The 121,975-nt window shown below is 28.9% G+C and overlaps 3 protein-coding genes across 5 annotated transcripts; 1 reads left to right on the forward strand and 2 right to left on the reverse strand.

Annotated features, from left to right (window-relative positions):
- The first annotated feature begins 16,941 nt into the window (after window positions 1-16,941).
- On the forward strand, window positions 16,942-49,875 carry LOC142326683 (kelch-like protein 24). 3 transcript variants are annotated; one of them, XM_075369301.1, is made up of 15 exons: window positions 16,942-17,184; window positions 19,895-20,149; window positions 21,882-22,075; window positions 23,704-23,826; window positions 28,196-28,330; window positions 29,616-29,782; window positions 29,881-30,052; window positions 31,219-31,416; window positions 31,572-31,684; window positions 32,992-33,146; window positions 38,508-38,693; window positions 41,244-41,390; window positions 43,574-43,681; window positions 45,861-46,021; window positions 49,574-49,875. In XM_075369301.1, the coding sequence occupies exons 3-15, from the start codon at window positions 21,884-21,886 to the stop codon at window positions 49,604-49,606; spliced, it is 1,890 nt and encodes a 629-aa protein (XP_075225416.1). In that variant the 5' UTR covers window positions 16,942-17,184; window positions 19,895-20,149; window positions 21,882-21,883; the 3' UTR covers window positions 49,607-49,875. The 3 variants fall into 3 exon arrangements, with proteins under 3 accessions (XP_075225416.1, XP_075225414.1, XP_075225417.1); XM_075369299.1 differs by lacking the exon at window positions 19,895-20,149 and having other exon boundaries at window positions 16,943-17,184; XM_075369302.1 differs by lacking the exon at window positions 19,895-20,149 and having other exon boundaries at window positions 16,945-17,184; window positions 38,508-38,684.
- Window positions 49,876-60,372: 10,497 nt separating this feature from the next.
- Tcs5 (TP53 regulating kinase) lies at window positions 60,373-75,750 on the reverse strand. The gene is made up of 3 exons (XM_075369303.1): window positions 75,441-75,750; window positions 68,166-68,725; window positions 60,373-64,246 (listed from the first exon to the last, which is right to left on the reverse strand). The coding sequence occupies exons 1-2, from the start codon at window positions 75,634-75,636 to the stop codon at window positions 68,250-68,252; spliced, it is 672 nt and encodes a 223-aa protein (XP_075225418.1). The 5' UTR covers window positions 75,637-75,750; the 3' UTR covers window positions 60,373-64,246; window positions 68,166-68,249.
- An 11,689-nt stretch (window positions 75,751-87,439) lies between these two features.
- Window positions 87,440-105,823, reverse strand: Rh3 (Rhodopsin 3). The gene is made up of 8 exons (XM_075369304.1): window positions 105,701-105,823; window positions 102,810-102,989; window positions 100,256-100,471; window positions 96,766-96,896; window positions 94,880-95,052; window positions 91,870-92,030; window positions 88,408-88,509; window positions 87,440-87,857 (listed from the first exon to the last, which is right to left on the reverse strand). Exons 1-8 carry the CDS (start codon window positions 105,775-105,777, stop codon window positions 87,740-87,742), a joined length of 1,158 nt encoding a protein of 385 aa, XP_075225419.1. The 5' UTR covers window positions 105,778-105,823; the 3' UTR covers window positions 87,440-87,739.
- Window positions 105,824-121,975: the final 16,152 nt, after the last annotated feature.

The raw sequence follows: 121,975 nt of genomic DNA on the forward strand, positions 1-121,975 counted from the left end.
CCCACCTCTTAAAATTGAAATGTATTTTTTTGTTCTTTTGCTCTACCTCCCTTTGGTTAAAATATTTTTCAAAAATTTTTTGAAAGTTCCAATTTTTACTTCCTTGTACTCGTAAAAGGAAGTACTGTAATCGCGAAAATTTTCTGTATTTCAGATTTCAACGGAAATATCCATTTTGACCATACCTGAATCCATTTTAACTAGTTTTGGAATGACGTCTGTCGCATAACTCAAAAAGTCGTAGTCGTAGAATGTTGAAATTTTGGATTTAGGACTGTTGTAACATCTAATTCTGCTCCTTTTGATTGCAATCGACTGAATCAAAGGTGTCCAAAAAAATCTGGATTTTGGACTATTTCTTAATTGCAGTAATAAGACCTCATTGAGAGCTTCTCATCGATATATAAGTGATACTTATTTTCATTGATTCCAGAGTTATAGCTAAATAAAATTTTAATTAATGAAATATTTGGATCTTAGGGGAAGGAAAATCGGTTCGAATCAGGCTTCATCTCCTTTTCTTTTTTAACTTTTTTTTAATATTATTATATATATCGATTTATTAATAATTATTAACGTCTCATTGTAAAAAGATTTTTACGATGAATAATAATTCAATAACAAAAAAAAATTAAAAGTATCAGAAGTTATTAATGAAACAAACTTTTATGTACTTTTCATTTTAAGAAAATGCGTATATGTAATTTAATAGGCGTACAAGGAAATCATGTAGAGTCCAGATTTTTTTTAAATTGTAGATCGGAACCTAAAATGCAGAAAAGATTTTTAAAAATGTTCTTTTTCTTATTTGAGCTTGTTTGAAGGGGTGTTAGGTTTAGAGTAAACTTTATTTTAAAAAATCTGTTAAGCTTAACTGATATAAGAATATTTCTAAAAAAGTTCTCTTAAAATTTATTCTCCATCTCTAAAAAATGTATGTATTCTGTTGTTTGGTTTTTTGCTCTTAACTCTTTTAATTTTTATTAAAAAGCATTTGTTATTTTTTTATTCGTCACTTAAAGGGCTATTAAGATTAAAATAACTTTGGTACCTGTATTATATTCCAGACCCAAAACGAGAAGCTATCTTTTTCATTACTTTCAAAAACGTCATACCTTATTTTCTCAATATTTTTAAACAATTCTCTTAAGTTAATTTTATTGTTAAGGATCACTTCTTTATAAATTATTTTCTCGTAAATTTTCCCCACAGAATAAGGAAGCACCCTAAAATCAAAAATTGTTTATTCGAAATTTGGAAATTTTAATGCTGAAGTCTTATTTTAGTAATGCATAAAACATCATATGCATAAAAAAATCCCCATTTATACTTGAGCTTCCGAATTAAATTTTTTTTTTTTCTATCTCGACATAAATAAAACTAATTTTTATTATATAATAACTTTTCAAGACTAAAAAAATATTGTATGACTTGACCGGCGAAGCTAAGAAAATTATGCAAAAATTTGCGGACTTTTTTCCTTATATAAAAATTGCTCAAAAGTTATTATTTTTTTTATACAAAACAATTAAACAGAACAATATATATATATATATATATATATATATATATATATATATTATATGCATATTATATGCATATATATTATATATTATATGCATATATATATATATATATATTACATGCGTGTGTGTAATACTGTAAATTTATACTATTAAGAAACCGTAGTTCTAAAAATTTATACCTGCCTCAAAAAAAAAAAAAAAATTAAAATGAAAGAATATTCATATTAAACAATCTTTAAGCTTTATTGAAACTAGATATTATTAAAAACACAGAAAATTACTTTTGGGAGAAGACGGTTATAATCAATTCTAAAAATTATTTGCATAAATTTATTAAATTATTATGAATTTCTTCCATTCCTTTACAGTAACATAAATTTCAGCTGTAAAAAAAAAAAAAAAAATAAGTATACGTCGATTACTATAGTTTACGCTCTGTGCATTTTTAAAATTAAGTATTTGTACCTGTAAGCATCATCTTTTAAATTATCGTAAATATTACATTTTTTTTATGCTTCTAAAGGAGAAAGGAACTGGTCAATTCTCCACAAGTCTTGACCAGAAAATTTATCTAATGCTGCTTGTTCTTTATATAACAAACATTGGTAATAATAGGTACAGGTGGAGGAATTTATATTATTTGGACACAGTACTTGTAGATGGAATTTAAAAAAAGAAAAGGTGAAACAAATTAAGAATTCTAATTTTTACCAAAATGTCAGAAGGCTATTATGGATCAAGAAAGTACTAACAAAGCGCAAAGAAGTGCTTTTAAAATTTATTTGGATTTGTTTGGAAATAATGTATGAAATTTTTTCAAGGGTACTGTTATTCATATAGCATTATAGACATTAACAGTGAAGACTTGCTGCATTATTGTTGCCAGCTAATCGAATTTATTTGATACCGACACAATACTGATAATTGTATCCTACGATCTGTTTAACCGAATGTAGATAATGAATTGTTAATTTCTAGCAAGTCTTGATTAATTTGCTCACTGTCCACAGAATATCTTCATTGCCATCAACATTTATTAAGTATTATCAATAAAACTATCTTCACTTCTTATCTTTGTTAGTGATAAATATTCTCCCACCATTTTAACTAGTTCACGTATCAATTTCTAATTTTAAGGTTGTCATGCTTTTAAACTTCTCTCCATCATGACATTTCATTAGTGACCAGATCTTCAGTTAGATTCAGTTCGGGATGCAGGTGACAGTCTTAAATCTGAATGACTCTTTTAAGTGCGTGAGTCGTTAAAAAATTAGAGACAAGTGATTAGAAAAAATATTATTTATCGGTAACGTAACTAACTAACCCTACTCTTCAACCAGGCTTTATTTAGGTACTTGTCCAGTTTTTCTGTAAGCGTTCTTATTCCAGTAATAAAGGATTGTTCACCTTTGTCACGCTCATTGATGTCACGTAAAACAAAAAAAAAATATTGAGAGATCGGACTGTAAAGTGGATAGGACAACATATTCAGACCAGAATTTTGATTAGCTTTCCTTGTCTTTTGAATGGAAGTTTTGATTGGGGGTGGCCATTATCATACAAAAGAATAGAATCAGGATATTTCCTCCTTACTGCAGGTTTCAACTTTATTTTCTAGCAATACTCATAATAGTATTCACTGCTGATCGTGTTATTCTTCTAAATAGCAATAAATTGGGCCTTTATAGTTCTAAAACACCGTTAGCATCACTTTACAAATAAGTTGACAAATAGGTTTTGAATTCTTTCTAGCAAGCAAAATGAATGTTTCCATTTCATATTCTGACGTTTGGATTCTGGCTCAAAATGATTACTAGCTATGCAAACTAAAAAAGTATTACCTTCTGCTAAATACCGTTCCGTGTAAGTTCCGTACAAATGTAAATTCGGATTTCTGTGATTTTGAATCGACTGTCTCGGAACCCCCTTGAACATGATTTGCAATAATTCAGCTTATCATGGATAATTAACTGGTCAGTTCCGATACACTAAAAATTTCACTAATCTGCAGAGCATCAGTCAAGACTTAGAATTTTGGTAATATACTTTTTACCATACTACTTTAACATATGCGAGTGAATTTTGGCCGGTTTTACACCTTCATAAAATAGAAATATTATCACAGCATGCTATTCTCCCGCGGTAGATGCCTCAAGCGAAGCTGGCATTTTGAAAAAAAAGGTTAAAATGAAAATTCTTTTGAAGCTGAAACTTTCAGGGGTACCAGATTGACCATCAGTCGGTACAATTTATTATTAAATAGTTTTTTCACTATAGTCATTTGTCTCTTTAATTATAGAAACCCTGCTTGTTACTAATTGACCTTCATGTTACTAACTGTTTCGCTATGACTAACAGCAGTGCATCCTATAATAGCTAAAATCAACTCCTCTAAAACCATCCTCTAGATGGAATTAAATGCTGTCATTTTCATGAAAAATATTTACCTGTATTGTTTATACAGATACATTTTTTAGTTAAATTGTGACGGAATCTGTGAATGTTAAAAATACTGAATTTAATGAAACGAAATCGAATGAAGGTGACATGGTAAAGTTAATAGAATTGTTTGAGAAAATCTGTGGGTTTGGAATATTAAGTTAGGAATAAAAACAAAACGCATGAAGCGAAATTGGTAGAGAAATGAGAATAAATAATGCTAAAGCTGAAAAGAAAATGCAATGTCTGACAGGCAAATTTCAAAGAGAAGCTAAGAAATTTAGAAACGGACCTGCTGCAAAAAATTTTAAAATAAAAGTGGTTTGGATATAATATATTATTCATCAAAGAGAGAAATATTCAATGACATTCTCTGTAAACTAGTGTAAACAGAAGGAAATTAGCAAGAAATTAATCAGATGAGAAATAAGAAAATAAACACCCACTGCACTAATTACTTATAGTTCTTTTTTTAATGTTATTTCATTATTTTCGGTCAATTCATTTTCATTAACAATTCATGATCAGAACTTATGATTCTTAAAAAGTTTTTAAAACTACCGACACAGTGAATTTTCATTGTTAAAGAGTCAATATCATATTTTTCAGGTCAACCATTAGATCAAGGTAACCTTTATGGTCTTATAGTGAAGGCCACGCTCAATATTTTCAGTGTGTCTCCTTGTATCCAGAATATTACATACACTTAAGAAGTAATTACACTTAAGAATACATTTACTACATACACTTAGGAAAGAAAAAATTTAATTTAATTTGTCACTTTTTTCAGCTTGCTGAATTTAGTTATTTCATATAGCTATGATTTCAATGCAGATTTAGTGAATAATTACTGTTTCGATAACTGTGTGTTTAAACTTACATTGAACTGGAATTTCGAACTGAGATATGAAATGAATTAATAACCAAATGGAGTGTTTTAAGGATCTCAGCAGTAAAACAATGTGAAAAAAATGGTAATTAGTAATAAAGACACAAAGAACATTTTGCTTATAATGAAGAAACAAAGATACAAAAAACATAGCCTATTTTTAACTATAAATACAAAAAGATAATTACAAAGAAATACGATAAATAAAAATAGTTCTTGAGCAAGATTATTTATTAAATATTATTCAAATAAAACTGCAGTCGAGCAAATTAGCTGATCAGATTGTTTATATTATGTAAGTAACATGAATTCAGAGAATAACTTTCATTATAATTATAAATACTGTAGATAAAACTTAACAAAATATCAAAATAAAAAGAGCTGGATTAACCAAAGAACGTAACTTATTGAATACAAATTTAATTTTTCGATTTTCTGCCGCCTTTAAAAAATTACTTACAAATTAAAACCATTATATGCCATGTATATCTGAAAAAATCTTTTTAATAAAATTTTGTTGATTATATTCGAAATTGAAAATAAGTATAATTAATAAAATTAACAATACCCCTGACGCATTTTTTATCCAATTTGTTGTTAAGATATTCCATTAAAGAAAAAAGAATTAGTAATTTTACTTAATTAATTTCTGTTACATTGGTGACAGAAATAATACAAATATCTTTATTTCACAATTTCACCTCCAATGGGGGCTACGGTCACAATCTATGGCTCTTAAAACCTTCCCTGGAATAATACAAATCTATCCTGAAAACTTGAAAGTGATCGGTCAGTTGGTTCTCACGTGATGCTGTCACAAACAGATAAATCCACAAATTTTCACATTTATACATGCCAGTAACAAATACGTAAGAAAATAAATTCTTTTTATAAGTCAGCTCTAAATTAAAAACAAATTACTTCTAACCTTAAATTGATGTCAACTGTAAAAAGTTGAAACTCAGACAAATTGTAAACATACTATATTAGGCAACGTTTTTAAAATTGGTTTTATTTTTTAAATTATTGATTTTTGCTACCAATTTACTTGAAATTTTCTAATGAGAATATCCTGACCATAAAAAAATACTTGCAAAAAATGTAAAACAAAGAAAACTGTAAATTTATAGAAATGTGAAAATGAATAAAAGAAAATAAAAATACACTTAAAAATAGGTTTTTGCTGCTAATTTACTTGAAATTTTCTAATGAGAATATTTTAAAGACATGGGACTATATATCATTAAATTATATTATTGTATTTGGTATAATAATCCAATACTCAACTGCTGTAACAATGATAAGAGAAAAATAAAACAATCTGCAAATAATTGATGTACATTATTTTTTTATCTAAAAAGTTTCTCCTTAACTTATCTGAAAAAAATTACAATGAGATCATCAGAAAGAATTTTCTCTAGAAAACAAAAAATAATAAGTAAGTAGGTCCATTTTGATGAAAAGAAAAGAATTTACATAAAACAATTTAATGAACATACATAAAAAAAATTATGGGTCAAACTGAGAATTTTCTTGTATAAAGCTGGTTATAAAGAGCATAGACAAGGCTAATCAAGTATCATTGCATTATAATAAAAATTTACTTAAAAATAGAAAAAAATTAAATGTCAAAATATTCACATTTTTTAATTGTTTTTTTTCTCTGTTTTACCTCTGGGCTCACCATTAGGTATTGCTTCAGAGGAATGATCTGTAGGGTGTGTAAAAATGCCATTATACTATAGACAATTAGTGAAAGGAGTAAAGTATTAAATCATTCATAAACTACAGGTTGGTTTTATTTGTTAAAAAGGAGAGGTATTTGGAGTAAAAGAACTTCAGACTAATGTTATCTTTGTAGTAATACAATGCCAGTTGTTACAGATGTAAATATTAGCAGTCATGATGATGTCTTTTGATTCTGGTTTTTAATATTAACAACCTTTAAATAAATCCTGACCTTACTTTAAATTCTATTTTATATGTAAACTAATTTATTATTATTGTTGTAGTTGTGATTACTATTGTCATTTATTTATTCATTATTGTCTATTATTAATACTACTGTTGTCATCATTATTATTATGATTGATTTGTCTTATTTTATTTTTAATTTTTATTTTAAAACTGTTCTGAAAAAGTAAAAACTTTTGCTAAAGCACTCAAAGAAGAAAATTCAATAGGCTAAAATAATTTTTAGTAACAAAATTTACATTCATTTAGCTTATTTTTTAAATGGATTCAACAAAGGAGTTAATTAAACCCGTATGTAACATATTCTTTTATTTGGTTGAAGACTTACTCTTCTTAAACAAACTCATTTCAATAAGCCTTTTCTTTTAGAAGTTCTTCTGAAAAATTCCTTGGTAACTTACCACCATATAAAATAATTGGAACATTTTTTTGGAATGAAAAATATTTTATTTTCAGAGGATTTGAAAATTTTTTCATAATCATTTTATAAATTGGAATTTTGCAGCATAAACTTATATAATTTTGATATTCAAAGTATCTTCCCACAATAATACAAGAAAATTAGAGAGAAAAATTAATGATAAAGATAATACAAACTTGAGTATTCAGAGATCCTTGGTAATGCTCGGCAGAGATCCCTTTATGTTGTTTCTCAGCAATTATTTTATAACCCTTGTGAAGATGCAGGTTTCCCATCTTTGCATTTCTCATAAAAAGCATTTTTCATACAGATGCATTTGTAAGCCTTCGCACAACTTAAATAATTTGAAAAAAGAATTTCCACTATAACAAAGGAAAAAATAATAATTGAAAGTTAACTATTTTTAGGTAGACTTTCATAAACTTATCTCTCTAAAAGTACTAGAATCTAGGACATGATTTTAAGATCTGAGATTCAGTGAAGGGAAAATCCTGATATTCACCTCACCTTGGTAGAAGAAAGGGGGACAATGACTGTAACAGCTGCTAGTATATAAAAAAGGTTAATGAATAAAGGGACTGAGTTACTCGCAGTATAAGGAGTTCCTCATTATAAATGCCAATAACCTCCTCAGAGGGTGGATAAGCAGGGTACAGGGCTCTATTACCCTAGGGGTGAGAAACTGTCCCCAAAAGCAGAGAAACTTCTTAAGGAAAGCAATGATGTTAGAATACAGAAGTCAACCGAAAACCGCTGTTTTAAAGATCCTAAAAATAATTCCTTATACATTACAATTTGATTCTGGCTTCTGTGAAATATTCTGGAGTTAAAACACCTTCTCATTTGTAACCTCAGGAGAAGCAACAAAAGAAGTTAAAAGACTGATACATATAAGAACTTGGAATGGCAATACTTTGTTACTGAGTGGAATGGAGAATTTCAAGAGGAAAAATGAAGATAAATAAAATGGATATATTAGGAATAAAGGAAGTAAGGTGGGAAGAGTGAATTGGTTACCATATTCTATTCTGGAAGAAAGAAAGAAAAAAATGGATTGGCAATAATTATAAGGAATGAAGGCAATAATTATAAGGAATGGGTTAGATTTTATGTTATATAAATAATAGATTAATATCAATAAGACTGGGATGTTGGCAAAAGATTTAGTTATGGTAGAATTATATATGCCAGTATTGAATTATGAAGAAGATATTGAAGAGATGTATGAGAGTATTGAAGATGTAATAAAATCAGAAAAGAACTGTAAGTACAAACAAAAGATTGAAATATTGTGGTTGGTAAAAGTGAAGAAGGAAGTGGGGGTAGAAAAATTTGACTTAGGGATAAGGAATGGAAAGAGAAAGAGAAAATTACATTAATTTTACCAAGAAATTTTGTAATTTTGTGAAGAGAAAAAAATATTTATAACTAACACTTAGTTCAAAAACCATGAAAGGATATATACTTGGGTATCCCCTGGGGACAAAGCAGGCTATCAAATAGTTATTTCAGTAAATGAAAGGTACAGAAATGCTGCTAAGAAAGCCAATGGATTACCAGGTGCAGATAGTAGTGATATGTCTTTGATAGAATTAAGGATAGCTTTAAGAAAGTAGAGAAAGGGAAGGTAGTTAAGAAATGGAACTTAGAAAAGTTGAAGAAACTGGATGAGGAAACAATGAGAGAAAAACTAGCTAAAGCAATTAAAGAAAGCAAAAGCAAATAAGAACAGTGAGGAGATCTGAATGAGAATAATAACTGCATAGTAAAAACAGCAGAGGAAGAAATAGTCTATTATGAGGAAAATAGAGTCAAGAAACAATGAGTAACAACAGAAATGCTAAAGAAGACTGAAGAAAGAAGGTGGTATAAGAAGGAGAAAATGAAAGAGCAATGTATCGCAAATTAAATATTGAGTTAAGGAGGGAAAGCTAAAAAGCTAGGGAAAAGAAACTAAAGGAGAATGCAGTGATTTTGAGGATTAGAAAAGAAAGGGTAGTATGATATGTGTAATGCTCTTCAGCATTACACGGAATAAGTGGAAAGGGAATAGTAATATGTGAAAAATTGTGGATAAGGATGGTAAACTGATACACAAGAAGAAAGAAGTAAGAGAAAGATGGAAAGAATACATGGAGGGCCTATGCCAAGACAGTACTGAACTTTAAAAGGAATAACTTGATAGCTGAAAATAAAGGAACATTGATATTAAAATGTAAAGCACAGAAAGCAATTAAGGAATAAAAAATAAAAAAATTGACTGGAATAAATGAACTTCATTAAAATTTTATAAATGCTTAAAGGAGGAAGAAGTAGTTGAACTGTGTAATAGAATATACAGTACAGGATAATGGCCTCAAGACTTAACAAAAACAGAAAAGTGATAAAGAAAAGTGATACCAAAAAATGTACATAACAGAACCATAAGTTTAATAGCCCATGCTGCTAAAATATTTTTGAGTCCTAAACCAGTTTAACCTCCACCTTAAGAGTCCTAAGTCTCTGGATATTGGTAAAAATAATAGAAGAGAATGCAGGAGAGGAACAGTTTGGCTTCAGGAAAGGAAAAGAAATCAGAGATGTCATTGGGCTACTAAGAATGGTTGCAGAGAGATGATTAGAAAGAGGAAGAGGAATTTATCTATGTTTCATCGATTTAGAGAAGGCATTTGATAAAGTCAGATGGAAAAAAAGATGATGGGTTTCTTAAAGAGAAAAGAGTAGAATGGAAAGAGAAGGTTAATTAAAGAATTACACATGAGACAAACAGCAGAAATATAAGAGTAAGTAAATAAAAATATGACTGACTGGATAGGTCTAGGTTGAGGTGTTAGACAAGGATAAATGTCTCTCTCACCGACATTGTTCAATATTTACGTTGAAGATATGACAAGGAATGCATTACACAAAAGAGAAGAAGGAATAACTATAGGAGGACGAAAAATAAGATACACAAGGTTTGCTGGGGTAATTTTAGCTGGTGGCACAAATGCGCTTCAAAAATGCAGCTTACAAATCAGCTCTGGAGGAAGGAATGAAAATAAATACAGGAAAACCAAAAGTAAATTGCAAAAAGCAGGTAAGGACAAGTGAAGTAGTAATATAAAAAGTAAAATTGCAGATATTTGGATACTATGGTGACAGAGGACTGGAGTAATTATAATAAAAGGATAGCGATGGCAAAGAAAGCCTTCAGTAAGAAGAGAGAATTACTATGAAATAAAAGTCTGGACTTAGGGTTAGGAAAAGGCTAGCCAAATATAAAGTGTCTTATTGTATTGAAGTGAAACATGGATGAAGAAGAGGGAGAGAGAGGGTCTAGATCGATGCTTTTGAAATGTGAATATGGAGAAGGATGGAGAAATTAAGCTCGACAGTCATTAAGGAATAAGCAAGTAATGAACAGGATTACAGAAGAAAGACCATTAATATGGGAAGTACACATAAAAAAAGGAAACTGGTTGAGATATGTGGTTAGAGAAACTGGAATCTTGACAACTGCAATGAGTCAAGATGAAGGGAAAAGGAAGTAAGGAAAAATAAGGATGGTATTAATAGATAAGATGAAGATAGGAAACTACAAGAGGAAGAAGGAGAAGGCTTTGGGCAGCAATAAAATATGGAAGTGGCATAAGAGACCTGCCTCCAGGCATAACATCACATGATGATACAATCTAAATCAAAATATTAAGTTTACAGCTGTTAAAATATAGTTATTTTAGAAAAAAATGAAAATAATCTCTGTATTATGAATGTATGTATGAATTAACTTAACCATTGGGACCTCTCTCTTTTTCTGTTCAGCCTCTAGAACCACCATAAGGTATTACTTCAGAACTAATTTTACTGTTTCAAGAATGGTGAGGCTGAGAAAAACTACAAAACCATAGCAAGGCTTAAAGCCTGTTTTGAAGTAATATAATTTCAAAACAAAAAAAATTGTTAGTTTTCAAAGTAAATATTTATTTCTTTGAACAGGTGTTCATCTTGAATATTATAATTTTTTATGATTTGAGTTGCAATTCCGTAAGTCTTTCATGTTTATAAATAATTCTATTTTAGAATAGCATTTAAACTGTATCTAAAAATACATTGACCTTTCCTTGCAAGTAAGTTTTCACAATCCAAAATCTTTAGATAAATTTTTGAAGTGTATAAGATGTAGATTATTTAGAAAGCTGCAAGAACAGCTGAAAAATATCTTTTGTAAACATTTTTTTTTAATACTTTAAATAATTTATATGCAAAGTTTTCCATGCGGAAAGCCAGAGGAACAGGCCTCCACATGATCCATGATTAACTAGAAGAGTTGTACGTTTTAGACAACATATAATTTAAACAAGAAAAAATTTTCAAATTTTAATTAACATCATCTAATAATCTTTAAAATTCGAAATGTTTTTATTTCTATCACAAGAAAAATCAATGTTAATTACAAAATTTTTTTAATTTTTAACTTTAATGTTTCTTTTTGTTTTTGTTTTTTTACTCTAATAAAAGTCATAGATTCTAAACAGAGAGGCTACATTATTGTATTCAAATTGCCTAACTCTATTTAGAAGAAACAACCTAGGATGAATGCAAAACCTACAATAACATGAATACCACTTGGGAAATTTAACAGATGAATTTCTCAAAAAAAGTTAATATGATATTCATGAAATTTAATTTTTTTATATTACACAAAATACAATATTCCTAGACATATTTTTAGTATCTACAGAAAATAATTTCCTTAAATTACTAAAAAATAATTACTGTATTTATATATAATCAAAAATATTAAATTCAAACTTAAATTTTAATTATTAATTAATTAATAAAATTAATAATTAATTAATAAAATTAATAATAAATTTATTAATAAATAAATTAATTAATTATTAATTTTAATTATTGGAACTACGAGTAATTTTCAGAATTACTGGAAAAAAAAAAACTTTTTTTGTTGAAAGCATTTCATGTATCAGCAGCATATCAGAAATATTGGTTGAAAGGAACACTTATTTTGTTTTTGACGTAAAAATCTTTTTAAAAATAAAACCAGCCTGAAAGAGTTATTATAAAAATGGTTATATTTCACGCTCATATGAATACACAACTTATGAAAATTCTCTGTAGAGTGCTGAAGGGAAACTACATACTTACAATAATTTTCAAAAAATTTCCAATTCTCATAATTCCAATGTTCTGCCTACAAGGTATACCTGCAGATAACACTGCTAAACATAATTTTTGTTTCCTAACATGCGATATATGATTTTAATCTGTTTTTTATGCTGAAAATGAATATGAACTCAGAATATTTCTATCACTCACCATTTGTTAAAAATTTTTAAATTTAAATTAAAGGATTTTTTCATTTTTAAACATATAGTTAGGATTTTAAGCTCCTATATTGTATTTTGTTAGCTCATTTTTTATTGCTTAACTTTGCTAACATAATTTGTAAGCTATAAATAAACAATACCAGATAAAGAATTAAATCATATCATAGTCACATATTATGACATCATATCTAATACTGAAGGGTGAGCCTTCATGGACAAGATTAATCATGTCTGTACAGGTTAAAACACATAGCTGAAAACACAGCTGTGTTGTTTGTATTAAGCACTGGATTTATGAATGAATAATTTTGCTCAGTCTTTTTACTGTCTTAAGTTCGTTAACAGCGCAGTTTTATAATGCCTCAAAATTGTGTAAATAATGTGAATGCCTTTTGTTATATATGTGGTGAGTTTACTGTAAAATCAAATACAAAAAACATTACACCTTTAATTAAAAAAGCATACCATTTGTACTTTCAGTGTAAAATTGGTGATCAGTATAAGACGTGGACTCCTCATATTGTATGCACTAATTGTTTGATATTTTTAAGAGGATGGCTGAAAGGTACACGGAAGGGTTTGCCATTTGGTGTACCTATGGTTTGGCGTGAACCAAAGGATCATGTAACTGATTGTTACATTTGTTTAACAAGTGTGTCAGGAATTTCCTAAAAATGTAAACATACTGTAAAATAACCTTCATTGCAATCTGCAATCAGGCCTGTACCTCACAGTGAAATTATTCCAGTTCCTGAGCCACCTGTAAATGTATGTTCCGAAAGCAGCAATGAAGAATCAGGCAGTACTGAAGAAGACAACAATGATTTTGATAATGAATTATCTTCCAATACCACATCTTATATCACTAGGTGAATTAAATGACTTGGTTAGTGATTTAAATTTATCAAAAATCAAGCTGAACTGTAGAATCAAGACTGCAAGGTTGGAATTTACTTAAAAAAATACAAAAATGTCAGGCTTTCAAAGCTGACAAAAAGAACTCTCTTAGTACTTTATTGATAATTTGGTTTATTGCATAAATATTGATGAGCTTATGTTGCACTGGACAAGTTCATAAACCTGAGGACTGGTACCTTTTCGTAGATTCGTCCAAGTATAGTTTAAAAGTGGTTCTACTACACAACAGTAACAAATATCCTTCAATACCAATTGCTTATGGTATTAATTTGAAAGAGACATACGAAGTGATGAAAGATGTTCTTGAAAAAATAAATTATAAAAAACATAGCTGGAACATATGTGGTGATTTGAAAGTTATAGCTATTTTGTTAAGCATGCAGTTAGGCTATAATAAGTACATGTGTTTTCTTTATGAATGGGACAGCCGAGCTAGGGATAAACATTAAATTGCCAAAGAAAGGAAGAAACGAGATAACTTTAACTCCAAATAGGAAAAATATAATTCATGAACCCTTAGTTGAACCCAAAAAAAATATTTTTACCCCCTCTCCATATCAAGCTAAAACTAATGAAAAATTTTGTAAAAGCAATGAAGAAGGGTAGTCCCAGATTTTTTTACATCAGGCAGAAATTTCTGAATGTAAGTGAAGGAAAACTTTTTTTTTTCTTTTTTCCTGATTAGCCTCTGGTAACTACCGTTTAGATAATTCTTCAGAGGATGAATGAGGATGATATGTATGCGTGCAAATGAAGTGTAGTCTTGTACAATCTCAGTTCGACCATTCCTGAGATGTGTGGTTAATTGAAACCCAACCACCAAAGAATTCTGGTATCCACGATCTAGTATTCAAATCCATGTAAAAATCACTGGCTTTACTAGGACTTGAACGCGAAGGAAAACTTAAAGAAGGAATATTTGTTGGTCCTCAAATAAGAGAGTTGGTCAAAGATGATGTATTTAACCCAATGTTACACAATGTAGAAAGTGTAGCTTGAGCTTCATTTAAAGACGTTTAACAAAAATCCGATAATTACCACGATATTGTTAATCAACTTCTTACTTTATACAGATCTATGGGATGTAATATGTCTTTGAAAGTACATTTCCTCCACTCACATATGGATTTTTTCCATATGACAACCTGAGAACCTCGGAGAAATAAGTGACGAACACAGTGAACGTTTCCACCAAGACATTTCGGTGATGGAAAACCGCTGTAAAGGAAAATGGAATACTAACATGCTAGCCGATTACTGTTGGACATTAATTCAGAATGTGCCCGAGGCTATTTATAAAAGAAAAGCATCAGCGAAATCATTTTAACACAGGTATGGCCATGGTAAACTATAAATTTTTCAAATTTTAACTATATTTTCCCTTAATTTTTTTTTTTTTGGAGCATAATTTATTTAAAACTAAATTCGAATGTTGCCAACAGCTTTTAAAATACAAAAAACGGATCTTGAAATACACACTGCACATTTTAGAAACCATGCCATAAGTTGGTAATGTTAAAACTCCATTGCAACTTATGGCATGGTTTCTTCAGAGCTTGTTGCGATGAGAGTACTGTAATATTTATTATGTTAATCCATTTTTACGATATAAGGGAAATCATTTTTTAAATAAAAAATACTAATTACAAGTTTCAATCAATTATTTTGCACAAACTTTACCTACTATTTTCGTAAAGTTGGTAATGTCAGCTTCAATTTCTTGTTTACAGTGTGTATGGCAATGTTTGTGATTTTCTAAGAAATATTTTATAATAAGGTTTTGTTATTCATATTGTTTCACTTTATTCATAATAGTTCTTTCACTTTATATTATTAGTAACTTTTTATTTGTTTCTTTGGGTTCAGTAAGTGAACTGTCAATGGAAATTGAAATTTTTGGAAAATTCTGTTATTCTTGATTTGAGATTTCTTCAGTACTTCCTACTATTCTTCTTTATTAAAAAATGTTAAAATAATTCTGTTTATTTTTTTTTAGAATATATAACAATTCTACACTAAATTCAGAAAATTTTAATATAATATTCTCACGGAAACATTTTTTCCTTCCTAAGCTATTGCTTCTCAAAAACTTTGAATGCATTTTCCTGAAAATCAACATTTCACAAAAATGGATTTTAAAAATCAATTAAAAACTATATTTATGATAGAAGGTTGATTTTAGTGTCAAAATTTTAAGAAATTTGTGTTCCATTAGAAACAGTGAAAACCAGAAAAATTATTTTTCCTAATTATGGCATGGTTTTCATAGACCGTATCACATATGGTGAAAAAAAAATAAAGTAAACTAATTTTAGAGAAAATTAATATTCTGATTATTGATTGTGTACTGAAAACATTTTATTGATATTGTATAATTCCGAATCATTTTCCAAAAATTAACAAAACCAAAGCTATTATAAAATCCCATTTACCCATTAATCAGTCAAATGCATAACCTCTTGTCCACAATTGGATGAAAATTATTTTATAAAAAATACCAACCTTGAATAATTAAACAGGAACTAATCATCTGCTCTGATATAACCGCATTTAATAGTTATCACTGGTAAATATATAGAAATACCAATAGATTACAATTAGTTACAATTTTAGATGCTAAACCCACAATTTTCCCTCCACTTGAACGTTCATAAAGAGTGCTACTTGTAGATTAGGTGATGGTAAATGACTCAATCTAATTGAAAGTAACTACATGACAGCTCTAATAGGTCGACCTTTGGTGTTTTTGGTTTTAATTAACCACACTTCTCAGGAAAGGTCGACCTGACACTGTACAACACTACACTTCACTCACATTCATATCATCCTCATTCGTCGTCTTTAGTAATACCTTAAGGTGGTTCCAGAGGCTAAAGAGAAAAAGAAAGGTCGAACATATTGATAGTAGTAAGATTTACCATTCTTGGATGTTAGTAACTTAATCATATAAATGTTTAAGCTGAAAATCACTATTTTTTAATAGAAATGTGAAAGAAAAATTATATTTATATATTAATTTAAATTATAAAATAGGTCACAGATGCCTGTTCCGTACAACATTGTGTTCAACACCTTTTTCGAATTGATTATTTGTAAGAACCAAACTTTTACAATGATCTAGGCAATTTTTTTTATCTAAACAGTATTTCAAAGTAAACATTTAAAAAAAAACGAAAAAGGAAAAAGTTTCCTCTAAAATAAGAGAAAGTTTTTGTTGATTTCCTGACTATGAATACCTAACATAGGTAGCGCTGAAAATATCATATGATTGCTATTACAAGTAAATAAAGTTTTTATTCGCACGATGTATTTTGCGCTATAAAACATAAAATTTGAATATGCTATTTCAAATCTACGTTTTCTGTCTTTTTTCATATTTATACAACTATTTCTGAAGTTATTATTTTAGTGGTTAAACAGTTGGCAAATATCCAGATTAAAGAAACATGCGCGGACTGGCTGTAAATTGAAATTAACAGTGATCTTTTGCCTTATGTTGTTAAATTGAGAGGTTATGGCTCCTCTAAACAGTTAGTGAAAATTTAAAAGGAACTTTAAATAAATATTGGTTCTAATGATAGAAAATTATTACTTGTGACATCTTTTGATTAAAACTTTGAATGACAAGCTATCTATTATTAAATTTGTGTAGGTGACTGTTAGCGATTAATGTTCGTGTTGGTTCAGGTATAAAAATATTTGTTCTAATAGTTTTAAATTGTCATTACTATGCATGTTCATTTTTGCTTATTTAAAAAAATATACTTTTAAATGCGTCTGAAAAGATACATAAAACTTTCTAAAAAGAATACATAATTAACCTATAAATACACCACCTATTGGTTGCTGGGTTTGGCATTTTAAGTAGAAACTAAATTGTATATTTATATATTTGTCCAAATTCGGAGAATATTATTCATTGATTATATTTTTAAGTTATTTTCTGATATATTTTTATGTTACTGATAATGTATTTGGTGTTATTTTGTAAGGTTGTGTGCTTTAAAATATGAATTACCATAAGAGAATGACAAATATACATATTGTAAACATACAAAACATTAACGCTCTTAGAATACATGTAATATAATTATTATATTCTTAGATAAAATTGAAATTATTATATGCTTTTAAAACTGCTCATAATTATGTTTATTCAGTGAATTAAAAAATTAGATACTAGAATAAAATCCAAAAGGTACTTATACCATGTTTCATTAACTTAATGAATATGTTATTGTAGCATTAACAATTTATTTTCACTGTAACCTCCAGCAATATGTTGTAGTTCATAGTAAGACTGAGCACCCTGCTCACTGTGATGGAAAAATAACTATAGAAAAATCTGATTTGAACATCACATAACTTCCTTGTATCCATATTAAATTACATATACACATTTCTGCTGCACTTCATTTAAACTTATTTCATTTGAAAATGAGATACAATCCTCCAATTCTTTGATAAAGTGGACAGTTATCCAGTTGCTGAAATATTAGTTTTTATTAACATCAAATATTTATACAATTATTAACAACAATCATACATGAAATATTAGTATAGAGTAAAAGTACCTTTATTACTCTTTAAATATGTAACCCCTTATATCTATCTAATACTATAATAATTTTTGAAATTATTATAATGTCATCAACAAAATGAAAACAAGAGAAGATTATCAAATTTTATAGCGATATTTACTATCAAGTAGACTGAAACAAATGCATCACATTATATATATATATATATATATATATATATATTTGTTAAGTTTCAAACTCAACGAGTCCTGCTTTTAAAAAAACATGAACTTTATTTATACAATTAGCATTATTACAATTAATATACATTAACTGTAAATAATTAATTGTTAACATCAGTTTGCATATGGGCTAATGTTGAATTAAGTAGGACGATGAAGTGCATTGAACAAGTATTGCAATAGAACTTTAGTGGATGAGAATCTATTCAGAACTGAATAATTATTCTATACACTTGGTACAGGATGCAGCTGCATTGTATTCCTAACAACAGTTGTAAGAAGCATATTATGAACAAGTGAAAAAAATTTTCAACAATCATTTTAAATTGAATAAAATTCAAAAATGTATTTTATTTTTCTGTCAAATAATTAAATAAAATGATTTTGTTTTAATATAAATATACAATTTCTAGAAAATTTTGCAAAGAAAATCCAAAAATAATAAGATTCTAAATTATAATTTTCAATCAGATGTTTCACCAAATCTGATTTGGACACCACATGACTTCCTTGTATACCTATTAAATTACATATACACATTTTTAAAAGTACTTAAAATTTTATTTCACTAATAACCTTGGATTTTTTTTTATTAGTAATTTATTTATTGTAATTTTTTTACAATCAGAGGTTAATAATTATTAATAAATCAATATATTTAAATTAAAAAAAAAGAAAAAGGAAATGAAGTTGCATTTCAACCAATGTGCCTTCCCCTTGTAAGATCCAAATATTTCATTAATTAAAATTCTATTTGGCTTTAACTCTGGAATCAATGAAAATAAGTACCATTTATGATATATTGTTGAAAAGATCTCATTGAGGGCTTATTACTGCAGTTAAGAAAAAGTCCAAACTCCTTTTGGTCACGTCAATTGTAATCAAAACAGGAGGTGCACTACCAGATGTTACAACAGTAAATCCAAAATTTCAACATTCTATTGAGTTGTGCAAGTTATGTACATACAGACGTCATGTCGAAACTAGTCAAAATGGATTCAGGGATGGCCAAAATGGATATTAATGTTGAACTCTGAAAACCAAAATTTTTCGCAATTACAATACTTCCCTTACTTCATACAAGGAAGTAAAAATGTTTAAAATGATTGTAAATCAGAATGTAAAAATCTTTGGATTGGAAAGTTTGTTTAGCAACAAATCTTAAACTTATAGGAAGTATACTTAATGAATTTGTTGCAATCAACATTGTATTTCCTTGTATTATGCTCAAAATATTATCCAACCTTTTGTCTAAGAAGAAGAGATTATATTAAAAAATGCAGTTATTTCTAAGCTTTCATAGACAAATCAAATTAATACTCACATAAAGGTAATATTTATTAAGATTAAATTTTTTTAATTTACTGCCTTTCTTTTTTATCTGTGTTTAGTACTTTCACTGGAATTTTTGTAGAATAAATCTTTATAGTTTTAATATTTTAAATTAAATTTATAAAACAATGTTCTAATGAAGCAGAGATCCTGCAAATAAAAAATAAGTGTAGTAAGTGCGAAAAATTTATTTTATTAAATGATTAAATTCTGCTGATAAGATGCATTTACTAAATTAAAAATAGAAGTAATTCTCTTAGATTATCAATGTTTAGCTATAATTTATTTTATTTGTCTGTTTAGACTTGTTCCATCAAAAATATAAAATAATTGAGGATGGAGTAAGTATTGAGCAGAAAAAAATTGTGTTAAAATTCACTGATGACATTATTCTTTTGGCAAAAATTAAAAAGTGAATTAGAAGGAATTCTGAGCGGTGTGTAGAGTTATTGGAAGAAGAGTAATTCAATTTGAAAACATATTTGATTAAAACAAATGTTATGAACTGTAACAAAAAGGAAGAAATTGCCTCTTATTTTTTTATTAAAGGATAAACAAGTAAGCTAGGGATAAAAATCAGACTTGTTTAAGCAAGTCGAACTTTCATGCAGAAAAGAAATTTACTTTTATTAGATGTAGATATAAAAATTAGAAGAATATTTTTTTAAATATTTATATGGAATGTAGCTGTATGGTGGCAAAATGTGGAGATTTTCTACCGTTAACATGAATCTTTAAAACGTGGTTTTACTGGATGATGTTAAAAGTAGGTAGATTTATGAAAAATTAAATGAAGTGATCTTAATTATAAATAGGGGAGAATAGAAATTTTTGTGATAGATTCTAATAAAAGTATGAAAGAAGTATGATTGATCATATTTTTAAAACATCCAGGGTTAGTTAGTTTGGTGATGGAGGGATGTGTAGAGAATAGAAATGTGAAAAGAAAGACAAAGATTGTAATTCTTAAAACCAATAATTGGGAAGTTAGGATATATTGCAGTTGTGTTGAGATAAAAAAATTACAATAGAACAGGAAGAAATACGTTAAACTGACTGGAGAATGTTTAAAATGTCATTAGGTGATTTTCTTGTATATGATATATTGAAATTATAGATTTAAAAATGTTCAGGAGTGAATTCTTAAAAGGCTCTTTAACTCGTATTTTAAGTAATCATTATTGCGCTAAGTGATCATTTTTGTTTGCAAATGGCTTTAAGTGTTAATTCAGTTAACTGCATTTTTCACACAAATTCTATTATATTATAAACTATTTTGAATTAAATGCATATTTGTTAATGATTTAAAACATATATTTTCTAATTTGTAAGCATTTGATATTCATTACCTATTTGTATCCTTTTTCTGTAAATCTTCATTATTCTCCATGTTAAGCTTACTATGCTACTCTGATTTACAAAAATTGGTGGATATTTGTGTACTTATATTTTTAAATATAGTTAATGAGTGTGGATTTTAAGTCCTAGTTGAATTTCACATTTAAATGTTTAAACTAATTATTAATATATCATTGCTTGTACTTTTGGTTTGTCAATCTTTTATTGATTGTGTGAAGAATAATTCAGAGAGCTTAATTAATTGTAAAAACCTTCTGAAAATATAAGATGTTTAATGAAATAAAATTTTTTTTAATTTATTTGAAACCATAAGCCACTAAAAACATGAGTTAATTTTAAAATTGTCAGTCTTCAGGGTTATTGTTTTTTACCCAAATTTTCAGGGTTTTTTTGACACTTCAAAAAATAAATTATGAAGTTATCTGTTACTGTATTATAGATTGACTATTTCAAATTTCATTATTTATAAGAAAACATTTTTAAAAATCAATCTGTTAAAAATCTGTTAACCTAGTGTCCAAATCTGTTAACCATAGTTATCAGAAGATTGGGGAAATTTTATAAAAACAAAATTATAGGGTTATGTTGTAGCAGAATACATGCTGACCAGTAAACTTAAATTATAAATTAAATTAAAAACTATTATTAAAATTTATTGATTAAGAACGAAATGAACAAGATAACAATAATTTATAATGATAAATTATTGTTTAATTATGTGTACATGAATTGATTTAATTGTAAACAAAGATATCATTAGTTGGACTAATTTGTAGAATGATCTTTATCATTGTACAATTCTTGGTTGATTTTGTTTGCCCTGACAAGGTAAACAAAATGCAACTACTCATTCAGATGTAATGTCACTCTAAAAAAAACAAATGCTTAAGTGTAGCAGTAGGTAATGTCACTCATTTTTTTTTTATTCTAGTCATGCTTGGTTTGGGCCATGTTGCTATGAATGCTGCAGAAAAGAATGTACCAAGTAACAGATTACCATATAACAGCAGACAAAGGCAACCAAGTACCGATAGTGATTCAAGCACAACATCAGATAACAATAGATCTATGGATGGCCCTGGTGCTAATGAGTATAAATTTACTGAAAATACTCATTCGAATGAGGTAATATTTTTCTTTAAAACTTATTTATAATATATTTTTCTACAGAGTTGAAGTAGTTTGTTTATATGGCAAATTATTAAAATTTTACATCAGAAAGTTTACATTAATTTTTTGTTTTACAATATCTGTATCAGTCTCTTTTGACTATATATGAAACACCTGAAGAAGCACCAATTAGAGTTAATTACTCTCAAAAGTAATGATATCTACTATACTGCCAGCCTTTTTGTGAAACCTTTAGCCTTATGGTTAATTATTGGTTAATATGGTTATATGGTTAATTATCAAGCTAATTATTGCCTGATTTATTTTTTTTTTTACTTAATAATGTGCTACAGTGTATTGAGCTGAATGAAGAAAAAGCAGTGGGAAACCATTTCATTCATCCTTGCTCTTTCCAATAATCGTAACATGAGATGTTTGTTGTTCTTGTTAATGGCCATGCCAGTTTTCAAGAGTGACTAGTGACTCATTTTAAGTCACCTGTTACTATTTAGTTCATTCATTCTCAGAGTGGGCAATAACGCTCCCTTGTGGATGCTGAAGGCCTTCAGGAAGGGACCGTAGAAGGCTCACAGAAAATTGGGGTGCATTCAGGCGGTCTAGGAAGGTAATTAAAAAAAGTCAAAAATTATGTTTTCGATATTTCAAACTAAAATGTAAGTTTCAACTCAGGAAAAGGATATGACACGTTTAAAAGCAATATTTACAATTGCTGTTTTTAAGAGCGCATCGTAAAAACAGCAATTGCAATTATTATTTTAAACAGATGGTAAGTTTAAAAATTTTGGGGGCACTAGAAAATCTTTGATTCTCAATGCGGGCGGTGGGTGAAAAAGTTTGAGACTCAATGATTTAGTTGTACTATATGACAGATTTATAATTAATTTAATTTTTGTATTTATTATAAATCTATTATTCATTTGTATTTTATTATTTGTAATAAAATGTGCATAAGTATGTTAACCATGAAGGTTGTAGATTATCTCATTTGATTTTAAACTATGTCAAATACATTATATTTTTATTAAAAAATTATAAAATCTTTAGGTTACAAATGTTGCATACTGAAAAATATAACGAGTTACACACTTAAGTATTAACCTAGCTCATATATATATATATGACATTCCAGATTTCTCCAGGTGTTTAGCTTTGTTGATTTGGCCTGTAGGCAGCTGCATAGCTATGGGTGCCATAGGTACAGGTATGGCTGTGCATAGGTACAGTACCTACAGTTTGGATCATTTCCAGGATTATCAGATAAGGATAGGTTAATCAGAACCCAATAACAAAGTGGCAGCCAGGAAACAATATCAAAGAGCGTGTAAGACCAATTTAGACCTTTGCACAAGATATAACATAATTTATGCAATCATCATTCTCCTTTTTAATAATTTGGATTACACTGTTAGAACTTTCACACACATTATCATAGTTTTAAAAAACACTGCCGTCCAATTTAGATTTGAAATGAAACATAATCTAATCTTCAAAAACCACATAATTTAAAAAAAAATAAAAGATGAAATTAAGGAGTAAATGGATCTTACTAATTTGTTGTGTAAATAATTTAATAATATGTACTCCTGCTATTTAATCATTGTGTTTATTATTGTCTTTTTTAGATACTGCAGGGACTAAATGATTTAAGAAAAAATGGTCAATTCTGTGATGTAACACTTTCGGTCGACGGTGTAAAATTTCTAGCGCATCGAAATGTATTATCGTCATTTAGTCCATATTTTAAGGTATTTTCTAAATATATCATTAGAGTAGTTCACTATTGTCATTAATTAAAAAATAAATTTCACATTTATGTTTTATATTTTATTTATTTTTTTAAGGAATTAAATGTTTTATTTCTGTCTAGTGATGGAACAGTAGTAATCCAATTTAATTAATTTGAAAAAAGTTACTGATTACAAGCAATAAGAATAGATTTCAAACTTGCCCATGGTTCAGGCAATGTAAAGTCCACCAAATGTAATAATAATTTTATCAAATAATGCTTCTTTAGTTGTCATTATATGGCATAATGCAAAAAGTTTACAATGAAAAAATGGCATGTGTTACTATATCAAAAGCTGTACTTTCTGTATGATATCATTAACTGCAAGTTGCCTACTCACATATCTTCTTATCATTAGTATACTTAATTATTTTGATGTAATTTGTTTAATTTACTAACCTAATTTTTCCTCTGAGCATTTATATTATTTTTAAATTAGATTCATTGATAAACTGACTTTCCTTGGGGATTCCCAAAGAGATTTGATACCACTAAAAAGAAAAGAATCATCTGATTTTATATTACATTAAATGTCCATTAAAAGTATTTATACTTTTCTCAGGTTATCCTGTTTTTTTTCTTGTATTTCAAAAAGGATTAAGTCATCTGGAGTTATGTTATAAGAGTTTCATTCATTTGAGTTATTTATGCAGCTATCATACAGAAAACAAGAAAAGTAGGGTTGATTCATAGGCAACCTCATCTGATTATTTAAAAAAAAACACTGGTTTAATAGTTTTGATATCCAGCATGGACCTAGCACATTTCTACCTGTGTAAAACCCAGCATGGAGAAGAAAAGATCAAGCATTAGGAAAAGGAATTTCTTTACCTAGATCATACTTTCTCACCATTCCTTTAGTATATCTGCTTTTCCATTTATCTATTATTGCTTGGTAGAATGGGACATTTTTTCCCAGGGTAAATATCTTACTTCAACACATTAATTAATAACATTGAATTAATTAACTAGGATCAATGAAAAAAACTGGTTACTACAGTTGAAAATGATTTCCCTTAATTTTTTCAAAATAATTTTTAAAAATATGACTAATACAGAAAATTTTTCTGGTTCAATGTTCACAAGTTTATGTCAGAAATTTAATTCAGGATGATTTGAAATACAGTTGTTGAAATTATAGTACTCATAATTGTAAGATGAAAAAGTAGGTTACAAATTAATTTAAGAAACTTGAATCTTAACCTAAAAATGAATATATTAATACTGTTAATGTAAGTTACTTCCTAAAAATTTTTCTTTTTTATTAAATTAATTTATCTTTAATATAGCGACATTCTGATTTGAATAATTATGACAGAGGAAAAGCTGTTAGTGCAAACTACTACTGTAGTAAGCATATTTTATTTATAATTCGATAAGTTATTGAATTTTTCCTTGATTATGAATAATAATTAATTCTTCAGAGATTACTTAAAAATTTGTAGATATATACTGGAACTTTTTTGTTCAGGACCTATAAATAGTTGTTTCCCTTGTTTGTGTGATTGATTGCCTGGGCAGTCTATGGATTACCAGGCCAGGATGTCTTGTTAATTAAATGTCCAACAAATTAATGGTGGTGCAGTATCAAGGAGCTACTAACATTATAATATAATTGGTTCAGCCAGGCTTCAAACAAATAGTAACCAATTAAAATGGCTCTGTTATAAAGAAGCACGATAGTGTTATAATAATGTTGCATGATAGTTTTGTAGCATGTATATCAGTTTAATTAATTCACAGAAAGTCTACTTTATACCTTAAAACCTGCAAATTGTTTCATAATAACTTATTTTTTACTATTTTAAATATCAAATAACAGTAATATAGTTTGGAGATTGAGTTCATTAATATTTTATTATAAAAGGAAGTAAACATAATATTGTAATAAATATAAATAAACTTGAAATTCTTGACATTGAGATTATCATATTTATTTAACACTGAACATTTTTAAGCGTTTTATTATTACCTCCAAATACTTCTAAATTTATTTAAAGGTTGCATGAGAAATATTTGTTAATGTAATTGTTATGTAAATGAATGTTTTATGCATAATTATATTGATTTTGTATTTTATATGTCCTTAGAAGTCAATCAGCAATATTGTGCTCTATGTTGATATAATGCTGTGCTATTTTTAATGCATAATTTAATACTCTATAATATTTCAATATTAGGATGCATTGAATTATACACTGAATTGTAAGTACAAAAAAATTCAGTAGACAACATATCACTGAAAGTCTTTAAAAATTCATGATATTTCCGGTAATTTTAATGCAGAGTATGTAATTCTTTATTTTAATCTTGTCAAAAGTTTAAGCTCTTTTGTATGATTTTTTTGTAGATATCAAGATTTTGGGTTTATTAAAATTGCTAGTTCTATTCTTGTTAATGCATAAATACATTTTATATGCAGGAAACTTAGTATATAGCATGTGGTAGGTAACACATAGTTTTTAAATTACTCACTTTCAGATTTATGGAACTTATCTTTCAAAGGTCTTTTGGGGTTAATTATTAGCATCCTTTTAGTACTACTGTTGTTAACATGCAAGATACTCTAGTCAACTTTAACAAATTACTTATTTGAAACAAGTTACAATCACAAAGATATTAGTCATAACATGAAAAGTTTAGACATTGAACAGTTTCAACACATTTGAACAGTAAGAAATTTTCAAACTTAATTTGATAAGAACAGTATATTAAAAAAGCAAATATTACATAGACTTAATGTATTTACATACTTAAAGAATTTCATAAACTTTGTTAAGACAGACTCCATTAACAACACTGCTACAAAAAAACCTCAGAGAAATGTGCTAAGATTTAGTCCTTAAGGCATTTATAAGAACCAAGTTCATTAATTTGTGCCATTATAAGTTTTAATAATTTAAAATAGAATAACTCATTAAAAATTTTCACTCAAGGTGCTTTTTCTTCTGATTAATAATAATGTAAGATGTAGCCCATTATTTAATCCTAAGATTAAAAGATTTTATAGGGTTTTTTTACAATTGTATTTCAAGTGTCTTAAAAAAGATTGAATATTTTAAAGGTGATTCCAATGTGTTTTCTTTGTGGGCAATGAAATGAATTGTAAATAATATATTATGAAAATTATATATTTATTTAATCTAGGACATTATAATATTTTTTTTATACACTTCAGGTCTGAGTGGAACATCCATGCATCATAAATAATGGTTGCAAAACAAAGGTTTAGAAAATAATTCTAGTTTGCCATTACAGAATGCATTTTTATTGTATTACTATGAATATTATGGGTCTATTCTCAATCACTGGATTAGAAGAAGGACATACAGGAAATTGCACTTGAACTTCCTTACTCCAGATAAATTTCAGAAATTTTCTTTTTAATGAAAGTTGTGTCTTTAATCTCTGTTTCTTTTGCTCTGTTGTGTACGGCACAATCTTCTTCAAAGTCTTCTTAGCTATGTATTTATGACAGTATACTAATTAGGTCTCCACTATTAGATAGTTTGACCTCTTATTGTTAAAAAATGCCAGCCACATTCAATTTATGATGGTACAAAGATTTTGGTTCAAGCCATTTTAATGACAGATGTGATTACTTTCAAAAGAAATCATAGTAAAGGGAAGAAGATATTATCTTATTTTGTTTGTTTTCTACTACTGAGCAATTCAGATTATCATTTTTTAGCATGTGTAAAACAAACATGTCAGATGAAAATATAGTATAATAAACATCTGCGAAATAAGTTCATTTTCAAATTTTCAGATATATTTTTACTCTCATTTAGAGTGTTTTACTTATTCAGTTTAATCAATTTTTTTTTGTTTTTATTAAATAAAATATGCTTTAGTCAATCTACATTTTAAGGATGTATATATCTTAAATGAAATATTATGCCTACTGTATATTGTAATCAGTAAGTAAATTATTATATAATTATTTACTGGTATGTTTTTCAACTTATAAGCATTTGAATTTAAAAACATTTTACTGGAATGTATTTTTTAAATAGAAGATTTTTTTAAGTGGATGATTTTGTATATTTATTTTCTGAAGCAAAGATAATATCTGACAGCCACACTGTGAAAATATTTACGCACGCATTCATTGCGTGTTTTTTCCAGTCAGTAACAATGAATACTCTTACAGTAATAACTGCCCTTGCCTCTGTGTGCTAATGATAGAGCTTTGTATATTTAAATGAACATTTATAAATTTGGAGGACTGCATTGTATAGAAAAAATGTTTCTGGTACCCATGTCTTGACGTGTAATTATATTTGATTTTAATTTCCCTTCAGTTAATAATTTCTTCCAATTTACAGGCAATGTTTCTAAGCAAACTCGCCGAATCAAAGCAGAATGTTGTACAGTTGAAAGGTGTTGAAGTCGATATGATGAGTTTATTGCTAGATTATGCATATACCAGTTCCATTGTTATTACTAGATCAAATGTTCAGGTAAGTTAAATCAAATAAGAGTCAGTTCATAAATATTCGTCCATTCTTTTATATTTGGTGTTTCTTAAGGAGTTTTGAATGAGATTATATTGCTTGTTTATGTGGTAATTTTAGGATATCAATGTTTCATTGAATTTCTGAATCCAGTTTTAATCCTAGAAGTTGTAATGAATTTCTGTTTTTGTAGTTCTATTTATTGAGTTTTAAAGAGCCTTTATTTAAATGTGCTTGATTATTTTAGATGTAAACATAAGTACTAATGTTTAGTACTACTCAGTATCACATAACACTTTATAAATTTAACGATAATTTTTTGAATTATTGTTTAATATGTGTAAGCGTAATATTAAAAACATGTTAGAATTGAAAAAGTTAAAAAATAAAATTATGAAAACAAAGATTTGTTTTTAGTTCTAAATTTAAGAGCTAAGAGTGAAATGTTAAAAAGAAGTGATTTTTTTTATCTTTATAAAATTGTAAAATTTCAAAATATTTGAGAAATTTTACTGTAGTAAAATTAACGGGTAACTGCAAATTAGTAACAAAATTTGTAGAGAATTTAATTTGCAAAAATTGTATACAATTAAAGTGAAAACAAATTTTTAAGAAATCTGACTATATGGTAAATTTTAAAAATAAAAACTTTGAAATAATTAAATTTTCAATAATTTTTTTTTTATGCAACTTAACACATTTTAAAGATTAAACGTATTGTATTTATAAATAAAAATAAAAATTCATGAAACATTCAATACAATATGAAAGGATATTTTATTATACATATAATTTTAATAATTAATTAGGGTAAGGCTGTAATAAGAGTAAATTTTATAAAAAATTATGTTTAATGAACAATACATTTAAAAAGTTATATTATTAAATTCACATATAATCAAGTATTACCAATTTTTTTTTTAAGGCAAGTTCTTTTCATTTGCTGATTTGATGATATAAATTAAAATGACTATTTTAATAACTATATACATGATTAGTATGTACATGTACTTGTAAGTCCTAGTTTAAGAAATCTTTTCATTTTTCAGTTTAAAAAAAGTTTCATATTTTACTTTCTACCACTTTAGCGTATAAAATCATCATGTATCCAGTATTAACTCGTACAATTAAAACAGACTGTTATAACTGAAAAGGTTTTGAAAAAATTTGTGATTATTTTTTCTTGCATGTCATTTAAATTAAACGATTCTATGTGTTAAACGATTTCATTTAATATTTAAACTTTACCTTTTTTGTCACTGCAAATAATTTATCTTTTTTTACATTTCAGGCACTGTTATCAGCAGCTAACCTATTACAAGTTTTACCAGTCAGAGATGCAGCTTGTTTATTTTTAGAAAGGCATATGGATGCATCCAACTGTCTTGGTATTCATTGCTTTGCTGAACAGCATGCTTGTACTGATCTACAGAATAAAGCAAAAGATTATGCTCTTCAGTAAGTTAAGTGATTTATTAAGAACAAAAATAATTTCAATCTGTAAAATTTTGTCTTTATAAAATTGAACCGTTTATTCTAATTTTATTTTAATGCAGGAATTTCCTAGAAGTGTGCCATCATGAAGAGTTCCTTGGTTTATTACCAGCTAAACTAGTTGAATTAACTTCTAGTGATAATCTTCAAGTTGATAAAGAAGAGTCTGTTTTTCAAGCGGTAGCACGTTGGTATAACGATAAACCAGAAATTAGAAGACCTGATTTTTATAAGGTATTTTTATTACTTTTTGGGATAAATTTTATAAAATAGACTTAAATATAAATATTTAAAAATATACTAGTTGTATCACTGTCTTATTTTCTTTCCTGTTGTGTCTTATTAGTCTGTTACTACATGATTTGATAGCAGTTAGATTTGTAATTGATTAAAAATATATGAACTAAAAGTTTACATTAAAATGTCAGTGAGAACACGCATATCTGCTAATAATGATTGATTAAAAATTGACTGCTTACTACAAAAAGTAAGAACTGTATCATACAGTTATTGAAAGAAATTGAAAAACAAGAGAACACTCAAAAATCATTTTAAAAAAGTTTCCTTTAAATGTAAAACTAGATAATAAATATTATGATTTTATAATAATTATTGCATTTATGTTTTAAAATTAAAAAAATGTAAAAATTGCTCATCATTTTTCAATCACAGTTAAGATTGAGTGAAACCTCTAACTTGGATTACACCTTCAAAATAAAAAGGTGGACTGGGTTGAAGTTTTCAGTGTTTTAGATGTTTGTAAGCTGAATTTGTCATGGGGTTATTTAAAACAACAATCTAGTTGATTTTTTTTTTATTTTTCTTCTATAAACACTGTTAGAAATACTTGTTTACATTGTTTCATAAATATTGTTAATTTGTTAAACATTTATTATTTCTTTATTATATTTTTCTCATTTACTTATATTTTCTTTTTAATTACATTTCATTTCCTCAGTAGCTACTGATTTTTATTTATTAAATAGAATCGAATTTTTTGACTAAGCAAAATAGTAACATATGTTACTTATTTTACAATTCATTATTTATATAAAATTAGTTTTGGTTTAAAATGATTGTAAAATTTTTCTATGCCACATATTTTTCTTCTAAACTTTTAAAGTTTTTTATAAATAAATATTGAGCTGTTGCCTATGAGATAATACTCTATGAAAGCACCGATAACAAGAAACAAAATCTTAGTGAACATTTAAAAATATTCATAAACTTATTCTGGTGATAAGATGTGAACAAATAAGTGTGAATTTTTCATTAATTAACTAATGGTGTTTTAATGTTTAATTAACTATACTTAGTAATAATTAATTAACTGTACTTGGAATGATTTTTTTGAATTCTGTATATTCTATCTTGTTTTTTTTTTTTTTTTTTTTTTACAGGTATTAGAAACTGTTCGATTACCACTTCTTAGTCCATATTTCTTGCATGATTGTGTTGAAAATATGCCTGTTGTGAAACAGAACCCAGACTGTTGTCAATTAGTAGAGGAGGCTAAATTATATCATTTGTTACCTGATCGTAGAGCTGAATTGTCTACATCGAGAACAAAACAACGGAATAGTGCCGATACAATTGAGGTGTGTCCGCTACTGTTTATTATTATATATTATCAACATTTCTTAATTATATACCATAACCTTTTTAACCAAAGTGTTTATTAACTTCAAATTTTATAATTTAAAAGATTTATTGGACAGATTTTATACCTATGATTCTATTATTTTGTTTTTAGGTGATAGTTGCAGTTGGTGGAGAAGATGACAAAGTAGTTTTACGTTCTGTTGAGTATTATTGTACTAAAACAAATACTTGGAGAACTCTTGCATGTTTACCATTTGCTGTTAGGTAATTGTTTCAGTTTTGTCTAAATATGTAACAATTAGTATTTAATGGAATTTTGTAATAGTAATAATATTATATATGAGTATGTTTCTTAAAGTCATCAAATTCAGATAATTTATTTGTCTTATCTTTTCTTTTGTTAATGCAGTTTATTGTTTAAAAATTACATTTTAAACTTCTGAATAACTCACAGAATACACTATTATTAGAAAAATGTGAATACTTAATAGTGTATTAAAATGTCAAAAACATATCTGGAGTAAAAAATATTTTTTATTGTTGGAACATCTTTTGTCCAGTTTGGTTCTAACGTAATTGATACCATTTGTATGACCAACAAGAACCAACTGGACTAATAACTACAATGAAAAACATGTTTTGTTTTCTAAAAATTATCTTGAAAAGCTTTAAGGGAAGTTAGATAGTCAGGTCATCTGCCATTATGAAAATGAGCACTAATAAAGCAGAAACTTAATAAACTAATAAAACTCACACAACACAAATAAAAGTATTAATACCTTGCTGATATCAAATTATCCCTTTGCGGCACTGATTTTTGAAGTTTAATTTTGCCAAGGTAACTAACTGCTTTCCGTTGACAAACCAACACTCTCTGGCATGTAACACTGTATAGACTAATTTAAATTGGGAATAGTTCCATAAAAATGCATACATATTCGTATCATATGATGTGCTTACTCTTTTGGACCGCTTTCCACATCACCTCTTGTAGGTACATTCCACAATTTCACATATTCCTATAAAAGTTAAGCAAAAATTATCTACAAAGTAATTATATTATTTATGATTAATTATAATACAGTGCTGCGTAATGAGATTATATAAATTGTTTATGAATATTTATTAAAAGTTTGATTGAAGTTAAGCTAGTTACATGAAATTCATTATACGTATCAGTCATCTGATTGGCGTAGTCACTGTTTATAAGTAAACATATATTAAGCAGTAGTTGATATTAAGTTTTGATATGTAATACTATCAAATGTATGTAATGTATCAGAAGATATATAATTTTACCCTTCATAATGTTTACCATTAAAAATATAAAAAACATCTTTTAGTGCTGTTGAATTTTAAGTATGTGTTCATATAGTATATGAACATATACTAATATGTATATAATATATGAACACGTACACAAATTTCATCTGTAATAATTATTAGAGCTCACTTTTATTTTTTTTTTATTTTACCGTTTGAAAAATTTTTCATATGATTAGATTTGATCATATACTATTTGCCTTTTATTTGAGTCTTCATATTTGGTAATTACTATTAATTGATTTTAGCAAGCACGGATTGGTTGCATCAGGTAAAAATACTCTTTATCTGGCTGGTGGAGAATTTCCTGATGGTAGTGCTTCTAGGACTGTATGGAGATATGATCCAGTTCTTGATTTTTGGCAAGAAATGGCATCAATGATTGTACCACGATCTGAACTGGGTAATTTAATTAATTTTGTTCAAATTATAGAAAAAAAAATTAACTAAAATAAAATAAATTTTCTTTTGTTTACTACTTAAGAGTAAATTTTGAGGATTCATAGTGGGAGGTCATACTCTTTTGTGCTATGATCTATGTATTAATTAATTATAAACCAAATAGTTAGGTTAAAAATAGTAATAATAACTAGATTAAAAATTATAATTTATAATTAGGTCTAATGCTACATTATTAATGTTAATATAAAATATTAATAACTAAGTACAGTTTTTATCCCCTGTCAATTTGAAGTTCAGTAATTTTATGTTTAAACGTTAATTAAGAACCACTGCAGTAGAGATCATCATATTAAGTAAGGAAGCTTTAATGTGGAATGGACAAGTCAAAATTATATGAAAATAATACTTTTCAATCTTTTATATTCCAATTCAGTCACAGATTATTTATTTAAAACCTGGGTACCTAGTTACATTAGAACTTTACTGTGAGACACAAGAAGCTTTGAAGTTTTGTCAAAAAAAATAGCAAGAAATGCTCTTTAAGGGTGTTGTTCTTTTTTATAATACACAGCCTCACTCAACAGGTTATACTTGAGTATTTTAATGGCAAGTTTTTGAACATTTCACTATAGCCTGGACTTTTTGTCAAGTGATTACCATCTCTTCACCAAAATGAAAATCTGGCTGAGTACTATCATAACAGAGTTATTTGATAAATGAGTACAAAAGATGATGTTAAGTTCGAGCTCCTGAATTTGAATGCGAATTGCTTGGAAAAGTAATCTACATATACAAGTAACTTTCGTAAAATAAATTTCTCAAACATGGTTACCACTGATATATTAATAAATTATGAAATATTATTACCTCCTCTATGAATCATGAGACCTTGTCGTTGGTGAGAGGGCTTGAGTGCTCAGTGATACAGAGTAGCTGTATCGAAGGTGTAACCATATCGGAGAGGTTTTTGAGAGCCAGACTAAGGAATGATTCCTGAAAGAGGGCAGCAGCTCTTTCAGTAGTTGTTAGGGGCGTGAGTCACAATGACTTAAACGGCCATATCAACATCACTCAGTCCTCTGAGTACTGCGCAGCTGAAAGCAATGGAAAACTACAGCTGCTTTTTTCCAAGAAAATGTGGCTCTCTGCATTTTCATATAGCAATGATCAGCTTTCATATAGCGCCTTCCTGGGTAAAATATTCCGGAGGTAAACTAGTCCCCCGTTCGGATCTCCGGGTGGGGACTACTAAGGAAGGGGTCTCACCAGAAAATTAAAAAATAACATTCTACAAGTCGGAGCGTGGAATGTTAAAAGTTTAAAAAAAGGTGGTAGGCTAGAAAATTTTAAAAGGAAAATGGATAGGATAAATGTGGATGTAGTAGGAATTAGTGAGGTTCAGTGGGAAGAGGAAGGAGACTTTTGGTCAGGTGATTTTAGAATAATTAACTCAGCTTCAAATAATGGGCAGGCAATTAAACACGTAAAAGGAGATGAGAATTTAATAATAGTTGGAGATAGGAATGCAAGCATTGGAAAAGGCAAGGAAAGAAATATAATGGGTGAATACGGGCTGGGCAAAAGGAATGAAAGAGGGGACCGACTTATAGTGAACATACTGAACATTGGTAAAATAGACGGAGCATCCAGGAAAGTTAAGGAAAATATTGGGGTACATAAATTAAAATCTAATAATGTGTTAAACAAAGATGGTACACCAATATATAACACGAAAGGTAAAGTCAATAGATGGGTGGAATATATTGAAATACAGAGGAAATGAATTAGAAAATAGTGTTATAGAGGAAGTTGAGGAGGATGAAATGGAAGAAACAATACTGAGATCTGAATTTAAGAGAGCATTAAAAGATTTAAATGGCAGAAAGGCTCCTGGAATAGACGGAATACCTGTAGAATTACTGTGCAGTGCAGGTGAGGAAGCGATTGATAGATTATACAAACTGGTGTGTAATATTTATGAAAAAGGGGAATTTCCGTCAGACTTCAAAAAAAGTGTTATAGTCATGATACCAAAGAAAGCAGGGGCAAATAAATGTGAAGAATACAGAACAATTAGTTTAACTAGTCGTGCATCAAAAATCTTAACTGGAATTCTATACAGAAGAATTGAGAGGAGAGTGGAAGAAGTGTTAGGAGAAGACCAATTTGGTTTCAGGAAAAGTATAGGGACAAGGGAAGCAATTTTAGGCCTCATATTAATAGTAGAAGGAAGATTAAAGAAAAACAAACCGACATACTTGGCGTTTATAGACCTAGAAAAGGCATTCGATAACGTAGACTGGAATAAAATGTTCAGCATTTTAAAAAAATTAGGGTTCAAATACAGAGATAGAAGAACAATTGCTAACATCTACAGGAACCAAACAGCAACAGTAACAATTGAAGAACATAAGAAAGGGAGTCCAACAAGGATGTTCCCTATCTCCGTTACTTTTTAATCTTTACATGGAACTAGCAGTTAAAGATGTTAAAGAACAATTTAGATTCGGAGTAACAGTACAAGGTGAAAAGATAAAGATGCTACGATTTGCTGATGATATAGTAATTCTAGCCGAAAGTAAAAAGAATTTAGAAGAAACAATGAAAGGCATAGATGAAGAGTCCTACGCAAGAACTATCGCATGAAAATAAACAAGAACAAAACAAAAGTAATGAAATGTAGTAGAAATAACAAAGATGGACCACTGAATGTGAAAATAGGAGGAGAAAAGATTATGGAGGTAGAAGAAGTTTGTTATTTGGGAGGTAGAATTACTAAAGATGGACGAAGCAGGAGCGATATAAAATGCCGAATAGCACAAGCGAAACGAGCCTTCAGTCAGAAATATAATTTGTTTACATTAAAAATTAATTTAAATGTCAGGAAAAAATTTTTGAAAGTATATGTTTGGAGTGTCGCTTTATATGGAAGTGAAGCTTGGACAATCGGAGTATCTGAGAAGAAATGATTAGAAGCTTTTGAAATGCGGTGCTATAGGAGAATGTTAAAAATCAGACGGGTGGATAAAGTGACAAATGAAGAGGTATTGCGGCAAATAGATGAAGAAAGAAGCATTTGGAAAAATGTAGTTAAAAGAAGAAACAGACTTATAGGCCACATACTAAGGCATCCTGGAATAGTTGCTTTAATATTGGAAGGACAGGTAGAAGGGAAAAATTGTGTAGGCAGGCCACGTTTGGAATATGTAAAACAAATTGTTAGGGATGTAGGATGTAGAGGGTATAATGAAATGAAACGACTAGCACTAGATAGGGAATCTTGGAGAGCTGCATCAAACCAGTCAAATGACTGAAGACAAAAAAAAAATATTATTAAAAAGTACAAATCCATCTTACTCGCAAATTAATTTTGAACTTCTCAAGATCTTTCAGTCCTTAGACCATCGTCAGGAGATTAAAATATTATTAACTAAAGTTAAAATATTAAAATATTTAGCAGTCATGACTGATTGCTAGTTATCAGTACACTGATTGAAATTTACAGAGTAATCTGCTGGAATAAAATAAAATCAACAGAACCATGTTGTACGAATGATATTTTATTTAAATTATTATCTCTTTATATCTATATTTAGTGCATATTTAAACAATTTATCATCTTTAAATATTTTTTGCTCATTAATTAGATTTTTTGTTTACAGTAAATGTGATATTTTTTAAATTAGATGTATTATAATAATTATAAGATATGTCTAAAATTTTCATAAAAGTATTTCGGTTGTATGTTTTACCTTTATCTAATATATGTTTAGTGAAGTTAGAATTTTGTGGTTTATTGTTTTTTTGTACTATCCATGTGTTCTTTTGCATGTATAGAGAATTTATGATTGGTCATACCTATATATATCATAAAAAATATAGAACACAAGGATAGTATAAAAAACAATAAACCAGAAAATTCTAAATTCGCTAAACATATATTAGATAAAGGTTATACATACAACCGAAATACTTTTATGAAAATTTTAGACGTATCTTACAATTATTTTACATCTAATTTAGAAAAATGTCACATTTACTATAAACAAAAAATCTAATTCATGAAAAAAAAAATTATAAAGATGATGAATTGTTTAAACATGACCTAAATATAAATATAAAGAGATAATAATTCAAATAAAATATCATTTGTACAGCATGGTTCCCGTTGATTTTATTTTATTCCACCACCTGTAAATTTCAATTTTATTTCAATTTTATTTTATTCCACCTGTAAATTTCAATCAGTATACTGATAACTAGCAATTAGTCATGATTGCTTAATATTTTAATTTTTTAACTTTATTTTATAATAATATTTTGATCTCCTGATGATGGTCTAGAGACTGAAAGATCTTGAGAAGTTCAAAATTAATTGCTAGTAAGGTGGATTTGTACTTTTAATATTTAATAATTTTGTAAAATCTTTTTCACTGATTATTTTTTTATTAGCTAATTGGAAGTCAGTTAATTTTGATAGCCCTCATTTTTTTTTTTTTTTTGAAAAGAGATTATTAGGTGCAAATGATTTTCAACCTTTATTACAGAGGAATGTCTAAAATATTAAAATTTTGTGTTTGGTTTTAAAGATTAATTCATTTTTTCAAATATTAGAAATACTAATATAACATAATATTAGTAATACAAGTATGAAATATTTCATACTTGTATATAATGAAATAAGTAAATAAATATAAAAAATTACTAAGTAAATTTTCAACATTATTCTGCAAAAGTTTAAAAAACATTTCTACATATAAATTACTGAAAAGTTCAGCAGTATGCTGTAAGCTTCTTTTTTAATTTAATTATAACTGACATTTTTTATTTATGTATGCTTTATTTTTTATTTTTTGAGTCTAAATTGTTTTTATATTTATTACTACTAGTGTGTAAAGTTTTTATATTTGCATATTTATTAAATTATGTATAAGGGCCTTAAAAATTTTATTCTATTTCAAAATAATGTATAAAATGTATAATATTTGCACAACCTTGAATTATTACACTTGAATTGTAGAGAAATTTTTTAGATTTATTTTTTGGAGTGACCAAATGCTTATGTGAAATAGATCTAACTTATAGAATGTATCAGATTTTTTATATCTAGGCCCAGATAATTTACTATGAAATTTATTTAATTAGTTGATTTTAGGTAATAGTTGAGTTATTGTATAATTTGTAAGCTCAGATGGATTGATTTATGCTCAATCAATCATCAATCATTGTGTTTATTGTTGTTGTTATTATTATTATTATTGCTGATTTATTGTAAATAATCAGCATATGAAGTACCTGTTGACGTTTTCTCTCATTTTTGTCAGTACATTACAAGTTCATATATTTTCTTTTATCGATATAGGTCTGGCAATGTTGGATGGCTGTGTTTATGCAGTTGGTGGATGGGATGGTGCGTATAGATTAGAAAGCGTGGAGCGATATGATCCAAGCACTAATAGTTGGTCCATGATTGAACCGATGAAGATGGCCATCACTAGTCCAGCTGTAATTGCACATGATGGAATGTTATACGTAACTGGTTGGTACAGTATGTAAACTAATCTATTTTCTAAAAAAAATTTTAATTAAGATTTAGTATTGAATTGATTCTTTCTAGTTAATGTGGTTTATAATAAATTGTTAATCTTTCAGGCTATATATATTTTATGTAATTTGTGTTTCTACTTTTGATTAAAAAATTACAATCATTCTCGAAGCCAGTGACAGAGCTTCTTTGTCTGTGTTACATTCTTTTTCCCAGGTTGCAGGCAAATCTGTCATAAAGGATTTTGTTGTAACATTTCTGTTGTTATTTTTCATCTTGCTGTTTAACACAGAAGGTATTTTTCTACACTGTAAAAAAAAGCTCTTTCCGTATATCTAATAATTAATATGGAAACAAAATTCTTGATCAGTTTTTGAGGTTGAAATTTTAAAATTCCATGAAGTTGATGTTTTAAAATTCCTGATTCAAATTTTAATTGAATCAATTCAACTCTGATCTAATTTTTAATTTTGCTTTTATTATAAGGCATTCTGGAAAGTAAATACCGATTTGTTGTTACAATACACATAACTTTCAATAGAATAATTTTATTATTACATAGAAGAGCATACCTTAAATTACTTTGCTATATAATTTCCACCATTATTAAGCACTTTTCATATCTTGTATTCAGTGTTTTCATTCTTCATCAAAGAACATCACTGCCAGTGAAGTTAACCACTACTGAACAACATTTTTAACATCGGAATCATCATTGCGGTGCTGATGATAGTAATCCAGTTTTGCATGAATGAAAAATGCAGCCAGTTAATCTAGCTTTAGCCTGTCACCATTGTTTACTATAAACAATGTTAATATTAATATTCCTTTTCAAAAGATGTTAGATGTAATAAACCCTGTACTATGAAACCCTTTCCAAACTATTTTCTGTCTCAGATGTCAAAACTGTAAAAGTAAAATGCATGCTTTAAGGGTTTTCATTATGTGGAAGAGAGCTTTGTTTAGAAATTTAGTATAGTTAAATTACATTATGTGTAAATGATCTAAACAGTACTAGAGAGTGTTTATAATAACTTTGTTTAATAAGTAATTCTGTCTAATCTCCATGAAAAGAATCTTTCATTTTTATGTAGTATGGCACATTAAAAAAAAAAGACAACAGTAATAATTTACTCTAATTATCATTTTACATAAAAGTTCTATGCAGATATCTTGACTGTAATATAAAAGGAAATCATTATTTATAGCTTGATATTTTTTTTTAACCGACTTGAACAAGAAGGTTTTCAATTCAGTCCACATTTTTTTATATATATACATATATTTCTGCATATCTTTTTATCAGAGTATCATTTAAAATGTGTTGAGTATCATTTGATGGAAGATGATCCGCAAGCATGTCCCAAAACATTTTAGTGTGACCAACAGTCGGTCATTACTGTACAAATATCAAACAAACTATTTTGTTTTTTTATGTATATTTGCACATTTGTCTGTCAATTTTTCAGTAACAACTCGATAGATTTTCATAATTCTTTACTGATTTGTTAGAGGGTGGTCCTGCTATGCTATTATTAATTTTATAATGTTTTAATTTTAGTTTTTTTTTTTTAAAGTTTTATATTTATGTTTGTAAACTTAAGAAAGCAGATTATAAAAATCTATTATGAAAAATTATTTAACTATACGTTTGTTGCAAATACATTAAAACAAACATATGAAAATAAAAATATAGAAACTAATACAATAATGAAAAATAAAAAATAGTTTATAAAATATAAATAAATATTAAAGCTTTGCTTTTCTTTCTTTAATTTTCACAAAAAAATTAAATTTGTCAATTTCTTAATTTTCTTCTTCACTAAAGAATTTTCATTTGTCTCTCATACCTTCCAATGCTTTTTCATCTATTTCTCTGCGCACATTGTATCATTTCCCTGGCATAACTGATACACTTCCTCTAGTTTCTTTAATAAATGTCTTTATTTTTAATGTATGTGGGATTTTCACCAAAGCTTTTGTGTGCAATATCATTACCATCTTCTCTTGTCCATTGGTGCTTCAGCCATTAGGCATTTTCTTGACCCATCAAACAGGAACAAAGTACCTGATTCAGTCTACATGCAGCCCCTTTATCAAATAATACTGAGATTGTACTGGATGTATCATTGAGATCCTGAGATACTCAGCATGGAGAATCCAGCAGGGCTAGACCTACACCACAGAATTGACACCTGAAAGAAAGTATCAAGGATAAGGAAAAGGGATGTGTGGATAGAAAGGGAAATCTATCCATTGGATTAGTTAAAAAATGGGGTTAGCACATCAATCCAGGGCAAACTCTACGATAAAGGATGAATGATATCTACGCTTTTGTTATAATTTCTGTAGAAAGAGCTAATAAAAGTATGACTTATTTTGAATGTAATTTGTGACTTTTGTTATGTTTTCCAAGTAGAATTTCTTTAGTTTCAATAAATCCTCTAATTATTGACAATTTATGTTCAATAGAGGAAATAATTTTTAAAAACATTAAAACCATTGTGGTAAAAATAAAATTGTAACTATATGACTGATCTGATTGTTTATCAGGTGGAGCTGTTTTAGAGGATGGAGATGGAATTGAATTAGTACAAAGATATAATCCTCGTACTGATACGTGGAATGAACTGTCACCAATGTTAATCCCACGTAGTGGAGCAGCTACGTGTGTTCTTAACGGGCAGATTTTTGTTGTTGGTATGTTGTCGTAGTTCGTTAATTTTTTTTTATTGTGTGTAAGCATGATAAAATCATTTTACTATGGTTTCAATGTATCAAATTCTAAATAATTAAAATATTAGAAAGTAAATAGTACTATTATTTACCAGGTTTATTGGATCTTATGAAAAAAATATAATGAATAGGTGTTTACAGATTATATTCTTAATCAGTTTACATCAACTCATACTCAAACTAAACTGCCCAACTTTTATGGCAAAACTAACCCAGCACACACTGTTAAATATAATCCAGTAATACATAAAGTATTAAATTGCATTAAGTGCTCTTAGCATTACATTGGACAAACTGGATGCACATTGATCCATAAATACAGAACATGTAGATAAAGATGTTAGCCACAATTTTATTTGTAACAAATAAAAGTTACAAACACTAAACTGATAAAACATACTACTTGATGTACTTTGATGTCTAATCACTTCAGGACACATCGTAATCAACATCAGGTAAAATTGAATAGTAGTTTGAAATATTTTTTTGGAAAATATACTTCCTTATAATGAAAAACTTCTTATATATTAAAAAAGTTGTATTTTAAATAATTTTTCTTTATTTTTTTTAATTTATGATTAAACCAAATTTTGTGGTTTCGTATGCCAAATCTACTTGTAGTTGTTGAGTTTATATGTATCTAAATAAATAAATTTTCTCAGGGTGATCAACATAAGAATTTAATGACTTCCTTCAATAGTTTACCTTCTATAATGATGTAAATTCCATTTTAGTAGGGCTCATAATAAGAATTTTGATCATGACAAAATTAAAAAAAGTTGACAACAAAGTTATTATACTTCTCTGGCATCGGTTACTTATTCTTAATGGGGAAAAAATGATGCATGAAAAAAGTATTTTTAAACTTTGCTCGGCTCCCCCACATTAGATATTGCCCTCAAAGTATTTTTTGGGCCACTTGCACCTACTACTACACTTAGGAAAACATAAAAAATGTATAAAAAGATAGGCTTTTTCAATTTTTGGAGGAGAATTTGTGGCCAAATTGTTTTTTAAATGGTGAGAAAAGTATAAATACATGTACTGAGTGTAATATAAAGTGGGGTTATGCAAAGTTTTGAGAAAATTGACCCTGTGAACCCCTACTCCTTGGAGATAGACCCTAAACTTTTACCAATAAATTGCCGCAAATACATGAGTCTTTGTGCCAAATTTCATCAAAAATCAGTTTATCCATTCAAAAGTTATTACCCCATTAAAGCATTACCCCACTTTAGTTTTTGTTTTTTGGGGTCCCTGGATCATGAAATGTCAAGAAATACAAAAAATCCCAAACCCCATTTTTCGACTGATTATCATACTTTTCAAGCACAGCATAGCTATAATGCCAGGAAAGTGAAAATATGTGATCCTCAAGTTATAGGGCTAAATTATTTATGCTAAACATTTTAGATAATTGTTTTTTTATTTTACAAAAAAATAGGTACTTGAAATAATCAGGTTTTTTCTGTCAGCGATTTTGATATCTTTAACCCTTAACTATGAAAATGAAATATTTTACTGAAAGTCTGTGAGAAATAAAGGAACTTATTAGGACTAGCTGTCCAAAATGAATAACAAGCACATATGAACCAAGAGGAGGATAGTTGGTGTATCTCACTGTAAGCTGATAAGGATGACTGTCACAATTCATAAATTTGAAAACATTTAATAATAAATACAGGCTTAAAATATAATACTCTGTTATTGAGTTCCATTATTAATCGCTTCACTGTTGTCTGAAATTATTTCATAATCATAAAACTGAATACATTGTGTTCAAATCCAGTTCAAGTTAATTTTAATGCTTAGTTTTTGTATTTTAGAGAAAATCTTGAAAGTTTTATTTCTTATGTGTACTGTTCTAAGCAGTATAAGATGGTTTACTATATACAAGATAAACTAACTTCATCATAGCGTAGTGCAGTTATGGTCCTTAGTTTATTAATCTGTGTCATAATTTGATTGTCCTCATGAGCTCACTCACAAATGTTGAATAAAAAGTTTTCAGTTTATGTTCTTACAACTTTAATATTTTTATGGTTTATTAGTATCTTAAACAATTTTTTCTCTCATAGTAGATGTTTATTGTGTATTTTATTATTAATTAATAATAATAAATTTGTTGAATTAATTATTGATTATAGGTGGGTGGCATGCGTCTACTGAGAACACTAACAGGGTTGAGTGCTACAATGTGCAGTCTGATACTTGGGAATTTAAAGCACCTATGTGTGAGAGGAGGTATCGACCTGGTAAGAAGTATTAGAATATTACATTAAAAATTCATGCATGGTTAAGACAAACTTTGTACAGCTGTTTATTATTAAACTGAATTAATTGATGATAAAGTCTCTTAACAAAATATTCTTATTTGAACATTTTTGTAGTTAAATGAATGAATTTTTAGTATTTATTTTAAATTTAGTATTGATGAAAGACTTTTAACATCTCTGAATCACAGATTTTGTATGTATTTGTTATTAAATGTAGTTATGTATTGAATGTATGGTACAAAAAATAAAAATATGTTACTTTATTTTGAAAACAAAAAAAAAATTGTAAAAATATAATGAAAAGAATATCTAAAAGTAATCTGTAATTTTATTTTTAGATAATTAATTCACCACATAAGCTCAAAGCCTGAGCATGGAATACATTATGGAAATCTTGTATTGCATGAAAACTTTAGGCTTTACCAGGTTCTTCTTAATTGTTGCGCCAAGTTGATTAATCTTAGTCACTGAGACACAAATTGACCCTACAGATTGACCTTGTGGTGCAGTTACTCTGCTACAAAAGACAATAGATTAAGTAAATAGAAAAGTAGGTAGGTATTGATGGTAGGAATGTTTTGATGAATCAAAACATATGCAGTTAAAAATGTTACAATTATTTTATATGAACACATTTTTTAATGTGTTCATATAAAAAAACACAAGATAAGAAAAGAAAACACTTAGGTTTGAGCTGGAATAATTTTCTAAACAAAAAACTTATAAAAAAATATATTATTTTACAAAATTTAACTATTTTTTTTTTTTTTTTAATTCATTTAAACAACGGAAGAATGTGTATTTTTTTTTTTAAAAACACCTTTTGATGCTGTTCCAATTTTCATTACTAAGATGAAATGTTCCTAAGAAAAGTTAATAAATATGGTAAAATATGGTTTTGGATACCCTCAACAAATTTAGGTAATTTATTTCATTATTTAAGTAGTGGCAAGTCTTTTAAAAAGAGCTATAATACCTCCCTCCCTGGTTATATTAAAATAATTTTCCCATAGTTTAAACATCGTACTACAGTAATTAAATACACAGATATCTATAAATTTAGAATAATGGTTAACGTTTTCAGGACTGATATACTGTAAATCTTAGTTCATGCTTGGACTAGGTTATTTTATTAAAGTTACTCATCTTTATGAAGTCATTCTCTGTATGATTTATCACTTTACAATCATTAGGAATGAATATTAGTTTAATTCATTTAACATTTAAAACTATATATTTTTATTTTTGTAAACAAATTTTAAAACACAATTTTTATTATTAACATAAACTAAATTAAGTCTTCCTTTGAACAAAACTAAGGACTCTTGTCAATTACTATATTTTGAAAAGGTGGAAGCCGGATGGGTGATCTTTATTATTGGCAAAATGAAGCATACTAAGAATGTTCAAATATTTGTCTCTAGCCATCTTTTTGGAAAATATTGGAGAATGTCTCTGTTGACCAGTACTCTACAGAATTTTTCTTATTTCTTAGCATAAGGATAATTAAATTCAAAAATGTATGCAGTTCATCTACATCGGTTGGTTTCCATCGTTGTAAATTTGAATAAGCAAGATCAGTTTGTTCAGAGACTTGGGTATAATATCTGTTTGTTTCATTCAGTATATGTTAAGTAATTTCACGCATTATTAGAACTTTAATGAGAAGAAATAAATCTTGAACATGAATGTGACAAATTGGCCGTGTATATTTTAACTGTGTTCAACAAAACTTACAGAACCTAGTTTTAGAATGCTGGTAACATGATTTCACTCTGTTTCCAACTGTTAGCTGCAACCTATCGATAGTGCACATAGTAGTTAGTTCATTTTAAAGCCTAAAGGGCAGCACTTGTCAGTTATAGAATTATATTAGTCACGTTAAAATGACGATTGTACTCAATTGATAAAGTTCTAAAGCAAGTACACGACCGTAGCCTGTGCGGACAGTTTACTGCAGTTGCATAAGCATGATGCCAGTCCCAAAAGGGTTAAAAATAAAGAAAAGTCACTATGTTTTTATTTTAAAACCTTCACTTAATTGTCCATTGTATCATCACAGCATATCTAGTCACTTTACTCACTGTAAAAAAATTTATAGATTGCTTTTAAGTGTGCAGTAGCCTTCTATAGCTGAATGTTTGCTTAATTTTTACAGGTATTGCTGTTATGGAAGGTAAAATATATGTACTAGGAGGTGAAGAAGGGTGGGATAGGTACCATGACACTATTGAATGTTATGAACCAGAAACTGATAGTTGGAAGATTACTGGTGAAATGCCTACATCAAGATCGTGGCTAAGTTGTGTTCCTTTACAAGTAAGTAAAATTACAACAACTTCAGACATGTATATTTGTTGAAATCTGCTTCAGTTCTATTTCAAAAGTAGTACTGTATAAGAACACTTTTAAAGAAACAAAAAAATGCTATAAATTATTTATATAATCTGTATAGCTTTAAATTCTGACATACCCAGTCGTATACTGTTTACTGTAAGTTTTTTAAAAATTATACCTCCTTTTGCATGTCTTGTGTTATTCCAGAAATGCTGCCACATGTGCTTCTTTTATCCATCCTCTCTGTCATTATTTATTCATAAAGTTTCTGCCAATTACAGTAGCTCAGGTGTTGCTTTTACACTTCTAAAGGATAGTCTTGCAATAGTTTTTTTTCTTTTGCAACCCACATTTTTATCTGGTTTAAATGCAACTTTCTTCAGTTATGAGAAATTATGTTACATCTGATGCTCAAGGTGTGTTCAAGAATCTTCCATCTAAAGCATTTCCAACACTTCTTCCCATTATTTAAAACATAATTCTACTCTATCTGGGATTCAGTTATTTTATCATGTCTTTTATAACCTTCCAGGATTGCAGATTTTTAACTTGTTTGTTATTGAATGTATGGTAAAAAATTAAAATATGTTGCTTTATCTGTTAAGGCTGAAATAGATTATTTAAAAAGATTGTAAAATAAAAAATATTGAAGTAACTAAACCTGAAACAATGAAAGTTTTCTATAATTTTTTTTTTTTAGATGATAATTTACCACAAAAGCTCAAAGCTTTTTTTGTTATTATATTTTTGAGATGAATAACATTAGAAAGATGATAAAGAAAAAACTGTCTAACTCTGCTCATCACCTGTAGTATTGTCTTTGGCCCAAGAAACTTTGAAGATTTCCATTACATTGACTAAACTTGGTTTCTACGATTCTTACACTCAACAATATCACAGAATGCTTACCGAGTCTTATATCTTTTTCAGCTTGTTTGAATAAATTTGATACAGTACCACGGTTCAACAAGCTCTCTCATAACTAATAAATTCATTGAACGCATGAAAACTATGGTACAGTGATGATTTGTAATAAGAAATGTCAGAGTGCATACAGTTGCATAAAGTTTTTTATGATCGTTTAGTGAAAGACTGGAACAAGCTATTAAGCACTTATCAGAGGAGTTTGAATGCCTCAAAATTACCAAGTGAAACAATTCAGTCTACTTCCTGTGAATGTGATCCATTTACACTTTAAAATGAAATAATTTAATGAAGGAAAAGTACATAGCCACACTGAATAATTTTTAATTTCTCAGTTCTTACTCTAATAAATAAAAATAAATTTAATTCCAAAAAATTTTTGCATTATGTTATTTCTGGTAACAGATTAAAATGAAACTCACTCTTATTCGTACTCTTATATTACGCAGGGCTGATTCTACCATGTGTGCAAGATATGCACTGTCACAGGTGGCCAAAATCTATCTATCTATTGTTTTTATTCTATGATTATGAAGTACCTTTGAACTGCATTACTGAAAACTTAAATTATATTTCTTAATTTTTGTAATTTTCATCATACCTATTTTGTTTTTGAAGAATTTGTTATTGTTATATTAAGGCAAATTATATTTCACTGTCAACCAAAAAATTTTAAAACCATTTTAATATATTTAAAATTTGTATGGCACAGCGCGCAAGCCCTCTACCTTATTCACAAGTGTTTTTTTAAATGTACTTACTGAATTTGAGCTTAGAATATTGCCATGTAAATATGCAGCTCTAAGCTTGGATGCGATTGCGATAGGATTTTTTTTTAGGTTTCTTGCAAAAATTATTTTAAAAAATCAGTTAAGAAGCAAAGAGTGCCAAGATAAGTGTAAGTTTTCATTCTTATAATTTAATTTTCTTGTTTTAGATAACTTCACAGTGAAATCGAAATGGCAGATAGGAAAACAAAAAGATTACATGGAGCTCAATATAAAAAAAAAATGACAAGAAAGACAAAAAATAGAGAAACAGAAAGGGTTTCTAATAAATTCTTTAGTGGTACTACCAACCAACCTTCAACTTAATCACAAAATGTTACTGATATTCAAGAAGTTATGGAAATGAACAACAAAATATTAGTCACTGTCTGCAATTAAATCCATAAAGCCAAATATTTTTTTACAATTTTAGACAGCATGCTGGATGTCAGTCATGTCAATCAGATATCTGTTATTATACATTTTGATTATTTAGAAAATGAGAAAGTGGAAGTCAGAGAACATTTTTTGGGTTTCTCTCCAATATCCAGATGAAAATATTAACAAATCTTAAAATTATCTGAAAAATTTAACACAGACTTTAAAAAAGTATTGTTCCAACAAAACATACAAAGATCGTCATCTAAAATTAACAATGAACAAAGAAAAGAATTTGATATTGATGAATATGATTTTATCATGAAATTTTGTCAATAAGGGCACATATAAGAGCAGAGTTAATTTACAAGCGTACAACATGCTCCAATAAATCTTTAAAAATAATCTTCAGGGAACATTTCTGAATTTATTTATAGTATTAAGAATTATTTTAACTGTTCAGTTTCTGTAGCATCAAGTGAACATTCATTTTCAAAATTAAAAATAATAAAAACTATTTACAATCGACAATGTAAATAATTATTGTACAAATTTGTAAACAATTATTTACAATAATCTTTAACAAATTTGACAATTATATGAAGTTGAATTTGCGCACAATAAAGCTTGCCAAACTTACTTCTTGTAAAATATGATAATTTTTTTCTATCTATGTTTTTCCTTTTTTGTTATGAAATAAAAATGTTATTTTCATATTATTTATGACTTGTTTTATTTACTGAATAGGGGCGGCCAAATATCTACAACTGACCCTGGCTTTTTTACATTCACATATGTTACTTATAATTCATATTTACAGTATGGTGAATTATATTTTCAAATAAAATGGAGAAAATTTTCAGTCATACATACTTTATAAATAGTCCAAACAAGTTGAACAAAATCTAATTATAATAGAATTTCATGCATAGTCAAAAAATTGTCTCATTGTGTATCTTAGATTTGCTTTTCTTTATGTAATTTTTTCTGTTATAGTTCTATCCGCTCTGTTCTCAGTATACAAAAACCTCATTTGAATTTTCTCAGTTTGTTTGATGTCCATTTTCTGCCTTATTCCTTAACCTCTAACTATTTCACACAATTTTAAATTACTTAATTTTTTGTTTATTATTTTTCTGTTTCTAACTTTTCTATACAGCATTCTGTGTCTTGATGCTTCCTCAGTATACAGCCTGAGATTTAAACTTGTTTGTGTTATTCATAGGATTATTCCAGCATGTTTTTTTATTTTTATACTGTGGATAGTTGTCAAATATTAATGTAAATTGTTAATGTTATGAAGTAAAATAATACATAATTTCTTTTGCTTTCATCCTGTGGTAGTTTTATGAATAAAAATTTAATGTTTAATTATATGTCAAATTTAAGAATTTTTTAGCGACTATTTATTTACAAACCGGTTTCTTTTTAATATGAATTCTAAATTTTTTTTACTCTTTTATAGGTCAAGAAATCATTATGCAGAGAGAAATCTTGACAAAACCAAAGTCAATCGTCGGTATGGACACTTGTTTAGTTCATGCTAGATATGTGATTTTCATCTTCATTAATCTTAACCATTAACATTTTTTAATCACTAACAATAAAGAGAAGAATTACATTTTAGTTTATTATTGTTATGATTTTTTTTTAAATATATTTTTATTGTTGTTAATGTTATTAATATTAGTTATTAGTTTCTAACCTAATATTGTATTATTTGTATTTTGATATTATTTATAAATAATGTATTGTTTTTATTTATTATATTTATAGTAATTTTATTTAACAAAACGTCCTTAGAAAAGATACACATATTTTAAGAAACAAATTTGTATTTTGGTAAGTTCTTTTGTTTTTATTTAGATTTATTTCATTGTAAAATCTTTCATCATTGCATATGGTTTTTAGTTGTATAAAAAAAATTATTTTTAATGAGTAACAACTCATGATATAATAATGTTTAATTCTGGCAATAATTATTTATTTTTTATTAAGAAAGAAATTAAAATGAATATTTTATTTAAAAAATTAAACTTGATTTGGTTTTATTTAAATTTTTTATTTTCTTATCTTTTTAAATGGAAGTAAAAGACATCAACTGTTTTAACTTTTTACATTGTTGGCTTAGTCAATACAAATTATTTGGTTAAAAGCATAACTTAAAATGTTCGATTCCAAGTTATTACTAAAACATCAGTTATCAGCTGAAAGTATTAGAAATTTATAAAAATTATTAAAGATCAGTTTTAATATACTGTCCATGTCATTAGCTCTAAATGTGTAATTTTTAAAAATTACTCTTTTTAACACAATAATTTATTTACCATGAATAAATGTTTTTAAATTGAAGTTCAAAAATGTATTATTTTTTTTTATATTTAGAGTTGGGTGCTGCCAGCATTAGTATATTACATTACTACTTCACAGTAATTGTTAGTGTTTTTCTAATTACAAGGACTATTCCAAAATTAATCTCCTGGCTGGCTGGTTTAAAAAGGCTTTACTACATTCTCAGGTTTCTGCAAATTCTCATCAAAGAATCCTGTGTAGGTAATTATATTAACAAATTCATGAGCTTGTCATTAAATTTTATGCCAATCAGATCTTAAAGAAACAGTTACAAACATTCATTACCAACTCTGGGTTACAGGGTATAGCTGATAATCTTTCCCTTTGATTGCACAATTGAAGCCATCCTGCACCATTTGTTTAAATTGAACTCTGCAGCCTCTTAGTGTTTGATATATTATTCTGATCTCAGGTTCCTTGAATTCTATTAAAAAAAAAAAATTACAATTACGATTCCCAAACATTGTACCCATTAATTTTTGTTTTAATAATACTCACTTAGGTGCTTGAGTGTATATATCCATTCATTCATTCAACTATAATAATAATGTTTATTATTAATAGTTGATGAAACCCAGCAGTGCTACACCACACAGTTGACAGAAACGACAATGACCAGCTTCTGCATTTCATTAACTGTTGCTTTACTACCATCACAACAGAATTGACTCCTGATGGAAATAGTACAAAATAATTTACTGCTAGCAGTTAGTCTGCATACCACTGGTTCATTTTCAACAGCAGTCAATTTGAAATGAATTTTGAAATAGCCCTCATTTTGACAATTACACAAATTTATTTATTGAAAAATAAAACTTTCCTTCTTAATAAATTGAATATTCAAAATTGTAATCTGTTTTAATTTCATTATTTATAGAAAAACTGAACTTATTTCCTTAACATTAAAAAAACTATCCTGAAATACTTCATATCATACTTTTGATATAAAATTTTCCTTTCAGGTTCTTTATTATTTCCAATGAACACTGCCTGTATTGTTATTTAGATTAAAAACTTTCAGCATTAGGTTAATTTAATTGAAAGACTGTATAAGCTCATGTGAAACAATAATTTAGTTATGTTATCAATCTATGAATAAGTTTTTCATAAGATTACATCTAAGTGGAACACTATTCAGAATTGTACTATTTTGAGTGATACATTGACTATAAAGTTACTTGATTTATTTAATTTTAATGTTGTTTAAAGAACAAATTAGCTTCAAGAACAAATTAATTTAACTTGGCCTGCTTAGGCATTTGCAAATTCAGCATATCATACTGTACTTCCAAACAAATTTTACCCTCTTTTCCAATATAAATTGTTGTGTCTGTATTTTATTCCTACAAATATAACAAAATTACAGTATATAAATTTATGATTAGATTGATAAGCTTCTATAAGGATAATAAATTCTTGATTTTGTTATGCTGTATAAACCAAAAATTGACATTAGTCAATTTCAAAAGTTCATACAACCATAGTAAAGTATAATGATACATAGTAGTATAAAGTATAGTGCTACAAGATATTGACATTTTTTATTGATTATACATCTTTATATACATAAAGTTTTTCTTTTTGGAGTGTAAAGTAGTTTAAGGGAGTAATCAATCCAAAGTAAAAAAAAATTTCCTTCAATGCAAAACATCTGTAACCTTGGTAAATAATTTCAACTTATATAAGCATATTATTCACCAGAAAAAAATCCAAAATTTCAACAACCACCCTTATTTTTGGGGTAGGTTTGGAAGAATCAGTTATAATTTATAATTTCAGAACATCATATCATTAATCATTAGATCTGGTAGAAGTAAAGGATTTGATTTTTTTTAATGTAGGGGATGATAATGTATACACTGTAGCATGCTTTTTTAATTCCTAGTATCTGCATTAAAAAAAAAGAATTGCATAAAAAATAAAAACTTGGTACACACAGTACTAAATTCTAGATTTTATTTTTAAACTTTTATAATAGGAAATTAAATATCAATACTGCAGTTTGTAGAGCACATTTTCCTGAACATTTTGCAAAACAATTCATGGATTTATCTTTTAAACGAAAAAGTTTGATATTTTGAAACACGATAAATCATAATTTTTGAAAAACAAGCATTTAAGTGTACAATGAAAAATATAGAATTGACCTAGCAATATCTTTAAATTCTCTTGTTTTATATGTTACATATTCTACTTCTTTTTTCTTTTCTTCTTCCTTCAGATTTTTAAACCTCAATATTCTCTTTTCTGATACTCGGAAGATCTTACCAGTTTCATCCTCAGCTTCTGTTTACTACCTCTCTTCCTAGCTACAGCGACTGTTTCTACCAGATGATAGACCAGACTTTTTAATTGATTTAATTGTGACAATATTTCCAAAACTGAAGTCATTGACTGCTTCAGCAACACCGATTCAACCATTTTTTGGATAATTTAAAAATTTTTCACAAATGTGCCAAATGCAACTATGCAAACTTTCATAGACATTGTGTGTGTACACCATTCCAATAATGGTAAACATTATTGGGTACACCATTCCAATAATGGTACACATTATTGGGTACACCATTCCAATAATGAAGGATAAATAATCAGTGATATATTAGAGCAACATTTGTTGAAACTATTGTGTTGAGTGGTGTGTGGATATTGTCGTTATAACTTTAAGGTTTTTCACTATTAGCCAAGGCTCTGGTAGAAACACCAAATCTCATTGCCTACAGGGCATTTGGTGTGCTTTGGTTCTTGGTCAGTGGAGAGGCAGTGGTGTAAGGTATTCCCTGTTTCATTGACTCAAAGTTTTTACCGATATTTGCTTATTGCATTTTTATAATATCTTGTTAATTTAATAATATTGCTTTCTTTTAAGTTCCCATAGGTTTTACCACTTATTGTTACTTTTTGAGCGCGGCAGGTTTTTACTAATTTTCTCAGCGCTGTACCCAGACATCTGCCTACATGGTTTATACATTCATGTTTTTTTAAATTTAGTTTTGCTACCAAACACATTTAAATTTTGAAGATGAGTAAAAACACTGGAGCCACCATCACCAATAACAGTAGTATCGTAACTTATAAGAAAGAGACTGCTTTCTTATAAGGAAAGGGGATTCATGTTCATTATTTGACAACATTTTCAACGTAAATGTAATAAGTTGTACACTTATCCATTGGCAAACACAGACTTCGATAAAGCTACATACTTACTGTTCATACATATCATAATTTAGGCGTTCCTCTCAATGGCCTAGTTTTAATCCAAATGCATTACAAATAAACACAAAAATGAACAGAAATCCTGAATTTAATGCCAGTGTAGGGAGGCTAGGAAATTTTAAGCAGCATCATGGTTTTCAGCAGCTGTCTATTGAAGGAGAAATTATGAGTGCTCATAGTGAATGTGTAAAAGGTTATTGTGAAAAATTGATCTCTCAGATTTCAACTTTAGGATAAGTAGAGAATAAGTGTGTAACTGTGATGAAAGAGATCTGAACTGGAAAGCTTTACCAATGAAGAATTTAGCGTCTGATTCAGAAACTTCAGCTCCAAGGTATAAAATATGGAAAGAAAGACTAAAAATTTTGGTTTGAACAAATGCAAGCGGAAATCACAAAATTTCATTATCAGTGATTGGAAAAGCTATGAAACCAAGATATCTGAAAAACTTCAATCAAAATTTATTTCCAGTTAAATATTACACCCAAAAACATGCATGGATGGCAAGAAATTTTCACTACCTGGTTATATAATGTGTTTGTCGAGGTAAAATCATACCTTAAATCCAAGAATTTACAGAAAAACCACTTTTAATATCAGATTATGCCTAAGCACATCCGTTGAATGAATTAGCCGATGCAGGTATAAAATGTGTCTTCCTTACTGCAAATATAGCCTCTCTGATTCAGCCCATGGATCAGGGAGTTATTGAAAATTTGAAGTTATTATATTTCTTTTGTTTGAATGTAGAAGAATTTTTGAAAAATAGACAATCAACACACAATTTTCAGTGTTCCCAACATGTGGAATGTTTCAAAGTTAGAACAAAATTTGGCCATCATGCAATCAATGAAAGTAACACCGATGAAAAAAATCGTCTACTGGAAGAAATTTCTTGAATATTCAATGATGTTTTTCAAACAGAACAGGATGATTTAAATGACTGGCTGAAAGGATTTCGGATACAAAATTTTGAGTGAAAATAGGGTAAGGGAATGAAAAAGGAAGTGTAAACAATCAAGAAGCTAATAAAACGATGAAGAAATATTAAATTTTCAAACAATTCATTGTAAAGAAAAAAAGAGCGTTAACAAAGTGCATTGAATGAAACGTGCAGCAAAAGGAGGCAGAAATTTTGAAATTAATCACAATGCGGCAAGTGCAAAACGTAGCAATCATGAAGGGATGTAAAAAATAGTTTTAAAAAAAATCACATATTTTTTAAAGAATTAATACAAAACTAAAGAACAGTATTTTTTAAATTTCTATGAAAGATTTAAAGTAAGGTACAGTAATACATATGTTTGTATGATTTTAAAGTTACAGTATGTAGTATTTTTTTTTTAAAGTAGGTAAGAATTAATGTCTTCTAAAAGTTTTATATGTATAACTTAAGTTTTTGTAATTTCTGTTTAGAAATTATCATTAAATTTTTTTTAAAAATGTAGAAATTATGTTTTAGTTGTCAGTTAAAATTATAAAAACAGTACTTCAAAATGTGTTTTAATTATTTTTCCAGGAATTTTCTCTGATTTGTCATCCACCCAGTCCTGGACATTGGCAAATTATTGAGTTTTTACTGTATAAGTATTCACTAATTAATTTAATCACTAGGTCATTGTAATAATAATAATGTTTTAAAGTTCTTACATTTCAGAACTGTAAATAATATTTTTTTTTTTTTTGGAATTCCGTTCTATGTCAAAATCTTTACTAGAATCATGGAGAATAATAAGTTTTGCTTGAACATCAGACCAGAGTCAGTAAAAATGATAATATTGGCATAAGTGACATCAACCCATCCTTCACTGATATTCAATCCATGATGATCACTGTCATAAAAATGTAGTACAATATTACTTTTAAAAAAAATAATGTTGTGTTCAAATGGTCTCCTTGAAGTACGCCTTTATTTAAGGGGTTACCCCTTATGAAGTTTCACCATTCCCTGCAACAATTTTGGCCTCACCATAAAGATTTTATTTTTAACTTGCAAAATTTTACCGCTTAAGCCTATTTCACACTTTTTAAAGCAAAGCTCATTATGATCAAAATCACAACAAAAATCTATGAAAATACGGAATACAAATAAACTTTTGTTATAAATTTTCAAATTAATTAATCAGAAAAATATTATCTTTACAACCTCTTTATGTTCTAAAACTGGACTGCTCTTCTGTAAGTTTACCAAAACCCTCAACATATCTTATAACTCTAGATATCTGCATAAATGATTACTGTGTTTAATACAAATCACAGATAACTGAAGGGATCCTCTGAATTGCCTTTCTTGAATAATGGTCTTATTACTACCATCAACCCTGCATTTGATACACTTTTGGTAGACATTTTTTTATTAAATTAGTTAAGTAATGTTCCCAATTAAGGGAGAAAAGTTTATAAACATCATAAGACCAAATCATATATATATATATATATATATATATATATATATATATATATATGGCCAGTATTGGCCAAAGAAATATTAAGTTCAGTATTATGACTTTAAAAGGACTCTCTTAACCACTTTCCAGAACTCAGTTGAATTTTTTACATTTACAATCACATCAATCAAGCATTATACTACTTTGCAAGTTTTGTAGTTTTTTATATTTTTTTGATTAAAATAATTTTGGAAATGTCTTATCAGCAAAACATGTTTTCTTACAAAGTTTAAATAGTTTATTACTTTTCTCTTTGAAAAAAAAACTGACTGCTTAAATCAGAAATTCTTCATTTTTAAAGCTGTATTCCAGAACTTGGAATACATAACACTCACTTCCTGTAGGTTCTGTTAAATGTAACACCATATTTTTGTACAAATGATCTAAATTATCATCATTATAGTACTTTTCAAATGCCTGTTGTGAATGCATAAAAAAATATAGAAATATTATCTAAAGACCGATTAAAAGCTCTCCATTCTAATATAGTAAGTTCATACACTACTCTTATTTTTAATTGGTAGATCATAATTGTTCCGAAATTCATACTACACGTTAAATGGTTTGAAACTTCACCTTCAGCCAATTTCTCAGTGTCTACCACCAGACCTAGCATAAATTTAGTGATCCAAGTCATGTGCATAATACTCATACCATTTGCCAGTACATTCTCTAAGTTGAAAACTAATAAAACTATTCACCAGAATCATTTACAGAATAAGCATTTAATTCATCTAGCCCATTATTTTCCATCTCTACCACAAGTTTTTATCCATGAATATTGGACCTTCCTATCAGTGCTAAGTCTGTGACTTGTAATTTAGTAAATTGGAATAAACTATCCACAGAATAATTCAAATTATAAATTCTGATAAAATTATAGAAAAATCAAAGTTCAACTTAGATTTAATTCATTTAAACCTCATAACAAAAACATTTTTTATCAACAAAAATATTAAAATTGTTTATATTTTCCTTTCTTTATCTATACAGACATTACTTTGCAAAAACACAAAGTTAATTCCCTCAGCAAATCACCATCATATGCTACAAAATTTAACCGCCAAAAATCAATTATCCACTAAAGCACAAAAACAATATGTCCTATACTATCTGCCTTACTCCTCATTCTCTCAAGTTTCTTATTCATGTGTGTGTGTGTGTGTGCACATGCATGCATTCAGTCTGTCAAAAGTAATATTTCAAGTAGCATTAAGAAATATTTACAAACATAACACAACAATGCCATCAATTTCTGTCTCTCATGTCTTAGTTTATAGGATATGTATAGAAATTAATGAGGAATTTCAAATTTTACAACTAGCATCTAACAACCCAAGATTTCAACACACTTTTACAATTTAATACTTACAAACATTCTAAATTTGATGTAAACAACACATTCAGTTACAGAATCTATTGGTTTCATAATTGAAAATACTGCTAATTAAATGTGAAAGACCCTTTGGAAAAACTATATATAATATGAAAATGATTTATAATTTTTTCATAATTATATTAAAAAAAAATATATTCAGATTCCTTATATAAAACAGCCTGTATCTTTATTATGATAAATAAAGGTTTACTTCTTGCAGAAGAGAGTTAAATGTTAATTGCTAATGACACCTATGAAATTTTTTACTGTAATCTAGTATATATTTCTTTATCTCCAGTGGTACAGTCTTATCCTATTTTTTACAGTTTTATCGTATTTTGTATTTAAGTAATTCATTATGTTTTTATACCGTAAGCAACAAGAAAATAGAAACAAATAAGTAAAGAATAAATGTACAGCACAGTATTCTATACTCTTAATAATAAGATTTCTTTTTAACACTCCCTAGAATTTAAATTTCCTTCATTTAACAAAATATAATACCTAAATATTCATAAGGAGACCAGTAGTAATCCAGAATAAGTGCTCCTTTTACTTCAATATCTACTGCAATTTTTTAACCATAGTGTTAAATCGTTAATTTAAAGAATTATAAATTGTACTAAATAATTTGTATCAACTATTATTGTTTAGGAAATCTAAAATCAAACTATATTAGTTCAGAATAAGGTAAGAAGAAAACAGCTCTCTCACTCTCTCTCTCTCTCTCTCTCTATATATATATATATATATATATATTTTTTTTTTTGTTAGAGTTTAAAAATAAGCATGTTTAATCTCAATCATTCTCCTTTCTTGTTCATCTGTTATATCAGGATCAGTATTTAAAGATCTTCAGTTGTCACTTCATATCCAGAATCACCCTCAATTTTTTAAATATTTTCAACAGCTACACCTACTAGAAAATATCACCTTATGATTTCATCAGTATGAGCAAAATAACTTCTTCCAGGAAAATTGTTAATGATAGATACTACCCATAAAATCCAGGGGCCCATATAAAATCAGCGATTTACTGTATTTACTTATTGAAAACAATCATAATTTAAGATCTTTTTTTTTTTTTGTCTTCAGTCATTTGACTGGTTTGATGCAGCTCTCCAAGATTCCCTATCTAGTGCTAGTAGTTTCATTTCAGTATACCCTCTACATCCTACATCCCTAACAATTTGTTTTACATATTCCAAACGTGGCCTGCCTACACAATTTTTTCCTTCTACCTGTCCTTCCAATATTAAAGCGACTATTCCAGTTAAGATTTTTGATGCATGACTAGTTAAACAAATTGTTCTGTATTCTTCACATTTATCTGCCCTGTTTTCTTTCGTATCATGACTATAACACTTTTTTTGAAGTCTGACGGATATTCCCCTTTTTCATAAATATTACACACTAGTTTGTATAATCTATCAATCGCTTCCTCACCCGCACTGCGCAGTAATCCTACAGGCATTCCGTCTATTCCAGGAGCCTTTCTGCCATTTAAATCTTTTAATGCTCTCTTAAATTCAGATCTCAGTATTGTTTCTCCCATTTCATCCTCCTCAACTTCCTCTATAACATTCTAATTCATTTCCTGTACGCTCTGTCTATTTTACCAATGTTCATTTCTCTTTCCACTTCTAATTTAAGATCACAAAGAAATAATTAATTTAATTTTAATTAAAATCTGATACAAAATAAAACCTTAACCTAAAATATAAAAATTAATTTTTTACTGCTACAAATATTTTTTGGGAATAATAAAATGGTAAAGCTTATTTACACATTCATCTTTCTAAGTTGCTTTTAGAGTATAAGAGTAATTAGTATTTTATTACAGAATAAATAGAATTAAAAAAATATTTTTAAAAAACAAAAAAAAAGATTTGATTTAAAATTCTTAACATTCAGAGAAAAAATTTGAAACCAAGCTACTAACTAAATAACTTTTTACATTTTATATAATTATATAATTCCATTATATATAAATAATTGGAAACTACTTTTTCTTATTTTATATGGAAATGCTCATACTAAGGACTTTTTGGAGTTAATTAACAGCACCTTCTAAAATGTTAGTACCAGTAGATAATAGTTATCTACCTACACATTGAAGTCTCCAAAAACTTTTGAGAAACTATTAGAACAATTTCAATTAATTAATTTATAATTTTTAACTATTTTAAAATGATTCATCATGTAAACAACCTAAAAAATATTTTTTTATTAAATTGTACAATTCAGGAACTGACATTTCACACAAAACAGAATCTTTAGTCATGTAGAAACAAAACAAAGATCAAAACTTAATATTTCCTTCTTAAAATGTATTACAAATATTCTTCTATAAAAGAAAACCTAATCTTGAACGATGTATATCTATTAACTTTGTTGTATGTTAAATTTAAGAAATAACTGTTGAATTATATGTAAGTTTCAATGAGATAAATAGCTATAATTAAACTTATTACTTAAATTATTTCGCGTTTTCCTGAGGTACAAAAATAATTATATTTTGTGTTAAAACTCAATATGTTGTGCACAATAATTTATTTGACTGGAAAAATCTATGATCATGAAAATAACTAAGCTTATTTTTTCCATCACTGAATTTAAATCTTAAAAAGCACAAATAAACAGTTTGAAAAAATGATAATTTAAAAATAAAATTGTTAATTTATATAAAATTATTCATTTCTGATGACAATATTTATTAAGAATGAACAGTAGGAAGGAGTTTCACATGCTGTATAAAGTAATAAATAAATACCAAATAAAGGCCAGAAGTTAACATTAAAGTTTATTATTAATATTAATCAAAAGCTTTTTTTGTTGTATTTTATGACAAAATAAAAAAAAAATCAATTTTAGTTTTAGTTTTCCTGAATTATCAAAATAATAATAATAGACATAAGGTACAATTTTAATACCAGTATAAATTATAGAGTAAACGTTGTAATCAATATGTATATGTTGTATTGTAATTTAAATATATTTCAATAAATTTTCTTTTTTTTAATGTTATACCAACAATTTAAAATCTAAAAAATAAATTTATAATAAAATGTGTGATAATGAACTGTTTTTTATTTCCCCTTAACATATTACATAATAGTGATTATAAGATAATATATAAATAGTATTATTATTATTAAGTTAAAAGTATAAGTTTTATTACTGTAAAACTATGAATTGCCTTAAGAGCTATATATGTAAATTATTTATTAAAAATTATAAATTAATATACATTAACAACGTAAAAATTAAATTACTTTATAAAATATTATTTTACTATTTATAAAAATCATAATCCTTTGCTATGTAAACCAGTGGGAAAATTAAATTTCTTTTGTTTTACTTGTAGGACCTTCCTAGAATTTTTTTTAATCTCTGGTCTCTCCCTCCCCCAATCATATAGTATGGTTCTTTTGGTCACTTACTGTCATCACTATTGCTCACCACTGGTTTATAAGTTTAACAGTGTAAAATTTCTTTGAAATACTGGGCATAAGTACTAAAATATATGAATCTATATGAAAATAAAATGTATGACATTTTATTTTCAATCTCAAAATAAAAATTAAATGACTATCTTACTGGTTATACTTAATTTTTACAACTTTATGTAAAAATATATCTTTGGTTATAAGGTGTAATTTATATCTCTTTTTACTTCATGCTTTTGCCAAACTTGAAAAGAAATTTACAAAATCCAAGTTTATAACTGTATTTAAAAAATATTTATCATCGGTATATAAATAATCATAATATTTGAGCTTGCAGTCCTTGGTAATCAATTACAATGGATTGGAGTAAAATACAAATCCTTACATCTTGTACTGTGCTAGTTATAAATAAATAAAATTACTGTTATATAAAATATAGACCGAGAAAAAGATTAATTTAAACAAGCAGTGAAACCTTCGTCTTCTGATGAAGTTCAACAGTAAATAAAGTAATATCAATACCAGTTAAGAAACAGCTGCAATTCTCTAAATTAGGAATGTGATGTCTGACTGGGAGAACAGAAAACAAAATATGCATATATTATTCAGGATTTATATGATGGAACTAGATCAATGGTAAGAAGCAGTATAGTTTGATTACAAGTAATTAGAAGTTAGTTGGAATCAAGAACTCTTAAACTCTGCTCCTGTTATAGAAGTCCAGATTGAGAATAAAAAGAAAAGCAGACACTGTATTTTCTTTAAATAAGTACATATGAGGTCTGTAAATAAAGTAATGAGACTAGTTTTTTTTTGGCAGCCAAAGTAGCAAACTGTAAAATTACTAGTAAACATATGGTTATATGAACAGCTGATTTATATTAGGTATTAATATTTTTAGTCTATTGTGGCCACATAAAATGTAAACAAACTTTTTGTGAAACGAGTTTTTGTTGTGCATTACAAAAATGAGTGATACTAATTATGAGCAACGTTGTGCAATCAAGTTTTGTGTTAAACTCGGTGAGAATGCTACTGAAACTTTTACAAAATTGAAAAGGGCGTGTGGAGATGACACTCTGTCATGAACCCAAGTTTTTAGGTGATTTAAAGTATTTTCAGATAGCCAAGAATCAGCTGCGGATGATCCTTCTCTGGAAGACCGTTAACATCAAAACGTGACAACAATGTTGAGCAAATCAGAGACTTGGTATGGTACAACCAGCAACTAACTGTCAGAATAATTGCAGAACAACTGAATTTGAACCATACCACAGTCCATCAAATTTTGACAAACGAATTGGATATGAAAAAACTTTGTGCAAAATTGGTCTCAAAAAACCTCACTGTTGAACAGAAGAACAACAGGGTGACTTCCACCCTGGATAGTGTGCCAGGGTGGCACACTATCCTGTGCCATGATAGTGTCTCTATCCAGTGACACCCTGCCACTATCTTCTAGGGTGAATTGAAACTAATCTTAATTTTCAAAAAAAATGTTATTACTGGTGATGAATCTTGGATATTTGAGTGCAATCCAGAAACAAAATGCCAGAGCAAGGAGTGGCACACTTCAAACTCGACACATACCAAAAAAACAAAAATGAGCATATCAAAACCATGCTAATTTGTTTCTTCAACAGTAATGGCATTGTCCATAAGCAGTTTTTGCCTAAAGATCAGACTGTAAATAATATGTTTACCAAGAAATTCTTGAAAGACTGCGGAAAAGAGTTGCCCGCATGAAACTAGCCATCAAAGAAAACTGGATGCTGCAACATGACAATGCACCTTGTCACACTGCACTCAATTAATGAGTTTTTGGCAAAGAAAACCATTCCTGTAATTCCTCAACCACCTCCTTCACATGGATTGAGTCCCTGCAACGTTTTCCTGTTCCCGACTTGTTTTTTTGAGAAAAACATCTCAAAAGACACCATTTTGGAACAGTAGAAAAGATTTTAAAAAATCTAACTGATCATCTGAAGGATATTCCAGTTTATGATTTCCAACACTGCTATGAAGAGTGAGAAAACCATTTTAAGTGTTGCATGGCTTCCCAAGAGAACTATTTAGAAAGTGATACAGTCCATATATAATTGGATTGTAAATAAAAAGTTTTTCTGAACCAGTCTCATTACTTTATTTACAGATCTCGTAATTCATAAGTGAAAAGTTGGAAAACCACATATTCAAAAGGGAGTTTTTTAGCATCATTAAAATGAATAAAATCATAAATGACAGAAAATTTTTAAAATACCAAAATATCCAAAAGAAATTTCAGAGAAATCGGACGTGCTCTGAGAAATATACTTTGAACAGAGATGGTTGTAAAGATATAGAAGGGGAAAATCAAGGAAAACGTGAATGGAAAGTATGAATAAGGCTTTAAGAAAGGTGGATGAAGAATAAGAAATAAAGAATTTTGTAACAAAAATCAAACTCAAAAGAATTATTCAGTACGCATATATGAAATTAAATCTTTCAGTATAAAGACATAGTTAAGAAAACTCAATAATCACAAGCAAGGTTTACAGAATTTTGTGTTTTATGAAAAAAGCCAACCTGACTAGAATTTGACCCCAGAACCTTCTGGATGAAAAGCAGAGATATTACCACTTTGCTACTGTGGTCAGTAGTATGGTTAAATTTTACAGTAATACTAATTATACATCTACGTATTTGTATCTTATCTGAAAAAAAATTTATAATTTAAACAATATAATGAAAATTGCAATTTGTAATCACACAAAGTAATTAAGTAAAAGATTAATGATAATCTATGACACTCACAAGAAAACCTGAATCTCTTTATTGTTTTAGTACACAAGCAAACCACTTAAGTAGTGTCAAATGATCATTCAGTTCATATGGCTTTCTATTTGGTGATTTCACATACGTCAGTAAGAATTTGATACTTTTTACATCACATGCCACTGTTCACCAAGAACCAGTAAGATAGTAGAGGTTTTTTCATTAAAAAAAATTAATTTTAAGTGATATCAATTTATACAATCAGCTCCTATTATATGCATTACCACATGCAGCGTAATTGCACATAACACTGTTTAACTTAAGTAATCTATGGGAATTAATTTGTTAAATGTACTTAGATAAATATTTCATCTTACTACTATTTCACAGTTGACAAGATTAATCAAATCAACATACGGTAATACAGTTCCCAAATAAAATTATTTTTTTCACTTCATAATTCTATGCACATTACATACCTATAAAATCGTACAAACAAAAAACCCATGACTTAAAAAACTGGAGTTCTCAAACCCTAAAACCTAAAAAAAAAAAAAAAAACATTACAGCAAATTAAAAAAGAGAAAGTTATATTAAACAGTATTTCCAAACAAAACAGTTCAAGATTTTGTTACATTTGAATGCAAGAAGATGTATATGAGAAGCAAACATTCGAAACCACATTTTCCCCCAAAAAATAAAAAGTGAGTTAGGTGCACATTCATATTCTTCAAATTCACTATTTTTTCAATAATTTTAAAACTCACGAAGAAATTGGCATTTCAAAAAATGTTTTGATATTCTTCAACCATAGTATTCAATCAATTCATGCTTCCTCCAACCAGCCAATCAGAAGTACTCAAAACTGGTCAGCTGTGCACTAACAGTAAAGTACACTACACTAATAAAATAACAAAAGTCTGGTTATGTTTCTTGGTGTTCAGTATAATCTATTGTGATTTTGTGAGTTTACTATCAAAATAAAAATATTTTGTGATGTAGGAAATAGTAAACGGTATTAATAGGAACTGTAAATGACTGAGAAACAAGAAAGAGGCAGGTAACTGGTTGAAAGGTAAAACAGGCTAAAATAAGGGGATATTCAACACCTGTAAGTTCAAATTTGTACATTCCATGTAAACATTCAAAAAACAAATTATGTTCTAAAGTTAGGCCTTGAGATGTTAAAAAGTTAAGAGACAGGCTCTATATAGTTCCTGACAGTGACAATACTTGATTATCTCATCATTAATTGTTTCAAAAAATATAATTCAACATAGGCCAAATTACCCAAATAAAAACAAATCAAAATCTATGGGCTTGTGTCATGCTTTGTCTCCTTCTTACTTTACTACATCTGATACTGGTGGAAGGATCTCTGTTGTAAAAATAAATTTTAGCTATAAAATAGGCTGTAAAAGATTATCCAATATTAAAAAGGTATATGCTGGAGAAACTACTGAAGAAAAATGAGAAGGAGACAGAAAAAGTCATTTGTGTGTAAACAAAAAAATAAAAGTTAGAGTTTATCTCTAGCTTGAAAGCATCAGAAAGTTACTATAGTAATAGAAAATCAAAGCATCTATATCTGCACTGTGCGTTAAGCATTATAATGCTTCATGAAATCTATAATAAAACTTTTATATAAAAAATAACTTTTATAATAAAAAATTTTTACAAAGTTCATTTCACAATGTTCAGATGGAAATTTGTAAATGAGTACAATAGGTCCCCTGCGAGTGATATTTGTAGTGCACACTCCTTTTTTTACCAGAAGATAAAAAAATTACTTCCAGGTTCTATAGAGCGAGTAAATGTTATGACTGAAAAAAAAATTCCTAAGCTAAGAGCAAATCCACTTTTTTCTTTTCTTAAATAAGAAATGGATGAATTAGCAGTATGTGTTCTGACCTGCAAAAAACTAAACAGTTACTCGGTACAAGCACTCAAGATGCTTATTACTTGAGACAATAAAACTTCTATAGTTTATGCATAATAGATTAAAAATCCAACTTTCTACATGTGCATGGAAGAGGAAGGAGGTAAAGGATACATTGAGATTTATCTGCTTGGATCTTCAAGAGAAGAAAATTCTGAGATTGTACAATGATGGCTGTATTTCTCAAAATAAGAATAACAAAGGCTATTTTTTATATTAATCAAATTCAAGCATCAAAAATGAATTATTATATTTCCCAATGAGAGGACACAGTTTTCTGCCAACAGACTGCGGGTGTGAAACCGATAGATTTGCTTGCGTCAGAGAGGCAACAGTGTTATGTTGCCTAAAAACATGTTAACAACATATTAACTTGAACAACATGTTAATGCTTTGTGGCAAGCCAGATGGGATGAGGCAGAGGACAATGTTATACACATGGTCTCTTTCCAGATGCTGTTAGTCTGCAGGGCGCCTCTTAGGTAAAACCGAATAAGTACATGATTAATATCTTTCTGAGCATGGTGCTTTTAGGGACAGGCTGCAGAGGTTCGGCCTGGAAACTAAATACATACAAAACTCATCATGTTTTGTATGAATGCTCTATTTCATACAAAATGGACTATGGACTATTTGTCAGCTCAACATTATTGGGTCGGTGTTAGATCTCCGTGTTAATTGGTGAAACCGGCCGAAAGGGTCACAGAGGAAAGCTTCATACATTACTTAGCAAAAGAAAGGACAGCTGCTTGGAAAAGCCCAAGAGGCACCCTAGACCCTCTCAGCATCAACATCGGTAAGTTTAAAATCCACCTATAAGAAATAGTTTTCTACTTCTGTTTTTGTTATGTTATGTTTTGACAGTTGTTGTTTTTGTTTTCTTTGTTATTGGGTATTGAACTCAACTTTTTACCTTCAAGGTAGATGGAGGATTTCAGTTCTTAATTTTTGTTATTCAGTCTTGTTTAAGACTTAGGTTTATATGTGTTTTATTTTATTTTCTTGAGAGTTGTTAGTAATACTATTAGTTGTTAGTAATGTCACATGTGGCATTTGCATTGATGGCATCCAGACTGAGGCAAAAACAAGGCTGAGAGATGCCTTTTGCCAAGATTTTGAATGTGATCTCCAGTAAAGCCCATAAGGGATAGGTATGGAGGGGGTGGTGTGCGGTGACCGAAACTACCACATGTTGAAAAAATTCTTAAAAAAATTCAACAGTGGTATCCAAGGAAAGATATGATGAAATTTACAGAAAATTTGTGCGTGTCAAGGTTGTGGAGATTGACTGGGAATTTTTAAATGGGAAATCACTTAGTCTTATTTCTGAAATTTGCCAAACATTACTAAACAAAAGCATACAATTTTGGATAAAAATAAAGGTATAGTAAAGTTTAAAGAATTTAGAAACTATAGATTTGAAGATCTTTGTGAACATATTGGTTTAAAATTGCTAAAAAAGAAGATTAAATTTTCCAATGTAAAAAGAATTTTCTTAAGACAATCTCTACTTTGTCTTCCCACATCAGTAGAAAAGAAAAAAAGATGTTGAAAAACTTTTAAAATCAATGTGTGGAGAATAATGGCAAAATCAACCTTGTGATGTTTTCAGATAGTATAAAAACATCTATTATCAACCATCCTTCAATGAAGATGTAGAAGAAGTTTGTGACTATTTAGAAGAAGACATTGGTTTTAAATTTAATTAATTTTGTCAACTTGACTAGCCTTAAAATAATTTTTTTTTACATAAATTTGTATTGTAGTTCTCCCATACATTTTTACTTCAAATAAAATGTGTAAAATATAATAATATTAATAAACAGGGAGTATTATTTATTTCATCCCAAGTGTGCTACCTCCATTTTTCAAACAATCAAAATTTGATTTCTCCTCGTGTTCAAACAAAACATGTTATCTCCAAAATTGAAATGTATTTTTTAAATTACTAGTATATTAGACGTATGATACATACGTCAAAATTATATATGAAAATTTTAATTACGATCATTGAGATAGTAATAAAAAAAGAAATCACTTTTAAAAATTTAATTTGGTTTTTTGTTTTGTAATTTATCAGTTTTTGTGTTTCCTGAGAAGTTGCATCTAAAGGAGAAATCACAATTTGAATGTTTGCTCCACATATAGAGAAGGTATTTGTAATCACACCAATGAACATGATCGAAATACACATAAATAGACATTGCAAAAGTTTTATATGACCAACTAAAATTAAGAAAGTACACACAAAAATTCTTCATGGAAACATATTTTTAGTGCATTAAAATTATGCAATACTAAAGCAGTTACTATATAAAACAAATGTTACAGTAGTATTCTTTTTTATATCAGGAAATTAAAGATCATCTTCATTTTCTGATTTTGGAAAGATGAAAAACAAAATTCTCTTAAAATAAGACTACAGCATTATTTTGAGTGACATGAATAAAAGCCACAACTAATGAAAAGATGCATAAAACAGATCATTTAAATTAAAAATATTCTGTATAAATGATATTTACCAATCCAATTTTTTAATAGCCACAGCTTATAAAAATCAATCATGTGACAAAGCCCATAATATGACTGTACATTTCTAAATAAAATTATCCAATCATAGTCCTTTTTCTTCCTCTTGTCCTAACCTCCTCAAACCGTGTTATTACTTCCTTATATTTTTTATTATTATCTTGATATGACAATAATATCTTTTTAAAAAATCTATCTGAATTAGCATGTGTACTCAGAAGAGCTCTTTCTAAAACATACAAATCAACAGCTTTATCTTCTGCAGAAGTACTAACATGACTTAGTCCAAAATCAATAAAATAAATTTTATTTGCTTTAATAAGAATATTAGAAGTAGTAAGATCACCATGTATTATATTATTTACATGCATTTTGCCGACTGATGCTCCTATTTCATAAGCTAGTTTATCAATACATTTTTTATTTTCTTCATTTTCCTCATCTTCATTTAATTTATTAATATAATCTTTTGCAGTTGTACTATTTTCAATATCTTCCATAAATATACAACGTCTTTTTAAATCAACTAGATATAAGGCTGGGGTAAATATTCCTACAAGAAAAAATAAAATAAATATGGTTTAAATAAGTACACATAACATACATACACAAATATAATAAAGATAAATATAGTACATAAAAAGTATGGATTTATGAATGTAAACGTACATATAGTCCAAATAAGAACACAGCTTAAATAAGTACACGGTATTCAATTCACTCAAAAATGTTTTACTCTGCTAAGTAATCAGGCATTTACTTTAGCACCATGTCGATAATACTACTTTAGCAACATATTATAACATAAATGCTGCATTGCTACAGGTAGGAGATTACAATCCATGTAATTGTATAATTACTTTTACAGTCATCCTTCAGTCATTAGAAACATCTTACAAGCTTGATTTGTTATATTATAATAGTGAGAAAAAAAGTTTAATGTAGCACCTGATTTCTCAGCATCATATTATAAACTTAATATAATAAAATCTTTCACTTTCAGAAAAATTAAAGACTGTAAAATATGTAGAGCGAATAATTTAAAATTTCTCTTAATAATGTATATATTACACAAAGTTAAATAAATTAACTGTTTATAAGCAATTTTCTTCTATTTCTTTAAATCTTATTATTAGTACAATAACAATAAAACTAAAGAGAATTTTTTATATCTTAGTGTAAGTCATAATTAAAAATCAAGAATAAATATACAGACTAATTATGAAAATAAATTTTTCAATCGATTCCGTTTTATTACTCTATTAGATGGTTAATTTACTAATAATCAATAAAATAAAAATTGAATATTAAGCTGAAATTAGTTTTAAAATATATATCTAATTATTACTTTACAACAATTACAGATTATTCCTCCATGCTACGCCCAAACACTTCATGAGTGCAAGAACAGTAGAGCTCTTCAAAATTCATGAACCCAATATCTCTATGAGACCACTGATTAATATTAAAACTAACTCATCATACATCATAACAAATTTAATACTCATAGTTTTACAAATAAAAATGAAAATACCAAACATTTAAAACAAATAATGGATGCAAGTTTACCAAGATTAACCTACAAAATAATAATGCTAATCAATACACAAAAATAAACAGTTTTAAATAATGTATTCCAGCATACATTATTAAATCATAGATATTATAGAAAATAGATTTTTAAAAAAATCATAAAACCGAGATCATATATGGACTCAAAAATATTATGGAAACAAAGTTATCTGCTAAAAAAAAATGCACGAGTAAATATGGGATATTTTGTGTGTGCGCACATGTGTATGTGTGCACATGGGATGTCATATTTACTATGCCAAAACAAACTTGATCAACTTACAGTCAGCTCTGTAACTTTGTTTTGATCCACTGGCAAGCAGTTTATTAAAATTGTTTTGTTGTCTCAAAAGAAATTATACATTTTATTATCTTGTTACAGTTTCTCATTCATTTTTATATTTTTACACATTTCCGATCTTTAAATATGTGTTTTTGATTGCAATCTCTGCAATACCTAAGGTAAATACAATTTTTATCTTCTTAACTAACATGTAAAAGTTTATTCAATTTATGATTCATAGCTGATTTGACCTCCTCTATGAATCATGAGACCTTGCCGTTGGTGAGGGGGAGACCTTGAGTGCTCAGGGATACAGAGTAGCTGGACCAAAGGTGCAACCATATCGGAGAGGTATCTGTTTAGAGCCAGACTAAGGAATGATTCCTGAAAGAGGGCAGCAGCTCTTTCAGTAGTTGTTAGGGGTGTGAGTTACAATGACTTAAACGGCATATCAACATCACTCAGTCCTCTGAGTACTGCGCAGCTGAAAGCAATGGAAAACTACAGCTGTTTTTTTTTCCAAGAAAATGTGGCTCTCTGCATTTTCAATAGCAATAATGGAGGCGCCTTCCTTGGTAAAATATTCCGGAGGTAAAATAGTCCCCCGTTCGGATCTCCGGGTGGGGACTACTAAGGAAGGGGTCACCAGAAAAATAAAAAATAACATTCTACGAGTCGGAGCGCGGAATGTTAGAAGCTTAAAAAAGGTTGGTAGGGTAGAAAATTTAAAAAGGGAAATGGATAGGGTAAAGGTGGATATAGTAGGAATTAGTGAGGTTCGGTGGGAAGAGGAAGGCGACTTTTGGTCAGGGGATTTTAGAGTAATTAACTCAGCGTCAAATAATGGGCAGGCAGAAGTAGGTATCGTGATGAACAAGAAGATAGGGAGGAGAGTGGAGTATTTCAAGACGCATAGCGATAGAATCATTGTAATAAGGATAAAATCAAAACCTAAACCGACAACGATTGTTAACGTCTATATGCCTGCAACCACCCATGATGATGATGAGGTAGAGTGTGTATACGAAGAGATTGATGAAGCAATTAAACACATAAAAGGAGATGAAAATTTAATAATAGTTGGAGATTGGAATGCAAGCATTGGAAAAGGCAAGGAAGGAAATATAGTGGATGAATACGGGCTGGGCAAAAGGAATGAAAGAGGGGACCGACTTATAGAGTTTTGCACGAAGTATAATTTAGTAATTGCCAACACCCAATTTAAAAATCATAATAGAAGAATATACACTTGGAAAAAGCCAGGCAAGGTATCAGATAGATTATATCATGGTTAAGCAAAGATTTAGAAATCAACTCGTTGACTGCAAAACTTACCCTGGAGCAGAATTGATAGCGACCATAATTTGGTGATAATGAAATGTAGATTGGGGTTTAAAAACCTGAAGAAAAGGTGTCAGATGAATCGGTGGAATTTAGAGAAGCTTGAGGAAGAGGAGGTAAAAAAGATTTTTGAGGAGGACATCGCAAGAGGTCTGAGTAAAAAAGATAAGGTAGAAAATGTAGAAGAAGAATGGGAGAATGTTAAAAAGGAAATTCTTAAATCAGCAGAAGCAAACTTAGGCGGAATAAAAAGAACCGGTAGAAAACCTTGGGTTTCAGACGATATATTGCAGCTGATGGATGAACGTAGAAAATATAAGAATGCTAGTGAAGAAGAGAGTAAAAGGAACTATCGGCAATTAAGAAATGCTATAAACAGGAAGTGCAAACTGGCGAAAGAAGAGTGGATTAAAGAAAAGTGTTCAGAAGTGGAAAGAGAAATGAACATTGGTAAAATAGACGGAGCATACAGGAAAGTTAAGGAAAATTTTGGGGTACATAAATTAAAATCTAATAATGTGTTAAACAAAGATGGTACACCAATATATAATACGAAAGGTAAAGGCGATAGATGGGGGGAATATATTGAAGAGTTATACGGAAGAAATGAATTAGAAAATGGTGTTAAAGAGGAAGTTGAGTTGGATGAAATGGGAGAAACAATACTGAGATCTGAATTTAAGAGAGCATTAAAAGATTTAAATGGCAGAAAGGCTCCTGGAATAGACGGAATACCTGTAGAATTACTGTGCAGTGTAGGTGAGGAAGCGATTGATAGATTATACAAACTGGTGTGTAATATTTATGAAAAAGGGGAAGTTCCGTCAGACTTCAAAAAAAGTGTTATAGTAATGATACCAAAGAAAGCAGGAGCACATAAATGTGAAGAATACAGAACAATTAGTTTAACTAGTCATGCATCAAAAATCTTAACTAGAATTCTATACAGAAGAATTGAGAGGAGAGTGGAAGAAGTGTTAGGAGAAGACCAATTTGGTTTCAGGAAAAGTATAGGGACAAGGGAAGCAATTTTAGGCCTCAGATTAATAATAGAAGGAAGATTAAAGAAAAACAAACCGACATACTTGGCGTTTATAGACCTAGAAAAGGCATTCGATAACATAGACTGGAATAGAATGTTCAGCATTTTAAAAAAATTAGGGTTCAAATTCAGAGATAGAAGAACAATTGCTAACATGTACAGGAACCAAACAGCAACAGTAACAATTGAAGAACACAAGAAAGGGAGTCCGACAAGGATGTTCCCTATCTCCGTTACTTTTTAATCTTTACATGGAACTAGCAGTTAACGATGTTAAAGAACAATTTAGATTCGGAGTAACAGTACAAGGTGAAAAGATAAAGATGCTACGATTTGCTGATGTTATAGTAATTCTAGCCGAGAGTAAAAAGGATTTAGAAGAAACAATGAACGGCATAGATGAAGTCCTACGCAAGAACTATCGCATGAAAATAAACAAGAACAAAACAAAAGTAATTAAATGTAGTAGAAATAACAAAGATGGACCACTGAATGTGAAAATAGGAGGAGAAAAGATTATGGAGGTAGAATAATTTTGTTATTTGGGTAGTAGAATTACTAAAGATGGACGAAGCAGGAGCGATATAAAATGCTGAATAGCACAAGCGAAACGAGCCTTCAGTAAGAAATATAATTTGTTTACATCAAAAATTAATTTAAATGTCAGGAAAAGATTTTTTAAAGTGTATGTTTGGAGTGTCACTTTATATGGAAGTGAAACTTGCACGATCGGAGTATCTGAGAAGAAAAGATTAGAAGCTTTTGAAATGCGGTGCTATAGGAGAATGTTAAAAATCAGACGGGTGGATAAAGTGACAAATGAAGAGGTATTGCGGCAAATAGATGAAGAAAGAAGCATTTGGAAAAATATAGTTAAAAGAAGAGACAGACTTATAGGCCACATACTAAGGCATCCTGGAATAGTCGCTTTAATATTGGAAGGACAGGTAGAAGGGAAAAATTGTGTAGGCAGGCCACGTTTGGAATATGTAAAACAAATTGTTAGGGATGTAGGATGTAGAGGGTATACTGAAATGAAACGACTAGCACTAGATAGGGAATCATGGAGAGCTGCATCAAACCAGTCAAATGACTGAAGACAAAAAAAAGATGATTTGAGATAAGTCTTAACTTTTCAGTGAAAAAATCTGGATGTCTCCAGGTAAAATGAAAAGTACAGAAAAATTTTTATTACTTAAAAATAATTATCATACAATTACGACTAGTCCTCAAGTTGGTACACAATAGCAAATTCCAAATAATCAAAAGTTAAGATTTACAACAGTAATTTACTTTACAAAAACAATCACAGGCTCTGGCTTGGCCTAACTGATTTCAAAGTGAAATTGAATGTCAAATATGATGCCATTCTTCAAGGTGGAAAGTATCCATTTTTATCATTACAATGACTGAGTTCACTTTTGTATATATTTAACTGGATAGATCACAAAAATAAAACAATTTTTTAGTTTTATTTTTCTTATAAATGTCCTTTTTTGATAAATTGGACTAGGATTCAAGAAAATTGCAATATGTGAGATTGTGCTACTGATCTGACTATATATATGTACAATAGAATCTCGAATATCTGACTTTCAACGATTACTTGACATGAAGACTATAAAATTATTACATATTTAATGTTGTAATTAAAAAGTCAGAGTTATGTCTATAGGTTAAACTTTTTTAAATTTTACCTGCATCTATGTTAATAAATTGCTCCCATGGGATTGCTCATGTACTCTCCACATCAATCAGTGTTGCTCTTGTAATAATGTGATTATTCATGTTATTCTGTATGTATTTTTGTGATAGTAATATTAAGATTTAAATTTTCAGTTAAACAGACAGAAAGGTTATTGTTATAATCAAGTAAAAAAGTTAAAAGTATTTAAATGACTGGATGAAGGTGAATCAATGCAGAAAATTTTTATTGACCTTGTGGCAGGAAAAGCAGGAAATGAAAGAGATTGAACTAGAAAAATGGATTTGCAATCATAATTATTTCTGAAGATGTTCTTAAAGAAAAAAATACAAAAGATTGCGAGTGTGGAACATTATTTTTGATGATAATGCAACTCTGTCACTAGCTAGAGTGCCAAATAAAAACAGCTTCGGGCAGGCAAACAAATGTCAATAAAGAACTATTTTTAAAATTAACAATCTTTATATGTTCTATACTTTTATAGCTATATTACATTTTTTTCATATGACATCAAAATAATGTAATTTCAGTAATAATGAATTTTTGAAAAGACCATTTTTTTATGTTGCTTTTCACTATTTATTTTACATAAAAATCAAATAACATTATAACTGAAATGTTATTGAAAGGGATGTCATCATTAAAGTTTAAAAAACATAAGCACATAGATGGACATTAGTTCTATCTCGAGTGTCAAAATAGCACTGGCATTACTATTAGTATAATGGATGGGATAGTGTACTGCAACAGAACATCACAAGCAGCAAAGAGCCAGTTGCCAGTACAGCAATCCATCCTTACTCTAGTCATTCTGCTGAGTTTTCTAAACTTTTAAAAATAAAACATTAATTGGCTGTTTATATTAATTATCCTGCTTTCTTGTAATGTAAATTACTAGAAGTTCAAGAAGCACTAATCAGAGATTTTTCATCCGATAATAATAATGTTCATTTGTTCATTACACAAGACAGTCCCTGTGGTGAACAGAGACAAGGTGTCATTAGTACAGCAGAATACAATGTGCATTTCAGTGAGCTTGGCATACTGATATTCAACAAACAATTCAGCCAATTAATAAACAGAAAGTGAAAGAATTTCACTTTTCTTTCCCTTCTTATTAAGTACGGCATGGCTTAATAGGAGGGGACACAATTAATTACTGCCAAAACTAACTGTTTCTAGCCATTCTTGAGAATGGTTAAATTTGTGACTCACATCAACTTGCCAATAATTATTACGATTATTTCACTTACCATACAATCCACCATAACTTACACTCTGTCTGGGTCTGATACAGCAAAAAAAAATACTATATATCTACGTACCAGCTACTTTACACCTAACTATTCCTCTTGCTTCAGCCTTTATTCTTTCTTTTGTAAGGGTGTCATCAAGTTCAGGATGTCTGTATTTTTTGTTGAAACGTTCTTTTACAATCACTGGTTTTTGTAGATATACCCCTTTATATATTCTACCTTCCGCACCTTGTTTTATGATAGTAAAGTTTGTGTTATTATCCATTATCCAAAGTAAAAACAAAATCGCCGTAGTGATATAAAATTTTCGCGATATCTTTAACACTACTATATTATTTCCAAATTCTGAAGTTAACCTACAAATCAACACGTTATTATGAATACATCGATTGACGTTGACATACCAACAAACAGATCGCGATATATCGAGCTATCGATAATATACATCAATCAAAACACCGAAGCGAGTTTTGCATTGTAAAATTCATAACTCCATAAATTTTAAAATAAGGTCCATTTTAAAAATTAATAACAAAAGTACACTTCTAATATTTTTTCTGGTCTTTTAATAAACCATAATAATATACCTTATAATAACCCATATAATAAACCTTAGTAAAAACTGTTGTAAATTTAAAATATAAATTATGAAATATTTAATCAACAAAATGTTTATACGGTCTAGATAAATTATTAATTCTAGATCGTGGATACCAGTGTTCTTTGGTGGTTGGGTTTCCATTAAACTACACATCTCAGGAATGGTCGACCTGAGACTGAACAAGACTACACCTCATTTACATTCGTACATATCATCCTCTGAAATAATGCCTTATGGTGGCTTCAGAGGATAAACAGAAAAATGAGAGGTAAATTATTATTAATTAATGTATTTCATAAAAACAGTTATGAATTTTTGTTTTATTATTCTTATAATATAATAAATAGCATAGTTATAATAAACAGTAAATTTATATATTTTGTATTATGTGTTTATGGTAATTGTAATGTTTATTTTTATTTTTTTAATTTGTTTGTAGTTATTCATATTTCTATGGATTAAGAGATAAATACATTTGACAGAAAATTTTAATGTTTAATATATTGTTAGTATGTAATCTAATGATGTTTGTAACATAAAAACAATACATAAATGAATAAATTAATGGCCGCATATTTACAACCAAATAATAGCTAAAAATAATTATTTTTTTTACTAATTTATATGTTGCAATCTGTTCAACTCTCTCTCTTTTTCTGTTTAGCTTCTGGAACCAACATAATTTACTACTTCAGAGAATGAATGAGGATGATACGTATAAATGTAAATAAAGTGTAGTCTTGTACAGTCTCAAATCAACCATTCCTGAGACATGTGGTTAATTGAACCCCAATCACCAAAATACTCCAATATCACTGTCTAGTATTCAAATCCAAATAAAAGCAACTAAAATTTACTAGGATTTGAACCTCAGAACCTTTGACTTTTGAAAATCAGCTATTAAACAACTTTTCTTTCTTTTTTCTGTTTAGCCTTCGGTAACTACCGTGTAGATAATACTTCAGAGGATGAGTGAGGATGATATGTATGAGTGTAACTGAAGTGTAGTCTTGTACATTCTCAGTTCGACCATTCCTGAGATGAGCGGTTAATTAAAACCCAACCACCAAAGAACACCGGTATCCACGATCTAGTATTCAAATCCGTGTAAAAATAGCTGGCTTTACTAGGACTTGAACGCTGGAACTCTCAACTTCCAAATCAGCTGATTTGGGAAGACGCGTTCACCACTAGACCAACCCGGTGGGTTAGCTATTAAACAACTGACTTGGGACAAGTTAACCCATAGACCAGTCTGGTGGGCTAAAAAAGATTGTGTAACTTATAATTATAACTAGTTAACTTATAACTTATAATTAAATGGGTGTTAGATACCAATGCTGTATTAACACATGTTGAGTCCTTGACGGCTGGCACAAGACTGACTTACAAGAGCATTAGATCATAGTTAAAAATTCATTTAAAATGGAGTAACAAAAAAAGTGAGAGATTTAAAAAGGAATAAGAAAAAGGTGAGAAACCTTCAATTAAAAATTAAATAACTCAATTATTAATAACTTTGTATAATTAATTGTTATTAATAATAATCTGAGCTATTTTTTAGTAAAGAATGTTTAACTGAATACCCATTTGAATTAGTTTTGTTTATTATGGAATTATACCATTTGTATTTTTTAATACAGAAAGATGATTTAACTACAAGCAAATATACTCTAAAATATTTTAGAATATTTTCTGTAAAATTACAAACTTTATATTTACAAAAAATATTTCTTGATTAGTTGATAAATTCTACATAGTGTTACCTGAAAAAAATCAATGTATTCATATCATGTGAAATCAATTATTCACATGCAAAAAGTTTTTAATTATAACTAAATGAGCTAAAATATTGTTATAAGTTTAAGCTGGCTTCTTGATAATAAAAATAATTTTAAGTCATATCCATTTGATTATTTAAAATGAAAACCAATAAAAAAAAAAATCAAGAGGTATTATTATTTCAAATGGTAATTCATCAGTGAATTAGGTTGTAACGTGATCTGTTGCTATGAGGCTCGGCTGATAAATTTTGCACATATATGCATAGCATTGGAATGAAATAAAAAATTAATAAAAGTACAATACCTTAGCTATAAAATGCGGTATTTATATTTCAATATAATCCCCGTTTACATTGATACACTTTTCCCAACGTGTGACAGGTTTTTGCATTGCGTCACTGAAAAATTCTGGCGGTCTATCTCGGATCCAAGTGGCCACAACTCCTTCGCCTCATCATCGGTGGTGTAATGATTACCTTTGAGATCCCTCTTGAGATGAGGAAAGTGGAAGTCGCACGGAGCCAAATCCAGCAATTGTGGCGGATGCGGAATAAGCTCAAACTTCAGCTTGCGGAGAGCCTCTGTAATGGCGTGTGTTAGGCCGCGCATTGTCATGTTGTAAGATTATGGGCCTGGTGGTCGTTCGAACGCGACATCGCGTTCAGCATCGCGACTCGTCATCTGAGATGTCTCAATGTACCGATCGGAGTTCACAGTCGTTCCATGTTTCAGATACTCAGTCGCATAAACGTGTTTGACGTCCCAATACACCGTCAAAGGAGTTTCTTCGCCGAGGCTTCAGTTTTGAATTTTTTGGGTTTTGGCTATTCGTGATGTCTGTATTCCATGCTTTACCTTTTTCCTTCTGGGTTGTAATGATGTACCCAACTCCCATCCCCGATCACAATATTGAAAAGGAAGTCGTTTCCTTCGGCACGATAGTGCTGTTAAAGTTCTTCGCAACATTCGACACGACGCTGCTTGTATCCGTCCCTCAGTTTGCACGGTACCCATCGTACATAGATTTTACGGTAACCCAACTGCTCAATAATATGGCCTACTCGTTCTTTAGATATGTCTAATTGAATAGCGATGCGTTGCTGGGTGATTTGCCAGTCACTTTGAAGCAAATCGTCCACCTGCTTTCGATGTTTCTCGTCAGTCACAAAAACTGGTCGTCCGCTGCGAGGTGCGTCTTAAATTGTCGCTTTACCAGCTTCACATTCGCGAAATTTCAACGCCCGCCTATTCACAGTACTCCTGTCAACAGTTTCACTACCGTAAACCGCTTTTAAACGATGAAAAATATTCGTAGGATTCACATTTTCTGCTGTTAAAAATTCAATTACTGCGCGCGGTTTTAACCGTGCTGACATAATGACTGTACTCAACTCCATTTTAGCTGCTACTGAAAACAAACCGGTAAACGGATTTCAGCGCATTATCGCAGGTTTGTAGAGGGGGATTTTAGTTATCATGTGCTGCCACGCCCAACTCGATAGTACATTTTGTTCCGTGTACAACGTTAGTGTGCAAAATTTATCAGCTAATACTTGTAAAATAAATATTTTTTTATTCATACAAATTTTTCATTGTAATAATTAATATTCTAATAAAGAAAAAGATAAACAGGCAGGATAAATGATTGTCTTCCATTTGTATAAATAAAACTATAAATATAAACATTATAAATTTTATATAAAGAGGTATATTTGCGTGCCCTAGATATTTTAATGGACTAATTTTGAAAAATTCTTTCAGCTATATCAATTAGCTACGTAGTAATTAAATCACCTATCCCTCTGGTACCATCCCATTACTCTTAGCAACAATAAAGATGGCAACATACAATATAATTCAATTGAAATAGATAAAATTATAATATAGTTTAGTTATAGTTTAATTGAAATAAAAAAAAAACTATTTTAAGTATATCAAAGTACAGGATCTGATTCACCTAAGTCGATGGTAGGAATCATTACTAAACTCAGTGTGGCTGTGAATTATCACAACCCTCTTGATTAATATTAGAGAAAATGAAATATGATAAAGAAGTAATTTTTTTTAATGTCTTTACCTTCAAGGGCTAATAAAAATGGAATAAAAGAGATTCTGATTCCATGCTACCTCTGTTTATAGAAAAAATTAAATATTGAGATATTAACATTATCAATATGTTTTCTACATGGTTCTTGGTCCCTCAGGTCCTCTTCAACTAATAAAATTAAACAGGCCTTTCAATTAGGACAAAATTTAATGTTATTGAATTTTAAACTGAACTCTTCTCCACATATAATACAATTTATTTTTCATGTCTTTATATTTCTAACAAAACTAATGTAAACGCGGTCATTATTTTCATTTGTATCAGTTAAACAGAAAACTTAAAGTTTATTAAATAAATCAAGTATATTTTCTTGATTTAAAAGAAAATTTCAACAGGAATTAATGATTATAATAACTGAAATACACACCAAATTTAAATATAAAATATTTATTGGGTAACATTTCTTCTTGTGAATAATTTGCAGTTATAAATAAAACATTAGCAGAAACATTTCTAAATTTCAAATAGGGTTCTGTGCTTCCAACTTTTTTCGAAAGTTGAGAAAAGTAAAACTTTATTTACTTTCTCTGAATTAATTTTAGTAAAAAATCTTAATTGAAAAAAAAAAGTAAATTTTTTTTGTTTAAAATGCCTTTTAAATTCTGGTGAAAGGATTCCATCCTGTAGTGCATTAAGCAACAAATTTTGCTGTCAGTACCATTACTAAAAAAAAATCTGATCTGGACACCACATGATTTCCTTGTACGCCTATTACATACTCACATTTTCTGCTGCATTTCATTATACTTATTTCATTTGAAAGTGAGATACGATCCTCCAATTCTTTAATAAAGTGGACAGTTACACAATTGCTGAAATATTTTTTTTTTTAACGTCAAATATTTATACAATTGTTAATTTAACAATCATACATGAAATATTAGGATAAAGTAAAAGTCCCTTTATTACCCGTACTACTAGATCAGTATTATTCGTATCTTTGTGAGTTGCTGATTAACAAAAGCTTCAGATTTCTGGTGTGTTGTATAAATAAAAGTTAATAATAATTAAACCATTCAGTTTAGTAAACTTCTGTATACTGGTTACAAATGTTAATTTCGATCTTACGGTGTAAAATATTCAGTTTTTATTATTGGATTATTTGGTGAATAATCAAAAATCAAAAAGAAACAATCATACAGGAAAAAGAAAGATAACATGAAGAAATATGTCTCAAATAAACAACAAGATGAATATGAAGAGGAAGAAAAAGTTAAGAACAAGGGAAGAATAAAAAAATTAAGAGAGAATGATGAATATAAAGAGAGAAAATTTGAAAACTAGAGTACATGTACACAAATTATGATCAGAAGAATTATGTCAAACCAAAGAGCGATTAACTGATTGGCAACAAAAAACAAATAAACGAAATTATGATCAACTCTGTCTTAGGGAGAATATTGTCTGACAACATCAGAGCAGTAATGAACTAAAAGATAAGAATTTTTGAAATTGATTAAAGATTGGGCATGTGTGTCTCAGTGTATATATTGTTCTTGGGAGGGTCTATTTTTCAGTCCCCCAGTAATTAATTTAAAAAAAATTTAACTACTTTAAAATTAAACAGAAATTCCAGAATAATTAAATAAAATTAGACTAGAAAATCCAAAACTAATACGATTCTAAATTATAATTTTCAATGAATATTATTAAATAATCAGACGTTTCACCAAATCTATTATATATACACTTATGTAATGCCTATTAAATTCCATATACAAATTTTTAAAAGTACATAAAATTTTATTTCACTAGTAACTTCTGATTTTTTCATATTTTTTTTTTTATTATTATTATTGACTAATTATTTATTGTACAAATTGTCTTACAATCATGGGTTAATTATTAATAAATCAATAAATTAAAAAAAAAAGTTAAAAAAAGGTTATGAAGTCTAATCGAACCAATGTGCTTTCCACTAATAAGATTCAAATATTTCATTAATTAAAATCTCATTTGGCTATAACTCTGGAACCAATGAAAATAACAATCACTTATGAAATATCATTGAAAAGCTCTCAATGAGGGCTTATTACTGCAGAAAAAGTCAAAATAAAAATATTTTTGGATTTTGGGCTTTTTGGACACTTTTAGTTCAGTTGACTGCCATCAAAAGGGGAAGTGCACACCTAGATGTTACAACAGTCCTAAATCCAAAATTTCAACATACTATGGCTAATAGTTTTTGAGTTTTGCAAGATACATATGTACATACATATATACATACATGTTTATGTACAGACATCACGCTGAAACTAGTCAAAATTCAGGAAATCAGGATTCAGAAATGATCAAAATGAAATTTCTGTTGAAATCTGGAAACGGAAATTTTTTGTGATCACAATACTTCCTTGACTTCGTATAAGGAAGTAAAAATAGTCAGATTCACTGATATTGCTCTTTTAACAGAAGCAAAACAAAAATGAGTTGGAAGAAATTTTTAATGGTGTGACTAAATGGGAAGTTCTGATTGAAATAAAATGCAATGAAATAAAACAGAAATGTGAGTAACAATAACCTTCTGTTATATTAGAAAATGAAAACAATAAGGCGTAAATCAAAAGAAGTCTGACATTAACAAGTAAAGTTTTCATGCAAGAAAGAAGTCAGCTTGAATCAAATATAATTAAGAATTGGAATGATATTCTAAAAAATATTTGTGTGAAGTGATTTATGGTAGTGAAATACGAACAATAAGAAAAACTTAAAGAAATGATTACCAGTCTTTGAAAGGTGGTTTTGAAGGAGAACATTCAAAGTAGGTGAATTGATAAAACATCAAAATGAAAAGGTCCTATCCTATGAATAGGATAGGACAAAAATTGTAGCAGAATTGTGGAAGAGATAAACTAGGTTGATATATTGTTGACAGAGCATCCATGTTTAGAATTTGAATTTTATATATATATATATATATATATATATATATATAAAATTAAGTACAGATATATATATCTGTACTTAAAAAGCAGCTTATCCTAATTGCCTGATTCATCAATACCAGCAAAAAGTAATGACAATAAATTGATAAAAATTTGTATATATGCTCTTATGGTGTAAGTATACAAAAAGAAAGGATTTCTTTTTAAATTCTGAGTTTAAAGAGATAAAATGGAGTAACAATGAAATTTGTTATTATTTTTTTTAATTTCTCAGTAACAAATGAAGATATGAACTTGATTTTTGGTGTGTAATTTTCATGTAAATATTTAAAAAGTAATTTCTAGATTTTTTAAAATTTGACCTTGAAAGAAGTGAAGAAAGGTACAAAAGATTTGAAAAATGATTGCAAATTTTCCCTATTTCCAACTACACTAAAGGACTATTCACTAGATTTGGGCTTCCAAACACTCTTCAGATAAATATCTAAAAACCATTTCCAGGTTTTTTTTTAATTTTGATTTTATAAAGAGGTGCAACGGTGTATGATGTGGCAGCTAAACCAACACAATCACTGCCACTGTGGCTGCACCCAGACACAACTGGCTGCACCTGCTTCCAGGTACTTGGACTAAAAAACAAGAAATAAAAGTAATTAAAACTTTTTTTAAAAAAATGAGAAACAAAGTACAATCACCTCGTAGTTGTTTGTTGGGTAACACTAAGAATTGGGCAAAATACATTTTTGCCTGTACAAAGTACAGGTAACCAGTTATAACTAATATTTTTAAGATGGAGGCCGACTGTTTTGAAACCCACATTCCTAGATCACTAAAATTTCAGGTCCTGTACTGACCAAACTGTTGCTCTGAAGAAATTACAATACAATGATATTTTTTATAAACTGAGCAGGCTTTAATTTTTATTTTTCATTATTATTCTCACAAGCATGAGTTTAATGCAGAACACAGTGAGGTCCAAGGGCCAGAGCCCTTAGGCTAGATGTTAAGGGTGATTAAAGCAAGCCATGACTGGCTAAATATCTTCCGACCGTGATGGAAAACATCAGTGTATAGCGCAAATGAAGTTGTGATGGAGATGCTAGAACATTAAATATATCATCAGTAAAGACATATTATTTTATATATAAAGGAGAAAAGTGTGTGAATATGTCTGTTTGCAACAGCATCACACAAAAACCAACTGACCAATTGCTTTAAAATGTTCAGGATACGTTCATGTTATTCCAGGTAAGGTTTTAAGCCATAGATAGAGGTCCTAGCCCCTTTGGTGGTTAAAATATTAAAGAAAGCAAAAATTAATCCTTTTACTGCATTATATTTTTATCACCATGGCAACAGAGATATAATGAAGTAAAATAACTAATTTTTTTTCTTTAATTAATCTCTATAAAATAGTTTATGTTCTCACAATCATGAAGATAACAAACCTGTTGGTGGTTGAGGGGTGGAGCCCCTTGGAGTGCTTTAAATTTTTCAGTCCCCTACTTTTATAATTTACTGATTTTATCTCTTCTTAATTATCAATAACCCACCCTTTTTTATTTCTATGTGTTATCAATTCTTATGTTCATTAGGTTAGTACCTATCAGCAGTATGTGGTAGACTGAGACCACAGATCAGGCAGAAGAAATTCTGACCATTGCCTAAATTCAATGAACAATGGGAACCAATTTATCAAATATGACTTCTACTTTTTCTCTATCCTTTCTTCATAACTTTTACAAATTTCTAATTTTTTGTCTTACTCAGGACACTTTCTGTCTTGCTCATAGTTATTGGCTAGCACATAGTTTATCTTTGTTGATTGTTACACATCTATTTTCTGTGGTTGATTCATGTTATATTCATTAATATGCAGTAGTTCTAAATTTTTACTTAAATTATAGTAGCAGAGTAAATTTTTGTAATGTTTGATTTTTAAATAATACTGGATTTATATTTAAACATAAGTGTAAAAAAAATCTTTAATTAATCTTAGTTTTCAGAAACTTTAAATCTTTTAAACAACTTCTATTATAACAGAAAGTTGTTTCAAAACTTCTCTAAAATTAGGAATTATTTAAAATTCAATTTTTAGTATTTTTAAAAATCTCTAGAAAAATTATTAAAATTATTTTATGTAAACAAAAACTAAATTAAAAACCTGTAAGATTAAATACTCCAATATGTAGCAGATGTTTTACAGTTAATTACTTGTATTTCTAATTTTATTTTCTGTTTTACCTTATGAAATGAGTAATTTCCCTGAAAAAAAGTGGTATTTTATTAGTTAAATCCATTTTATTGTATTCATATTTCTAATTCATAATATTATTAATAAGATTTTTATAGAACAGTGATTCAATGGAAAAAATTATGCATTATGTTTTGTGTTGCAGAAAAAAATAGTTTATTAAAATAAAACATAAAAATAATTACAAAAAAAAATTAATGAAAATTAAAAATTAACCAAGAGTAAAATATACATAAATAAAATAATTCTAATCCAAAAAAGTTTTTTTCTCAATAAAAATAAAATTTTATATTAAGGAAAAAGTACATATAAAAACTAAAAAATGTAAAATTCTTCATTTTTTCAGGACTGAATCTTTTGTTTTATTTTCTTTTAAATCAGTAGTAATTCAAATATTTCATAATAAATTTTATCTACATCTAATTACATTGCAGGCAGTCATAATCTGATCTGCATTAATATTACTATATAAGCACCAAACAACTAAAAGCTTAAAGGATATATTTATGTTATGTATTTAATAAATTACTCCAATTTTAATTATCTATGACATTTTTGTTATAGAATTTTAATATTTCATTACCAACTATAAATAATTAACATCACTTTTCTTTATTATAATACTAATATATCTATTGTAATATTTTAATTTCACTTTTATTTTTAAACAATAATTATGAATCATAATAGCTAAAAGTTGCTGCTATATGTTGATATTAGTAACACTTATGTAATATGCAGACAGCAGGAAATATTAATTATTTAATACAATAAATTGTAAATTTTTCCCAGAAAATACTGAATGAAATTAATTATTAAGAAAGGAACAGAACAAATAAAATATAAAAAAATGTTACTGTTAATATTTATAATTGTTTTTGACAATTAAATGGTTCCAGTATTTCTTAATCCTTCATCACATGATAAAAATGAGTCAACAGGTCAAGATTAGGTATTGTTCCTTTATTTACTTGTGAAATATGTTTATTAGGTTATTAAAACCATAAACCCAGTGTTTAAGTGAGTTATTGCTGATTGATTTTTTAAGTGCTCTTTTAAACCTTGGCTTACACCATGCTAAATTTAGTTACTTATATTTGAAATTAAATTACTTCCTTACCATATAAAATTACGTATATATCCATCTTATGGTATGTGGTTATATAGCATAGATATAAGTTTGGTTGTTAGAACACAGTTAATTGCAGACATTCAGAACTGTTCACTGACTTTAGGTACTGATCATCACATTATATTTTGTCTTATTGTATATTATAAAATAATGTAACATCAGGAAGAAGTTAATAAAAAATCATATTTATTAGATAGACAATGGCATTATCAGTTCACATGGACTGATTTAAAATTGTATTCCAGCTCCTTAACATTATAGTGGATAACATATTGTACAGAAATAAACTCAGTTTTTGTTGAAAAAAGAAAGTAAGCACTGTTGACAGTGAAAAATATTTACTAATCGGAATATGGTTAGAATAAAAAAGTTAGCTAGACTGAAGTATGATCTCAATATTATTGCAAAATAACAAATTATGTTTAGCATTGTTTTCCTTGTTCAATCTTCTCAAATAAAACATGTTTACTCTAACAAAACTATGAGCTGCAATAGTTTTTATTTTATGTAAACAACCAGTTTAAAAAAAAATATACATATTGACTGTATTTTTACAAATAATATAAAACATTGAGATAATATAAATGCAGATGACAATGCTTAAACATTATGGAAATTAAAATAGTAATATTATGTATATAAACAAAAGTCAAAATTTTTTTTATTATTTTAAATTACATTTTACATGTATTGTATTTTTTTATATGAATTAATTATAAAATGTTAATAAAATTTAATTTACTAGCACAATGAAACAAATATTACAATTGTTAAAGGTACAAATTTTTCATGAAGTTTTTGGTATCTTCTAAACAAAAAGAAAGAATCAGTATTCTAATTCAAATAAAGAATAATTTTATTATCTGGTTGTATTAAATTACGGCTGTGTTGTCAGCTAGTTTAAATTTCTATATTGTATTAATCACCATTATAAAACCAGTTTTAGGATGCTGTAAGTTAAAAGTATTGTATCATGAAATAACACAATGTTTTAATTTAAATAGCTTAAGCTAAAAATGATTTATTGTAACGATGTAATTCATTCATTAAAAAAAATCAAATGAACAAAGCTTTGGTTTTATGTAATTTTTCATTAAATATATTCTATAAAACTTCAATTAAATTTATTCTGGTTACTAATAACCAGAATAAATTACTAATAATTTATTAGTAATTTTACTTACTAATTTTCTTTTTTAATTTAAGTTTATTGAATTAAATATTAGATAAATCTATTTTAATAACACTAAAAAATATACAGAAATAAAAATAACAGAAAAAAATTATATAAAATAAAGCAAACTATTTAGAGAAAAGCTTTAATATTTTAGTGATGTAGATACTAAAAACAAGCAGAAAACATTATCTACTCAAAACTAGTTCATTAACTATATATCTAAGATTGAAATAATTTAGATTTAATTACTAATGTAGGTTTATGTAACGACGGCTATTAGGAAAATCATAAAGAAATCATTTTCAAATCAGAGATTAAAATATTTTAACTACTATTTTAAACAGTTTAAATAATCTATTCCCATGTTAAAAAAATGCTTAAATCAGCAACTGCCTACCATTAATTCAGCTAAACTCTGAAGTCATTTTTTTTTATTGAGATGGAGTTGCTGGTGTAGTAGCAGCAGTTTCTGTGACAGTTGATGTAGTGTCTGAAACAGGTGGGGCCTCCTTTATTGCCAACCATGGTAGTCGTTTTGACAATTCAACCCTGAAAATAAAAACTTATTTTTATTTAGTTATGATAATTTCTTTTTAATGATTAATACACTACATAAACTTGAAGCTTCTGTTGTAATATGAAATAGAAATTTATATATTTAAATATAATTTAATACAAAATAATAATTTAAATATATATTTTTCTTTGTAAAAGTTTTTTACTAGTGAAAAATTAATCATTTTGTGGAATATCTCATGATTTAAATCACTAAATTACATAACAGCATTGCTGAGAATTCCACTAGGTACATTTAAACAGAAGAATGGGTCCAGACTTGGTCCAAATCTTTATCCCATATACCTAATAACTGAGAAACAATGGTTACAAAAATTTGTTTTTTATATTTTTACTTCATTGTACTAATCTAATTTTAGCAAGAAATTTGCGATTTAAATCAAATAAGCTGAATAAACATTTAATAAATGATAACAAATCATTTATTAAATTTCAACAGTTTTAAATTTTAATTGTCATTTAAAATTGAAATTTAATTAGATATTAATTAACTTCATAATAAACAAACACTATAAACACCAACCTATAACGAGGATGACTTATGGCATACACATAAGGATCTAGACATGCAACAAATTTACATGCACATGCTGGAATCATCGTAACACCGGGTGTTAATAAATCCCTGAAACAAAAAAATAATTGGATTAAAGTATTTATTTTAGATTAACTGAAATTAAATAAAGAAGTAATAATCATTTCAGATATCTTGTCTAGTCTCCTGATCTACAGAAAAATTTTGAATATTTAAAAGAATACCACATGTGATATTCCCATAGCTGTACTACTAGTTAATGAACTCTTTAAAACAAAAGATATCTATATTGAGTCTTTAACGAGAATGAATGATATGAAGGAACTGAAATTAAAAGCACAACTACCTACTCGATAGGTTAGAAGTTGAGTTCAACATAACCATAACAAGAAATAAAAATAAACTAAATAAACAAAACACTACAAAAATATCAAACCTTATAATACAAGAACTTATAATATAAAACCAAAACATAGGAAAGACCAGGCGGAATCCTAAATTTCCTCAGCAATCCATTCTCTGGCCAGGTATCTGATGAAATTTTCAACAATTATCCATTCGGCCCAGTTTTTCCAATTCTCATGGAGCTGTAATATCGACCCAGAAGACACCATGACCAGAAAGAAATTGCGTCACATACTTGTTAGGGTGAACCCAAGGAGCCTCCCACAAACCAACAACATCTGAGAAATCATACGTACAACGCTCACCCTCTGCCTCATCCCATCTGGTCTGCCACAAAGCATTGACATCCTGTTCTATCTCGCGAATTTTTTCTGAAGTCAATTCACCTGACTTCTTAGCAATATAATGCTGCTGCTTTTCTGGCTTTTCTGATGCAATTGAATCTATCAGTTTCACGCCTGCAACCACCAACATTGCCTCCTATAAAATAGTACGGTACCGTTAATACTATAAGGATTGAGCTTTTAATAATATATCCCGATAGCTTTTAAATTTTAGCCTATTCCTCAAACAGGTGCTGCATACAGCATAATTGCCTTGCATGTGCCCTTGTACAGGATACAATATCAATCAGGATTGACCATTCGTCAAATATCAAAAAAGGCACGACAGGCCATCTCCGCGACATAATTAAGGTGCTTCTTGAACTGCAATTTCTTATCAAGAAACATCCCGAGGTTTGAACTTGAACATATTTAATATGAAGGCCTGACATTGAAACACAAACCTGACACCTCACTGCCAAACGGCCTTTAAGAAGCATCATTGTGGTCTTCTCCAGGCTGAACATTATCTTATGTTGATGGCCCCACAACTCAAGTATCCTGGATGTCTGAGTGGCTTGAAACTCAACTCCCTCCATGAGCTTCCTTCGACCGGCAGAGGCCTGTCAGCATAAGCCATGATGAGACACCTGCCAGGCGTTCTCAGCCGCAGAAGGGATTAAACTCCACCACTCACAATGGACCCAACATGCTGCACTGAGGACAACCCTTTGGTAACATCTTCTACCATCATGGAGCAGCACATCCTGATGCCTGAAGTAACTTTGCATTACTTGCAGTTTACTATCAATGCATTGTCTCTTTTGTAATTGATAAAAACAGAAGGCCACCACAGGTTATTAAGTGCACCGGAGATGTCCAGGAAAATTCCCAGGACATATTCCTACTTGCTAGCTCTTACACTCATCACACAGAGTATGGCATCCCTGGTAACCTTGCTGGGACGAAGCTAATACTGATTTTCCATCAATAAGCTTTGTGAGAACAGCCAGATATGCAGGTACAGATCCTTTCCGAAGGCCTTACCAATAACTGGCAGCAAGATCAAGGGCCTATATGATGAAATAACAAGATCTTTGTCACGTCCTTTAAGCAAGAATTTAACAATACCCTTTTTCCAACATACCAGGAAGTATCGTCCAAACAGTAATTTGTTAAATACGCATGTGATTGTTTTCACACTAATCCCAACCTAGCAAACAAGGAGCTCTGAGATAGAACATCTTGACCCCAAAGGGAAGACACCCACCATGTGATGGGTCTGACCACCATGCCACCCCCTCTGTACCTAGCCCTAAGGGGCTTTTAGCGGAGGTCATCTTCAAAGGCCTCAAGATATCCCAGTCTGGCCGGCCGCTGTCAAGATGCCACAGATGTGAATGCCACAAATGGCATTCACATTGGTGTAACGCACCTAACACAGATTCTCTTTTCTTTTTTTGTTTAGCCTCTGGAACCACCATCAGGATTACTTCAGAGGATGAATAAGGATGATATGTATGAGTGTAAATAAAGTGTAGTCTTGTGCAATCTCAGGTCAACTGTTTCTGAGATGTCTGGTTAATTGAAACCCAACCACCAAAGAACACCGGTATCCCCAATCTAGTATTCAAATCTGTATAAAAGTAACTGCCTTTACTAGGATTTGAACCTTAGAACTCTCGACTTCGAAATCAGCTGATTTGTGCGAAGATGCATTCACCACTGGACCAACACAGTGGGTTGCCTAACGCAGATGCTACCATCGATGAGCTTAACAGGTCCCAAATGGGGCCATCCGATTGAACTGATCTACAATCCTAACCAAGCGAGGGCAAGCCCAACACGCAAAACAGGCACTAACTAATAAGAAAATAAGAGCAGACTTGTTATCTAGCTAATTCTATCATAAAAATTTAACACTTAATATTAAATACTTACAGAACATTAAAATTGTAATTAGAATGAGTCAAGCCAAAATTAGCATGAAAAAATTTTAATTTAACATTAGGTGCTATAACTGTAGTGGTTGCAGATGACTTTTTTTGTGTTTTTTTTTTTACCTTCGCGTACCCAGTTAAGTATTATTGTCTCAGAGGATGAGATGAATGATTTGTAGTGTGTGTGAAAATGTCATGCCTGACCGTGATTCATTGTAGATGACCTGATGAGATAAAATCACTCTCAGAAAGACACAAGTGTTCTTAGGAATGACAAGCAGGGCTTTACTAAACAAGGTGAGGTTGAAATGTTTTTTACTGCTTTAACATACTGTTTCATATAAGCATGCCAAGCCAACTGAAAAACAGGTGAATTTACTCCAACAAGTGACACCTTCACTCTGTTCACAACCAGGATCTGGCTGTACATCATTATTCAGGGAAAGCAACTTTGATTATAAAATTAAAAAAAGGAGAAACATATTTTAAGAAATTTGTGGCTATGGCTTTGGGAGTTATTTCTATTCTATTTTAAAGCGTGAAAAACAACGAATCACAAACCAAAATAAAACAAGTCAACCCAGAAAATATGACTAAGTTAAAAAACTCTTGTAAGTCCTTCATTCTCAAAGCTAAAATGATCAGTATCTGGTATGATATTCATCTACTATTTTATTTAAACTAAATTATGTACACTTAATGAAAACATAGAAAAGTAAAAAGAAATTAATTATAATAAATAAAATCTATGATATTTCAGGACAGATAATTAAATATCTTACTGATTTCCAAATGCTCCAATCAGAGAAACAATTGCATAAGGTGTCCAAGATGCAACATATAAGAAACATATTGTTATTGCTGCTTTAGCAATTCTCACTTCTGCTGATTGATTTTGTTGCTGTTGATTACTTCGCAGCGAATCAACATTCATTTTCTTTGCCTGGAAATATATAAAAAAATTTGAAATATAATGTCTCAAAATTTTAGGTAATAGTATTTTTATTGATTATCTTTTAGCAAAGCTTCCAGCTGTCTTACCAGTAATATTAACTGAGAAAGAAATATATATATATATATATATATATATATATATATATAAAATAAAATCTATTACTTCTTTTTCTTACTGTAACTTAATACATTTTAAAGCTTGCACATTCATAACATACTTTCAACAATGTGCTCATTTTTATGTTACATGATATATTTTTAAAATTGTAATAACAAATATGGATTTTAGTCATTCCCAGAAACCTAAGTTTGAAAAAAATTCTATTCAAGTAATTTGCAGCACATAAAAAGGTAGCAGGTTTTATTGTAATTTATTATTACTCAGCTGTAGGTTGCAATTCTCAAAATTATTCATTAGCTATGAGAATTGCATCTAAATAGATTAAAAGCATCTATAGCCGTAATGGTCAAAGAAGAGAATAAATCATTTAATCAGAAAAAAGCACTTCATTTCCAAAAAACCTATTGACAATCAGTTTGTTAATAAGTTTAAATCTTATCAATTAAATTTCAGCAGTTATGACTTGAATGTAGTACAGTAGTGTGCAAATTAATCCAAACACAGGAATGTTTTGTTTATTTCTATGTTGTAGCTATACTGCTTGACCACACCCATTCATTAAGTTGTCTGTGTAATGTGAAATTAATATTATTTGGTTATTTAGCAGTTTTCATAATATAAATTAATATAAATAGTGTTTTGAGAAAGTTTATTTCATTTTTCATTAGAAAATCATATTTTCCAATCTTTTGTTCTATGTGTCTTGAATAATGGACATAACTCCATTGTATGACAACGACAAATAGCTTCTGAGTAAGTGTTGGACTAGGGATAATGAATGTTATTAAAGCAGGTGCTAACTGGACCAAAGATGACTGGAAAAATGTTGTGTTTTTTGATGAGTACATTTTTATGTTCAGGGGCAAAGGATTCCATACATTAGAAAAGCATCAGATGAAAATACATCACCGGCTCTTATCCAACAACCACTTAAACATCCACAGAAAAAATTTTTTGGGGTTGTTTCTCATTTGAAGACCCTTGTTCATTACTTCCAGTTTGAAAAGCGATGGATATATCAGAAAGGGTTGAGATACAACTTCAAAACAAATTCCCACAAGGCAACAGAGTGTTCCATTAAGATTTGGTGCCATGCCATACTGCCAAAAAAGTGGAAAGATCTTTTGAAGAACGAAACATTAAAGTGTTCCTGTGGCCAGGCAACTCCCCAGACTTAAACCCAGTTGAAAATCTTTGGGTAATAGTCAAAAAACGACTCTTGAAAATAAACTGTACCGCAAAGCCGACCTCATTAAAACAAAAATATTGGTATGGTTTCATGATGAAGAAATCAAAAAAATGTATAGTATACTTGAATCAATACCAAATCGTGTACATGAAGTGATTAAGAATAAAGGAGGACATATTAATCACTAGATATTCACAAATTGTACAGATATGATTTTTTTTTATAAATAAAATTAGGTTTTATTAAATAACATCAGTGGTCAGATTAATTTTCACGCTACTGTAGACCTAACTGATTGTAATTTAAAGGTAGTTATACAATCTGTACATTTTTTATACATTTATAATGCCTCATGCAGCCAACATTAGTTAATAATGACAGAATTATGGAAATATTAGGATATGGTGATTTAAAAATTTAGGAAGTTGTCAAAAGAGGAACAGAATATTCATCTATTTGAAATAAGTAATGTATTAATGAGTAATTTAATGATAGAAATCAAGAGAAAATGATTTATAAAATGGTTTTCTGTTGCTTCTTCACTTAACTGAATACAGTTTCACATATTAGCATGTCAAGTACCAATGAAATGCAACTGCGATTTATCTACGCTAGTAATACCTTCATCTTCATTTTTTCATCACAGGAATTGGCTTAACAGTGAGCATCATTACTCTTAATAAAAAGCAATGTTGATTGAATGTTTTATTCTTATGTATTTTATGTAATCATGACTATTACAAAACTTGTAGGATAATGTAAACAAACAAATAATTTACACCTTTTATTTGTGAAACAATAGATCATATATAGTGTTTCTACTCAGTAGATCAAATTATTATTTTAGTAAAACAATCTCTCTATACGAATACAATTTTTCTACTTTCAATTATGGTTGTGATATCACAAAAATATGAAATTAAAATTAAATAAAATCCATAATTAAAACTTTGAATTATTACAATATTTTAGCTAATATTTTTAAGATTAATCAACTGAAATTCAGTACATTTTATTTAGACCATCCACATATATCACATATTTTTACATGAAATTTCTTGTATTTTGCTAAGGCCACCAATTAATAAAATGACATTGATTTTGTTTAAAACTGTTGTATTTATTTGTGTAGTCATTGAGAATGTTATTCTTCAGTTTATATCATCAACATCAATGACAATCATAGTAAATATTTTATAATTTATAGGAAATAGTAAACTTCAATTGGCAAAGAAAAATTTTGTTAAAGTTAATACTTTATATTTTATTATTCATAATGAATAAAAGTTGTTGGATTACTCTAAAAGTACGATCAGAAATAAATTATTAACTATCTTGGTTGAAGTCTCCAAGAATTCTAGTTTATAAGCATATTTATTTAGTTTTTTGGTTTACTTATCTAAAGAATTTTTAATAAGATAATCTTTTTCGTTTTCTATAATTGTATGTACAGTGAATCTGGAAATCATATATGAAGGTATTCTACAGAATTTTTATTATTCATTAACATACAATGAAAATAACCAACCTGCTGTTTGAGAGCTTTCTCATGGTTTATAACATGACTAACAATCTGAGAATAGAAATAAATTATTAATGTCATCGGTATACAGTAGCATATGACAAACATTACTGCTACCCAGTACTGTGTACTTTCATTCCTTGTTAAATAATCAAATGAGCAACTTGTTAAATATCCCTCTGAAACAAAAATTATATTTGAGATAAGAATTTCATTTTTAAAAGTAGTCTAATTAATGATTATATATCATTTCAGTAATTATTTAGTAATATATTATCAATATGTAGACATCTTTATTGTCTGTGATTCCTCTGCACATGGAGAGCCACGATGCACCCATACGTAAATAAAGTTCATATGTTCTGTTACTAGAAAAGTTTTTAAATTAAAATAAAAAGATATAATGCTGTAATTTATTAACTGAATATATGATAGTATTATATATAATGTGATAGTATTGTCACTTCCAAATCCAAATTGAATTATAATTATTATTTCAAAGTTACTAGTCAAGTTACTAATACCAGTCATTAATCTAAAGTATTTCCTGGATATGACATTAAATAGAATCCTATTGCCAACTGTTGAAAACCTTGTAATGGAATGGATCATTTATTACAGTGTTCCTTATTACTAAGAAAAGAGCCAATTAAAAAAAAAAAACCAGTTACTAAGTAAATTAAATAATAAATATCCGTTGATTTGAATAAAATGCCTGAATAGGAGAGGTCAGAAATAGAGTGCCACCTCGAATCTTTGAATACTTATCAAAAAGCAGGATTAATATCATCTTAACATCCACCCAAAACACAATGTTATTATCAATTACATCTAGTTTTTTAACAAAGACTATAAACTGAAGATTCTCAAGGACTGTCTAATAAAAGAAAAACCCCAACAACAATACAGTACTTTAAAGGAAATATGAAAAACCATTCTTTAAATTTTGAAGTAGAATCATTAAAAGTTCTATTATTAAGTGGAAGTTCTATTATTATGTTGGAATGTAGGTTTCTGAGTATTAAACAGTCTTTAACAGAAGAAAATTTGATCATAAAAATAAAAAATCAGTATAATTGTCAGGAGTAATTGTCATAATTGGAGTAATTGGAGAAATAATTGTCAAAATTGTCAGGAGTAAAATGTTTAGTGTATAAAATTAGGTTCTTACAAATCCTTAAAAAATCACTGAGAACTAATGTGATATCAGTATAATTAATCCACATGTAATCTAAAATCTAAATTATATTCTTTATGGTTGACAATTTTTTGTATTTGAATTAAAATAAATCATCACCAAAATTCAATTGAATTAAGAGATGCTTGAAAAAAGGTTAATGTTTGATAAATTAATTTCAGTTGAATGTATGGTATATGTAAGACAACAATTTATTTTCACTTTTCAAATTTGAAAATTTGAATTCAATTTCAAATTTGAATTTTCCAGAAACAGTTGTACGATTTGATAAAAAGTGTTAATGTTTATTGACTTGCAGTAAATTAACATTTTGTCTATATTTTGCCATTCACACTTCACCTGCCTCTTTAGAAATATTTGTTCGCTATATTTCAGGTGCAATATAGAATTTTTACAAAAAAACATTCCTTTCAAAAAAAATTCAAATCAGTCTAAAAGAATTACTATATGAGTTGATACATAAATTCCCAAACAGGACACTTGGTACAATCTTTCTATTCAGACTCAGGCCTGGTTCCAGATCATACAAAGTTATTGTATTTTTAATTTAATAATCTTTCATTTTTAGTGATCACAAGATTATACAAGGTTCTCTTCTTAACTATTTAAATGGAAAGTTATTATCCCTAAAAATTGGTAAAATAAAATAAATGTTAATTAAAATAAAATCATTTTCAGAATTACATATGCTTACCAGGTACAAAACGATTCCATGTTTCAAATAAAGGCATTAGAGACCACGGTGTAGTGTATACCCATATTAGCAATAAAATAAATAAAGCTTTCCCTCGTGACATTCTACCATCTAAAGGTTTAGCTATTACCCTAAATAAAAAAAATTAAAAAGTAAGAAAATGTTAATACTTTACATAAAAACTTAGTTTAGTCATAATAAATAAATATTTCTAAAATAAAAAATGTGTTTTAAAAGTTAAAACGTTTAAACATAATTAAATGTCTTTGTTTATAGCTTGATATTTATAAATTTTAAATCAGGATTATAAACATAATTAATAATTATAAATAAACAATTATTTTATTTTGATTGGTATATGACAACACACTGGAAATAGGTATGTGTGCTTTCCTCCATGGAAAAAGGGAATTGTTCCAGCAGTTGCCTAGACAGATCAAGGAATAACCACAAAGACAAAACCTTAATTAGAGCAGCACCACAAAATACACAAGTAATTTTTAAAAGAATAAAAAATAAGAGATTAAAGTCCTTCTTACATCAAACTGTAGTAGTTGGTGCAATATGGACAAGTCACTACTAAAAATAAGCGGTAAAAGTCTATATCAATATTATCTTATCAATCTTATTGCTCTAGAACGGGTACACCCAGACTAATGAATTTTTGTATGTGTACAGGCTTCCAGAAAAGGTACCTTAAACCAGTCTCCTTTTTTATTTAACACATGTGAGATCTTGGTCACGGCCCTGAATGCACCTTTTTGCAAAAAAATATGTTGTTTTTCTAACTATTGAGTTCTCAATTGGTGCCATACTAATGTCAGACAGCCACATCAATTTAATCAGGATCTGGGAAGTTGGTAGCACAGACTAAACAGGTGATTCCCATCACCTTTCATTGTCTGATGTCAATCTTAATATAAGTATGTTTTAGGTTAATTTCTTTGCTTAAAAATCTAAAAATGGGCTGCAAGTCAATGAATAGCGATGTGAAATGGCAGATTATGAATATTTAGAAGAATGACTGTAGACCACTGATTCTTAAACTTTTTTGCCCACCACCACATTGAGAATCAAAAATTTTCTAGCACCCCGAAATTTTTAAACTTACCATCTGTTAAAAATAATAATTGCAATTGCTGTTTTTAAGATGAACTCTTTTATGCCAGGATATACCAGCATATTCCACGCTTTAGCATGACATATTCTATATCTGAGTTGAAACTTACATTTTATTTTGAAATATCAGAAAACATAATTTTTGCCTTATTTTTTAATCAGTCATCTGCAACCATCAGAACTGCCTGAATGCCCCCAATTTTCTGTGAGCCTTCTACCACCCCCTCTGGAGGCCTCTAGCGCTCACAAGGGGGCATTAGGCCTATCACACACTAATGCTAGAGGCAGATTGCAGAAAAACTTGGAGTGTTGAAAACCTGTGTGGAACAGAAGGTAAAAAACTTAAAACAACTGCTCCTGCATCCTTAAAGATGCTTCTGTAAGCGCCTTGATCCTTCCTGTAAGAGTAGGCCTGGACTAACCTCAACAAGAACTAATCATAAAATCATAAACAAGATCATAGAGCTAGTTTATCTGATCTTTTAATGAAAGTTAAGGATAGTTTGGACATTAACATCAGTGCTGAAACCCTAAGCCATCATCTGAGTTGTTGGGTTGATGTCTTGAGTAGCCTTGCATAAGCTTATGCTTAATGAAGAAGCCAAGAAAAAGTGAGTGAGGTGTTATGAAAGGCATAACTGGATGAAAGAAGCCTGGCAAAGATGTATTTTTTTTCAGATGAAAGCAGATTTGAACTGTATCTAAGACGGCAAGTGAAAGTTAGGCGTACTCAAACAGAAAAGTTTCTGCCATCCTGCATTGCACCTGCCATTCATGCTGGAGGTGAAGCAGAATCATTTAGGGGGTGCGTAACCTATGAAAGTCCTGGAGAACTGTACATTACTGATGAATCAGTCAACAGACACGGATTTGTGAAAACATTGAAGATATCATGGTTACTTCAGTGACTAGGCTAATAGGAAATAATTATTTTTTCCAGAAAGACAATGCTTTCTATCACTGGAGTCGCTTTATGGCAAAATGGTTTAAAAACAAGGATACTGAACTGCTACCATGGCCAGCATGTTAAATGAATGTTAATCCCATACAGAACCTATAGAACTCTATGGCACTCAAGTTGGCCAAGACTAAGCCCAAATCAAAGGAAGATTTGAAGCAGAATATTGCTGCATTGTGGTGAGACATCACTGTGAACGAATGCAGAAGGCTGATTGACTCAATGCCAGATCACATCAAAAGAAGGCACATTGATTATTAACTGTAAGACAGTTCTTTTTTATTTTTTGTAAAGCTTTTAAATAAAAGTACTTAGAGAAAACTCAAATTTTATGTTCTTTTCATGGTGTCCCTAAACTTTTGACAGATACTGTAAATCAGATCAACCTGCACGATTCATATTTATTGGTTCCAAACAATAATCTGAAATCCCTATTTCTTGAATATTGAAATTTGCATGATATGAAAAATAATGCAGATTTCTTATTAAAATTTTTCATAATTCATTTCAGGTTAATGTGCCTTATAAAATAAAAAATATGTATTTTTAATTTTTTTTTGTAGTTAAAAATATAAAAAATGAAAAACAATAAGGCCAAGTTAAAAATACTAATTAAAAGTTACAATTATCAAAAATTTGGGAAAATGGGTCCTGTTGTACATCTATAGAATAGTTTTGTCATAGTTAACCAAGTTTTAAAGAATGGACTTAATAAAAGATAGAACAAAAAAAAGTTACTAGTCATTATTTTATCATGTAAGCAATAAAAGATAACACTAAAATATATGTCTATATAAATAAAGCCAGATCCCCTGCTTACAGTAAAAGGATACTTAGAAATCATGTCATGAAAATAGATTGTTCTTGTTCATACAATAACAACATACCTTATATAATAGAAAGTTATACTTTACTGAGAAATTATAATTTACCCAAATAATTAAAATATTTGAAAATTCTGAAATCTCCCACAAAAAACTAGAAAAATAACATATTTTTATCTTAGAATTTTCAAAATTTAAACATTTCATAATATTTTCTTCTCATATTTAAATAAACACTGTATTTAAGAAAAAAAACTTATAAAAACAAAAGGTTAGAATCTATATTCTTTAAAGTTGACTTTGTGTTGTAACAGATCAAATTTTGTCATTAAATACATTTTAAATTAAAATATTTCATTATATTCAATATATGTAAAAAATAATTATGTGAAAAGGGAAAATGTGGTAGGGAGAGGGATGATTAATATAATCTATTCTTTTTCAAACAGAACTTATCCTATGTTCCAAATGATTCAAATTTGGGATAAAATGTATTTATATTATTCATATTCAAATAAAATACTATACATAAAAAAAATATATGTATGCCTACAAAATTGTATTAATGCCACCTATATTTAAAAATTACCTGTAACGATCATATGCAATAGCAGCATTTGTAGCACTTGCACCGATCCCAGAAAATGAACCAATTGTAGCAAACAGTTGACAGGCTGAGTGTCCAAGAGCATATCCTTGATGGAAAGAATTATAAACGAAAATTGGTGTTTTCGACATCATCATAAAATCACAGATAGCTAAATTCACAACAAACATATTCGATGGTGTTCTTAGTGACTTAGCTCTGTTAAAAAAAGGAAATACAAATAGAAATTAATATGTAATTAAAATTTTAAACAATTATCTTTGAATAATGTTAAGTGATTTCTGCAGTAAGGGAAAATTTCCATCATAGTAAATTACTATATCCTGTTACTAGAAGCAACTCTTTTTACAGGAAAACATAATGTTTATAAAATAAATTTCATAATAAATAACAATCTTCTAAAACTATATTAGTATACGTGCAGAAGATCCATAAAGTTTGCAATACTTTGGAAATACATGTATACTATAAAATTAAAAACATGTGGAGAGAATACTGTACTGGCACTACTAACTAATAAACTGATGTACAGACACAACATATAACATCATTTTCACACCATTCCCAACTCACAAATTTATTACAGAATATGAACACAACAAAGCAGTCAATTTTGTAGATCTCATGTACAAAGTAAACAACAATGACATCTTTAAAACATAGAGAAAACTGTACCAAAACTATTTTATTTACCAATTGAACAAAAATCTATCACTCTGCAACAAAAAAAGCAGCTTTTATAGGTACATTAAATCAAATAAACACACTTTTATCAAAAAATTATTTTGAAGAACTCTACACAATAAGACACCTAAACACTTTAACAGCTGTACAACTAATATACATGTTACATATATACCTAGCAAAAAATAAACAAAATATAAATAGTTAAAAGAAATATAAAAAACTAATTTACATCAGCAAGCATACATTCAAAATTATTAACATTTAAAAATTATTTTGTACTTTCAAAACTATGACCAAAATGTGATGCTGAACAAAATAAACACAGCATATATACCAACCAATAAGCAAAGTCAAGTATGTATTAATTAAATCGCGGGCTATTAGCTCAGTTAGTGGCTGAAGTAATTGGGAAAATTGGTAGGACATTCAACTACAGATACAAAAAATACATACTATCATTAGATATTAGCATCAACTAAAGAAAATGGATACAAACTGCCTTATAGAAAATGGACATATAATAATACTAAAATGCAAATTTTATATATAATACATAAAGGTCATTAATTTTACATCCTTGAACAATATAACATTATTAAAACACTAGTGAGGAAACAATATGGATTAATATGTTATTTGACTTTGTTGTACTAAACAGCTTTTCAAATAACTTCAAAACCAGGGTCATTAGCATTATTAAAATTTGTAATATCATGAAGAAATTGCATCAGTTTTAAAAAGATCTAGAAGCATATTTTCACCCTGAAAGATCATTTTTAATTTATTTTATAAAAGTGTAAACAATTTTTACATTTCATCATTCTGATCTATAAGAAAAAAATTATAAATAATTTTTATTTACATGATTTTGCTTCAATTTTTATTAATGTTTATCATAAATCTACATTAAGTATAGAGTGCAAAGAGAATTCTCTCCTTAATGATTTTCTTCTTAAATTATGCTTTAAGTTATATTTACTGCTGTGGTCATCACTAACTGCTAACTAGCATGAAATTGCCATAATTGTAAATGTACCAAACATTATTTATTCATGTATTATTTACAAGCATTATTATAGCTGGAAACTTTCGGAATTGTTACTTAACAAATATTCCTTCATTAATAGACATCTTATCCTTAACTTACATCCTTTTTATTGTGATTTTTCTCCTTGAAAAGTTTCAAGCATTACTGAAGCAATTTATTATAAGTATGAGGCTGATAAATGCAGTTTATTGTTTTACCGAATTTTATCTAGTAGAAGTGTACACTTTTAATACCTTAAGCTACAGATTTGTTTTTTCTTGTTTAAAAGTCTATAACTAAATGGATTTTTATATCCAATTCATAATTTTGAATCACATCTTCCTGAGTAATGAGGTTCCAAACCAACCATCTTCTTATGTTAGAATCTTATGTTGAAAAAATAATGCATATTAAATCAAAGAAAATTGACTATAAACCAACAAATGACCGATTAACATTTTCATCCAGTATATTTTATGTCTTCAGATTTCAATCTGTTTTTTTTTTTTTTTTTTTTTTTTTTAGCAAAATCAAAATAAATTTTATTTTATGTATGTAAAATCATCTGTTGATTTTTGATTTTATCTACACAAAGCTAGTATTAACTGTTACACAATACCTAGATAACAATGCAGAATAGTTCTTAACCAAAATTCTTGGGTTGGTCAGTTACTTTTGCTAAGAGAAGCACAAACTAATAACTAGTTTACTAATGAAATAAAAACATACACAACAGAATAAATACGAGTATATTTCAGCCATAATCTTTGCTAAAAATATTGATCAATCATATCCATGCCCAAAGGAAATAAATCTACTTACGCACTAAATATCCATATGACAAGACCATTTCCAATAAGTGCAAAGAACATAAAAAATACATAGATGATTCCAAGTATATAATTATTCATTGGATCTGGCTCAGGGTAATTGAACCAATGTTCTGGAATGTGAACCAGTTCTTCTGCTGGAACATTCCATACTAGTGTCTTTTGAGTCATCCTGAAAGTAAAGAAAAATTACATAATAAATTGTTAAATCATGAAAAACTATATTACAGTAAAAGAAAATCGTATAAATTTTCCATAGCAATAGGTAACACAATAACGCTTGTAAAATTTATGGATTTTCTCTTGAAAAATCCAAATATTAAATGATTTGATTTCAAATTTGTGAAGCTTTTTTTCTAAGAGACTCTTGGGTTAATTTTCAGTGCCTACCTAATAGCATGTTCAATATTTAGTAATTTTGTCCAGGAGTATTTCACTTGTACTAAAAGGATTCCAGAAGTTAATAAAATAGATAAATAAATCTAAGGAGCTCCTGCAACAGAGGATTAACTTACTAAAGGTAAATAATGAGTACCTGTGTTTATTCCATACTTTTTTATTTCTCCCAACATTTCTGTACTTTTTCAGGATTACTTCACAATTGTTAAATTATACTGACAAACGAAACACAACTTATCAAATCATTGTGTTTGAACTGACAACAAATAATAATCATCTTGATATTTTAAATTATCCTAATTGAAAATCAGCATATTTATTGCAGCCTACTACATCAATTAGCTGTTGTTTGAATGTTTTTCTGTTCTATATGTCTCCCAATTTTCAAATTAACCTTTATTTGATATTATCATATTTTGAGGCAGTATTTTGTGTTTTTTTAAACTAAGTAATATAAAAGTACATCTTTTAAAAACTAATAAAGTTTGTTTTATCAACCCCTCCATTCAAACAATAAATTTATTAGACACTGGGCTGCTTTTACAGTAATTTATAGTATTAAAAGATATTTAGTTTAAATTCAGTCTACAAAACTAAACAACACTGAGAGAGAAAGAGAGAGAGAGAGAGAGAAATTGCAGAAACTTTTTACCATACATGATCATTAATTCAAATAATGAAATTACAATTCTATTCTTATGTTTATGTTGCTATCTGTTCAAATTAAGAATTAAAAAAAGAAAAACCAAATTTCAGAGAGTTTTTTTAATAATTAATTTTTCTAAGCACTTTTTTAACTTGCCTAACATGGAAACTGAACTGAAACTCTTACTTAGTCTGAAATGCAGTTCTGTAAATAAGCAGACTGTCTTCTTTAAATCTTTTTGATTTGTTAATTTTTGAAAATGCTGTTACCTTCTCAGAATCTGAAACTTTCTTTCAAATTTCTCCCTATTCAGTTTTCAATATAGATTTTAAGGAAATGGGCTCAGATGGTTTACATAAAAAACAATCCTTTAGATTTGTAAGTGAAATTATAAAGAAATTTAAAGCAGGAGTTTAGATCTCTAAAACTTTTTTTTTTTCATTTTTAGCATCCAGAATGAAGTGGTGAGGTGCTACCACTCACCACTGAGGCTGGGAAATCTTTAAAACTTAGACTTTCTTAACTGATCCAATCATAGCAAGGGGTTAAACAAGTCAGTATTGTTTGGTAATCCTATTTTGCACAGTTGGCTCGGTATGAAAATAAGATCTCCATCTCTTTTCTAGTGCTATTTGGTTTTGTGGACAGACTATACATTAAATAACAGTTTGGTAAATATAATAATAATTAATTAATAACAAATTAATCATAAGCACTTATTTTAAATCAGTTAAAAAATTACTAAACAAGTGCAAAATACAAGTTCAATAAACAAAGTAACAGAACGAGCATTATGTATTCAATAACCTTAATTTAAGGAAATTTAGTTATCAAGTAAACAAATTTTATAACTAATAATTTTTTTAATCAGGTCTCTTGTTTATAAGTAGTGAAGTGTGAGTATGAGTGATTTTATTCAGTTATATAATTTCATTAATTCTTATGATATTTCAGAAGTTCCTAAACATCTTGTGCTACCTTATTGAATGACAAATGTATCCCTTGTTCATGTAATTGAGACCATATGTTACATCTTTGATTCACCAGACCAGGATTATTGAAGTTAATAAAAAAAATCGGCAATAGAATTGTCACCAGAAGACAGTATTGAGGAGCTGATGACTTAAATATTTATCCAACTTTACCTCAATTTTTTATTCTTCTAAATAAGAAGACAAGAATTACAAAAATCTTCTGTGCTGACACAACACACATTTTTAATTGAATATTAAAGTTAAGAAAAGCTTTTGTGTTGATTACACATTTAAACTGTAAAATGAGAGCTTTTAGATTTAATATCATTGTAAAGTAGTTGGTCTAAAAGTTCATTTTTAAAAGCTTACTGTACATGCTTTTTATTATCAATATTAATAATATTTCAAGTTTTACCTGGATGTGATATCTAGTTTACAAATATTTTTATTTTTAATATAAGTTGTTCTATAAAACAATTACTTAAATTTGTCAGATAATTTCTTTACACTGCAGCATCTTCACTACTAAGAAAGAAAAAAATTCTCCTTTGGCCATTAAGTTTTTTATTTTAAGTTACTTTCATTAATGATAAAACATAGATTATTAAAAATGAATTTATTTTTGATATGTATAAAATGATACCAGTCTCACAAAGGATAAAATGAAGTACATATCCTATTTTCAATAGAAGAGATCAGATTAAAACAACCCTTTTTTATCCTTGTACTCCTATATTCTTTCATTTACAAAAAAAAAAATGTATATATAAATAAAATTTGAACAAAGTTTTATTCACTGTATTGTTTTTGTTATTATTTGAAAGCATTACTTTTTTATTTAGGAATAATTTTCACATATCTTACCGATAACTGACTCGAGGAGCCCATACAGTGTTATTAGAACAGTTAGTGTTTGCACCGGCCCCACTGAAGAACTCCATTCTGTGGCTGCCTAACTACACAACTCTATTGTATACATTAGATTAGATATTTATACAATCTGATAAAAAGGAAGACTTACTAATTCAATATCAACAGTTTTATAATTTAATTATATACAAAATACAATTCATCTGTTTTAGAGTAGTAGTGGTAGTAGTAGTAGTAGTAGTTAGTGTTATACAATACATTTTCACATTGCATTGATTTGTACCTTCCTACACAAATGATTTCTCCACCCTTCATTACCTTATTTATTTTACCACCCCTTACATTTAATCCAATAAGTGTGATTTTATAACATTATTAATAAATTCTATAGGAGAAGTTCACTTTATTTACCTAGCTTATGTGTTATGCTTTATAACTTAAATTATAAAAGATAAGTGTTATTATGATCAACAAATTGACCTTAATTTGCTCGTACTAACATGTGTTTAGTCCTAAGAATAAAAATATGATTCCAGATAAATTAAGACTCCTATACCCTGAATTCACCTTAAAAAAACAAATTTTAAAATATTAATAAAATTATAAGTGTTCAAAGGTTATGTATGTATTGCTGAATTTCAACTATTGAATGTTTCAAAATGTTATGGTTTCAAACAGTCACCTAACTTTCCATGCAATCATTCTTTTGTTTCTATTTTCTACTGATCCATCAATTTAAGCATATTTTCTTCAATTATTTCCTTTAAGTATTCTTAAATTTGGACTAGTCTAATAGTCTTTATTTTTATAAATCTTTTCATAACTAAATATTTCCTTTAATTGGTATATAATTATATTGTCACACATTTGCAGTTTGACAAGGATTTTGAGAAGCTATGAAACATAAAAATTTCTTACAATTTATTACCCTAAAGACACATAAAAAAATAAAATATAAAAGTAATAATAAAGTCCTGAGATAGATAATCCCACGTCCAGAACATACCACCTACATTTCATGTCCAGAGTGGTAACAGCCGTAGATAAGTACAATACATGTAGCTGGCTGAAGGGGCTCCAAGTATTTTCCTTGGAAATGTGATGATTTTAACCTGTCTTCCATCTCCAGGTGACTATTTTGGATAGTATTTTTTTGGTCACCTACAGATCATGTACTTTGAAAATGATTTTGAAATGGACTTACACTAAATTTATAGCTGGTGATGTGGTGGCCAGGGTCAATATTATTGCAGGTGTAACGAAGACCCTTCATCGTCCACATGCTCCCCACGATGGCAAGCATGTAGCTAGAGTTCCGAATCTACTCACCGAAGCTTTCAGGACTCCCATGCATAGGTATACATGGGAACTCTAGCTACATGCTTGCCATCATGGGGAGCATGTTGACGACGAAGGTTCTTTGTTACACCTGCAATAATATTGACCCTGGCCACCACATCACCAGCTATAAGAGATTGCACATCTGCTCTCTGCCAGAACATGTGCTGGTTCCACCAGAGTACTGGGTTGGTCCTCCAAGGTAAGTAGCCCTGGAGGGAAAGGGTACCATGGTGGATAACCTTGCTAAAGAAGGAATCAACTTTCATGCAGAATCTTGAATAACTCAATGTGATAGGGGATACACATAAACACCCTTGTTTAGAAACAGCTAATCCACAAGAGGCAAAGAGGAGAAGAAGTAAAGATACAGACTTACAAAAGATTTGAGGAGTTGATAAGCTTTCTTTAACAACAATGTGCCCAGATCAAGACATCTAGTGATTACGAGAGAGAATGAAAACTTCCAAAAAGTCAGCCCATTCTTAATTACTCAGGAGATTACAAATTGTGCTGATAGTCCTGTCAAGGAAATTTGCAACACTTTCAATAGTTTGTACATCAAAAATGTAAATGGTAGTCGAAGCCGAAAAGTTTAATCTTTAAAGAAGATTGGTGAGTTTCCTGTGTGAGTTCAACAACATAATACGCTTAGCTCATCGAAAGGAGCTTTTATTTCTCGTGATCTTAATTGTAAAGAAGAAGATCTTAATTTGTGAAGAAGAAATAATGGAGGAAATGTCAAATCAAGGAGTGATTCAATGTTGCAGATTAGCAATGATTAGAAATGGTGAGGCCTTCCTTCTGCATCACATGTGTTAATGTTCAACAGACCTAATCTGCCCGAGAAAGTACGTGCTGGCATATATCGTGTAGATGTGTGCGTATTCATACCATAACCTGTGATGTTTTAAGTGTCAACATTTCAGACACACTGAGATCAGATGTGAAAGGCAAGAAATCTGCATGTGTGATATGGAAACTGATGAAGTTGATTCATGAAAAGATTCTCTTATTTGTATAAACTACAAAGGGTATCACAACTGCTATTCAAGAAACTGTCTGGTGTACAAATTGGAAACGAAGATTCAGGAAGTTAAAACAGTGCAAAAAATAAGTTACCTTGTAGGGGAAATATTGTTAGCAGTCAAACACCTCGTCCGACAACGACTATGCAGAAGCAGTTGCTGCCCCTTCTTCATCCAGAGTTAATGTGGAATAGTTGCTTTCTGCTCTTGCTTCAAGTCTTGCTGCTATGTTAGAGAAAATTATTGATACTTAGATGGAATCTATTCAGCGAAAGGAACCATTAAAACCCACAAAAAGAAGATGCAGCCACAGATGGACATTATACATAATGATTAGGAGATATCTGAGAAAGCCAAAAACATCACTCTTTCGATCAGTCATAAGGCGAAGGAAGGAGTGGCAAGGGTGCAGAAGAAGTCTGAGCTTGGTGTGATGCAGGTGCAAGTTACAACTGAGAAAGCATTGTAAATACAGACTGTTCAACATGCAGCTATGGAGCCTCCAAAGGCCCAGAGGGTACCGGTAGAGAGGGCGAGTACTTAAGCTGCCCCAAATATATCACAGGAGAGTGCATCAAGTTTGGACTTGTTAACATCCTGTCCCCCAAAGGGAAAGATTCCGGTCGCCATGCAAACCCCTCAGTGCTAGCCCTGATGGGTTTTGGTAGAGATCATGTTCGGAATCCACAGAATAAATAATATCTCTCAATTAACAGCTTGGCCTGCGTCAGGATGCCACCGATGTAAATGTCACGAATGACATTTCTATCGGTGTAAGAACGTAGCATCAATAAACACAAAACAAAACCAGAAATAAACTACTCAAACAGAACTGAGTAGAAATTAAATATTTAAAATTTGAGCTATAGCCCTACCAACTAAATAAAATGAACAACATCACAAAATAGCAGAAAAAACAAAACAAAATTATCGAGCGCCTATCTTGGAGACAAGAGAACGCCCAAGCGGCCCCTAACTAGCCTGGTAACTAACAACCCGGCTGGACTCGTTGAAAACCATGCTAACCTCTTCATCTAGGTCAGCATCACCTGATAACGGCCGCAGAACCACTGATATCTGAAAAGGAGAAGATATCATGGCCAAGGCCTCAGATACCTTGTCATCAGAGGTGGAAGCCGAAAGGAGGATGAAGAAAAAATGTAAGAAAGGATGACCGAAAGGAAAGCCAAGGCGACAAACAAATGTGATATGTTTACAAATCAAGATTTTCAGTGTTTTGTAATATTTTTTTATTATTGAGAATCACTTAATAAATAGGCTTCAATTTTTAATATCAAACATTGAAAGTCTTAAGATTTTATATAACATAATACATAATTAATTAATAACATAGTACATAATTAAAACAGTAAGTATGACATAAAAACTGGGCGTAATCAACAAAGAATAACAATCAAAATATTACACATCAAATAGTGATAAATGTCATAAGTAAATAATAAATACAGATTACACACAAGACAGAGTTCACAATAATAAATTATCGTTCGGAATTTATTCCAGGTAGATAAATAGAAAACTAGACCCATTAACAAAAGAAACCGCTACTCTTAACCCGCTTTAATTATTAGTCTTGTATTAACAGACAATCGTATAGTGGTCACTTGCAAATACCTTTCCTATCTACCCTAACAGTTTATGAATGAAGTCTATTGCATTATTTCTTTCACTTATACAAGTATAGTTTTACTGTAATTCACCTAGAGTATTTCTTGTTTACTGAAATTACTCGTGGCGTCATCTTACTCGTACTGAACTGGATTCAAGACCTCCTCGCTGGACTGACATCTCGCAGATTCACACCTGTGGACTCTCCTCGCTGGACCGACGTAGTAACGTCTAGCTGGACTGGTTCGCAAAACTCCGTCGAAGCCATACAACTCGCAGCCTCTCCTCGCTGGACTGACGTAGTAATTTCTCCAGAACAGAATTTTTTTTTACCTGGTCTTCCAGAGCTATTTATACTTCTCGCCTTTTTACCTGCCGGACCGGACCCAACTTGAAACATAAGAACAGTCGACCGAGGCTTTTGTTACCATTAATTACAAACCTGGTCTCTTCTCACCGTACAACAGGTGTTCATTGTTTGTAAGCGGTCAGTATAATAAATGAATTGCAAAACAGACCTATTCTTTACAAAAAGGGTTCTCCTTTTTGTTTCTTTTCTGGATTCCTTCAATTATTACATTTTCTATTACTTTCATAATAATTGTTAGGAATCTGTTACTCAGGTCCGCTACACCGGAATTGTTACAGTATCAATGACAATAAAAATTCACATTACATAAAACTTTTCATTGGTAATGTAAAAATGAACCAAGTTAATCTGAATGAATGTATTTACTTTGCAAAATAATTACTCAATTATTCCAGTATTCTTCAGCGGTATTATATAGGTAGAATATATATATATATATATATATATATATATATTCTTCAGTGGCCTTATAGGTTATTTTATTTGTTCTAAAAATGTAATAGTTTATATTATCAGCTGCCATTATGAAGGAATTATATTTATCAACTTAGCAAAATTTCTGTATTGTCTCAAAAAGAGAAACAAAATGATTTTAAGTAAATTCAATTAGGTTTCAGTCACAAATAGGTCTTTACTAGGTGCCATAACTCAAATTAGTATAAAAACCTTACATTACATATAATATAAGGTACACCAGAGGTAATTTAGCTATTTCTCAATAGCGACAAGGATCTTATTACAGAAGTTTTTCAGCTATCTTCTTTATTAAAACAAATATATTTGTGCACATCAGTCCACTGAAATGCAACAGTTATTATTCAACCCTGAAACTGACATTCACTCTGTTTACTACAAATCTGGTCGTATAGTGAACATCATTACCTTCTGAAAATTAACTCTGATTGGTGCCTCTTACTGAATAGCTATAAAAAGACTACAGATGGTATAAACCAACAAATTTAACTGTTATGAAACAATGCATTGTTTATACTACCTAAATTTAACAAGGTAGAAAATTAGAATAACACATTAAACGTTTTAATTTATTACACGTTTTGTTTTATTAACTTACTTTAGGAGACAAAGAACTGACTAATGGCATTGTAACTGATTTTGCTAGTATGTACTTTGATAATTCCTTGCATGAATATAGAATTTTATATAAAACAATTAAAATTACTTGAATTTGAACACACCTATTATATATAAATGTTTTCCAAAAATGAAAAAAAAAATTAGACAAATGTATTGAGTGCTTAAAAAGAAAGATATTTAGTAAAGAGAAGACTGTTATGATTAAAACTTGTGCAAGGATTTTAACTTATTCTATTAGGATATCAACAATAATGAATGCAAATAAATGCTGTCTCAGAAACCAGTCTCTCGTACAACTGAGCTACAGGCCACCTACAAATAGTGCTCTTTTAAAAGATAACATTTATAAAACATTGATGAATCCACTGTTAAAGTTTCCTCACAATTATATGCATATACAATTTGAATAAAAAACATCAAATATGAAGGAGCTGAAAATTTCCACTAGAATCTTAACTTTTTAATTCTGGAATCATTTGGGAAAATTTTATGGCAAAATCTTAATCTTTTTAAAAACCCTTAAAACTTCAAGTAAAATTTTCATTAGGTGCAGCTCCAGCCAAGATACAATTTTTGACTCCCATCTATCCCCTCATCTCAATGTAGAAGTCATCTTACCAAATTCAAAAAATTTTAGTACAGCTAATTTTAAGTTTTTAAACCAAACTTTTGTCAACATACATGCACGCAATCACACACTCTCACATATATGCATGAATAAGCAGAATTTATACCCCTTGTTTTTTTACATTTCTCAATGTTTATAACCCCTTCAAACCAAAAAGACTTTAACCATACTTTTTTCTTGCTATAATATATACTATAACTGCAGGGAAAATTTAATGCAATAAAACACACAAAACTAAAGTAAAAAAACATTTCTTTAAATTTTTAAAGGATGAGACCTATCTTATCCATAATAAAATTAGTAATAAAATTATCCATAATAAAATTAATAAGATTTTGATTTCTGATAAATGAATATTATCAGTGTGTCATGGTGATGAAGTGCTTGATTTAGTTCACTGTAAGTTTATTATCATTATTAAGTCTATTCACTAATATCCTTTTTAGTATTTAACTTGATTCATCATCTTTAATCATAACTACTTTGAATTCCAGAAGCCAAACACCATTTTAATTTTCTTCTTAACTCATTTCTTGTAAGCATTTATTAAAAAGAGATGCATTAGTCATTAAAACACAGGAACATTTTTAAAAAAGGCTCCCATTAGAATGCCACGGTTGACAATGGAAATTCACCAAGAACTTATGTAAGGAAAGAAGGAATTTTGTGGAAGGGCACAAAATCACTATCTAAAACATAATTTTTTTTAGTTATCTTAAATTTCCAGATTTGAAAAACTCTTTTACAGAAAATAAATTTAATCTTTTTGCTACATTTTATTCATTCAGTATATAGAAATCACTTATGGGCAAAACTTTTCTTCAAAAAATATAATAAATAATAAATTGTATTCAAAATGTTTCTCACAATGCAACTTGTTAATGTTAACCCTAATATTAGTAAGAAAACTGATAAAGAAATGCCTCTATTTCCTCAAATAAGTACATAAAAATCTACATTTATCAATTTTATTATTTTTCTTTATACTTTGGGAATTTATACACAAAATTTTAATGCATTCCAATAGCTGAATTAGTCGCAAAACAATAATTTTCAGTTTTTTTAAAAAAAATCATAGTTTTCTCAAATTTCTAAAGACTATATTACTATTAACAATAGCCATTTCTAAAAATGATATTGTATTCAATGTATGCCTTAGAGAACAATGTTCTTTTGTACTTTCTACAAATATGTATATTTTACAAATATAATTCAACAAATAAATTTTAAAAGTAATATTTTAAATGAATTATTAATAAATAAAGAATTCAAGAAGAATATTATCTTACCAAATATTTCATTCTCAAGAGTATGTTTTAAAATCAAGAATGCTACTGAATATTATCTGTTTAAATTATTATTATTTTTTACGACTGCACAGGATCACTTGTCAGTCCATTATCCAGCCTCTTAGATGGGACTGTTTTCGGCCTGGCAGTCCTCCCAGTACTTTTTCATACATTCCGATCTTTGTGCCTTTCTAAATGTTTGTTCACAAAAAATTATAAATAATGCGGTGCAAATGTAATAGTTTGTTGTTACCAATTTAGAAAATATTCTTTACTTAAGTCAAGAATTTAATAAAATTCGGGTTATATTAAAATATGAATTGTAATTCTGGAATATAAACTGGATTATTAAGGATTATGTCAGTGTATACAGAGAAATTTTAATACAAGTAATAAAAAGAGGTTCAGTCAGTTTACATGAATACATTCTTTTCTGTCTTCTATTCAGTCCAATATGTTTTTTATAAAAAAAAACAGCACATTTGTAAAGATATTTTTTTAACTTTTTTCACTGTTCATGAATAGAAAATCCTCTATTGACACCACACTTCATGTATAATTTGTATTTTTTGAAAAAGTAACTTAAATTAAGAATCATATTTCACATCAGTGAAATATGTATTAAGTATTAAAAACAACTATAAAAAACTAAGTAAACAAAACATAGTAAATAAAATTTCAATTTAATAGAGTTGTCAGTTTATTTTGGAAGATTCTAACAGTTACCTCAATATATGGAATGTATATTATCTGTTTGTAGTTCTGGAATAAATTTTCTGCTGCTATTACTCCATCTCAAAGTGTGAAAGAAGTATTAATAAAATCATAGCAGCAGTTCAAACTCAACTTATACATAGAGGTACTTCCAAATGCATTCTTTAATCTTCCAAAACCTCCTTCAAGATGAATTTCAATTTAAACAGAGTCAAGTTATACAAAAGGATCTACTCTACCCACAATGTTTGTCTTAGATTGATCTTGATTATACTGGCTTTGAAGAGCTTTTAGGAAGCTATCACTTGTTTAGAAGTGTACACTAAATTCACCTCATAAGGATACATTTTATTAATAAAGTAAGAAATCCTTCTAAAGAATGCTTACAAAAATTATTAAAAATGGTTACAAAAATTATAAATGTCACACTAACTGCTCTAAAATTCAACTACATTTTTGTAAGCACTCATGATTTACAAAAACTACTTCACAATAGTGCCAATAAAAACTATCAATAAATTTAACCTAGATCGAATTGAGAATGTTTTTTTTTTTTTTGCAATAAGTACTGTTCTTGGTAGAAAAACATTATAATCAAACTTTTCATATACTAATTCATCAATTAAAAATCTGTTAATTTTATTTAAATAGTATGTTCTACCTACAAATTTTTAAACTAAAAATTGCTCTATGATTCATCTACATTTAGACTGTAAATGTTAGCAACAAATGCATGTCTTATTTTTTCCTAGCTAATTATGATTCAGCTAGATCCAAAAATAATTATTTTGTTGCAAAAGAAACCTAATCATTATTTTACACAATACCATACAGATTATTATTTAGAATGGTAGTATTTAACAATTAAAAAAGATGATACTTTCTTAAAAAATGAGCAACATATTAAAATTTATGGAAATAAAGAGTAGGAAAAGTCTTATTTTAAAATATAGGAAATACATAAAATGAATAGTTTTCTTTTACTTAATTTTCATAAAAATTCAGAAACTAAAAGTTTCCTAAAAGTTTTTTTACAAAGAAGTTCTAATTTACGCTACAAATCTTAAATAAATTATTATAATTTATGTAATATTAGAATTTACATAGGCTATGTATGGTATATTATGTATTTAAAATAATAAAATCAAACGGAAAAGAAAAATCTGCTGACATTTCCATTTAAATATTTTTATATGGCTTCTTTTACAATTCTATACAATAGAAATTTCAGGTTTTCGCATATGGATTTGCATAGCTAAGCTTATCCAATAAACAAAATACTTTATTAGATATTTAACAGATGTAAGAACTTAACATAAATAATCAAAGTTATTATTCAATAGAAATTAGTTTTATATAAATTATATTTAACATTGCATTTTTTAAAGTAGAACTTTTTGAAAATTATTGTAAAGATAATTTTTTTTCTGTAGTCTTTAAATATTTTTCTGCACATCTTTTTACTTACTTGTACGAAGTAAAGTTAGTATTGTGATCGCGAAAAATTTCGGTTTTCAGATTTCAACGGAAATATCCATTTTGACTATTTTCGGCGTGACGTCAGTACGTACGTACGTACGTATGCATCTCGCATAACTCAAAAACGATTAGACGAAGGATGTTGAAATTGTGGATTTAGCACTGTTGTAACATCTATTTCTGCACCTCCCTTTTTTATTGTAATCGAAATTAAAATAAAAATTTTAATTAATAAAATATTTTGATTTTGAAGGGAAGTCACATCGATTCGAATCAGCTTCATCATCTTTTGTTTTTTTTTTACTATTTTTTATTTATTTTTTAACTTTTTTTTAAAATTTAAATATATTAATTTAAAAATTATTAACTCAGTTGCAATTGACTAAATTACATGATTCAACAAAGTAAAAAAATAAATAATTTTTTTTTTTAATAAAATGTAGTTCTATAATTTTCCATAATTACTATACCATAACTATGCTGATTAATCTTTACATGGAGCTAGCAGTTAATGATGTTAAAGAACAATTTAGATTCGGAGTAAAAGTACAAGGTAAAAGATGCTACGATTTGCTGATGATATAGTAATTCTAACCGAGAGTAAAAAGGATTTAGAAGAAACAATGAACGGCATAGATGAAGTCCTACGCAAGAACTATCGCGTGAAAATAAACAAGAACAAAAGAAAAGTAATGAAATGTAGTAGAAATAACAAAGATGGACCACTGAATGTGAAAATAGGAGGAGAAAAGATTACGGAGGTAGAAGAATTTTGTTATTTGGGAAGTAGAATTACTAAAGATGGACGAAGCAGGAGCAATATAAAATGCCGAATAGCAAAAGCGAAACGAGCCTTCAGTCAGAAATATAATTTGTTTACATCAAAAATTAATTTAAATATCAGGAAAAGATTTTTGAAAGTAGATGTTTGGAGTGTCACTTTATATGGAAGTGAAACTTGGACGATCGGAGTATCTGAGAAGAAAAAATTAGAAGCTTTTGAAATGCGGTGGTATAGGAGAATGTTAAAAATCAGATGGGTGGATAAAGTGACAAATGAAGAGGTATTGCGGCAAATAGATGAAGAAAGAAGCATTTAGAAAAATAGTTAAAAGAAGAGACAGACTTATAGGCTACATACTAAGGCATCCTGGAATAGTCGCTTTAATATTGGAAGGATAGGTAGAAGGAAAAAATTGTGTAGGCAGGCCACGTTTGGAATATGTAAAACAAATTGTTAAGGATGTAGGATGTAGAGGGTATACTGAAATGAAACGACTAGCACTAGATAGGGAATCTTGGAGAGCTGCATCAAACCAGTCAAATGACTGAAGACAAAAAAAAAACTATGTTGAAGAAATTCTTAATTATAAATTATTAGACACTAACAATTTTAAAAAATTTACGATTCTCTCTTTTGTTCAATTATGAGATAACGAAATGTTGATATTTCTGTCATTGATAAGTAAGAACTAATTGCAAAAAAGGAAAATTAAAACCAATAGATAAAACTTCATTACCTGAAATTTTATTAATTAAACTAAAAAATAAAAACAACATGTGTATATATACCTGGGGATAGACAGAGCAATATTTTTTTTATTTCATTTAGTTTATATAACCTTACATTACAGAAATCTTTCAAAAGGAAGTAAAAAGTAAATGAAGTAAAATAAAAGTATCCACAAAAAATCTTGATTAATAACTGTTATTAAAAAAAGAATCTCCATTAAAATTGTTGGCTATCTTGGCCTTCTGTTAGAGAATACATTCTCCTCATATTATAACAAAGAATAACAGCTGAACAGATAAGTGCACTTCTTACATTAAATTACATATTTATGTGAAAAAACTATACTTTATTCAACAAACAAGGAGATATTATTTTTTTTGTTAACTCCCCATTTTTCAAAATCCTTATTTTATCCCTTACATTAATTGAAAGTATATATTTACTGTACTTGTAGTAGTGTTGATAAAACATATTTATAAGAAAAAATGTTCTAACTTTATTAAAACCAAAGCAGCTATTTTTAAAACCAAGTAATAGAAAAATTTGTAAAAATGCTTTTGTAAATTTTTACTTTTAAATATGACTAAACACTATATGTTTAAGTCATGAAATACTGAACCATACCAGGGACAGTATGATGAATACCGTGTAATAGTGTTCATAATACCGTTGGTATGAACACTACTACTACTACTACTAGTACTACAGGTTACATTTTATATGTAATTTGTCATAATTCCTATAGGTTTTCTTCAAATAAATTGAAATTTTTAAGAATAACTCTGAAAACAAGTTTAAAACATAGTATAAAACTTAATAATAAAATTCTATTGAGTGGTTTTTAAGATAACCACTCAAAAAAAAAAGCTTTTTCTGTTATAACTACTAAAAGTTATGAAATTAGCATAGAATGATTATGTGCTAATGTATTGTCGTAATATATCATAGATAAAATTAAAAATACTTCAAAAATTTACACAAAAAATTAGTTAAAAAAAAAACAGATTCCTGTTTCTTCCTGATACAGGCTAAAAATTATTTCCACCTTGATGACAGGTCATTAGAAGTATTCTTTTTTAAATTTCAATTCAATGAGTTGGAAGAGTGAAAAATTAGCATAATCCCTATTTTTAAGATTGGGGTATTATCCCATGATATGATAACAGCCAGGAAAATAAAAAAAAATATAATTTTAAATAACTGATTCGATTAAAGTAGTCAGCCTTTTGCACACTGTTTAATGTAGATTACAACACTTCTGTAACATATAACAAACAAATATATTGAAATTATACGCTGAAAACAATTACGATCCAAAAAAAGAGTAGAAATAGTCAGTTTACACCCTTGACATACAGTGTTTCTTCTGCACCCAAGACATAATTATAAAATTTATTTTTATAAAAAAAAGTAGTAAAAAAAATAAAAGGTAATTCAAGGAATTAAACACGTAAAACAATTTAATTAAATGTATTTTCTATAAAAAAAAACATGAAGTTAATTTGACTGAACTTAATTTGTTTACAATATCAAAAATTAATTACTGTCTTATGGGTCATTTTCAAATTATGTGTGGGAAAAATATTAGTCTTTTGGTCATAAAATTAATTTTTTCAACCGAAAATTTGTATTTATTTTATATTTGAGGAGCAATGGATTTAAGTTTGCATGTTATAAGTTAAAAAATTAATATTTTTTTAAATGTAGTGGTTATTTTTTATTGAAATGAACTAAAATCGTCAGTTCGGTAACTGTCTTCTTAAAAGCTGTCCTGTGTTTCGGTAACTAATATATAACGATAAAAAATATTTTATCCAACTAAAACTTGATTATAATGTTCCCTAACCGTGTTATTAAATTTCTATACAAGCATTGAAATAATAAATAAGATTAAATTTTATTTAACGTAACTGAGATCGCAAAAATAATGTCTTTGGTTACGAATGTGGCCGGGAGAGAGTTTAAAACTTCCCGCCCGGTAGAATAAAAGCGTGCAAAATTGGGCGGGAAGTTGCATTATTAAAATTAGAACTGTTTAACAAATGCGTGTTGTAGTTTGTGCTTTCTTGAATTTTGTTCGTTATTACATCGCAATACATTAGGTAACATATTAACTGTACATTAATTAGTGAACTGCTCGGTAATGCATACAGTTTAAAAGTTATTAACATTAACTTTATATTAAGGATAACGCTGCACGCATAACTGTCTATTACACCTATCCTAACCTCACCGCACCGAATTCACGGCTTGTACATCATTTTGTACGGAATAAATGTGTAATTACTCAGTCCAGTAACGATTGGTTCGGAACGTTTCCGTATCTGCTATGATGAAACGTTACCGTTCTAATTGCCAGTTGCGGTAGCGTTACCGAGCTGTTGAAAACTAGTGTTTTCTCAAGGATGGCTTTACAAAAAAAAACAATATTATTAATGTGTTAGAGTTATTTTATGAGCGATATTAATTACATTTTTTTTTAAATTATATTTTTTAATAGTTGAAATTTTAATTTCGTGACGGATTAAAGTCTGTTATGTTAAAATATTTAATTAATAATATCCTAATTAATTATAATAATTAAATAATAATTTTATAATTAACATTTTTAAAATACCTATAATTATCATTGTAATGATAATATAATAATGTACGATTGTATTATCGTTCGATTCTTTCTGGTAAGTTTCTATGTTTCTTAGCTACATTTTTGCGATATTTTACGAAATTTTAAGACAGATAGTTCTGTTTCCTTATGTGTTTCAGTCTGAAAATTCCCAGTCATGTCAAAGAGACAAATTCTAAAAGTTTTAGCAAGGCTGACAAATATGACAGACAAAAAGGCATTAACTGCAGAGGCATTTTCATACGCTCAACAATGCCTAACGGCGGTCCCGGAGTAAAAAAAATGAAATGACGCAAGAAGCTTTAGAAGAAAAACGAAGGAAGGATAGAAGGAGGTATAAAAAACTAAAGGAAGAAGATTATATTAAATCAGTCAGGGATACGCTCCCAAGGTAACAGAGAATGAGAAGAAAGAGTTGGTGGAAGTACACGAATAAAAATTAAAAATAACATGTTGCGTTGCAGGACACTCCTCCAAGCTCAGATGAGGAAGCAACGCTGAGAAAATTCGGTTAGATTCAGAGTAGAAGGCAAGAGGTAGGAAAGCCGTTAGGCGCGAGAGAGCCAAAGCTTATCGTACCATAAAAAACAGAAAAGACACCTTCGTAAATACCAGAAAAGGCTTAACAAGAAAAAATTAAAAAGTTATTTTCTTCTTCACCTAATACAAAAGTTAAAAACTGATCGGAAGAGAAAAGGTATCTCTCCCACTGTCAAGAAGAGGCTGTTTATTGGATCTGGTCTATTAAAGAAGCTTGAGCATCGTTATAAAAATAAATCCAAAGGCTAAAGAACAGCAACTGATTAATAAAGTAATAGGTTCAAAAACGTTACGAAAATACCGCATTCAGAAGCGTTTCACGAACCTTGTTTCCTATAAATCAAACCGACTGACTACTACTTGAAAACAAAAGAGATTCTAAATACAAGCGAGTAGTAAGGAAATAGGAGTACGGCGCCAGGAAATGATGTCATCCAAGATGGCGGCCGTCCGCCATCTTGGAAAATGGCGCACAACATGGCGGTGGTTGGCAACCTTGGATTGTGACATCGGTGGCGCCGTAGCCCGCAGTCTTTCTAACCTGTTTTTTAGGTCGGCCATCTTGGATTGTGACGTCGGTGGCGCTGTAGCCCGCAGTCTTTTTCGTACCTGTTTTATAGGACGTTCCTCGAGGATGATCCTGGTCGTCGTAGATCGTGCACCGGGAGGCAGCGCCAGTCGCCTCCCGGTGAATTATCCACAACGAGAACCTAATCGTCGTTTTCGCCTCGACGCGGGGTGCGGCGTTCAACTGTCCGACGCGGACGTACCTCAAGGATGATCCGAGTCGTCGTAGTCATTGCACCGATTAAAACAAAGTCGACTCCGATTAAAACAAATGCTTGCACTGAATCACTTACAAAAATTTCCAAAAAATATAGAAAAAGTTAAAAAAATGAAAAAAATATAAAAAAAAGATTCGACTGTTTTACAGTAGGCCTATTGGGGAGAGATTTCACTCATGTAAAAAGAAATCTCAACGCGCCACGGTTACTACCTCGTGGGTGGTGTGGAAACGTAACCAGATTTAAAGACCTCCCGATGTACAATTCCATCCGCAGTTTAGCGATGGATGTTGATATAGCCGCATCGGTGTGGACGATTAGATATTTTCGAATCGACGCGTAAGAACGTTGCGTCATCTTATGAAACTTACAACCGCTGCGTTTCCACACGCAACAAGTATAACCGCAGACCTACACCGTTTCAATACCGTTAGAGTGGTTTTCAATTACGACGCTACTTACGCTGAACTTTACAACGGATTACAAGAATATTAGGTAGTTTAAAAATCGATACCGTAGACGGAATGTGTAGACATTATATTCGTTATAGTGGTTGTGGTGGGGGTAAGGTATAATATAAAACCACAAAGAAGTAGACAATCATTCAAGCCTTAACTAACGATGGAAGTGTCCACATGGATGCCGACTTTCTTACCGACTAGTCGGATAACAAATCTAGCGCATTTAAAGGATATACTAACGGTTCGATTTCCGTTCGATTTCACAGGAAAACGTCGATGAGACGTATTGAGATCGTGTAACACCTTCGCATCCAAATTCATATTCGACGAATGATTTAATTTGAACGCCTTTACGTTACCATCGTCACCGTAGAATCCGGAAAATAGCACTTCTTTACTGTCAATAAGTGCAATAGCTTTATAACCGCATTCAAATTCGCAATAATATTTTCGTCCACATCCGAAATCGCCATCATTGAAAATTATCTTCTCCAATAGGTTATCACAGTTTTTATCGAAATCGTGTTCAGTTAAGTCGACTACATATGCATAACTGTTTTAATTTAAAACACATAGGCGTGAAGCGTTGATCACTAACACGTAACACTAACACAAAGGACAGTTTAAATAGCTACCTGTAATTCATTATTCGAATGCTACATCGAAAGCTTTACCAATGAGTCCTTTAAAGATGAGTTTTAATTTCATAGATACCATTGTTTCTAATTCATCCTCATTAAGCGTTTCGGTAAATCGTCTTAGTAAATATACGTT

Source organism: Lycorma delicatula, chromosome 6 (genome assembly GCF_047948215.1).
Source record: "Lycorma delicatula isolate Av1 chromosome 6, ASM4794821v1, whole genome shotgun sequence".
In the NCBI taxonomy this organism is placed as follows: domain Eukaryota; kingdom Metazoa; phylum Arthropoda; class Insecta; order Hemiptera; family Fulgoridae; genus Lycorma; species Lycorma delicatula.

What these genes read in the sequence shown, in the direction of transcription:
- LOC142326683 (XM_075369301.1), top strand. Translation starts at nt 21,884, where the DNA reads ATGCTTGGTTTGGGCCATGTTGCTATGAATGCTGCAGAAAAGAATGTA. An exon ending in CATTTAGTCCATATTTTAAG is followed by an intron (nt 23,827 to 28,195) that starts GTATTTTCTAAA and finishes TCCAATTTACAG; the next exon opens with GCAATGTTTCTAAGCAAACT. An exon ending in GCAAAAGATTATGCTCTTCA is followed by an intron (nt 29,783 to 29,880) that starts GTAAGTTAAGTG and finishes ATTTTAATGCAG; the next exon opens with GAATTTCCTAGAAGTGTGCC.
- Rh3 (XM_075369304.1), bottom strand. Translation starts at nt 105,777, where the DNA reads ATGGAGTTCTTCAGTGGGGCCGGTGCAAACACTAACTGTTCTAATAAC. An exon ending in ATGGAATCGTTTTGTACCTG is followed by an intron (nt 95,053 to 96,765) that starts GTAAGCATATGT and finishes TTTTTGTTTCAG; the next exon opens with AGGGATATTTAACAAGTTGC. An exon ending in AGAAAGCTCTCAAACAGCAG is followed by an intron (nt 92,031 to 94,879) that starts GTTGGTTATTTT and finishes ATATATTTCCAG; the next exon opens with GCAAAGAAAATGAATGTTGA.
- Tcs5 (XM_075369303.1), bottom strand. Translation starts at nt 75,636, where the DNA reads ATGGATAATAACACAAACTTTACTATCATAAAACAAGGTGCGGAAGGT. An exon ending in AGTTAGGTGTAAAGTAGCTG is followed by an intron (nt 68,726 to 75,440) that starts GTACGTAGATAT and finishes TTTTTCTTGTAG; the next exon opens with GAATATTTACCCCAGCCTTA.